Source organism: Plutella xylostella, chromosome 8 (assembly GCF_932276165.1).
Source record: "Plutella xylostella chromosome 8, ilPluXylo3.1, whole genome shotgun sequence".
NCBI classification, from domain to species: Eukaryota; Metazoa; Arthropoda; class Insecta; order Lepidoptera; family Plutellidae; genus Plutella; species Plutella xylostella.
Genome location: NC_063988.1, coordinates 7,353,658 through 7,475,304, shown reverse-complemented (window position 1 = coordinate 7,475,304; position 121,647 = coordinate 7,353,658). Strand labels below are relative to the sequence as shown.

Here is a 121,647-nt window from a genome sequence, read left to right as displayed (position 1 = left end):
AGTAAACAGATACCAAGAGATACGTAGGTAGTAATTACTATAATATTATAGTAGGTAGTACCTCCTATGTGCCTAATATTATGTTCCTACGTACCGGTCATACTTGTGTTGTGACTGACTAGTTGTGACTCAATTTTTAACTCAAAAGCCACCTTTTTCAGTTAAAAACGGAGTCCACTTAGGGGCAATAGATTACTCATGCACGTTTAATGGGTTTCTGTATTCTCTTTTGGGCAAATTCTTTTGTCAACAAATCTTCCCGTTGAAAAAAAAGCTAAGAATGCATAGTGGCTAGCCGGCTCCGCAAAAACTACAGTGGCGCCAACAAAATGAAAAAGAATATTCACCCTTATCTACAATAAAAAGTTGCTGCCCAAAGTCCGTCTAATTGCTGAAGAATAAGGTTTAAATTAACCCAAACATTTCTTTTGGAAAGCTTAGTGGCTTTCTTGAAAAAGTTGTGTTAGTGATGTCACGATGTGTGCAAACTTTCTGTATCGGTAGGGAAGGAATGAAATAGGTTTAGTAAGTACTTATAGTACGTAGGTATACTGCATATATGTTGTTATCGGAAGTTATCATAAGTTTTGTAGGTAGGTAAGTACATAAAAATCGTGCTTAAATGAATAAGTAAATTGAGTTAGTAAATTACGAGCCATTCCTGAAAACATCAATCCAATACGTTATTTGCACTTCCAGTCGTAGTAGTAGCAGTATAACTTATTGTACATAGAAACACTTAAGATAACATTAAAACTAAAAACAGTTAAGTAAGTATATTAAAACTTAGTTACAAACTATACTTAACAAAAATCACATAAAGGCCGTAGCGCTCAAAGCGGCTAGGCAACTTTACGTTCTAGAAGAGACAATTGAAGACAATGAGGATTTTGTACAAAAATATAACTGCACAATAGGAAGAGGAAATGTATATACCTAGATATAGTAATAATTAACCACCGAAATACCGATATTCCTATCGATAATATTGCGGGCCGCTGCGGCCCAGCCCAACGCGATGTGCGCGCTCGCTCGGTCGCAGCTTGTCTCGCCCGCACGCATGCACGCACACACACGCAGCCAGTCACAGTCTGCGAGCCGCGCCGAGCGGTCGTGCCGCCCGACAGAGTAGCGACGCGAACGCGTGCTCAACTTTAAATACCCAAAAACATTAACTAATTACAATTTCACCGTAACAACCAGTGGTCAATCAACACCCACGTGAATTCTAAACGAGTGTAAACACCCAAACTGTGATAAACAATAACATTTCAAAGTTTAGAGGATATTTTTAGAAGTGTGTTTAATTTTGTGATGCTGATGAGGATTTTGTACTCATGACGTTGTGGATCTGTTAGCCGTTGTTAGCATGGTGACAGGGAACGCAGGATTGTGGCTATTGTAATTATAGGTTCAAATTGAACGATGGCAGTCGTTAATTTTAGTTTGTGTGTGGTGCTAATGCTGTACCAGCTATCTACTGTGATGACTGATGAGGCGTCAGCTGAAGTCAAGGATCTGGGAATAAATGGTAAGAATACGAATTCATTGAATGTACCTACCTATGTGGAGGTAATGCATGGCATGGCTTTGAATATGCAGAAAGGAAAACATAGCTGCTTTACTTCTTGATGATTGAAGACATATTTTATTTTCATGAGGTTGCTTTATTTTTGCTTTTGCCTGGACTAATCATAATTGTTGACTAATTCTGCTTACTGCTAACCTCATTATAAGCTTACTAAAAGGTGTGTGCTTTACTAACTAGGTACCTACATCAGGCCTGTAACATTTTAACAGATTTCTCATGATTGTCAAGCCAAGATGCCTTACTAACCGTGTCACCAGATTGTCAACTCGGATCCACATGTATCACTCAGTATATGATACTTAGCTAATTAATGTATTACATAAATCTACCTGTTAAATGTAATATTGTTATTGAGAGTTCACACTCATATTGATAAAATTTTATTTCAAGAGTTTTAAACTAAGTATTCCTAAAAAAAAACATAGTAGCATAGGTGGTTAGGTAGATACGTATACTACTCATCTCATCTCAAAATTCTTACATACATACATACATACATACTAAACTTATAGCTGCAGAGCCCACAACCTACTCAGCAGTGTCGGTTAAATTAATCAGTGCGATAACTTGAAAGAAGGTTGTAAATACCTAATATTAATAAGAAATCAGTCTAAAATTATTGTATTTATCAAGTATTTGACGCCAAGTAACAAGCAGAAGTCAAAGGTCAGCGATAATACTATTTGCGATTCCTTATTTTGTTGGTGTAGGTTATCTTGTTATCGTTTGCAAAAAACATGTGCCTTTGATTTCAATTTGTGCTAATGTCTTACTTAAATGAAGCTTAAATGTAATGAAAAAGTTCCAGTGACATATGAATCGTCCATAGCATATGGCAGGTGGTACTTTTTATTGCCCCTGAGTGTATATTATTATGTACCTATAGCAATAGTAAATTGACATCAAAAGTATCCACAGCTCCACATCTACAAGTTTTTTTACCACTCAGCCCCGGAAATAATAAAGAAACGGACACTTCAGTACGGGTGCGGTATCTTTAGTTTTTCTCCGCCATCGAGATACCGTTGCCTTGATAAGTTGGCGCCGGCGCCGACACCTGCCCTCGTCTCCTCACCGTATCGGGACTGTAGGGCTACTCTATACTGCGAAAAACCAACGAATGAGAGCTGTCGTGCAATCGGCACGTTTAATACAACGAGATAGTGTCGTGGCGCGTGCAGCAGAGCTCCGAATCGACGTATTTCGGCATAGAAAGACCCTCCTGCACTTACATCACGAGACACGATGCGAATGTCACTGATGTCAAGAATGCTACTTCTCTTAATTCGTTGCATTTTAATTACATCTGCTTTCGAGTTTTCGTATTTAAAAATCAGAATTTGCATGTTCAGGTTTATCTTTAGGTACATCTAAATTTGGACTTATTTCCATATCATGAAGGTAATTTATTTTATTAACTGTTGTCACTTACTTCCTAATTAGGGGTAAGGCTACTGCAATCAATAATTTTCATGTTGCAACAAGCATCGGCATCGATTCCTTGACGTCACGGATCGATACAGCTAATCCATAAACGATAAGATTATCACTAAACACGCGACTTGGCGTCACCTAACGCCACTTTAGTTCTGACCTTATCCATCTGCCTGACCTATTTCTGTGCAATGCTGGATAGTTTATTTATTATCTTTTTCATCAAATTAATTGCTGTGTGAAATATGGTGTTTAATTTTATGAATACGGCACCCATGATGTATCTAGTACTTTAGATTTATTAACAAAGTAATATACATGTATAAGCAGGATATAATTAAAACTTTCGACATTTTATTTGATGATAAAATCTACATACTTAAAAATGAATAACAATCAAGTGTTGCAACGGCGATCACCCCAAATAGCGATAGCATGTCAGACGTCTATTAGGGCGGGTGTGGCGCGCCGGATCCTGCACCGTGACTTCATTATCGGTGTCTCTTATTGCGTGCGGTTACAGTTTAGAGTCGATTGGAAAGCCAGGGGTGGAACAGCAGATGTGTGGCGCCAAGTCGGTGGCGCCTGTCGCCGCTCTGTCCTGTCCTCGACCGTAGCGCGGTGGCCGTGCGGTGGCGTGGAAATTAATAACTCGCACGCCTCATGCTTGGCTTTCAGGAAACCGATTTGATTGTGTCATTAGTCATTATAGCTATACCTACGGGTATTTTTTGCTGCTGTACAAGTTGATATTAAAACGGATGATCTACACTTTTGACTTGCAATTTGCAAACCAATTGGAGTACCTACTTACTTAGTTGATTTCAAACAAAAAAATGTTAGTGTTTCATGCTATGGAATTAAAAAAAGAGTAGGTAGACGTTCAAAAATAAATTCTCCCAAGAGATTTTTGGGTTGATTGTTTCGGGAAAACGAGATTTTTCATGCCGAGGATGACTAATGCAGAATGAAAAGTTACATTTGAAGCGAAACCGCGGTAGAAACCGAGACCAATAATTTTGCGTCTGCCAACCCGCTCGGTAAATCAGGGAAAATATCTTGAGAAATTCACAAAATACATTAAGAAAGGCACAATGTCTGAAGCTGTTTGTGTGACAGGCCAAACAGACTTCTATTGGGATAGTTTAAGAGGCACGGGTGCGGCTTGTCGCGGTGGAAATGCGATACCGGGTGGCGATGGCGGCACAGAAGTGAGAACAACAGGCCTAGTAGTGCGTATCGTATGCGACAATTGCAGCTGGCTTCCGGCGGCAGGCGGAAGCGCGGCGCCGGCGCTTGCGCACCTCTGCTGCACTCGCGCCGCCTCGCGGCCAAACTGCGAAACGAACCGGACGTCATGCCACGTTACTCCTTATTAAAGTCATACATTTATTTCCATTAGAGTAACCCACTTTCTAACTCACCATACTCAAACTACCTCAAATGCTGTGGCCATGAGGAATGGATGAACATTGCCGTCAACACTTATTTTAGTGTTAAAATATACATGTAGAAGGCATGTCGGGGCCTTGCAAATAGAGCATTAGTCTGACATGTCACGCAGTAGTTGCAATGACTAAACAGGCCGTATGTATGCGTGAGGCGGCTTGGATGGGCTTAGTAACAGCGGCCAGTGGTGGCGAGGCTACACCTACAATCAGACACTGATATTCGCTGAATCTAAATTCGCAAAATTTGATTTCAAAAGTTCCAGAATTGAATGGTGAAACCACGCTTCTCGCTTAAGAAAATCAGGTTCACCAACCAAAGAATTTGAGGTGAAGGGAAAATTACTTAGCAGTTTTCGTTAGTTGCTAAACTAACGAAAATAATAATTAAAAAACGTAGATTTGTGAACCGAATAACAGATTAACTATAACTGGCTTACTCTCCTATTAATAAGTAGGTACCTACATTTTATACTTATTATCAATAAGTAAATCTTTGCAAATTAAATGAAAATTAAAAAAAATAATTGCGAATGATCAGCAAGTTCGTCGACTCGCGCGCACGTCCAAAACTATTTAACGAGTCAAGTGGTGAAGCGAGCGTCTCCTTGGACCGTCGATCGTCGGCCGCCATTTGTAATTTATCGTATCTCTTTGACAAGGTTGCCTTTCGATATATTCGCACCGTCTCTATTCCAAACTGAAAAACTATTAAATAACCGCACCATAAACTTCCTATCCCATTATGTATCCATACCTAACATATTTCAGCGAAATTAAACAAACCATTATGATTTCCAAACCCATCTCAGAGGTTTTTGAGTTTGAGGGTCCCTTAAAAACCGTTTCAATAGAACTAATGCGTTCTCTAGTTGTACTTAATACCATAATCCTTTTTTATTTAGCTCATAAATAGAAATAAACAATATGCTTGCTGACAAAGTAGTCATTTTGTTTAAATGGCTTACACCAACTAAAGAGCTTCATTGTCACGAACAAATATCTACCTAAATGACTAGAGAAAATCTGAAATCATCAACAGGCACTTTCTTAGTAACGCACAACTGGTTACTAAGCGAATTTAATTAGAAGAAGTGGCTAACTGCAGGATGTAATCTTGCAAGTCAGACTGCGTGGTACTCATTACATCTCATGTTCTGAGGAACCATTGATAAACCCCAGTATACAGCTGAGTAAGAAATAGCTTCTTAGGTCAGTATAGAAATAATTATATTCTCGGATTTAGACCTGGGTGGTCTTAAAAATCGCCATCTTTTGTACTTTATAATCCAAATTTATGACTTAATACGAGAAGTAACTAACTAGGTATGTAGATACTAGATAGATAGATAAGTTATTTATTTACTTAACACAACACATACACACTACTAGGTTCCATTTATTTTAAGTACTTATAAAAAGGTTTTCCTTCACACTTCATAAAAATCAATATGAGTTTGTGAATATACCTATTTAGGAACTGCGCTATTTTAGCTATAGCTGCCCTTTCAAAGAATATATATACAGTAATCAGCTCGATCTATATCGATTAACTACCATTTTGCGAACACGCATCGCCGGCTTCACCATCTTGGTTCATCATATCACCATAAATATTAGGTATGAGAAAACGTATCGTTGGTTAAAAGTGCTATAAAAAACATAAACGCATTCAGTTTAATTTCTTTCGATGACTAAAACATTTACTATTGGCTGATGGATACAAAATGTTTAATGCATCAGATTTACAACTGTTGACTCGTAACTTTTTTAACATTGAGTTAGTTTAATACTTACATAAATTATATGTTAAAATACATTTTTTATAGGTTGTGGTACTGTACGGTGTACGGCTGTACGCTGTACGCATCTACTGTTTTCTGATAAACTTGCCGCGCATTATACTTAAATAGACTTAATTTACATAACAGGCCGCCTATAAATTTTATTGGTCAGTCAGTATCAATACTGACATTTCAGTTTTGTAGTGCAAATATCATGGCCATTTATGAAATTTTAATTTATGTTTCTAGTGTAAATTTATCGCTTTGAGGACCTTGCTTCCATCAATCATTAAATTGGTTCTTATAGATAGATTATGAATATCATGATCCAATAAATATGTATCAGCTGGTTTTTCCGTATCCTAATCCTAACTAATATTATAAATGCGAAAGTAACTGTGTCTGTCTGTCTGTTTGTTACTCTTTCACGCCAAAACTACTGAACGGATTTAAATGAAATTTGGTGTTCATATGGTCTAGACCCTGAAAAAGAACATAGGCTACTTTTTATCCCGGAATTCCCACGGGATATCTTTTTAAGGTGAAGTGAAACTCGCGGGAACAGCTAGTATTTCATAAACTTGAACATAGGTAATAGGACCGTGAAAAAAGCTATGCGAAGCTCCCGCGAAAATGATTTCAGTGCATGTTCATATAATATTTTAGTTCATTTAGGGTCTGTTTCACAATTTCTGGCTATGTGTGGGATTACAGACTTTATTATCCCACAGGTAGCCGTTATAAAGACATTGTGAAACAGGCCCTTAACAAATTAAGTAAGTATATCAATTTAAAAAAAATGAAATTAAATATTGAATGTAGCTCTGTATTTCCTACATACGTATATCATGAAACTTTGTTGTAAAAATGTGGACCATAGGGTCATAATGTATTTAAATAGAGCTATGTCTTTGTTTGATGAGCTGTGTTTGAATAATGAATATAAGTCACAAACAATACAAATTCCATTTTCAACAAAGCATAACATATTTATGGAATGTTTTATTGTACAGTATACTTACACAAGTGTACATGCATTGTAGCTATAAAACCAGAAAGTGATCCAGTTATATCCACACCACACCAACAGTAAAAAATCCGTAAATGCTTGCTGTTGAAAATGATAAACCAGTAAAATGTGGTCTTCACTCAAGATGACGTGACTCGCAAGACTGCTAGACCATGGGATAATTTTATTGTAATACCAAGTACTGAGGCAGCATCTTTGTGTAAACTACTTACTTACCTACATTCGTTTTAGGAAACTAGCATTAATATAGAAGTTTGCTTCCCAGATCAAAACAATAATAAATATTATCATAATATTCCAATCACAACATAACCAGATTCTAAACCCCAATCATAATTACACACCATAAACCAGGTGACAGACGCCACGACAAACGAATAAATTACAATAAAAAGTGATTAATTATATTGCAAGATGAAAAGGGCATGCATAGCTTGACTTGAATCGAAGCACGGTTATAATTCAAGCATTTAACGAAGACAAACCAGGCTGTAGCGACAGACGTATTAAATGCTAATAAGATGTTTTTGTTTAGAAGTTTCCTCGAGTCATCTTGACTAGCAAAAGGTAGAGTAATCTAATTGAGCAAGTACTATTTGTCAGGGACAATTATGCAGTTATTCGCGGGTATGGCGCCTCGCCCACGCCAATTGCCGAGCTTGCTACTGCAGCTTGAGATAGACGGAGATAAGCTAATGCATTGGGCGTTGGTGTCTACATTTGCCTACGGCTGCAAGTTCCTAGGTTTTCCTTCAATTCCTATTAATACTTTTAACTATAGTTGACGCCATTAATCCTTCACATTTGGTAGATTTCAAATTTTGTTTCCATCTCGGATGTATAAAAAGTTTCAAATCTATAATCGCACCTGGCGAAATTTATGGAGGACCAATAGTATTAAGAGGTACCTCTTATGAATAAAATAACTATTCTATAATTACAAAAAACAACAAAATGACAGATATGATAACCGACAATGTACTTTTTACGCAACTTTACAAATCATCATGTCTGAAGACGAAGGCGACTGAAGACTTGAAGATTACTAACCCAATTTACTTTTTATACCCTTCATAATACGGGTTCTACGCAGGATAATAAATAAAATTGTATCATAGGCATCTAGTCCTCTTGACTTGAACATATGCATTATGTTTTTCTGCCCCTTCCATTATTGGCCGCCGCATGGAACGATTAGTATGTGCATTCAAGACTATAATTATGGCTAGTTAGAAACATGGTAAATTAAAATAGTAACTATGCATATGCAGCTGTCTTTAGGCATTATGATATAATTTGGATAAAATGAAATTAACTACCAGTACCAGCTAGGGTCATAAGTTGCTTACTAAATTTACAGAACATTTAACTTCCGTCTTCATAACACTATGACTAAATGACTATGCCAGATATTTATAGCCTGAACAAAATAGCTATTGCAGTCTTGGGTCAAGAGGCAGAGTAAGATTTCATCTGCGAAGACGCCAGTATTCAGCGATTACTTGTACGTAGGTACTTCACTGCTGACCCGCCGACAAACCCTCATAATTGCTTTACCAGCCACATTCACTATCATCAACTCCTCCTCCCATAGAAATTGCTTGAAATTCCTACGTAATTATCATTACCATTATTATTATACCATAGTATTACCATTCTTAACATCATACCCTTCCATTGGAACAACATTATACATTTTACTACCAATCATTCTTAGATATTTGGCTTTTTATTGGCTGTCGTAAAATGAGATGACTTCTGAATTAGATTTCGCATTCAGAGTAAAAATATCTCATTTAGGAATATTTTACGGCGCCCGCATCTACGTTTTAGCTGATGGCGCAGACGTCGTGAGATATAATGTAATCAACATTCATCATTTTTATCGCTAGTGTTTCGAGCGTGAAATGGAATAATGGCGCATGCAGCACGCACTAGTCACCGCCACATGAACAGGCTGAAACATTCAGTTGAATTCGAGCCAAAACGTCGAATCACTCCACTTCCAGACCGGGTGATGACTACGTAGACATTCACGCATCTGGAAGTTGAATCAAAAAGACTAACCGAAATAACTGAACAGTGAACACCTCAAAGACCTAAACATAAAGGATCTGATTCATATGGACAACTGAAACCATTCTGATCTGTGTATAGATGCTTACTTTGTGTGAGTCAGCAAATGTTCATGTTAACTGCATTTTACGAGTTGCATGCGGCTCAGCTATTTGTTGGTAGACACCAATGCTATTACACTTTATCAAAACCATAACGGATATTAAAGTCTGTAAAGGAAATATAAATATAGTATAAGTACTTTATATTTTGTTAGCAAATGTTTAAAATCTTATGATATGACAACATTTCAAAATAAATAACATCGATATTGGTAAAAAATTACTGATAAAACTAAGACAGATCAAGAAAAGCATTGTAAACCTATAGCTATAGACCCTAATGCGATTCGGCAATAAAGATACAGAAACAGCAAAACTCAATTAGGCGATGAATCCCTTATCAGAATCGCGGCGGTGTTGCATTTAGGTCGGGGAGGGCAAGAAAAGGACGTGGCTACAGAGTCACCTTGTTTCCTTATCGGCTCCTGTCATTTGTCGGAGACATTCCGGGAATCGCGTCGGCGGATGCCCTAATTGACTAGTCGCCCACACTGCATCATAGTGCCATTAACGGCGAACGCCTTGAGGACCCCTTTGTTCTCGACATGTCCACACAGGTACGGCTTGTTTCTACCTGTTATACCAATAGTTCTCTCACCATTAAGGGTAGCCAATTTTTTCCAAGGGAAGGTACTCGATTTTTTTATGCTAAATTGTTTACTACCTGAGTCTTTTTGTGTATCTTCTTGAGTCTCGAGTTTAATAAGTATTAAAGTATTGTTTTGAATGCAGATAAGAGAGCATAGTATTATTCTGAGTAAATGTCTCCTAAAACATACAATATTATGTATTGAAATGCCTAACATGTGCCTAAACTAAAGTTCTACTTCACTCGAAATTAAGCTTCATGGGCACTTACAATTTCTGTATTGTTGAAGTCTTGGTCCACGGAGTTTTTCCCATTAGCTGAGTCATCCACTTGTCTACCTGCCGGCGACAGTCGTATACTTTGTCATAAATTGTCAAGCACTTTTGGACCTTCATTATCTTTACTGGTGCTTCGAGAGCTTTACTGCACTCACTTATCCTAAAATGTCTATTGTTATCCTTATCGCAGAGAATATTGTTTCTTATAATACTAAAATATTTAAAAGCCTCGTTTGAGTTAAGCACCAAGTCATTAAAGAGTCAAATTAACGGTACCTTGGAATAATAGTTACCGATTTAGATTTAGAATTTTTGGATTGTTAATGCACTGAAATTCATGTAAAACAATGAAATAAAGCAAAACAACTAATCCTCGCCACTTCGGCGTCATAATCTAAAATTACTTAGAGCACTCACAGGTTTCCGTTACCTAATGTAGACTTCCTCAGACCTGTAAATCGATCCCGGCGGCAATAAATCTGGCGGGGTTGAGAGGCGATATCGCTAAAAGCTTCGACGAAGGCGAGTAAAAATAGTCCGGGTAGAGTCGCTTAAGTGGTGGGCCGTGTCTGCTGATAAGGCGCGTTTTTGTGGCCCGACAGGACTGTCTTAGCCGATAGCGGCTGGGCCGGAGATAATAAACACGGCACAGGTCGAACGCCCCTCGACTGTCGGCTCTCGAGAGGGTTTGCATTCCCGTCGAGATTACAGACGTGGGTTTGTTTAAGACAGTTCGGCTCTTATTTGTCTTAATGTCTTGTATAAGGAGTTGATAATTTTTGGTCCTTCTTTTTTAATGTGTCGTCTGGGAACTTTATCGTAGGTATTTATGTTGTATAGGTAGTGCGTACCTACTCAATATTAAGTTTTTTATTTTATATTTCGTTATAAGAAACAGTAATTAAACTAACAAAATAGACAATATGTTTTCAAAAACTACTACGTTATAAGTTTACTACTTTCACTTGTGCTTTGATGGAATAGGTATGTACAGTAACAACTGGTTAACATCTGCTATCGAAACAAAATTTATATTATAAACAAACCGGCTCCTTCTTATATAAGTTCCACGTTTTGTTAAATTCACTTATCCGTTTTTATGAAAAACTTCACTAGAGAACCTAACTTTGTTCACGTCAAGACTTTGTTAGAGAAACGGCCATTAGTAAAGTTAACATCTTAAGCCAAGCTTGTTTCCTCGCACTATGTTTCTTCATTATCGAGACTTTAAGCCTAGTCTTCCGTATAGGCTCAGGCTGTGGTAAATTGAATTAACTTAGTGCTACCGCCAGCTGTCTAGCAGATATTTATCGCCTAGGTCTAGTTGCTACCTAGTACAAGTCAAAATACTCTCAAAATGCCCCATTCCTTTTACCACGTTCTCGCTGGTGTAATATCTGTGAAATAGTAACAGTTTTTATGCTAATTAGTTGAACGGTTTGTAGCTATCGATCATTTCGTGCATACTTAATTACTATTTAACATGGTGTTGGCCTCTAATTTCCTAAACACTAAAACAGTATACTCTTAAAGAGATCTAGTTCCAATTCCTATTTCACATAAATCCATGTATGACCTAGGTACCCTAGTAAGTATTGTGTGGTATTTGTCAACAAAAAACTTCATGCCATAAAATGCACTCTGGATAGCAAATTTAACTATGAGTCACAAATTATAAACGGCTTAAAGAAAGTGCGAGAGGCGAGAGTTACCTGAAACAAGACCCCCACTGTACAACGTATAGAAAGAAGTAGCTTGGTCTTGAGAGTGTCAGTTTCTGGGCAATGGCGTAAACGCAAGTTCAGTTCTACAGTTATGTTTCTTATTTCCTTGAGATTAGAGTAATTTGTTGTTTGAACGTAACGGTTGCTTGCGTGCGAGGCGCGTTTATCCTGCGCGGGCGCAGGCGCCGGCGCCGCATTCAGCGCTATTTTCCCCTTCCATTTGAATTATTTATACATTAAAGCGCTTATTTATTAGTGTTTTATATCTTCGCTTGCATAATTTACTTTTAGTTCGCAGCCATTGTTGTCGTTTTTATGTGTACGAATTATTAGAGCTAGATAGTAGATGGGCTGGATCCTGCCTCGGCCGGTGGCAGATGCGTGGGTGCATCGCTCACCGTTTTAGTCTCGCTTGTTGTATTCATTAAATCCTCGCGTGTCTTTTTCCATTACTACTGCCACTATCATTCTATTCTATTACTTACGTACTAAGTACTCCTAAAAACACGACAAAAAAATCTAAAAATACATTTTGTTACCATGTTGTAAATTGCTTGCGGTTAGTTGATATAGCGTGTTTATTAACTTGCGCAGTAACTAGTAAAGTGGCTGCCGTTTGACCTCGAGTCAGACTCACCCATATTTTGCTAGACCAACCTTGCTCGTAACCTAAATTTAGTAACAGACTAACTAGTTAACCTATTTAGAATACTGGATGTGTTAGCTCCTGTGGGATACTTAGAATTAAATGTTAGTTTCCCAGAAACAGTTAACGACCATCGGTCTAGGTAAGGAAGTTATTTTAACGTATACCTACACTGTAAGTTTATAAGAGACTAGTTAAATAAGTCTAAAGTCTTCTGAACTATCTTCTGCATATTATTTGAGACACAAAATTATTATTAGGTAGGTACACTTGACTCAAGACTTCTTGCATGTTTAACTACTTACGCAGGCTCAACAAAGATCCGTTGGCCGAAAGTTTCAAAAATAGAGCACGATAAGGAGGGGAATGGAATAGCTTCAGTCTTTTAGAAACGGGTCTTGATTCACCGTTCAGTGATAGAAGATCTGAAATGCGTACTGCGGGCAGGTGCAGCAAAGCTCTAGTTTACTTGGACGATGTAACGGCACGTGGTGGCGACAGATGTGGGTTCAGTAAAAGAATAACTGGCATTTTGTGTTTTTCAAGACCATATTTTAACCGTAGTAAAGATTGAATAAATACAGTAAATAAATTTACTTTTGTACGTATTTTTAATTGTTAGCAATAAAAGGGTGACGGTATGGATATTTTTATTATGGAATAATCCATTCATTGTTTCAATCAATGTACATTTCATAACGACTTTGAGAAATTATCAGCTGAACTCACAAACTTGAATATTTATAAGAATGTTAATTCTACCCTACATGTCTTTGTTTATTATGTTATGACTCAGTAGTCCGTGCAGCGTCGAGGCATTGTTTATAAGTTTTATATCCATCCTCAATTCACTGTAAACAGACACTTGCATTTGCCTACTACACGCCTTGAATTAAACAAACTATAGCCTTTTATGCCCAGCAGTATGTCAACAAATATAAATTTCATGTTCCAGGTTAAATATAGATTTTTTAAAACATTATGTATGTATAAAAGCAGTTGTTAACTTTTTTATTTTATTTTCAGGTATGTTATCACTACGGCTCACGAAACCGACTTTGATCAATACCGAAGACAGGACTATAATGAGCAAGTATCCACTTACATAATTTTATGATAACGCAGCAAGCGGATCCGTAGAGCTAGTTAATGGTTAATAATGATCGTGTGATTTGTCATTACGGAGTGTCGGGCGAGAGCCGGAATGGCGCACCGGCCATTATCAAGCTATTAGGCATCGTTTAAACGAGTCGGCTGGAAGTAGAGGACAAACAAATGCATTGTTTGCCAAAGATCGGCGCCACCGTGCGCCGGCGCCGCCGCATCCGCTAGTGACGCACTGCAAGTCGATAAAAAAAGGAAACTCAATCGATCGATTTCACGCATAAACATGCGGAATCCGAAAATGCTGTTTTACAGCAACGAATTGCCACCGCCTCCGCGGCCCGTGTCGCTTTAGTTATTGATTTTATGTTCCCAACATGCGGTTGCTTTCAAAACATTTCTTACTTTATTTTATTGCGCTGCGGTTAAATGTCTAGAGAAAATTAGCTCGTCTTTATCGTGGCTGCGCTCATAACTAGCTTGTGAGTAATGGACAAGATTAGCAATTTATCGATATTACGTCGGAGGATCAGTCGCGCTTGGCTTGTCGCCACCGACCCTATTCCGCCGTGGCGCCTGCCTTGTCCCGATTAATCATCGGTGCACTGATGCACTCACACGTAGGCACATCACTATTGTATTTAAACATGTTTTTACCCAGTTATATTCCCACGTGCTTTCAATTAAACAAAGATTCTGTCGGAAATTAAGTATGATGTGAAACTTGTACTGAACGTTCGTTTTTTTTATCATTAACCTGCAGGCGGCAGAAGTAGAGATACATAGCGCCGTTATGATGTTTGTTATAAATAAGTTGTGGTTAATTGACCTAAAGTGCAATTAAATGCACATTTTTATTACGAGGCAGCAGTTGGTCGTCAATCATGTTGATAGTCGGTGTGCGGGTCGTGTTACATACCTCCTGTGTCTGTAATTGTGCGTCCCGGCGCCGCCGCCGCCGCTTGGCTCCCTGCCACTGCAATAGCAAACAGGTCGCGCGATTACTTTGGAAATCCATGAAGTGACAATGAAGCAGCTATAAAACGTTTTGAAATATGAGTGCGATGTCCAACAATTATAAATCAGACACGTAATCGTGCGGATAAACACATAACATTCGGTTTTGGATGAACACCAATCACATTGGTGGGTAAAATGGTTTTCAAAACATTTGAAATTAAGTTTAATATGCTGTCATGTGTTTACACTAAATTCAGTTTATGAAGGAGCTGACATCATAAATCAGGGTTTAATTTTGGCTTAAGTATAGATTGAATTTATGTTGACTTTAATTTCAGTTTCTAATCATACATACAACGTAATACCTAAGTAGAGCAAAGTCTAGAGAATAATAGGCGACTATTGAAACAAGAACACTGGGAGTATCAGTTACTTACAGCTATTATCAACACTAGACTTTAGAAGTCTAGATAGGATACGTGCTCGTATTTAATTGCACGCAAACTGGCTGCCGGCGTCTACAAAGACTACTTATCATACTCTGTACTGACTGCGGGTATGGTTTCCGGCACGAGTCATTCAACTAGCGAGCAGTATTTTAATAGCGAGTATCGATAAAAAGTCATGCGAAATCGGATCGAGTCGGTGACGGCGGCGGCGCGGCGGCGGTGACGGGGGTCGCTCTATATGACGAAAAACTAAGTTTCGGAACTGCGCGAGCCACGACTCTATCTATTGCACGGTCTCGTTGGTTCGTTTTTCGTCAGTATATGATTGTAGAGTAGCCCTCCGGGTTCACGCTGCACTTGGCGCGCCGCCACCGCTGACCTCATTGCCGCTCGCAGTGGCGCCACCGTCGCCGCCGATGATCGCTATCGCGCCGATGACATGCCAAAACGCATCGCGAACAAACAACCACATCTCGATTCTCGATCTCAAAGCAACGTCACAACACTATTTTAGCAGGTTGGCATTTTGTAGTTTGAAAATACTTGTTACTTATTTGTTTCCAGTTTGGTTAGGTGATTTTTAGATATCTATTTAATGGGGACTACCGTTTTTTTGCTCACCAGTTGGCGCCACTGTCGACCTAGGTCAAGAGGTACCATAGCTGTCAAACTTATCAAAGGAGACTGTATCAAATTGGCGCGAAATAAAGTTTTAAAATTTTGAATCTTATAAGCTTATTAATTATAAAATAACTATCATCACATCGAGTTACTATGCCGCAATGTAGTGTAGATCCGTTATGTTCGGAAAGAAAAGGAGGACTTATGTTAACAAGTGATAAAACTGTTCTAAAACAGTGGCTTGTGAAATAATTATTATCCGACAATCTCGTGTATGTGAAAATCATTATAACCAATTTCAGAAAGAACATAATGTAAATAAGGATTAGGCATTTAATAAATACAATAAAAATAAAAGAATTACACACTGATTTAACTTTTATTTATCCTTTCCGTTTAAACACACTGCTATACAAAAAATATAACACATTAGTAATCCACACAATGAATGCTGGTTGAGTTGTTAGTTGAAACTAAATAATGGTAGTATAGTATACTAAGTATTCTATTATTTGTGTGAGTGTCAGTATCTGCACCTGGCTCACTCGAATGGAGCCTTTGTGCATATCGCCTTAAGGTCTAAACTCCACTCCTAAGCTTGGACCATTTCCTACCACGCTGGTCCTCTGCAGGTTGGTGGGTTCGAAAATCTAGATGTGCAGGTTTTATCACGATGTTTTAATTAACCGTAAGAGCGATGGTATACATTGTACATAAATTCCAAAGTACTCATTGGTGACAATATCTAGATCTGGAGTTTAATTATTAGTGTTCACACTGCTATACAAAGTTTCTGAAGGCCACTCAACAGTAAGTATACACTGAATCATTTTGTTGTACTCGTATGATGCTGTCCTCTACGTTTCCAACCAAGTTACTGTTACGGTCATAGTCTTGGTGTCTGTAAAAAGAAAAAACATAGCTGTTACCTAAGCAAACAAGCATACACTTCGTAAAAAATAAGTTTGTAAACAGTAAACAAACTAACCTCGGAATTAGCTGCTCTTTGAGACTGCTTATTTTTGCGCCTCTTTTCCTTAATTATTCAGCTTTCAACGACAAATAATCCATATTTGCGATAATTTTGCAAAAAGAGATCACTTTTCAACAGGGAAATGAACGAAAATACAATTTATCACGAAGCGCGCCAAACAAATTATATGAAAAGTAAAATGTCACTTGACCTGAGTCGACACCAGCGCCCCTAGCGGCAAATTCACACGCGTTAGCCCCCATTATCTATAATTTGCATATTCATTCGCTATTAGATATAATCAAACTAGATACTGCGACCTTGGGATATCGATATTTTTAGGATAAGAGAAGTAACATTTTATTACACCTATTTTGGTCGGCTAGTTCAGTGTTTTTGTACCAGGCACCTACCTATATAAATTTGTATGTGAATGCTATGGATGTATGGATGTAGGCTCTTGTTGGAGACCACATCGGGACAGGGCAGCCACGCTCGCTGCTCGTAAATCCTTCTGTCACGGCTGTCCTGCTAATGGTTGATATTGCAACACAGTTTGTCTGTATAATTACTTCTGCTGATGTCATGCCTACATGCTCCGTTGGGCAATAGCTTAGCCGTCTTGCCGGGAAACAAAGATTAAGGTCTCTGTGTAAGGACAAGTTTTTGAAAATTGGCCATTGAATGGCCATGATTAGATATCCTTTGAGTGGTAGCAGCTCTAACGCGGTCACTTTTCATCACAGGATCGAATCCTGCGAAAATATGTTCATAACTAACACTTTCCTTGCATATTTGGGATGATAAAAAACAAGATAATTCGTCTAGACTGTAAACTTCAGAAAGTTACGTGAACAGCTGCATTACAGCTGATAACGATGATATCTAGGCGCCAATGTGGACTGATCGACAAATGACTATCGATCGATTGTCGAATATCGTCATTGATAGCGGCGCCGTGTGCTGACATTTTCACACAATAACGACCGATAACATGTCATGGCCGACTAATTTCAGTAGCGAAATATCGATTTGATTGAGGCAATCGAGACAAAGCATACAATAGATTATTTGATGATCTTTATAAATTAAATAATTTGTTGTTGGTACCTATAGACATCGATTAAAATTCATTTTCAAAGTCAAACCAGAGAGGCGAAATTTCTTGTTTCCTAATGACTGGAACTCGACATGTGGCTTCATTAAGTATACAGTTGCTGGCGGCCCAATTAAAGCTACCATTGAAATTGTTTTTATCGCCTTTCTTTATAGTTGCTCCTCGGCTGTGTAGCCCTTAAAATTGATTGGTCGAGTGAAGTTTACCCAGAGCTTAATTATGAGTACTTCGTACTTTGTTTTTCAACAAATATTATTCATAATATTGTTATTCTATAGTTTAGCTACATCTTCGCTTTGGGATAAAATTGAAGGCGTACCTACTACCTACCCTTCACGAAGATTAAAGATTAAGAGTAAAGAGTTTACTTAAATGTACTTACAATTGTATATCACAATTAATTTAAAATCAAGTGTCTAGTCGATTTCAGAAAGTGGCAACCGTATAAGATGCGTGGGTTTATTCCCCATGATTTATCTCATACAAATCAATAAGTCATAGTAATTTAATAGAATTCTACAAGCTAATGAATTGTCCACGAGTAGACTTCACGCCTACCTAAGGAAATAAATTTAAAATGGTGACAAAAACATACTTCTGTAACATAATCTCAAGCTTCTAGATTTACTAATGACCAGAATGAGCGTGATTTTAAATGAAATAATTATAAAATTGGATATTTTCTAATGGTACCATAGATAATAATATGTAAGTATAATAAGAAATATCAAATAAGAAATAGACCTAAATTATTAAGTTGTACTCTTTACACGCCACGTAGGTAGTTCCCACAAAAACACATCTTCAACATCACAACGACCACATTTAAGTGACCGACATCCGTCAATTATAAACCCATTTTTTGCCTAAAACCAGACCGAAAATTGGCTCTAATCACGAGATTATGTTTCCAAGGCAGTTTAGAGGACGAAATGTGAATTCGTGTCAAATTATACGGCAACCACTGTTTTACTATTATATCGCATTCGAAATGAATATTAAATAATATGGTCTAGAATAATTTATTAGTATTACACGGATTAGACATAGATATTCGGTTTTTGATTACATATTTAGAAATCATGGATAAGGGATATACATGTTTAATAAACTGTTAAATAGCATACCTAACAAAATAGGCAACAAATACTTATTTTGGACATGCACCTACTAGCGTCTAGCAAATAGGTGGCTTCTAAAACTATGCGTGTAGTGTTTGCGCGCAAACGATAACTAACTGGGCTTTGCTCAACAAAATGCTCATGTTGAAATACTTCCTCCAAGCGGCGGCGGCGGCGGCGGTCTGCGCCTCGCACACACTCGCCACCGACACGTAAATAAACAAACCAATCTGTCGGCAAACCGACTACAACCGCACCGACAACCAGCACCTCGCAATCACTAAGCCCCATAATGTCGGCCTCACAAAGAACACAGTCGTGCACAGAGCCTCCTCGACCACGAATTGTCTTTTCATGTTATTCATTAACGTGCAGTTACGACGTTCTAGTTGTCGAGAGCAGCAATTTGCGAGGGCCTCGGCTCAGAAGGTAGTAAGTGCGTGATGAGTCGGCCCGACCTCGCCCGTGAGTCGCGCGGTGGGCGGCTACCCTGTAATCAGGCCCTCCCCGGTTTCTGAGGAATTATCCCCTGCTTTGGAAGCGGTGATTATAGATGGAATTTTTACGGCTACCCCGCCGTAGTTAGCTCGTCAAATCATAGGCCCCACTTCTAATGGTTCGCTCGGTTCCGTGGGACCAATTCGTGTCATTTCCTAGGACGAAATTGGAGGGTTAGAAATTGGGGTCTAAAGCCGAATTTTAGGAGAGGAAATTGTCTGTGAAATTACTTTGAGTGGCTCTTTGTATTCAATTGTCGACAGCTGTCTCGGAGTGTTTAGTGTTCCTATTTTTATTTGGTACTTAATACTTTTTTTTAAATCCCATCCATACCAACTACCAACCAATTGTCTTTAATTATTTTCTTATGTTAGAAATAGCTAAAAACCGGAGCCCATAGCATTCCATGTCTGTCAATACAGGGTGGCCAATTTAGTGCGATCAGCTGGACAAGTATGATACTGCAAGAATGCAGTTAAAGGACGCCTGTTCGTCATCGCTCATCACCGACGCTAGACGAGCACCTGTCAAATTGCAGTTTAGCTTTAATTGAAGCTGAACAAATAAGCAGCTTATCCCCGTTCTTGCGAGTGCCGTGCGGCGCCATGTCTGATGCGACGGTAATTCATTTATCAAATGCAGCTGCTTTTTGCGGTGTCTACTATTACACAACCGACGTTAATTTCTGCTGAAAAAACAATAATTTTTTAATACGTTAAATATGTTAATTACGTATTCCACCTGCTGAACAAAATCCAGTTTCCACCCTGTGAGCCGGTAGATAAGATGCGTAAATTGCCTTCCGATAACCAGTTAATTTATGGGTCGCTAGGCAGATGATGCCGCGTCGGTATAATTTACTGAATATCATTTCAATTCAGCGACTCAGTTCTACGCTGTTAATGCTACCATTTAGCGGATTACCATAAAAATGCGAATTTCCGCCGCGACAGACTTACAATTACCTAATTATCGATATAAGGGCTCTGGTGTGACTCGAATAAAATTGAATGCTATAATAGTCGCACATTAGTTGACTGCTCTGTGAAATAGGAATGTCGTATATTTTATAGAAACACCGTACATAGGTAATGAAGTGTTTTACTAGTTATGTATACATAATTGGTTGGGTCCCCTGTTACACATTTTCAAGACATAACCTACTTATAACAACGTACAGTACCTGATTGATTGGATTGAAGGTTGGTTTACAGTACCCAAGTAGTGTTAGTATACGGCTCGTCGGACCAAATATCTAACTAAAACCAAATATATCAGGTGTTTAGCACTGTCAAACGCCTACAAAATCTGTCAAATTTCGTTTTAAACACTTTTTAAACAGTGTTAAAAGTTTTTTTGTGGTACCTACCTAAGTACAGTCAGTGTTATCATCTGCTAACCTCATGCGGTCGTCGACCTCCCAGCTACTTGTTAAGAGTCAAAAACGTAACGTATTCTTTCAGGCATACCAGTAAAAAAGGGGGCTCACACAATATTACTCATTCAGACATTACTGCAAGAAACTTGGCGCCGGGTTAACACAAATGACTTATTAATGAGACATAGTTTCGTAGAACTAGTAACTAGAAGACAAGTGAATAAAAGTGCACAACGCTGTACTATTCTAGTGCCGCGAGGCGTAAAATTTCCGTTTTTGTTACCATTTGCCACCACTGACACCGCTCGGGGACGCAAAAAAATGGCGCCCAACAGTTCATAAGTAAAGTCTATTGTTCTAGTTACAGACTGGACCTGTGTCGTAATTGTAATTGGAATTAATAAGGACGTTTACAGACTTGTTAAACGAGTTTGTAATTGGCACGAAACTGAATGTTACACTACACCTATCTGAACTTGGCCATGTTGAATAAACAATACACTGCGGTAACATACGCTGAAACAGTATAGGTTTTTATTTTAGCAATGTACTTATTTTTTTAAATATGTGTGTATGTTTAACAATGTAGCAAAATTATAATATTTATAATCTTTTCCATTCAACTAAATACATGCAAATGAAAAATAGATTATTAGTATTATAATGTATCTGTAAATCTAGATAAATTTTGGTGTTGTCGGCTCTAAAAAACGAACAACAAAACTAAATCTAAGTATATATAAAGAGCATTCAATCATTTAACTAACAATTACAACTTGCATGTTGGAGCACATGCCGACGAGTTTAAAATTCTCGAATTAAATAGCAACATAATGTTCTCAATATCTCTTTAAATAAATACTTAACCCGAAGGCCCGAGGCACAGCGTCCGCACGGACTCGCGAATAAACATACCGACCGATAATTGCACATTTTGTTCCACTAACCACACAACACGTGTCTGTGCAATGATCCTTATGTCCCGGTGATACAGGTGAAACTGTTAGTTGAGGGGTATCGATGATAGGTTGGCATGCGAGCTGCGTGCCGGCCAATGATTGCACAAGATTGCACCCAATTTGCCCGCGAACAAATCTTCGCTCTCGTTTGGCGGTTTGGCACATTTTAAAAAAGGAACTAATCATTGAGGGCGATCTTTTTTTGTTGACGAACTTTTTGGTATTCTTAATTTGATCCTATTTAGTGGGTACTAGAAACCCACGCATGACGTCATTGTCTTAACTGGTGTTTCTAGATCACGTCATTCTGAAAACTTCAGGGGCGGTTTTAAATCAATGTACCTAACATAATAAATTAGAAGGATGAATGTTGTGAGCCAATTTTCAGAATAAAAAGTTTAATCTACAAAAGTTTAAATATACTTACCATTTTTTTTCTATAAAACTATCAAATATCATTAAATTTGAAAATCAATCCTCTAAAATACCGATATTAGAATATCATTAATTGCATTAGAAAATATAATTAATCGCTTGGAATTTTTATAAGCTAATTTTTTATTTCGATCATTAGTCGTCGCTTGTAGCTTTTCCACTTCGTAATGATAATTAAAGTAGGTAGGTATATGTTAAGTATAGTAAGTATACGGTCCACTCCCCGCTGCTTTACTTTTCACTAATATAGGTAAGTTCTTCATATAAAACTGCAATCATTTGTAGATACAGTCATCACTATTAACAGTATTAACACGGTTATACATTTCTACCTTGTCTAATTATACATTAGATAACTGAAAACGTTTACTGAAATTAAATTATTATATGATTTGAATACCAATAAAATCATAAAAATATTTATAGTTATACACATATATATATCATAAAGTATATAATATCATACAGGTTCATACCACCCAGACTGGGGTATATAATATACCTGGGAGACAAACTGTAAGTTTTATTGCTCTAATACGAATAAATTTAGAATATTTTACTAATAAAATTTGCATGGTCGTTGGTGAGAGTAATTAACATAGATTTTCATAAATTATTAGGAACAAAATACACGAAGTAGATAAGGTAAACTTATATGTAGATAGGTATATGTGTATGGGTAGAGTGCCATTGGAAATGTGATAAATATTACCCTAATATATTTTCCTATAATATTCTAGGTATGATGGATATTTAACAAGTTTTAATAATTATTAAATTCGTTTCTTAAAATATTTTTTTATATTGTTGGCATAACTGACTATACATGTATACTAACCTTAACACTTTTGTACCTTATCATACATACAAAGCTTATACAAAGCGTCAATGTTTGACTGAGTAAAAGGCCGCCTGAGTTTCACAAGGCACAAACGCTACTTACGAAGCTGACTGTACCGACACTGGAAATATTTGCATACAACTCATACCTCGTACATACTACGTACCCTGGTTATAAGTACCTGGTTGCTGGTGCAAACTGGTTCGTCCATTAGCAGCGACTTTGATCACACCGCCCCGGTAATTTAATGAGAAACACGCGAAGCATAAGAAATGACGGTTATTGTGATCACTGATCAAACTGCACTTTGCTAGATCATCTAGGGCCACTTTTCATTACTATGGTGCCTATAAACGGGTTAATATTTTGATGAGGTTGAAAATTGTAGCTGTATTAGATATACAGCATCTAGCTACGTAAATCTTCAGTAAGTATAGGAATGTATCTATACAAGACACTGATCCAATACATTTTTGGTGAATCTTAAGAGGAGAGTATAGCTTCGCGATCCTAGCGAAATAGGTATTTAGGAAAAGTATTGCTGTCGCTCGTGCACTCGCCCGCGCCGGGCACCGCACACACACATGCAAGTAGCGTCACGCACACATCGATGGACGCTGCCGCGCCGCCACCGCCGCCGCGCCACCGCGCCGCCGCCGCCGCGCCGGTTGGCGAGAAATTGCGACCAAACACGGAGTGTCTTCGTCTTACCTTCATATTATTATTTGTGTGTTGAGGTGTGTTGTGATTGTGAGTTGTGACTTGTGACCTTGTGAGCGAAACTTGAAATTATTGAAGATAAATAGAAAGAAGTATTTAAGTAATTAGTGATAATTTCATGTGAGTAAGTATTTTATTATGTAGGTAATTACCAACCTAGTAACGAGTTAGTAGGTAAGTACATAAAATGGATTTTTGATGATTGGAAAATAGACCTTTTGCCGGTACTTGGACTATCATTTTGTATGTAAGGTTATTTAGATCTATATATGCAGTGAATCTAAAAAACATTATGATATTTTTGTAAAAATATAAGTTTATAACTACCTACTAACAAAGTTTCGGGGCTGTTTATATGTAGATGTTGAGTTGTCTTAGTATTTATTTCTTTTAGCATGAGAAGCAAAAGCAAGGAGTCTAAACTTTCAAGCGAGACACTCGAGCTTATGAGGCAGAGACGCGAATTTCCGTCGGCAGGTGACACTTCGTCAGAACTACGGGTACTCAACAAGCGTATAAAGAAGCTGATACGAAGAGATCTCCGTCGCTCCAACACACGCGCCATAGAAGCAGCAATTGAGCAAAATCGGGGGTCAAAAGTCTTCGTTCAGCAACTTGGGAGAGGCCACTTGATGAAGTTGAGGTCTGCAGATGGTAATATCGTTGCCTCTAAGCCGGAGGTTCTTGCCGAAATCGAAGGTTTTTACGGACAACTTTATGCTTCACACGCGCAGAAGTCTGTGGCTCAGCTCACCGATTCCAGAGCGCCACTAATACGCCACTATACTGACGACATCCCTGACGTCGACATAGGCGAGATTAGGATAGCCCTTGAGCAGCTTAAAAACAACAAGGCTCCGGGTGAAGACGGAATTACTACAGAGCTTCTGAAAGCTGGAGGTATTGCAATCCTCGAACAGCTCCAGAGGCTCTTCAATTCGGTTCTTCACAATGGCATTACACCGGAGGCATGGTCTGAGAGCGTCGTGGTATTGTTCTTTAAGAAGGGTGACAAAACCCTTCTGAAGAACTATAGACCGATCTCGCTTTTAAGCCATGTATACAAGCTGTTCTCAAGGGTTATCACGAACCGTCTTGCCCAAAAGTTAGACGAGTTTCAGCCCCCAGAGCAGGCTGGGTTTCGAAAAGGCTTTAGTACAATAGACCACATCCACACAGTAAGGCAGATTATACAGAAGACCGAAGAGTATAATCAGCCTCTGTGTCTAGCCTTTGTGGACTATGAAATAGCCTTCGACTCCATCGAGACCTGGGCAGTTTTGGAATCCTTGCAGAGATGCCAAATCGATTGGCGCTATATCGAGGTGTTGAGATGTCTGTACAATGCCGCTACTGTGACTGTCCAAGTACAGGACCACAAGACAAGACCTATCCAACTGCAACGTGGAGTGAGACAGGGGGATGTGATATCTCCGAAACTGTTCACCAATGCATTGGAAGATGTCTTTAAGACGTTGGACTGGAAAGGACATGGCATATGTATAAATGGCGAGTACATGTCACACCTCCGCTTCGCGGACGACATCGTTATTATGGCAGAATCTCTGCAGGAACTCAGCTGGATGCTAAGTGGCCTAAATGCTGCTTCCCGACGTGTAGGCCTCGGTATGAACTTGGACAAGACGAAAGTCTATGGAGAGAGCTATGCTTGGGGTTTCTCTGATGGATCGTATCAGAAATGAGGTTATCCGTCAGAGGACTAAGGTTACCGACATAGCTGTCAAAATATGCAAGTTGAAGTGGCAGTGGGCTGGTCATATCTGCCGAAGAACCGATAACCGTTGGGGTAGACGAGTTCTCGAGTGGAGACCACGAACAGGCAAACGCAGCGTGGGACGCCCTCCTGCCCGCTGGACTGACGACCTTATTCAGGTGGCGGGTAGTGGTTGGATGAGGAAGGCCGAGGACCGAGTGTTGTGGCGCTCCTTGCGAGAGGCCTATGTCCAGCAGTGGATGATTATTGGCTGATGATGTCTTAGTATACTTACCTAAGTAATTATATCATAGAATACATTTTATTATTCGCTTTTGTGGCCTCAAGTCAATTTATAGTAAGTAAGTAAGTATTATATTTTTATGTAAGTAACTATGTTAGTTTAGATGTAAGTAAATAAAATTTCCTAAGTAACCTAATCCATGTTGAGTGAGGATTAAATATAATATAGTCACTAGTCATTTTTTTGCTTGAAAACCTACCAGTACTTTAAACTTTTCCTATTCACATCTTTTTATATACAGGGTGTCCCAAATTAAAGTGCACATCCAAATTATAGTGACTTAATTTGTTATTCTAAACAACTTTTGTAAATTCGTGAAAAAAAATCTACTGTCTATGTCTATAGTAAAAAATCTCATAGCCAACAAAGTTTATATGAATTAGCAAAAATAAAATTCGCAAACAATCAAAAGTCTTAAAACAAAAGATGTTTAGAATGACGAGTTGTGTCACTATGATTCGGATGTGCAATTTAACATGGGACATCCTGTATATCTATAGATATCGATAACGCAGGCGGGATCCCATCTCTACTATCGACTTCACTATGGACATCCCTATCGTACGTGTGCTTTGCTTCCCCCCCCGACCCTCAATCGTGCGATAGAGAGCACTGCAGCTCGCGACTGACAATAGGTACTTTTCTTGATGAAATTCTGGTTTTGGGAGAAAACGTTTTACACTAACTAAATATCAACCAATCTCTTTGATTTTAGTGTCAATCGCTTCAGCTTAATATATTCTAGGTTTATAGGTTTCGCTTTTTTTAAAAAAATACGTTGTTATTGATCCACAAACGGCTTAATTCAACAAAGTCGCAATCACAAAAAAAACTTTATTTGAGGTGCCTATAAGTTTGAATCTATAGAAAATTTTGAAAAAAGGAAAACCTATAAACCTAGTTATTCCTTGTGTCAATAACATATTAAAAAATCATGGAGATTGGATAATATTTAAGGGTAGTAAAACGTTTTCTCTTTTTGTATGGACGAGCAAGTGCTATACTCTACTCTTAAACAATCCTGCCTTCGGTTATGTATTTTTCTGATGGTCTTTCTATCGCTATTTAAAAATCAACCCTCTTTTGTAAAGTAAAGAAAAGTATTCAATTAATTTACATTGCAGCTATATAATATTGCCTATGTAATTGTATAAAAATAGAACCAATAATTTTCCGGTTTTACTTTATTTTTAAAGTTTCGCTGGTCCACGTTGCCAGTACTCGGCGAACGTACAAAAAGTTTCCGCGTCGCGATAGCCGACCGCATTCTTGGACTTCTTTCTCCGGCCCATCAAGCCGAACGAATTCCGGACCGCAATCAATCTCTATGTATGCGATTACTGTTAGCCGCCGCCGTGGCTGTTGGTGGCCAGCTACTGGCCGCTCACTACTTCTTAATTCAAAAAAGTATAAATTACAAATGTGCTGATCACCCAATAAGGAATGCTTCGAAATTCAAATGTTTTTATATGCTAACTTTTTCTCTCCACATCTGAAAGAAATCGTAGTAATCGTAATCATCTATGGCTTCGAAACAAAATAACTATTTACAGATGATTTACAGTTACAGACAGGTGGTTAAACAATTCTGAATTATTTCATTGATACAGAGTTAGAATAAAAATATGTTTATCTAAACGTACCTAATCATTTGACCGCATTCCTTACCAGTTAAGCTAAATTAGTTCGAGATGATAGAGTGATGGGAGTTAGAGCGTAAAAATTGTGAGGCAGCAGTGATTATTTCCGTAAAAATAGTTGCCAAGTTAACTAAAAAGAAAATAGACACAGCAAAAGGGCTTGGGTTTCAAAACAAACCGTGTCGTAAGCAGATGTGAAAATTTTCCCATATCTTTAAAAGATGTCACGTGTTGCAATGCGACACACGACCGCAGCGGCAGCGTGTAAAACGTTTTCATTTACCACCTTTGTCACAGAAGCGGCTATGTTTACATATTAGCTGCGACTTGACACCGTCGACTCGACCAATATTTAACCTACACATCAAGCAAGTGAAAACACAGTTGTAGTAGAAACGCCTAAATAAAAATAACACCTTCAAATATCCGTCCGTGCTGTCAGTCACTTGACGATCGAGGTGGCATTTAAAGAAAACCATGAATAAATAAAACTGTAAATAAATTCTAAATGCATCACTACATGAGCACGCGACAGCAATGAAAGCGTGCCTTAAGGGCCTGTACAGGGTGACGTGCCGCGCCAAATTTGGGTTTTCAATGCTCTTCACACAGCACACGCAGTGACACGCACACATGTAAGTTTGCACAGTGGTTCGATAAACTTTTACTCGCCAACTTTATTGAAAATTATTTTCAAGTACATTTTGGGTGATTTTAGGGTACTTAATTATAATTTTTACTTACACTGGTAGGCACCAGGAAAGAGTAGAAATTAATAGGAGTGCCACTTTACTCCATACTCGCAACCCGATTAGCTTTTTCAAACAAATGTGGTATTTACTTGTAGAAAGGTAACTACAAGTATTAAAGTGTAGATAATAAGTTTCGGACATCCTCCAGCCAACTGAACCCCGACGACGAAGCAAAGTAAATTCATAGTGTCGCAAAAGGGCTATACTAAGCCGAAAGGGGATGACTCAAGGGGTCATTCTGAACAACTTTTGTTCTACGAGTTTTGCAAATTCGCGAAAAAAAATATTCGTTTTCCATGGTAAAAAGTCACGTGTCCAACAAAGTTTCTATGAAAAAGGTTTTTTTTTTGTTAATTTCCAAAACTCGTAGAACAAAAGTTCAGAATGACCCCCTGTCTCCTTACCTGCCGAAGGAGGAAGGTAATGTTTTTTGATTGTATGTATATGTATGTATGTTTGTCTGTTTCTTTGTTCCCTCCTGTAGCCTACACGGCTTGATAGATTTTAATGTATGAGGTATTGTTAGACGCGTATTGATTGCGCGATGGTTTTAGTTTATGTGACGTTACATTAAAATGTACATAGCACCCTCTAGAGAACATAACGTGATGATCGAAAAAACAATAATTCAACATTGCCGTGTAAGGTATCAAATGAAAGGGCTTGATTTTCACATTACAAAAATATGCATATTGAAGGTACCTATTTAAATAACAACAAAATTATTGAAATAAAAAATGATCATGAACTGACGTAAAATTTCATAAAATAAAAACAACTAAAAAGTTACAAATAAAAATATATAATTATAAACAAACAAAATACCTTTTTGTTTGTTTATAATTTGTTTAGTATATACCGCTTTTTCAATACCTGTAAGTACATTTTTTGGTAGCAGCATAATATTTTTTCTTATTTTTAGGGTTTCGTACCTCAAAAGGAAAAAAGCAACCATTATAGGATCTCTTTGTTGTCCGTCTGTCTGACTGACTGTCTGTCACCGCCCTTTTTCTCAGAAACGGGTAAAGATATCAAGCTGTCATTTCGCATAGATGGTGAGTACCCCAAAAAAATATTGTGGTACTCCCTGTCCCATACAAGTAAATTGGGGCTGATATTTTTTCCGGTTATTTTGATGGTGTAGGTAGGGTATCGTTGAATAGGTCTTTTAATATAATAGGTATAAAAAAGGTTAAAATATAATTATTTAGCTTTTACCCTTAAATTTGGGGATAACACCATAGACAAAACCTAATTTAAAAAAATGATTTCAATAGATGGCGTGATTTTATGTTGGGTAACTCAGAATAAGAAGTGATGATATCTCAGAATAATAATGGTTAATGGTGCTATTCCGCTGAGCACCGAAACCGGTGGGACACTAGTGATAAGTGGTCATGGAAATGCAGCAGGGTAGACCCTGCTCCTAGAACAAGGTATGAGTTTGTGATGTGTGTGCGTGAAAAGCGAGGATGGAAACTTTGAATATTTTCTTGATTTTGGTGCTCAGCTCACCGATCAATCAAGTGCTGTGGCCTTACTGTCCACAGCTCATGCTGAGCTGGTGCCGTTTCGACACTCCGGACAGCAAGCCGTTGTGTTATTGTTTTGTATTTTGTCTGTATTTTTGTTTTTGTCTCATGTTCTATTTTTTTTGTCCTTGTTGTTTTGTATAAGTATGTATTTCTTTTTCTTTAAATCTGTATTTTTCTTTTTGTTGTTGTTGCTGTCTATGTGTCGAATAAATGTATCTTTATCTTTATCTTCAAATCACGCAATCTATCGTTGGTTTTTTTAGTGGCTACTGTCTATAGAAGAAATTTATATTTTCATTGACAATTTTACGTTACGAATTTATTTTTATTTTTACATTTTCGTGGAGAACCAACAGCATTTTGTTAATCAATAATTATTACTTATGAACACATAACAAGTTGATGCCATTAACAGAATGAACTTAGTAAACCGAGTAAACCTAACTCATCCAGAGGAAAAATAAAATATCTTTCTCTCTCTCTGAAAAACATACTTAATAGCCCAAAGTCGATGCTTCTAGCTATTAACATCTTTGAAATAAAATTGAGCCACCACCGTGTTACTGCCCTCATCAGATCCTCACGAGACCATACCTCCACCAGCACCATGCGACTGTATTTTTGATCCTTAACCTGCGTATTGTCATCACTTAGATCCATTCGCTATATTCCTGCTCCTCATCAGACTTTTACGAGACTGTAATGTCACGAGAATATAACCCACTATATAATTTAATGTATTGAATATACTAAAAGAATTATGCTTCCTCAATTTCAAATCAAATTATGTTGGTGTCATAAAAGTTGAAAAAGTGCAATGACAACCAATGTGCAGTGATTTTGTATCTGTACACGAAAAGATCGCGAGCTGTCAGTGCTGCCTAAACCGACGTGACCCTTCTTTGGAGGCCAGCGGCCGACTGAGTCAAACGTTGCTTGTGTTTATGATTTTATAACACAGAAAGCCGCCATAGATATTTGTATGAAGATTTGAGGGAAAAAAATTGCTCAAGTTTGCGATTAATTTACACAAAATAAGTGTGTGTTTATTAAAAAAACAAGGTATTTAGCGCCTAGTCCAAGCATTTAACTTTATAATATGATAAAAATCATATGAAAATTCTTGATAATTACGACACAGTTGTTACAATACGGGACTGCTTTTTCGTGATATTCTGAATTTTATTTACAGTTATCCATAAGCATTTACTTGAATTGGAATCATTCAGCACCTAGCTAGACTCTTCGGCTACCTGTGTGATTTTTTTCAAGGTTGTAGAGCATCGTTTACTACATAATTCTATGACAATGCCAACCCTCGATTACCCCTTGCCGACCCTTAAATCGGATGACAGAGAGCAGTTATGATTGAAACGACAATAACTGCCCCATTCGGAGTTGAGTGCGTTAAACGAGAAGCATTGTGCATGCGACAGTTGTATCGCCCACATGATCGGGCGACCGGCACAAAACGAACACGAGCTCAGGTAGCCTTTGTGTCCATTGTGGCTTAACGACCGGATCACTGCCCGATTCTCCGGCGAACAGGTGGCGATGTGCTGACACTAAATTATCGGCGCTAGGCTCTGGCGGTGGCCCTGCGCACTTTGGATGTTAGACAAACGCGTTCCATTAGAATAATATTATTCATGCGCCGTGAAAGCGCGTCGATAGCCTGCAGGCGACGTGGCCGGCATGGCGATGTACCGCGACCAGCGACATACGGCTGAGATCTACCACTATCGATGTTCCATGATAAATCCTCTGGTCCTAATAATATATCAAAGACCACTATCAAATTTCATTACCCTAGCGGTAACCTAAGTTCAAAGTTAACAGCTGGTATTAATTCAACAAGATAAACGGCGTGCAAGCGGTTTTCCATTACTAGTAAACATGGAGCGGCTCTACGTACCAATGAGCAATTTTCAGAGGAAGTGATGTAACTATATATTATAGCAGTCGGCGTCTCCCGCTTGCGGCTGCCGCTTTATCGCGCTTGCACCGTTCGATCTATTGTGTCGAAACAGTCAACCACCGCTACCTTCATTAAAGTTATGACTCTCCTGCTCGCAGTTGTTGTGTAATTGGAAACCCGATTCTCTGGAAACAGTCTTAAATCTCCAAGTTCCTCGAGTGCGATCTCGGGGCTAGATTATCGACGTGATTTGTCAAATGGCCCCGGCGAACGGGAGAGCAACTGTGAAGCTTAATAACGCGGCAGCGATGTTGCCGATAGCTGCAGAAACGCTACTCGACCCACAGCGGCCCGCGCCCTCCTCGCATTCCGATGGAAATTGCCTGAGGCTGAAGCCAGATTACTGGCGCCGCATTGGATAATTGCGCACCGGGAGGACATCCATTACGGAAGATAATTCCGCGCGTGCAATTAGTTGCGGAGGATGAGCCCGCGACGGCGATCTCCGCATAGATACCGACCTCTCTCTACGCGTATAAATTAGCTATGCCCACAAGAGTTTATTAAACAGTCCCAGCGGCGACTGCTTAACATTCCACGCGAGTGTTCGCCGCCAATGATACTTTAGAAGCCGTCGGCGTTTCGCCAATTTCGCCATACGGGCATACTGAGGCTCTTTGAAGCCGCTATGAGACCATTGCTCCGAGTTATTTTGTTACACCAGTTCTATTGGACGTGAATACAATTACAAACGGGCCTAAATTACGACCGTGTTTAGCCACAAATAAATTGAACAACAAATCGAATCGTCTAAATTGACAGTTAATAAATAGTAGCGGTTCGGTTGGCATTCCACAACAAGGCCGCTGTCCAGCCTTGCTGTTTCCGCGTCATCAGTCGGCCAATCAGCGGCCGCAGCGGCTCCAATCTGAATAACAGAAGAACCGGCTGCGGCGCGAGCCACAAACATTATTATCGTTATAAACTTGTGATAAAGCGGGCCCGGACAGCGTGTGAACGCGCGGTGAAAGCCGCAGCGTCGCAACGCCATTAGTTGCTTATTACCATGCGATAGACATTCAAACATTTTCGACTTGACTCTGTATGTTTGATAACTTTCTTTGAAACTTTTATGTAGATACACGATTAGTTTTCCATAATGATAATGATCTTATAGGAATGCTACTAAACGGTATAATGGCTGTGGGAAATGATCAATACGAAGAAGATTGAGCTTATACAACTTAATATATTTATTTAATTTCTTTATTGCACTTAAGTATTTATAATATAAGTGTACAAAAGGTGGGCTTAATGCTAAAAGCATATTTATACATATTATCTGAATATACTATCTATTTATCCAAGTTGCTCACATAGGGAGCACGGTTTGCTTGTAGACATTGCCAGAAGGAGCTTTTCGTTCTCGAGAATCTTTTAACTATATAATTCGGGAATAATATTGTGATCAGTGTGTGAACGAAACGAGCCAGCTGTTCGAAGCGTGTAATTCAAATTGAAACCTCAAACTGCAAGCAGCGGAATACTGTGAAATGATTAAATCAGTGCCGAGTACTTGGTACCGCGTCCAGATGCGGCTGCCGTGTTCCATAATCAAATTGGAAAGGACGTATTCGACGAACCGCTCTATCTCGATCCGGCTCAATGTTTTTATCGTGATTTTCGAAAACTGGAATGGCCGCGTCGATGCAATCACTCTTCTCAGATTTAGCTATCGCAGAATCTCAGCGCAAATTACATTTAGTCCCGTGAAACAAATAACGAGTTCTAAACATCAAAGACAGTCTTTAGAATTAGTGCAAATTGCGCTGCCGAAAACGCTGAACACTTCATTAACCCGGCCACGTGTGGTTTTGACCGATTGCTCCGGCTGAGGGAGTCCAAACACACCATTACATTTACATCCGTGAAGTCTGTGATGAATTCACCGTGAAGAGCCAGGCGCCGCCCCTCCCGTGTACCCGCGGCCACTTCGAGCGCATTTGCATTATAAACGTAGGCCAGACATGGACACGCTACGTTCAAAGACTTTATGTTTCTGTTTTTCTTCTTTAAAAAAAGAGTCTTTTAATTCTCATATTCAGTTAACTTTGCCAATTTTATACTAATCAGTCTGGCTCAGATCAGCATGGCTGTTTTCAATATTTTATCAAGTTCATCTATCATAATGTTGTTCGTAATGTCATCGATGATTTCATTCCCAACAAATCCCCTTTCTTCTGTATTTGATCCGACGCATATTAAAGTGCATCTCATGCGTTCAAATCATTAGTTGTTCCGTCTCTGTTCCTCTTCGCTCGCGTCCTTTTCTCTCCCATCTCCGGAGGCCCATTTATCAACTCTAAATAACAGCCGTGCCTTTTTCTTGTTTGTTTGTTTTTTATTTACTTTATCCATCGGTTGTTCTCTTTGTGTCGTCCTTTTTTATTCGAAATTGATTGTAAAACCCAACTAATGGCCTTTATCTATAAAGGATGCTTCGATGCAATGATAAAATGATTCTGGTAATACTAATTATACGGCTAATGAGAAACAAATTTTATGTAAGGAAGAGTCTACCTCACCATTACATAACATAACAAGTTTATTTTAAAATGAAGGGTCATAAATGTAAATTATATAATTGTACGGCGGCGTAGTAAAACTTGTGGGTTAAATCCCTCATCGAGCGCTGCAATTAATGGAGGCAATTTCGCGTACAAATGCTATTAAAGGTTCGCTATTAAAAGTTTCCAATTTCCCGCGGCAAGGATCGGTTATTAAGCCGGGTCCAGTGCGTGGTCTTTTTACTGCGGGCGCGGGCGCGGGCTCGGGGCTAGCTTTTTGTTCTTCATCATTTATTTATCGTGCGGCGGCGGCGGCGGCGGCGGCGGCCCGCTCTCGAGGACTTCATCCCGGCGGGCCCGCGGTTCACAAAAAAATTCGCCGGAATTTTAAACTTATGTCTGAATCCACCCATTGTCGAGACTGCACGATTTTTAGTTACATTCTTTACTGGTTTCGTCGTAAGTATACTGACTTCAACCGAAAAACGAAATTCAATTGGGCACGCCAGGTATTCCGTTTCATCGTTCTTGGGCAATCAAATTCTTTATCTGGATTCCTAATCTATGTCCATCCATATAAAATTATATCTAAAATCGAAGGGAACCACTAATCATCCGATGATTAGGCTCATTAAAAAAAAACTCAATTCCGTGAACCACGGAAAAGTATTTGAAAAGATGCCGAACCTCAGGGGGGGTCGTCCGCAGACTGATCCCAGCGCCGCCGCCGCCGCACTCGCTCCTCTCATTATGTCTGTCACGCTCTGCCGCAGCTGAAACAAAAGGGACAGAAAAAAACTAAATTAGGATGTTCGTTTGTTTGTGTGCCTTGAAGCCTTTCTTGAGTAAATAAACCGGCCCTCTGAAATTAATTTCGTTTTGTTTCATCGTATCGTCTGGAGCTCATGGATTTACATTGAATGCGGCGAAGGAGCATTTCTTAAGATATTTATGTCGGGGTCCGCGGAGTATGACGTGCGCATTATTCATACAGCTCGGCCCAGCTGGATGCTATTTGGCCGGTTCACCATCTTCACGAAACAGGTTAAAAGCTACTTAGCCGTGTATTTGTTTTGTTAGGATTCTTAAGTGTGTTCATAAATTAGTCGAGTGGGTTTCGACCACCGTGTTGTTTTATTTTGTTGTTAACGCTATCGTATGTGTCATCTGAGCTGCAGTGCCATTTGCTACCTGTGCCTATAAATGTGGTAGAGAGGAGACAAATTGTTGTTAACGGTTACGACGTGGCCGTCCGGCGCTCGCGACGCGGGCCCTCGCTCACCGCGAGCTATCTCCTGTATTTCCTCCGACGACATCGCAATTACATGCAATTTCCTTTTAACTTTAAACACCGAGACGACAGACCTGCTCTATAAAGAACGCTGCTTGCATTTAGATTTATATATCGTTGCAAACCGTAAATATCATCGTAAACAACCTGAAAGTTAATTGTTTCCCCATTTGATTCTGAAGAATTTGAAAAGCTTTAAGGAGTAAGAGTATCGTAATACACATCGAACGGAAAATGTAGACGCTGGCCGAAATCCGATCTAGAAGTCATCATACCAGTCAATATTCTTAGAACATGCGACCGACCGAGGGTGTGTGGTGCTACTGCGTTTAGTTCCAACCCGAACCCAAGCTCTTGTTCCAAACCCGACTCATAACTCATACTTTTCTCCATTCCTTGCAGATCCCAAAGAATCATCATCATCATCATCAGCATCGACCGAGGGCGTGCGGTGCTACTGCAACACGGCCCAGTGCGTGGGCACGGGCTACCTGTGCCGCGCGTCCGCCGCCGGGGGCTGCTACAGCGAGCTGCCAGCGCCGCGCCGCGCGCACCACGCGCGCCACGGCTGTCTCCACCACCTCGCTGACACGTAAGTTGGACTATACTTCCGTCTTGTTGGAAACCCTTCCCTCTTCTATGTCTCATTGGACTGGACTTTTCCTCCTCCCTTAATAACTGAGCGTCTTCCGGTGGGCGCAGCGATTTCCGTGATACATGGTAACTCCTGGCTGTGTGTGCAGTCAGGCATTGAAGTGGTCTAGGATGAAGAAATCTGAAATTTCGGAGAGCCATGCAATGTATGTGATGCGTTATTAGATAACACACCAATCATATTCATTATACTAAATAGCATGGTGCTGGTGGGAACGATTTTTTAGCATAACTACATAGCACATATTATCTGGTGGAAAGGCACTTCATTTATTTTCAAGCAAGAGCACCCCTGGCTCTGAAGTAGAACGATTTATAGATAAAATAAAGTCGAGAAATCAAGCAAGTATTGTATTTGCATATGCGTAGTTATGCATCAACGCATTGATTTGGAATAAACAATTTACGACATGTTGTTTTTCCATCGGTTTGTTTTTACAACGATATGTGCAACTGATAGCGGCGTGTCAAGATTATCTTTGTTTTAAAAGGAGGTTGCGAAGTGCGCCTGCGCAAGCGAACAGGATCCTCTCGTGGGGCACCGCTCAGATTGTATCGACGCTAATTACATGAGTCCAATTAATATGCCTATCACGTCAGCGGCGTGGCATTTGTGAAATGCTGTCCGGCAGTCAACAGGGAACCTACATTCGACTACAAGAATTACTACATTCTAAATATCCTCTTAATACCCACATTATCGATTCTGTTCTTACCTGAATTTTATTATTCAAATTTCATGGCGGATTTAAAATCTTCAAATATTTACAACGATGCTTGTCGTTGCTTTATTTTTTTTATAACCGCATCAGCATAATTATGATTTGTTTTCGGGCATACCGCGGTCTTCCTGTGTTTCTTGTTAACTTTCATCGTGGAATTAATTAACCATTCTTTTGTTATTCGTCGGTACGTGGTGAAGTGCATTGTCATCCATCATTCTGCTTATCACGGTACACGGCCCAACCCGGCCGGCGCACTCAGCGGGTCTCTAGCTCCTATCTATTTGTTTTTGGTCATTTCGAAATTACTTTGCCGGTTTGTTTCATCATTATCATCATTGAAATGATGGCCTTCACTTTAATTTGTCGAACCAGTCAGACTTGACAAAGTGAGACGACTCAGTTGTAAAATAACTCAAGAATAAGTAAAGTCCAAATGCGGACTGTAAGTAATCTTCTTGTCGCGGCAGTTTTTCGTATGTGGTACCATTTATAAAATTCCTCCGATGTTATTTATTATTCAAGCCGAAGCCGTGTCTTGTTTTTATGCGCTGAAATTACCCGCTCGCTTAATTACATCGGTGGCCGGGTCGCCGCGGCCGCTCGCTCGCTGCGAGGAACCTGTTCTTCGCCGGCGCATGCCCGCTTTTATTTGCTTTACATTTTTGCTCCTTTTTGGCAATCTCCCCTCGTGGGCCATTATCTTCGCTAACGATCGCCCCGTCTCCTTCGTTAAGATTTTAATCGAATTCAAATTGAAATTCTTCGCTTTTATCGGCAATTAATTTCGCTGCGGACTTGTTTATAGTCTATATAAAGTGCGGGTGAGTGATGTGGGATCTTTGTCCTCGTTGGTGCTGATAAGAGTGACGGTGGAAGCTTCGCGCAGGTCAGGAGTCAGCCGATAGCCGCGGCCGCCGACCCGGCTCGTCTGCTATCGCTGTAGGCTCACTACCTCGATCACTCTCTACTCCAACCCCTTTCTTTGTCATCGAAACAAAGGAAACTGCGCGCTTTTTAATCACGACCACGTTATCTGAATCTTTGATGTCATCCTCTGATTCATTGTTTTTCAACAAAATCGCCTTCCCTATTTTACTGTTATCTGTTGTGGAGATTTTAATTGGCTTTTTAATTAAGTACTTACGGCCCTTTAGTTAATGTTTATCGTATGATCTTGCAGTTTCATTACATTATTCTCTTTTGTTATGTATAATGTATTTTTAACCAGCACTAAACCTACCTACTTTTAATGAGGCCGTTCATATCCCTTGTAGACTCGTCACATATTTAAGTTTGTATTTATTGTGACGTTTGAGGGGGGATTACAGTAATGAATCATTTGTGTTTTCTTTAAATCTTGAAATAACAAAGACTTTATTTTAAGATTTCACATGAGACTAACAAAACTATCGCAAATGTTCAATAAATATTTATGCTAACGAGAATAACTAACACAGGTATAGTAAAATACTTAACCGCGGGTCGCAGGTCAAAAGCATAATTTTCTTACAACACAACCCGTCTCTTGTACCTTGGAAACATCAGCTGCGTCATTGTATCGATTATTTATTCGATTATCTTTCAATGATCGACGATGACAGGACGCTGCACCGACTTAGACCATGGTTCGTATCTCAGCGGCAGAAGGACCGATGTTGTTTGTTTTGAAATTTGATTTACAATCAGAATGTCCATCGGGCATTGTTCGTTTGTTCAACTCTTTGCTACCAATACTAAAAAGAATGGACTTGGGACAAAGCAATATTTGATTTAGTTTATTTGGTGAGATCCACGTTATTGGTGACTTTTAGTCTTCTGACATAGCCTAATTTTACTTCTACATCTTAGATTTTTTTTTCTTCTGAATCTTAAATATCAGAATAAGTATATAGAATAAGGAATGTGGGAATGTTAGCATCAAATAGCTACCTCGTTCTTCCCACCGATAACCAATGCTGCCAATTTGAAACATTCTGATCCATTTATTTGAACTAATTCAACGATTTATAGAACAACACAAAGATTTCCCATGGGAAAATATGTTTGAAGAATAAAATTGGATCTTCATACATTTGCATGTTCTCAACTATGTCTTCGCTTATGCTAATAACTTTTGAACCAACGTTATTATGAGTAAAAGAGTAAATTTTAACTTTTTTTCCTCAAAATACCTATGTTTCACACGTACAATTAGAATTTAAAATGAATTTAATTGCATAGCAATAAATCTCATCATTAATGTTTCCAAACATCTAACAATTAAGACATGAAACGATTATGTATAAATAAATATTAGTTCTTTCCGTGGGAACAGAGCCTCGAATAAGTATGTTTATAGGTAGGTAGATACTTATATTCTTAGGAAGAAAGGAAATGTATGTTTATTCAGTGATAATGGAAACAAATGTACTTACAATATTAATATATTACTTACTTATCTATTAGTAAATATAGCAATAAGTATCATATTAGTAATACCATATTATTTACTTAGTTTTTTTTCGTATTGAACAAACAGAAGGATTCACTTTCCCAGGCTTTGTATCGATTAAGAGTAATTAGTATTCGTGGAACACTCGAGCATTGAAATTCGAACATGGAATTCTTTTTAAAGATAACCCCCTGCACTTGACATGCGCGCACGCATTATGCGTTTAAAGTGGGCTCGTTGTGCAGCGGAATAATTAACATTTACAAAATATGTGAACTGAACATAGGTAGGTACTTTCGTAGAGTTTCCCAAATTGTAATAGAAGTGGAATTTCAAATGCATTCCTGCTCTAGATTGATTGTAGTTTTTTTGCTACGGACGCCGAACATTCTTAGGTATCGTATTTTTAAGGTTAGCTTTGCCAGGAACTTCTTACAAGATTGCTAGGTTTACCAATTACCATTCACTAATTATTATGTCTGCAAACATCATCACCATCACCCAACAACCGTCCACTGTTGAACCTCTAACAGCCACAACCATCACTCCTCAGGGGTACTTCCTTACTTACTTATAGTCCTGTTACTCCCCTGTGAAGCTTACTCCTCATGGGTAATAACTTCATATCCTAGATAACCATTAACCGTGAACTTTTCCACAATTCCAGGGAGAAGGAGGCGCTATCCCGCTGCCACAACTCACCTAGCGGGGGCGGGGGCGCGGGGGGGGCCTGGGACCACTCGCTGCTGCTGTGCTGCTTCAGCGACCTCTGCAACCATGAGGACAGTCCGCTGGCCCGCGCCCGGCTTAATCTGACGGCTGGAGATGCTGGTAAGGAATCTATATTGATGCTTTTACTCGTTAAAGATACGTGGGTCATTATTCATAAAAAAGTTAAATGACGTTTTAGAAATTGAACTGTTTTACTCTTTTACTCTAACCCAAAACATTTTTTTCTTTGACATAGATTGACAAAACTAAAATATTCAATAGCTAAAACGTCCTATAGATAGACTTGCTATGAACAGGTTACTACGGGGGTACGTTTGTTGTGTACTTTGAAACTGCTCCAAAATCTATCCTCTGTAGAAATTAAAATCTAAAGCTTTTTAATCCCGATAAAATGTATATTAATATAGTAGGTAACTAACCTGCAATTTATTTTTAGTTAATGTGCATTGCACTTCTAGAACCATATCAGCCTTGGTAGCAGCTTGAAATAAGGTCGTAATAAATATAAACAATCCTAGATAACTCGATAATTCGCAATGACTAAGAAAATAAGTGAATCAGTGACCTAGTTTATAAAAAATGTTGTGCAAGTCATCTTATCGTCGCACAAAAAACGTAAGTGTTGAAGTAAATAAGAAACTTAAGCTATTTCAAACATTGCATCCGCTGTATTTACTTATAGCCCCTTGATCGAAGCCGACAATCCGAACCCACAGCCGATTTTATCGACACCGTACCTACTAGTATTTGCTCAGTGATAACATATTTCCCCGAACAAAGATATTCTACACATACACACACACACAAGTAGGGTAATGTAGTCCTGTGACTCACCCGCGAGTCACCCGTCCCGTGTGCTGCAAATGTCAACAAAATACTTTCACAGATGGGTATAAGCAGACACACAATACAATATATGTACTTAAACTGAATACTTTACCTCAAAGATGATGCCATAAGTTTATGTAGTTCATAGAGAAACTGTCTCTGATTGTATGTTTAGGTATTGGTGGAATAGTTAGAGCTCCTAATGAGATCATACGTGACGAATTTGCATTTGTCACGCAACACTGATATGGACTTGTAGATTGGCATCTGTTTGTTGTTAGATTCTTCATAGATTATGAATTTGTGTGACATAATAATAAGAGGTTTGGTGCATGTAAGCTGAGTTAGGAGCTGAAGATATTCTATATATTCTCAGTTGACAGAATCAAACTGTTCAGTTCTGGTGGTGTATGTATACCAAAATGGTTTGTTGGCTCAACATTTTAGATCTTACTTTAATGGATCATTAGCTGTCTATTAGCATCGTACGGCTTCGTTAATGTGCCGTTCAGCTTTTCCTCGAATTTAGCAACTGTGCTTTGAGTATTTAAACCCTACAATCTTAGTAACGGTATTGTTTACCGCAATTTATGCAATTATCAAAATTACTGAAATATAATGAAATATCTACCTATATCTGTAAGGCTTTGAAGTGCAATGTACTTATTACGTTATTAGTCTTTAGGTATATAGATTAACTGTGAAATAGCTGCACAATAATTTATTTATTAAACTGCAATAGTTGATACGTATGAAACGTTGCATTTCTATAAATATCTCTATCCTAGATTAGAAACCGATAGTCTACTAACTAGTGCTTTATCAGAAAAAAAGTGTCCGCGGCGCCACCCGCTCACGTTCCATAACTCACGCACGCCGCACGCAAAACGGTACGCGTCAATCACTCATTCTACTTAACATTCTGATATGATTCTGATGAATAGAATTCGCGTGACAGCCGTAATTAGATCTGCTCATTCGCCAGAACGAATGGGCGTTACAGCGTTTCACTGCTGCTTTCTTAGAAAGTGCATCGTACCGGCCACTACCGCGAAATCGTTTTAGATGCCAAATTATTGCGCCCGAAGTGTTGTGTGGCGATGCAATTGCATACCTTTTTAATTGTTCCAGACAGTTGATACCGCTGATAGAGTGCTTTTTGATATGGGCTATTAATAAAGGAATGCACTTCTGTAACTGTAGTCATCCACTGATAGTTTTGTTATCTCGTCTACAGTGATACGTTTTAAAATTTTACTTTCTTATTAGGTGTTACATTGTTGCGAATCGTACTAAGTCACGCATCAATTCTTTAATTTGCAATGAAACATTATGATTCTTCCGTATTAGACTTAATTTGAAACACAACACAATCAGTTTAGCCATTGCTTGAAATGATATACCTAAGCCAAAAAACACCATCACTTGTAGTTGAAGATTCCATATAGGGCCTGTTTTAGAATCATGATCTCACATTCATCAGCACCTCAATTTTCCAGTCATTGTGATATGGCAAGGTTTTAGTTTCATCTGACCACTGATGGTCCGACCAAGGTACCTTTGTTGATTACCCACCTCTGATTGACACAGCTACATAAACCCTTCACTCAATAACCTCAAATCCTCTCAATTCCAGACAGCAACGCGATCCCGAGCGCGGCGGGCTACTCCAGCGAGGTGTGGTTCAAGGCGGCCACCATCGCCGTGCCGGTGTGCGGCGCGCTCATCCTGTTCCTGTTGGTGGCCGTGGCCGTGCGGCTGCTAAGAGCCGATGCGCTGCTGCAGGCTGATAGGAAGCTCAGGTGTGTATAGGGACATAATACCAGTATTATAGCCCCAGGGCTTGTAGAATACAGGGGTACGTAGAGTACGGGGTATGTTTTACCTGATGTTTGACGTCAACTCATCACTGGATTGCATCGGTGCACGAACGGAGCCTCCCTGAATAAAGCATCAGCAATTTTATGCTTCTTACTTTTTTGCCTAAGATCACTGTCGGCTATCAACAGCAGAGCTTGGCAGGCTCCTTTCTGAACTACCCGCTATATTTTCTTTGCTTTTGTCTTGTCAACTGAAACTGTTACACTTTGTGTCTTTTCTATCCTTTGCTAACATCACTCATTTCTCTATTCCAGGGGCGGCTACATGTCTCCTCTAGCGCAGCACTCGTCGGAGGACGTGAAGAAGGTGTGGGTGGGGGGCGCGGCGGCCCCGCTGCTGGTGGCGCCGGGCGGCCGCCTGGTGGCCGTCGAGCGGGCGCAGCTTGAGCCCCCCTGCCAGCAACTCTGTGATATACAGCGATAGACTACATAGAATCTCTATGGTGGCCCGCCGTGAAACTCCGCAAAGGTTGCATGGATATGTGGACTTCTTCGTGAGTGAACTTTTTGTGCAAGTGACAGTTAATTTGAATTTCGATTTCGATTTCTAGGTTACATTTATTTTTTTGTTATATGCCAGTTTTTTGTGTGGTAATGAACGATGGGTGTTAAGATGTAACAAAACTATTTGTGTTTTTTAAGAAATTGATCTCAATTCGTTTTTGTATATGGGACGCTTGTTCAGATTCAAGATTGTAGTTTTGCGGTGAGGGCCACGTTTTTACCAAATTTACCACTTTGTATATTTAAAATTTACAATAATTAAGCTTTGTGTTCCTTTGTATGTTAATCTTTATGTACTTTAGTTTTAACCTTTATCTCGACTGATATTTTGTAAAAATCTTTTAAGCATGTTGTAATGGCACCTAAAATACACTTATACCTTTATTCCTCATTTATAATGTATATCAATGTTTGCATTGAATTGATCCCGAAGTATAATTTTTTCAGTAAGCTACACCAATGTCACACTAAAATTACTTACCTACCTATTGTATATTTCTATTTTATTTTCTCCGATAGTTTTATTTTCTTTCATGTGAATACCTATTTAATTTTAATGTATTTGTAAATAAGATTTAGATAAGTAGTGCATATATACCAAGAAGTAGATGGATTGGTTGTCTATATGGGAAGTATCAATATGGGAGGCTGTTAGTTTTTGGAATGCAGTTTGCTCGAAAGTTATAGTTTATACTTTTACTAGTCCATGTTTTATCTGATTGTTTAGCTTGTTCTTTGATTGTATTCCAAGTTCTTACAATTTATTTGGTCCTGTTTCGTACCTACATTAATATGATTTTTGCTTTTTATTCCAAAATGAACTCTTGAACTCACATGCTCACCTTCATATTTTAGGTAGCAAACATATTTATGTATTTTCTAAATTATTATTCATATACTTACTATTCAGAAAGTGCCTTTCCTATAATATGCAACATACGAACAAGATCAAATTTTTACATACTTTTATATAAATTAGTTGGGCATCGTATCGTATTGAACAAACTGTAAATAAATATTCTCGTGTTTATTAATTACTTTTGGGAATATTTAAGCTGTAATAAATAGACATTAATTATTGATTCTGTAAAACTATTTGAAAATCAATAAAAAAATACCACCAAATACGTACATAGATAACATAACAACATGCTTCCAAGGGTGCCTTATTTAATGCTAAGCATATAAGAGGTTTACGTACAAGGACTTGTATGTTTAATTATAACTTCTGAAGTGAACATAGGCAGGTCATAATAAATCCACAATTTCTATCTATTATCATTCTATCTATTTTCAGTCGCTGACTGTCGTCGCCGGATGTAATATCATTTTTTTTTATTTTCCTTGTACGTAAATGTGGTAGTACGAAATAAGTGCAAATGGATGAAACAATACTCTTGTTATTTAGCTTATAAATACATACATACTGTAAAAATATTATATAGATTGCTAAGACAATTCTGATGTTTTCGTTACTGTACCTACATTACATCTGTAATTTCAGCCCATTAGCAGTATATTTTAGTCATTATAAAAGATCTTTGTATATATTATTATGAAATGTGTGACCAGAAAAACGTAGATGAATGAAGATTATAAATAAATGAAATTATTTTATTACTGGATATCTTTGTTTCTTTGGAAATCGTTTTTAGACATAAGCCTTTACAAAATTTTACTAAACGATTCTCTGATTAAGATAGGTATACCTTGGCTTGTAACACCCGATTTAATTAAGCACATTTTATTAATTCTCTTTTATCTCGAAAACGGGAAGAGATATCAAAAAAATAACCAAATTTTCATCACCCCCTAGGTATCCACACCCCCCTCTTAAATAACTTTCTGAAGCTGTCAAATAAAATGTGTCTGGAAGAAATCGTTTTCGGACATAAACCTCCTTTACAAAGTTTTGCTAAACGATTCTCTAAGTAAGATATACCTTGGCTATACTTTCTGAAGTTGTCAAATAAAATTTTAACTTGAAAACTGAACTTTACAAAGTAAGCCAATTTTTTTTCTGTTTTTTTTTTTTATTTATTTATTTATAAACATTGCAGTGATACATAGGGTACAGAAGAATTCCCACAAAACCAATATTTTTGGTTTGACTGTGGGTAAACGGTGACATTTTAATTAAGCTGTTATTTAAAAATTAACAAAATAAACAATATATTGACTGTGTCAAGTGAGCAGTGCAAGGAAGGCACCACTCTCAATCATAAGTTTTAGGTATCGTAATAAGTTTTAAGTAAATGTTTTAAATAAAGATAATTTTTTCTCATTTTTAATACTTACCGGTAATTCATTATACAGGGTGTTGCAAAATTGGTATACTAAGCCGAAACCTACATGTGCAGCATGTTATATCTAAGCCCGAAACTGAAATCAGAATTTGGAAATTCGCGAAAAAAAAAAAATTTTTTCCATAGTAAAAGTCACGTGACCAACAAAGTTTCTATGGAAAATGAAATTTTTTATTCGCGAATTTTCAAATTCTGATTTCAGTTTCGGGCTTAGATATAACATGCTGCACATGTAGGTTTCGGCTTAGTATACCCTTTTTGCAACACCCTGTATAATTTGGGTATTTGTTTACAGTGTAGTGAACCGTGGGCGTCAAGAGATGGCGCTAGTGGTCACATTTGAAATCAATAATTAGACTAGACATTCCATTCTGCCAAGTGGCGGGTAGGTGGAGTTTAAGTGGAGAAATAAATGTGAACGGACACGATGAAGTTACGTTGTGCGATAATTTGTAATTTACGTGATATATCGGCCATTATCTGGGATATTGGACATTGCTAAGTTTAGTGTGATTATTTGCTGTCACGGGGTAAGTTTTAAACCATAAGAAATCACCGTAGCTTTGAATCAGTTGCCTACGTAATTTCGGTACTTACTTGTAATAGTTGAACTCGGGTTCGATCCTCACCTCGAGCAAGCTTCCTTTTGTGTTTTTTAGCATTCTTCCACCAAAATAATTATTTGTATATGGTATTTGGTACCTTCCTTGCACAGCCCCTCTTGTGCCGCAAGTATGCTGGATAGGTATTTTATGTTCTTCACTACCATGGCTGTTTACAAGGAGAAGATATTTATGCTTAAGGCTTGCTGGTAAAATGTTACATGTTTCAAAAAGGATTCTATAATCGTGGTTACATTTAGCTTTTGTCTTTTTATCTATAATTAATTTTAAGAATTTTATTTGCATTTTTTCTATCTTTTCAATATGAGTTTTGAATGTAAGTCCATAACAGTGCAGAGAATAACCAATTATACTGTCAACCAGGGCTAGATAAAGACATTTCAATATACTTCTAGGTACTCTAAAGCTTAGTTGATAGAATTTACTTAATAAAATTCTTAATTTGTTCATAACATAATCTACATGTTTGATCCATCCGAAGTTCTCATCTATTTACATTACTTACATACATAGTCTAGTTCAATATTAAGCATATTTTTTTCATAAACCTTCCATGTCATTGCTCCTATTTTAAGGCAATGAAGTGGAATTGTTTTGAATATTTTTACTTGTAACGATTAGATTCGGAAATAGATAAGTAACAAAATGTCAACATTAATTCTTGATATAATAAATTCATATTTTAATTGGTTATAAAATATAACCCAATTTGTTTATTAAGAAAAAGGTAATAATAATAAATAACCAAACTAAATGATGTTGATCTACCGGTTATTATACCTAAACCTAGAAATTTTTTCAGTGTTTTGTAATAATGGCGTATAATCTTCGTATAATATCATCATCATCATCAGCCAATAATCATCCACTGCTGGACATAGGCCTCTCCCAAGGAGCGCCACAACACTCGATGCTCGGCCTTCCTCCTCCAACCACTACCCGCCACCCGCTTAAGGTCGTCAGTCCAGCGGGCAGGAGGGCGTCCCACGCTGCGTTTGCCTATTCGTGGTCTCCACTCGAGAACTCGTCTACCCCAACGGTTATCGGTTCTTCGGCAGATATGACCAGCCCACTGCCACTTCACTTTGCATATTTTGACAGCTATGTCGGTAACCTTAGTCCTCTGACGGATAACCTCATTTCTGATACGATCCATCAGAGAAACCCCAAGCATAGCTCCCTCCATAGCACGCTGAGCGACTTTAAATCGGTGGACCATTCCTACCGTCAGTGTCCACGTCTCTGCACCATACGTCATCACTGGCAGGACGCACTGGTTGAAGACTTTTGTCTTCAGGCTCTGAGGAATGGCCGAGGAGAATATGTGACGAAGTTTCCCGAATGCAGCCCAACCCAGTTGGATGCGCCTTGCAGCCTCCTTGTCGAAGTTGCTTCTGCCTAGCCGAATAGTCTGCCCGAGGTAGACATATTCTTGCACAACTTCGATTGTTGCCTCACCAACGGCGACCGGCTCCGGTTTGATGTGAGCATTGTACATGTATGACTTTCGTCTTGTCCAAGTACATACCGAGGCCTACACGTCGGGAAGCCACATTCAGGCCACTTAGTTCTCAGTTCCTGCAGAGCTTCTGCCATAATAACGATGTCGTCCGCGAAGCGGAGATGTGACATGTACTCGCCATTTATACATATGCCATGTCCTTTCCAGTCCAACGTCTTAAAGACATCTTCCAATGCATTGGTGAACAGTTTCGGAGATATCACATCCCCCTGTCTCACTCCACGTTGCAGTTGGATAGGTCTTGTCTTGTGGTCCTGTACTTGGACAGTCATAGTAGCGTATAATAAACGCCATAATTACAAAACACTGAAAATTGTTATCATATTATGAAACTTAGATAGATACAAACCTTACCAACGTTACAAACGCGAGACATTCTACACTAACGGCTTAGCCAATTTTGAAAAAATATGGCTTAGAACACCCGGGGTAATATTACCTATGACCTAAAAGAAACAAATTGGAAATCTGTTAACCGTTTAGGAGCTACGCTACCACAGACAGATACACAGACACGTTAAACTTATAACACCCCTCTTTTTCGTCGTAGGTTAAAAAAAGAAACAGTGTGATCCGGTTTTATTGCCTCAGACTGATACAAGCTTCGTGGTCTGTTGGTCTGGACTTTGAAAGACTCCCATCTTGTAACAATGCATGGTACCATGAGTCTATTCTGAACTTTGAAAAACACCCATCTTGTGCCGATGCATTAGTACCTATCTATACTTATATCTATTTATAGATGTGGTAGGTATGTTAAATGTTCAGTCGTCTAAACAACTAAGACACAGGAAATGCAGTCATAAACTACTTATTAATAGTCTATTTAAATATATTTTTATGCTGACCACGTAAATATAACTTGGCCTACAATACTTAATTATTAGTTTGATTTCACATGATAGGTGCTTACTGATTGACTGGTTTCTTATCTGTGTAATTAATTTACAAGTTATTAGTTCATAAATACATATTTTCGAAGCTACTACCGCTGTCTGATGTTATATAAAGACAATCTCATAAAAAAACAACATCAATTTAGTCTTGAAAGTCCCATAAAGTAGTCGAAGTTTAATAAGAAAAGCGCTACTTTTTGTGTGAACTTTTTTGTTAAAGAACTATAACGATATACCTACTACCTATATCTTTCAGTGTTTACTGAAAGAACCATAGTATTGAAGTTTTCTTTACTTACTAGATTTAAATCCCATTGTTAGTGTACAATGTCGAAGGGTAGCGGCGAAGGGAGGGTGGTCAATTTTGATCATCTCGTTTTTTGGGTGGCTAACGCGAATACGGTACGTAAAAACCTATGTAGTAACTCATGTACGGTGGCCTGCGCCTAAAAGTATACAGGCGGAGTTTTTAAAATAGCGATCTCAAGCTCACGTGTTGCTCAAGCACATCCACATAAACACCACTGCTACACATATCACAGACAACACGTCCCCGGATTTATAACAGATGTAGCTGGTCCCTTCATCATCAGGGATCGCTATTTTAAAAACTCCGCCTGTATACATTTAGGCGCAGGCAACCGTACATAATGGTATAATGTTCAGTAGTTAAATTATGATACGAGGGTGAAATTTCTTCAATACTAATAATGCACAGTTGAAAGAAAGTTCAGTTCAGTTTCAATATATTTATTAATCATAATAAATCATACAAAATTTAACTAAGTTAAAAGGTAACTCATATACATAATGTTATAATGTTCAGTAGTTAAATTAATTATGATACGAGGGTGAAATTTCTTCAATACTAATAATGCACAGTTGAAAGAAAGTTCAGTTCAGTTTCAATATATTTATTAATCACTAGCTGTTCCCGCGCGCTTCGCTTCGCCTTAAAAAGTTTTCCCTTGGGAATTCCGGGATAAAAAGTAGCCTATGTTCTTTCCCAGGGTCTAGACCGTATGTAGGTATACCAAATTTCATTCAAATCCGTCCAGTAGTTTTGGCGTGAAAGAGTAACAGACAGACAGACACAATGACACAATGACATTATAACATCGAATGACGCGGTGGCGAGGGTCTTTGAAGAGTTTTTTACGAACATTCCTTTAGAGACTACGTGTAACCTGGATTCTTCGGCTGCAGCAGCTGAAACCCTGACGAAGGAGAACGCACCTTCAACCGATAAGGAATTTAAATTCAGATATATTAATGTCGCAGGCAACTGCTTTAATCTTCTGTTTGATTGAACCACTAGCCCGTTCATTGGATGGCGCTGTTCAGTTGTATGACTAGGCCGATCGTTGGTTGTACAAGCGTCACAAAACGTCCAACTAGTTAGCTGACTTAAAATCAGTCAGGTGGTGAATAAAACAAATATGGCGTCTAACAGCTAACAGCTGACACAATAAGCACCTATATTGTTAGTTTTTTGCAAATAAATTAGCTTTAAAGTGCGTTATTTGTGTTAAAATAGTGTGACAACATGAATTAACCTATTATTACGCCGCGGGCGGATAGTTTCAAAGAAAAAAAGTGGCGAAACTGGATAATTATGAACAACAATATGAAGGTACGTTTATTGTTATAGTTTAGTTAATTTGTGAGATAAGAGCTTTGTAACATAGTCTTTTTGTTGACTCTTGTCTCGTGATGTTCACCCTAACCACGCAATACAAAGTTTCTATACTATATCCGATTCAACGACTTCGCTGAATGACGTTCAGTCAAGACGCCGAACGTTACAATCAACGACTTGACGAGTTGTCCTTTAGTCATACAACTGAATAGCGCCATCCAATGAACGGGCTAGTGGTTCAATCAAACAGGAGATTAAACCAGTTGCCTGCGACATTAATACATTAACTATTATAAAAACATTTAAGTCATTAAATATGAAGAAAACTGAAAACTTGTGGGGAATGTCAGTTAAATTTGTTCTTTCTATTATTAATAAAATCGCCCCAATTTTGGCTAACATCTTTAATAAATGTATCGCTGAAGGTGTGTTCCCAGATCTTATGAAATTTTGTAAAATTATACCTCTGTTCAAAAGTGGGGATATGGAGGACCCTGCAAATTTCAGGCCTGTCTCGGTTCTTCCAGTTTTGAGTAAAATATTTGAGAGGGTCATACTCAGTCAGATGCTTTTGCATTTCAATGATGCTCGATTGTTTCATAGCCAGCAGTATGGTTTTACAAAAGGCAAATCAACAGCCGATGCCGGTACTGCGTTGATTAAGCACATATTTGACGCCTGGGAAGACCATCACGATGCTATTGGAGTCTTCTGTGATCTGTCGAAGGCGTTTGATTGTGTAGACCATCAGACTTTAATTTTGAAACTTAGATACTATGGAATAGGAGGAAAGGCTTTAGATTTGATATCTTCATATTTAGACAAGAGACAACAAAGGGTCGATATTAACAATACTAAATCACAGGGGGCTCATGTAAAAATAGGCGTCCCTCAAGGATCTATTCTAGGACCATTTTTATTCCTCATTTATATTAATGACTTGCCTTTTATGGTTGAAAAATTGACTAATATAGTTTTATTTGCTGACGATACTTCTTTGCTTTTTAAAGTTAAAAGAAGAGAAAATAATTTTAATGAAATTAATTCAATTCTATCTGACATACACGATTGGTTTACCGTTAATAATCTTCTATTGAATTCTAAAAAAACGAAATGTATTAAATTTACACTGCCGAATGTTAGACAATGCGAATAAATTGGACCTAGTTAATGATACTGTCTTTCTTGGGATGACTATAGATTCAAAGTTACAGTGGGGACCTCACATTGAAAAATTGGCTGGAAGGTTGAGCTCCGCAGCTTTTGCTATACGGAAAATTAGACAACTGACCGACGTTGAAACCGCCAGAATAGTTTACTTTAGTTATTTCCACAGCTTATTATCGTATGGAATTTTGCTTTGGGGTAGAGCAGCTGATATTGAAACGATATTTGTATTACAGAAAAGAGCCATCCGCTCTATATACAAACTTGGTTCCAGGGATTCATTGAGAGAACTATTTAAAGAAATTAACATCCTTACAGTTCCATGTCAGTTCATTTTTTCCAATTTAATGTATGTACGAAAGAATATTTCAACTTTTGATACAATTGGCAGTAATCATGACATTAATACTAGGAACAAGCACAAGCTGGCTTTTCCAGCGATGCGTCTAGCGAAAGTTAATAAATCGTTTTTAGGATACTGTATTAGATTTTATAATAAGCTTCCAACAGAAGTTACTCAAATGCCAGAGAATAAGTTTAAGTGTTACATTAAAGAGAAACTCTTTAAAAAAGCTTATTATAAAATTGATGATTACTTAGAGGACGTTAATGCATGGCTGTGATAACTAGTTAGCTCTGCTCATATTATTATAATTATTATTATAAAGCTTATAAGTATTGTATACTAACTAGTATTAAGTCTTTTTTTTGAAAAGATGGCTCAGGAGTTTCTTGCCTCCGTTCTTCTCCTTAGACAGAAAGAGCCCCCCTTATCCGAACGGAGAGTAGTTTGTAAAAATTGACGTTCATCAGAAAATTTTATATTTTTACGATGAATAAAAATTTTGAGTTTGAGTTTATGTGTCTATCACGGGTTAACGTAGTAGTAATACGCTAGCATTGTACGATACTACACAAACATATGGAAAAAGAACAGCGCCAACGTAGTAATTTGTCATACTAATTACTATCGAATTACGCTAGCGATTTGAGTTGAAAGCACTCATGATCGAGGCCCCTACAATACTTACCATGTTTCTGATACTCCAGGCATCGAGTTACTTCGTGTCCCGGCTGGGGTTCCGTCCGCTGGCAGTGCGGGAGCCCACGCCCGAACGCCCCGTGCTGTCCCGGGCTGTGAGGCTTAATAAGGTAAAATTTAGGAAAAAAATATAACGAAATAACATCTTTAAAATAGTTTTCACATTCACATCACATTCCATAACAGACAAAATGTGATAGATTTCTCGTCGACCTTCTAATAAAAGTTCCATGTCTAATGCAAGCCACCAATACCCTACTACTCTACAACATCCGCTCCTAAACACAGATAACAATCATCTTCGATTCGCCAACCTCTCCCGCCCCGCACCCCATCACCGAAGACCTGTCAGCCCACGGGGACTTCGTGAAGGACGTGTCGTTCGCGGTGGAAGCTCTTGACGCGCTGGTAGCGGCGGCCGAGGCCGGCGGGGCGCGGGTGCTGAAAGGAGTCACGGAGGAGGCCGATGAAGACGGGGTAGTCAGGTTTGCTGTTTTGCAGACGGTGAGTTGCGTTTTTAGTTCAAGATCTTTGCATGATTTGCTGTAGGTAAGAATATAACTGTTCAGGTAGCCAATACTGAAACAATAATACATACAATAGAGTTCATTTTTCAATGATCCTTTAGGTGTAGGCTACACGTCAGTAAATATCGTGATCCGACAGTATATACTGACGGATCACAATGTATATCTTGCGTGTAGCGCTCGCATTAGACTCTCTCTCGTAAATTGTGTGGAGTAGCCAGGTGCTTGTTCTATTACTGCTTTTCTGGTACTGGATCAAGAGTTTAAAAAAGAAAAATATGTCTTGCTTTTATAACAGTTTTGTTTAATTGGTTCATATTATAGCTATAGGTATTTTAATATGCTATAGAAGACAAAAATACCTAGAAAATTGGGTACAAAGTTAGTTGTTTTCAGTACGGAGACAACACCCACACTCTCATCGACCGTTCCAAGTACAACGGGGTGTTCCTGCCGGGGTACCGCGCCGTGGCGGATGACGACGTACTCAATGAAATACTGTGAGTGTAATATTCAGGTTGTTTTTAATTCATGATACCCCGATTACACTACTGAGTAGAGTGGCCAAGACAGTATCCTCGGCGAAGCAGTCGTTCAATTGCTAGCCGTTCATTGGCCGATACTGTCTCGCCACTCTACTCGGTAGGTGTAATCAGGGTTTAAGCGTCCGTCACGCGTGTGAGAACGCAGAGGTTGGGACTGCTCGCGTATATTTTCAAATTAAAATGGTGCCATAATTTACTTGAAAGTATACAAGGCCATTACGCACTAATCGCGTATATTTTCAAGTAAGTTGGGCCAAAATTATGGGTTGAAAATATACTGCAGCAGTTACCACTGCGTACTAATCGTGTATATTTTCAAGTGCCAAGCGGCAATGCGAGCACTTGAAACTATACGTGAATAGTTACCAGGTAGTTATTTTGAATGGTTGCTCTCTCTTTCTTTCATGTGAAATAGTAATAAGTATGTTGCTTTCTAAACATTTCATCATCATTCTGCACTTGGCATTGTTTTCGTAACGTTTTTTTTGTTTACATTGTACAGTTAAAAAGTAAATTGATTTAAATTAAACTGTAGAACTGTTGTAAATAGTAAAAATTATCTCAGAAGAGGGTGTAGAACAATTCATAAAGACAATTACGGTGAATTCATAACTTGATGAAATATTTAATATTATGTGTGTAAGTAATAGGTCTATAGAGTAATACCTACTACACTCACGAGCAATGAATAAGTCCAAGTAGCAAAAAGTCAACACCAAATGACCCAATTTTTTTAAAATAATATAAAGATGCGCTGTTAAATGTACTTTAATATTGCCGACAGCGTCATTAAGCTAGTCTTTTCCGTTTCGTCACTGGAACTTTTTCATTGCTCGTGAGTGTAGTAGGTATTACTCTTAATTCATATAAATAATAAGATATTAGTATTCTTACTTGCAAGTATGATTGCTATTAATATCATTTTATCAATCAAATTAGAGCTTGTTCATATTTTTTTACTAACATTCTATAGGTGTCATACCTAAGGCATAACAACTAAATTGTAGTCATGTACATTTGAACATTTACCGAAATAGTTAAGTAAATCAGAATCAGCATGTAGGTATAAATTAGTTATATGTGACAAGTAGGTACGTCAATCAAGCAATGTGCGTAATAGCAATGTATATTTTCAAGAACGATTCAGTAAATCCCAACTTGAAAGTATACGCGATTAGTACGCACAAATCGTGTATATTTTCAAGTACAATATTTATTTTTTTCACTTGAAACTATACAGTGCTAGTACACTATGGGTGCGTTCTGACCTTGTATAGTTTCAAAACACGCGTCCGTCACACCACTCGCTTTGATACTTCGCCGAAGTAAAGTTCGGTTAAGTAAAAAATTGTTTTTGCTAAATTCTTTTTTGGAGTATAATGGAGGATGGAGGATAATAGTTAAAACGTCCTACAACTCTTCTATGAATGAGGGGGTTAATATAACCAACATGTTCCAGATCGTCGACGAAGCTGGAATACATAGATCACGTTGAAGGCAACATGGAAGACGGTACCCTGGAGTCATCCGTAGCTTGGTATGAGAGGAACCTCAATATGCAGAGGTTGGTATTTTATATTAAGTTATACTGCATACTTACTTTAAACACCAAGAATTTTTGGTTGCACGAAGAGTGACTATACCACGCTATTCCTTTCAGTACGGTGACAAACCCTGAAGTTTCACCGTGTAGAATTTCAGTATACATATATGAATTTACAAAAGAGGTAGAGAAAAAGTTGTTTAGAATAACGATAACAATAATCCCCCCACGTCTTCTAATAAATCTTACCCTAAACCCCTACCATTACATATTCTACTAAATCTTTTATCAGATTTTGGTGTGTGGACTACAAGCACGACCTGGTCCCGTACTCCTGCATCAACTCCGCATCCGTAATCAACAAAGAAGAGACGGTCCTTGTAAGTTATTGTAAATTAGCATATTACTTCAGAGCTGAGTAAATTAAGACTAAAGCCTTGTATCCACGTGAGCCTGCTCAGGCAAATGAGCGGCGCATTTGGCCGAGCCGCACTTGCTCAAGTGGATACAAGGCTTAAAGTGTGCTAAAGTCTATTAGATTTATTTGCAGTTTTGTGTACAAAACACTGGTAATTTTTAGGTACCTAGTAGAACCTAAAAAATGATCCCTTACACAGTTTTCACCTAAGAACATACATAGTATAGCGTGCCTCCTTAGATAATATTAGTACTACATGCATAAGTAATCATGACTCAATTAGGTACAATGTAAGCACTTTCCAGCTATCCATGAACGAAGCAGCCAAAGGCCTGCGCCCATCAAGCAAGGCTACAGACTTCGTGAAAGCACTAGGCTCTTCAGGAGTCGAACACATAGCGTTGTACACTGACGACATTATTGCCACAGTGAGTAAACAACACTGGTCATTTTAATTAACTTGCATTTGTAGTAAATATTATGTTGACTTGCCTGCGTAGCTGTTATTTCACCTTGATTTCGAGACTCGTATTAATACAACTTGTGATAAACAACCGTCTACATACTTAGTTGTTAGTTACTTGGTGCGACATAACTTGACTCAAAACGCTATGTTTTTATGATCGTAGTTCTCAATAATTTATCATACATACATGTTTAATGCTACATGGTTGTATGATAAATTATTGAGTAACTACTACGTTCATACAAACACAGCGTTTTGAGTAAAATTAAGTCTCACCAAGTACCTACCTACCTTTAGCTGCCTAATCGCGGATCCTTTCAAGTCAATAAGTTTAAATTGTGTTCACTTCAGATTGATATAATTAATTATAAAAAACAAAAAAAAACACACACACTCACGCCTTGTACTAATGTACTCCCTTGCGGGGTAGGCAGAGGTGCATTGCTGCACCCACTTTTCGCCAATATAATACCTATCTCCGTTTCAGCTACAACAAAATTTACAATTTATGAATACACAATCAACGATCTAATAAAGACCTTCTAACATTAAACTCACATTTCCAAACCTTACCAGATGCGAGCTCTAAAGTCCCGGGGCGCCGACATCCTAGTGTTCCCGGACACCTACTACGACATCATCCGGGACAAGCTACAACACTCGTCTCTGAACGTGGCCGAGGGTGTGGACACTCTCAAAGAATGCCACGTGCTGATCGACTTCGATGAACGAGGGTACATGCTGCAAGCGTTTACGAAGCACTTGCAGGCGCGGCCCACTGTCTTCATCGAGATTATACAGAGGAGGAATCACAGGGTGGGTGAATAGAAGTATCTACACAACACACACACACACACACACACACACACACACACACACACACACAAAGTTGTCCTTCAAGACTGCAGGATAAAGGCGGGCGGGAGTCATAATACAAAAACGCCCAGGACCCGAGAGCAAATATTTGCTCCTGCCAGGGATTGAACCTGAGACCCTTGGCACAGCAGTCAAAGTTTGTATATGACCACTGCGCTATCTGGTTCTCTAAAACATCAGCAAATAATCTGTAATGTCTCTCTAAGTCACAAAATACATCCTCCCTCATCCGACTACCGAATGGCGTAGTGGTTAGTGACCCTGACTACTGAGCCGATGGTCCCGGGTTCGATCCCCGGCTGGGGCCGATATTTGTTTAAACACAGATATTTGTTCTCAGGTCTTGGATGTGCCCGTAAAATGGCAATAGGCCCGCCCCCTATTACATTGGGACTAACATAACACTCTGGCGAAAAGTGGGTGCAGCAATGCACCTACTCTGCCTACCCCGCAAGGGAGTACATTAGTACAAGGCGTGAGTGCGTGTTTTTTTTTTTCATCCGACTACTATACTGGTCGTGTATAAAGTCGTCTTCAGTCCAACAATAAGTATTCCTTTGCGCTTTAGCGAGCTTACCAACAGAAATGATTAAGTTCCTACTTGACGATTTTTGGTTTATTTTCAGGGATTTGGTGCTATGAACTACAAGTGGGTTTTTGAAGCTATTGAACTGCAGGACTCGAAAAAGATTACCGAATAGGTACCTTACTTAGTACTTCTACTTAGGTACCTCCTCCTCTAACAATGCAATTAACTAACGTGAAGAATATGATTTAATAAATATCTTGTAACATTTTTTATGCTTTTGTATAATTTTGACTTCCAAAAATACCTAAGTAGGTACCTAGTAGGTATCAATACCTAATGCTCTTTGTATATTCTGAGATTTAAGTAAGTAAGGAGTTAATTTTAATTTGATAAAAGTACTGTAAGTATTTATGCAATAAATTCTCGAAAGTTCTCGTAGAGTGTCTACCTAAATATTGCGCCATATTTTGAAATAAGCTAATAAACATTTTAATAAGTACCTATATATACCCACAAATAGATATCTGCCCGGACCGGACTCAAACCTACACCGCGTGGGGTAGAGACTCTTAACCAACACATCTATACAAGATTTTTCCGGTTCCAATACCTCCTTACCTTCTGAAGCAATTAAACTATAAGATGGAAAAGAATTTGAAAACCTTTGCACAATCGGCAAAGGTTTTCAAATTCTTTTCGATCTTATAGTTATCTGGAAGTTATTACTTTTAGTACTGAAGGGCGCCGATTGAATGTGTCCTTTGTTTTTCTTTATTTTTCTAGTGATCATCATTTATTCCATACCAATATTCATGTAATTTTTGCACCCTCGACATCATCTCACACGAATATAATAATCTCCAGAGTTAAATTAACTTACAATATTTTACTTAGTTATGATAGTATGTGTGAATATTGAGAGAGAAAATTGAAAATGTAGGGGCTGATTAAAAACAGTTATTTACTGAAACTTTAAATGACTGAGGTCTATATTAGAATGGGTTAAATATACAACACATGCATTGTAAAAAATATAATAGGTACTCCATTGTAAGCTCCCATTTAATACGTAAACAACAGTAAGTATCTAGAAGGTGTGTCCCGCATATACAAGACTACTACGCTATAGTATGACGCCACGCCACCCCGCTTTTGTGCCTTCGGTATCTCGACTAGATAGAAGCTACCTACATTTCCAGTTTTATACAATTTACATATTGTTTTTAAGTTATAAGGCACGTCTGCACTGTGGTTTAAAACTGGGGCTCTCAAAACGTATGTATGAGTTTAGAATTTAAGATAACTTTTGCAATTACAAAATAGTGTTATAAGCATAGGAAGGCGCAAGAGAGGAAGACCAAGAAAGACGTGGCTTAATTGCGTGAAAGAAAATATGAGAGAGTGTGGGGTGAATGAGGATAGGGAAAAATGGCGTGACATGACCAACAAAGCCGACCCTAAATAAGGATAAGGCAAGGAAGAAGAAGAAGAAGAAGCATTGAACTAATATTCTAGTACCTAATATTAGAGTTCAATGGTTATAGGGCATATAATTAATTCTACCACAATATAGCATGACTTGAACTTACCATACCTAAGTATATGTAATGTCTTCCCTACATAATTTAAAAACTATGGTAGCTTCTGATCTGCCCTAAAATTGTTTAGTTCTTGTACTTACTTCAAAATAGTATTTGAAAAACCTTTATATTCCTATCTAGGTACATAGTAGTTAAATGCGACACACAGTGTTAAACCACTGTAATTGAAAATATAAATTATTTTAGTTTTAACACTACTTTGGTGTTTTCTTAGAAGCTTTTCCAAACTTATATGTGGTCGCAGCCTAAGGGGACTTGTTTTGAGCTATATTTATAAGATTCATTTGAATATCATATATAAAGCCCAAGATACCAGTTTGTGGGTCATTTCTGTGGGAAACTACGTTTAACACAACAGTGTTTTACAGAAGAAAGGAGAGTTTATTAACTGAAACTTTGTGTGATAATGGTAAGTGTATTGTTTTTTTTTATATTAGTCAAGTAAGTAGTTATTCATTCTATGTGATAGACCACTAAACACCTCACATATAAGTGAGTACATTATATATCTTTTAAAGTACCATTCCTGTAATCCCAGATAAACACGGAAACAAAAAGGAAGGCCTACAAAAAATCTATGAACCAAGTCTGGTCGACAAAAAATAATGATACAATCTCGCCCCTAAACTCATATTCTATCATCGGTCCTTCTGTTACCTGTTACTGTATTCCTGTATACCAACTTCTCACTATAACAAGAAATGGAAATATATCTTAGTAGGTATATTAATTATTTCTTACAGACATCATACACAGACAAGGGAAAGAAACCAGAAAACGGAAAATTCGTAGCATTCGACCACCTCACCTTCTGGGTTTCCAACGCGAAGCAAGTAAGTATATTTATTTATAATATCTTATAAACATTTTACTTTATTTTACCTTCTACATCTTTACACAAGCTACAAAGGCTCTAGTCTTTAGATGTTCGGTTTTAGCCGCCCGTGTATTCATCACAACTTATCACGTCCCCACTACTTTGGCACGAGTCTCCATAATATCCAAATTTAAAATAAGTTCCTACCTAGATAATATTCCTTGGTTGATTCTTTCATGGAGAACCTAACCTACGATAATACATTAATTAATTCACATGATATCACTGAATAATAAATTATTGTCAAACATCAATAATAGAAAACTGGTCTTCGGAAAGAAACAACCTGAATGACCTTCAGCAGAACAACCCGTTGTTATAAATACTAAAATTATACATAGTTCTGTACTAATTATGTATTTATATATTCACCAGGCAGCCAGTTACTATGTGACGAGGTTTGGGTTCGAGCCTCTGGCCTACCGGGGCCTGGAGACTGGGTCCAGGCAGACATCGGCGTATGCTGTGCGTTTGAATAAGGTGAGTTCAAGCCTTCAGACTTCAGAAGCCTTTTGCAAAGTTTTGATGCGTAATTGGGAGCAGTAAGCTATATGCAAGGGAGATCCCTTTTTAGATAGAGATGTATCGATGTAGTTAAGTTGTTTAATGAACGTCCCAACATAATGTCACCGTGCTTAACGCGAATCGAAATATTTTTCCCAACGTTGATAAAGATGCCATGCAACCGGGGCTGAAGACGTGAAAAAAGTATTCCATCGCATCCGTCGTTCCTTGCCGTGCGAGGAATTCTGAACGATATAAATGATGCTTATTTGTGTGACTATGATGCAACTCTTGTTGTTCTATGTAGATTAACTAATTAATTTACATTGCGTTTTGCTTTAATAGTTTAATCTTCACCATTGGATACAAACTCCTCGTTTTATTTACAGATAGTGTTCGTCCTCCAAGCCCAGTATGAGCCTGAAGAGACGGCTTTCGCCAAGGAGGTGGCGTTCCACGGGGATTTCGTGAAAGATATTGCATTTACCGTGGAGAACCTCGACTACATCGTAGAATACGCCAAGAAGCAAGGCGCCAAAGTCGTTAAGGACATTTGGGAAGAAAAGGACGAGAATGGCGTCGTCCGAATGGCTGTGTTGAAAACTGTAAGTTTTTAGATACGTTTTTTGCCACAACTTGCCTAATAAAGCTCCAATAATACATAATAAAAATAATGGTATAAGTTTTAGATAAACTACAACCACATTTATTACGTTACTAATTACTAGGTATCTTAGCTATAGTGTATCCAATCTCACTATTAAATTTCTTACAGTACGGCGACAACACACACACGTTGATAGACAGATCAAAATACAAGGGGTCTTTCTTACCTGGATACCAACTGCTGCCAGCAGATCCAATCAAAAAGTTCTTGTGAGTATAAAATTTCGATTTACCAACGCTATAGTACCCACCTACTTTAGTAAAATAAAAAAGGGTAGGTACCTACATAGTTTTTCTTTTCCTCCTTGAAAATTCTATTCCGAACTTTCTTTCCGCGCACCCGTTGATGTCTTTTGTATGGCGTAGTTATTTCGTAACCGTAAAAGGATGTCACTAATACTACCATTGCGGTAAAAATATTTAGCGGTCATTTCGTGAAATCTGTTTCAAAATATGAGTGGATAGGTAAAGCTATGATTATGTATATGATTGGTGGTTGGCATGATGAGATTGGCCAAAATTCTTATCTAAGTGAATAATATTCGTTTTGTTTTTGTCTTCAGACCAAAAGTGGAGATAAACTTCATAGACCACGTAGTGGGCAACCAACCGGATCACCAGATGGAGGCGGCGGCCTCCTGGTACGAGCGCTGTCTGCAGTTCCACAGGTAACTACTACAACGACTAAAGATACATTGGACTTCAAAAGAAAGCGTTTTTTTTTCTTTGTGTTATCCTAATCCTAACTAATATTATAAATGCGAAAGTAACTGTGTCTGTCTGTCTGTCTGTTACTCTTTCACGCCAAAACTACTGAACGGATTTGAATGAAATTTGGTATACATACGATCTAGACCCTGGGAAAGAACATAGGCTACTTTTTATCCCGGAATTCCCACGGGAAAACTTTTTAAGGCGAAGCGAAGCGCGGGAACAGCTAGTTTTCCATAAATGAGAATCTTTTAAGGTTTGGATGAAACATTGTGTAGGTACTTACCTTATGTCTGCTGTACCTATATCACCAAGTAGCGCTTTTATTCAGGATAGATAGGGTAAGGGTAACCATAAATATTATGTCAAGTACCCTCAGTTTGTCCTGATACACCAATTTAACACATCTTAAGGGAAGTGGTCGAAGGCTTGGCCTGTTAGAATCCCTTCCACGACAGAAACAAAACTGGTTGCGGCTGCCCTCGATCGCACAAGGGAAAACCTATGTTCAGCAGTGGAGGTCCTATGACTGAGATGATGATGATAATATGTTTATAATAATACATATTAATTATAAAAAGTGATGAATTCGTCGGCTTTCGCATAACTCATGCCTGCTTTCATAACTCTTTCCCCTTCCACCACAGATTCTGGTCAGTAGACGACAAGCAGGTCTGCACAGAATACTCCGCTCTCCGCTCTGTCGTGATGGCGAACTACGAGGAGACCGTCAAACTGCCCATCAACGAGCCAGCTGAAGGGAAGAAGAAGAGCCAGATCCAGGAGTACGTGGAGTATCACGGGGGAGCTGGAGTGCAGCATATTGCGCTGAACACTGAGGATATTATTAGTGCTGTGAGTAGTCGATTAGTCGTCGTTTTGAGTTGTGTGATAAGTAGTCGATACCTTCTACCGGGCGTCATAGTTGTTTTATTTGCCTTCTGCCGCTTAGAAACAGTGTAAAATGCAAAACTCTTTCTTGGAAGTGGCTTTTATGGCCGGCTGAGTCCTATAGTGCTCCTCGTTAAAAGAGTAGTCAGCAGTTACTTATAAAGGTTGTAAGTGCTGTGTGTCCAGCAGTGGATGATTTGGACTGATGATAATAAAGTTTCGTGTATGTTTCTGTTGTGTTGTGACAAACATGAATACTTAATAGGATCTTTTTTTTACCCTTTAACTTCCTTACCTTTACTACTTAAACTCTTGATAAATACCCTACCGACTCTTATCTTATCTCAAACATTTTCAAAATCCACAGGTAGAAAACCTGCGCGCTCGCGGCGTGGAATTCCTCTCCATTCCTTCCAAATACTACACCCTGATCCGGGAACAACTCAAGCACAGTGCGGTGAGGGTCGCAGAGAGTGTGGATGAACTGGAGCGCCTCAACATCCTCATTGACTATGATGAGGAGGGGTACCTGCTGCAGATCTTTACCAAGAACACGCAGGACCGGCCCACGTTGTTTATTGAGGTTATTCAGCGGAGGAATCATAATGTAAGTGGAGCTTTGCTAGGTTTTCAGTGCAGTAAGAACGCGTGTGAATTAAATAGGTTTTGACATTTTTAAGAAGTAAATAGGTTTCGAATTTAGAGCTGTCTGGCGTTACAGAAAGCTAATTTACAAAAACGTGTTTTGTTTTTGATAGCATGGTAATTTCTAATTTCATTTTAATCTAGGTAGCTATGTACTGGAAAATTAAAATAACTTGCATTATATATTATTACTATTTAGGTATTTTAAAAACAGCTATGCGGTATGTAATGATTAGAGATGCCACGAATATTCGGCAAGTATTCGGTATTCGGCCTATTCGGCCAGTTTTTTCAGTATTCGGTATTCGGCCGAATAGTAAGTAGTATTCGGCCGAATACCGAATACTTAAAAAAGTAGAAAATATCTTACAAAAGGGAATAAAAAAACAATACGATTAACGTAACATTTCACTATCAAACAATCATTAATTACGAAAACCTGAATACAACATCAGTATTTTTTATATTTAAAATTAATTAAAGGCAAATTGTGATGAATAATGACAAGTTTATCGGCATTTGTTCGTAAGAGACGGTGGCACTTTTCTTCATAAAATATACGATACCTGCTACTGAGACACAGGTATTTTTTAACATAATATATAAGGTTCCGCTACTGATTAGAGTTGGTTGACCACCAGTTGTACGGATCTGCCGTAAGATAAAGAGGAGAGTATACCTTCGCGATTCTAGCGAAATAGGTATTTAGGAAAACATTTTCTATCGCTTGTACTCTCATGCCCCGGGCACGGGTGCGATAGAGATGCACTGCAGCTCGCGACTGATAATAGGTACTTTTCTTGATGAAATTCTGGTTTCCGGAGAAAACTTTTTACACTAATTAAATATCAACCATTCTCTTTGATTTTGATGTCAATCGCTTCAGCATAATATAAATTAGGTTTATAGCTTTTGCTTTAAAAGAAAAAAAAAAAAAAAAATATTGTTATTGTCCAACAAACGGTTTGATTCAACAAAGTTTTTATCACAAAAATTAAGTTATTTGAGGTGCCTATAAGTTTGAATCTATAGAAAATTTTGAAAAAAGAAAAAGCTATAAACCTAGTTATTCCTTGTCTCAACAACATACAAAAAAATCATGGAGATTGGATAATATTTAGTAGTAGTAAAACGTTTTCTCTTTTTGTATGGACGAGCAAGTGGTATACGATGGTCTTAAGAAGAACATTCTTTAAGTAAAATTTCAACTTATTGAAAAACTAGATCACCTGCCGAATATTCGGTGGCCGAATATTCGGTATTCGGCTGAGAGCGCCGGCCGAATATTCGGTATTCGGTATTCGGCCAAATCACTATTCGTGGCAACACTAGTAATGATATACTTACCTAATTATGTATCCTTCCATTTACAGGGTTTTGGAGCTGGAAACTTCAAGACACTGTTCGAATCCCTCGAGTTGGAACAAGAGAAACGAGGAAACCTATGAGACTTAAAATACTAAAGAAGAAACTTTCAGAAAATGTATCGAAATGAAATAAGTTAATTACAGTAATTACTGAATATTATGTTCTGTTTTTTCATATTTTATACTTGTGTTGTAATTTTACGCAGTTCAAAATAAAACATATGATTTAATAAAGAGTATCACTTTAATGAATTGTTTGATTATCGTTTAAAGATACACAATTTTAAGTGTAACACTCATTAGATCTTGGGGAAATACCGACATACTATTTACATAGAATACCAGGCCAAACAAAAATGCGCACGATACAAAATAGTCAAATTTCAATAAAAATAAATATTAAAACCTCCTTCATAATGTCATAAATCTAAAATACGAAACAGCACCAAACTTTGCTTAAAATTGCGAGGAAACATAAATAATTGTTTTATGATTACAAATGTATAAGTATAAAATGATAGTGCCGGCACATTAGGTCATTTGCTTTCTATTTTTGCCTGTAGAGTCTGACAATCAAAGAAATTTTCCAAATGCATTAATTGTTTACTCTCGAGTAATGTTTAAAAACATTGATCATTCTGAATGAATTCCTTTTACGTATGCCTAATTTGTGTAACTGAACAAAAGTCTACACTTTCGAGATACATTGAGTAAACTAACAACCAAGTTACTGTTTTTACTCTTGTTACGACCCACGAGCACTTTAAGTAATATTGATAAAAATAAAACATACGTAATCTTCCCAGTTGTAAATGTAAATATCACGTTGCTAAACCAATGGTAATTTCAACGAAGCAACGAAAAAGATAAATACGTACCGACATTTATCTGAATAAAGTCGGTGAAACTAATGCAATGCACTTGGTATTATGTACAAACTATAACTTAACACATCCGTGAATGGACACTACAAGTTGAATACCAAAATAATTATAAATGGAAGCTTTTTCAATGATTTCTATGATTTTAAAAAACGTGACACAAAAACATGTCAGAAATTTCGCGATAACCAATTCAACTGTAGATTTATCCTTTTACAATTTTCTTTGTTTTAATATTCAAACCAATGAATGAATAGGCAGAAGTATAATCTGGATGACCCGCATACCACTTCCCACAGGCTCTTAATACCAAGTGCACTACGTACGATACCTAATATCACCCACCAGTAGACTGCTTTAAAATCTCCAAACATTTGGATACAATTACAACATCAAACACACCAATTAGATATTCTCCTGCGACTCCAATTCCGTCCGTTTACCAAGACTACATAAATAGGTTATATTATTTAAAAAACATGAATAAACCTCTATATTTGACCTGTCATCAAAGTGCTGATGTCTGAATACTACTGATCGGCACAGTGAAATTAAGAAGCAGTGTAGTACGCTTTACGTTACCACCACTTATCCGCTGTACTCCGCACAGTGATATATTAGTCTAGTTAATTTAAAACACAATAATAGGGATATATCTAGGTGTATTATCCTAAGCCGTGCTGTCTGGTTCGAGGTCCTTGGCCTCCACCATCTCGAAGTCTCGTTCTGTGGAGGAGCGCTGGCTGTTCTCGGAGTCTGATTCTGACTGCTTCTCGTTGGCCGGTGTCGGGGGGTCTTCTCTGCGAAAGGAAAAATATTCATGTTAAAGCTACTGCAATTCAATTACATACATGTATTGTTAGTTAAGAAGTGTAGGATGGGACGCCTGGACCGACAAACTTGAACGGGTAGAGGTAGAGGATACAGTGTTGTGGCGCTCTTTGGGGGAAGCCTATATCCAGCAGTGGACTATTACAAGCTGATGATGTAAATGTGGCTTCAAATATCATAAAATTGGCTTTTAGTAAGCTGGCGGCTTGTATTAATACATATGCAACTTTTTATCCTGGAATTCCACAGAAAAACCGTTTAAGGCACTCCTAGCTCGCCTGGTGTAGCTAGTGTAATTATAATTATTATCCAGATTGTATATCAACTAACTTGGCCGTATCGCCCCCGCCCGCCTCGGCCGCCGGCGCCGCCGCCTCCTGCGGCTTCTGTTCTTCCTTCACGAGCGGCCGCTTCTCCTCCTCGTCGTCGGAATGTTTCTCCTTCTTCTTCTTCTTCTTGCTTTTAGACGCTTTCTCGCTCTCCGAGCCGGGGCCGCGGTATTCGTACTGCGGAATGAAAGATTTATTGATAAAATTGGTAAAAAAATAAAATATTTTTAAGATACATTCAACCACGCTTTCGTTTTATTGTATAAATGGCGATTACTATCTAATCGGCCGCAAAGTTGTATTGCACAGTCAAGCCAGACCCCTGGACTTTCCTAAGGCAACTTTTCATTTGTTCCAAACACGTGACAATGGGTCTAGCATCGGTACCTAAACTACCAAGGTGGATTTTTACCAAATGTGAAATGTATTTTAGTCGTCTGTCAAACCACCACGCACAGCACTGAGCCACCGCCGCCTCAATACTGTCGCTTACATACTATCACTTACGGTATAAAAGGCGCACCATTTTTTCTACGCGTGATGCTGTTTAGGATCAATTGTGATACGTAGCGCTACAATAGCGGCGTTTATTGACGCGTGCGCTACAGTAACTATACGAAATTGGCGGATGGACTGCGCTATCTCACTAAAAGAGTTTTTATCTGTGTTTTACTGATATCATAACTCACATGGTAAAGTGGCCAAAAAGATGCCACGAAGCCGACGTCCTCAGTGAGGTTGGGCAGCAGCCACAGGTGGTGCCGCGCCAGGGTCAGCACCCACACGCAGCAGAACACCACCACACGGAGCCGCCGCCGCTTCAATACTGTCTCAATACTGCTAACATACTGTTACTTACGGTATAGCGGGCGCACCATTTTTTCTGCTAGCGACGCTGTTTTGCGCTATAATAGCGGCGTTTATTGACGCGTGCGCTTTAGAAACTGTAGAAAAATGGCGGACGGACAGAGCTATCTCTCTAAAAGCGTAGCTTTGTCTATACTGCCTCTTAAACCTGTATTTTTTGTTACATTTCGATATAACTCACATGGTAAAGCGGCCAGAAAGAAGCCACAAAGCCGACGTCCTCAGTGAGGTTGGGCAGCAGCCACAGGTGGTGCCGCGCCAGGGTCAGCACCCACACGCAGCAGAACACCACCACTCGAAGCACGGCCAGCGCTATGATGAGCACGAGGAAGCCGGCGGCCGCTATGCTTAGGTAGTATACGCCTTTTCTGTAAGGGAGAGTTTTTGGAGGTTAGATTTAGATGAGCGAAAGAGACGGATAGATAAAATGGGTCTGTATTTTAGTGATTAAGCTCCGCTTCAATGCCTCGGGCTACCGGTAGCATAGCATTTGAGTCTAGGAGCTTTTAGGTAGAGGAATTGGTTTGTTTCTGGTTATAACAAAACTTTTATTTTACCTATTAATACAGATTGCACGGAGACCAATGTATAGGCACATAACTTTGACGATAGCAGGTATAATGCCTTGATCATGCATCTCATGGGCATTGGGTATGGGCAAGGCTTATAATCTGACTGTGGAAGACAAAATACCCAGTAGTGCCACGGGATATAGGATAGGACCCAAACAACAAGTAAATAAAGTCATTACCTCACAGTAGCGGGCCACAGCGGGAACATGCACACGGCCACCGTCCCCAGCACCAGCAGGAACCCGCACAGCCAGTAGTACCACGGCACAGGACAATGAACCTAAACACCTGCGACACAAGGTGCATACCTGACAGTAGCGGGCCACAGCACAGCCAGTAGTACCACGGCACAGGACAATGAACCTAAACACCTGCGACACAAGGTGCATACCTGACAGTGGCGGGCCATAGCGGGAACATGCACACGGCCACGGTCCCCAGCACCAGCAGGAACCCGCACAGCCAGTAGTACCACGGCATCGGGTCGTACAGCCACACGTACGCGTCCATCGTGTCTAGGAACACCTGGAATTTAAAATATTTATACTTGAAGATTATGTTGTGTTGATTCAGATGAATGTATTTTGCGCGAAAGTTTACAAACAGTACATAGTTTTAAGTACGGTTAAAATGATTGTAAAAACATGCACTAAATGAAAAGTACATTTATAATGACCATAAATGCATAGATGCCTTGCTATGGCAGTATAAAGTATAAAATACATATATAGTTTAAATGCCGACATTAGCTTCTGCAACTCAGCGTTACCTACACAGTTTTAAATACTTTGCTTTAGAACCTCTTACATTTTAAGTGACAAAACCGCGCGGCATGAGCGCATCCCAAATTATCTTTTTATCATTCGTTCATAATTGCACATGCACAGGTTGGCCATTTCGGTCAAGTTACGTGGTAATGTAGTAGGAATTGTATGTTACCTGTTCTAAATGCATCTCCAGTCGTATCTTGCGCTTCTTCTTTTCTTTCTCTTTGGCATCTTTTTGCTCCTGCGGACAAGATAACAATACGGTTAGTCAGTTTGAATGCCAGTGACTGAGATATGCTCCAGCGAATATTGGTAAGAAGTAAATAGTTTTGAGACGAGTAGACACAGTAAAAGATATCGAGAACATCAAAGTGTTGTATCCTCTGAATTACTCATTTCATTATTCCGTCGTTTCGTAAATGATTCGGTTTAAAATTCGCAAATCTGCGTAAAAACGGAAGTTTCATATGATTCCGGTATCGCTAGAAAAGTATCACTTTCCGCCCATGAGAGCGGAAATATTTTGTTCAGAGTGAAAATTTATCAGTGGTTATTGCTGTTAATTTACCTTTCCGTCAGCGTTCTTGTCATCTTTCTCGTCTCCGCTCTTGCTAGCCTTTTCAATCTCTTTCTCCTTTTTCTTCGATTTGCCCCTGAGTTCTTGCTCGCTCACTGGAACCTGAAAATACATAGAATGCTATAATTATTTAACTGAAATCAGACGAATTATTTAACTGAAATCAAACTGTAAAACCTACTGATTGTCATTCAGGGAGTTGTAATATTAAGCCGAAAGAAGGTGTATTTGGGAGTCATTCTGAAAACTTTTGTTCTACGCCTTTTTGAAATTCCATGAAGAAGCTAAATTTAATTCGCTCGGTCTACCTACACTCATTACGCCCGCACCTCGAAAAGTACCTAAAACAGCCCTCTTCACATTGAGCGCGTTACAAGAATTGAACCATGCCACTCGACAATAAATCCTACTAATATTATAAAGGCGAAAGTTTGTGAGTATATGGGTGTATTTTTGTTACGTCTTCACGCCATAACGGCTAAACCGATTTTAACGAAATTTGGTATGGAGATAGCTGACACCCTGGATTAACACATAGGCTCGCGGAATTCCCACGGGTAAACTTTTTAAGGCGAAGCGAAGCCGCCGGAAATCGCTAGTACAGTATAAACGGGCTTACCTTCTTAGCCCTGTGGAACAGCTTGTGCAGCAGCATCTGATGCAGGAAGTCGGTCACGTCATGCCGCGTCGTGAACAGCGGCGTCTTGCCCGACGCCCACTTCGACGTCAGCAGCGCGTCTACCGCCTTCACACCTGGAAGTAGGGGTTTGTAAGCTTTTGTTATAGTTGGTATGGTTTGATATAGTTGGTATTACATATACATACATATGCACTCACGACTGTAATCCCCGAAGGGGTATAGTCAGAGGTTGCCCACAAGCGAGAGGACGAGGCCTTATCCATGGTATTAAACTTATAATAATAATTTAATAGTTTAGCGAACTTTATAGACACCAGCTGCTTATTTATTTTTGATTGAATTCTGATTTAGACCAGTTAATTAGATGAACTAGAAATTTAATCACTTAGGCAAATGCAAGGACAGGAACCTTGGGAGAGGGCCATCCATAGACGATACATTTTTTTTACTTTTTCGGGCATGCTATTGTTGTATTTATTAAGTTACTCCAATATTATAATGGAAGGGGCAAAACGTAAGAAGCATTGCGTTACTAATTAATACAATAACATTATGCTACGCATAAAAACAAATCTAGTGAAACCAATCGCTTACAGAGTAAAACGTATCAATATTCGATAGGTTAGTGATAACCTACATAAGATAGAGGTCAAAGAGTCATGGAATCATAACATTGTACATAGAAATAACAAGCTTAAAAAATACTACAGTGTAAGAAATTATGACTTATCAACACTTATGCACCCTGAACACTAAATTGAACAATTAAAACTCGAAATTGCGCTATCAGCAGAAAACGCGAACTTGTTTTGATAACGATTTCGGATTCAAAATGTATTGAATTTGACACTAATAACTTCGTAAATGTTATGCCCTTGCATCACGAATGTAGTGAAATATCTCACCTCTGCGTTAAATGAGAAACGGCTCGCTCTATCGAGTGCATTCAGAAACCCCAAAATAAACGAAATACGAGACACAATATTTATAGAAATGCATAGGAATAGCCACAGTTTTGAAATACTTTCCACTCAGCACGCTAGTCGTTAGCTACGTACTGTTTAAAATTAGGTTTCATCTTATTTTATCACTTTTCAGGCAATAACTATGCTTGATAATTTGAGATGACTACAATACATAGACCTTATAAACTTTGTGCTATTGAGTTTGATAATATAGATCTGAAAAACTCCAAGCATTATGTTTTTCTGGGAATTTAACGTCGATAATACTGCACCTAATTGTGAATTCATATTTTGAAATGTTACATCTGCTAACTACCTTTAAGGAATACAAAAGATTATACGCAACTAGTTGCCGCGAAAGAATGAGAATGAAAATCCACCTGATTGCAAAACTCAGTTGTCCGTGATGATGATGATATTTTTATTTTGGAAGGCGCTTTTGGTACACTCAGAAATAGACAATCATGTTGGTTAATGGTCGTCCACACTATACCTACTATACAGGGTGTTGCAAAAAGGATATACTAAGCCGAAACCGAAACCTTCGTGTGCAGCATGGTATATCTAAGCCCGAAAATGAAATCAGAATTTCTAAATTCGCGCACATGTAGGTTTCGGCTTAGTATAACTATTATTAATATTGCAACACCCTTTATACTAGTTATAGTGTGGACGACCATTAACCAACAAGATTGTCTATTTCTGAGTGTACCGAACTCTGGCTATACTCTAGTACGGGTAGTGGGACTTACCGGTGAAGTACTCGACATGGTGGTTGAGGAACTTGGTCTTCTTGGTGGGCACGTTGGCCTTCAGCCACTTGGCGACCGCGTACTCCGCCTTCGTGGGCTTCTCCGACTCCTGCTGCTCGCCGTACTCCTGGGAGGGACGGGAAATAAGGTGGTTTAGTTTAAAAAACTTTCAGATACTTGAAAAACACCGAGTAGGAAGACTGTTTGTGCGTTTATGACTCAAAGTTGGTGCTATCTACAGAAGAGCGTCCTTGTACCCTTGGTAAACCTACCGAGTGAATGGTGAGAATGGTGAGGCAGGATCCTCGGCCGATCCTCGACTCGACAGGTGAATAACATGTAAATTGACGGAGTGCTCGGCCGAGGATAATGTCTCGGCCAGTCTACTCGGTAGGTGTAATCAGGGTATTAATCCGGACCCTTGCTTAGTCGGTAATAAATATAAAGTAGGTACAACATGGCCTTGCTAATCGGCACAGGCAATAACAGACCCTAGGTAGATTGTCATCAGCAAAATTTTAAAACTTACAAAACTTTTATTGAAAATACCACGAGATTTGTAGTTTTTAGGACATATTTTATAAGAAGAGTATATACTAGGTATATTGTAAAGATCTGTTGGTCGTCTTAACGACTTGCGACGACGCTCGAGTGATTAAAAACACGTGCCAGATTAATCATATTGACGACACGATGCTACATTGCACTCACTCTCTATAATGTGTAGGAACATAAACATTTCCATCACTAATTACACGACAGTTGTTTTGTTTATATTTCATAATATTATGCTCCTAAAGTTAAATAACTGATTCAAATTAATCCGATACACAATTTTTCATGTGCCTCAGCCAGGATTCGAACCAAGGACCGAGGGCTCTGCTATACAAAGCCGCATACCACGCATGAATTAAAATCACTCCAGTTTTGAAGGACACCCAGACCCAGTCCATAATTGACTGTAAATTATTACTTTATTCTTGTGTCTTGGCGTGCGTGTAGTGGATTTATTTTAAGTATACTGTACATTGTAGCTGTAATTATAATTTATAACCATAAACAACATCTTACATACGAATCGTCGTCTTCACTCGGCAAATAGTCGTAAGTGGGATCTTGCAATACACCAAACAAAGGATGCATTTTGACACGGCGCCAACGCTGCAGTTCACTGAACTCAATAAATTCTTTTGGACTACTTCAGCCGAATTTTATTGTTATTTCGATCACCACACAAGATATCGCGCGAATCATGCACAAAGATTCTCACATGCCCATTTCTAGGACAATCTAAACTGCTCAAAATACACTTTTGTACTTTAAATAGCTGGTTAACAGTTTTAAAATAGCGCGAAGCACGAAGAATCTATCGCGCGGCCCGCTAGTAACTGATCGTAAGAAACCATCTGTCTCGCAACAACTAAATATTTCTTTCTACCTGCTCAACAAAACACTTAAGTACACTTCTGTTAAATTGAAACAAATTGTAGGTATTGTTTAAGTATAATGAGAGGATTAGCTGCGCCAGGTTTCTGTTCGTAAATAATAAAATATTAAATCGGCTGGCAACGATTTTATATTAGACAAGAGACTTCGTAATCAAATATATTGTAGTATCACATTAATAAGAGTAACATATCAAGAAATTCATTGTTTGCACAGGTGCTGTTACAGTCTACAGCCACGTAGATGTATATTATAAATCACGTGGAATAAAAATATACTTACTTAAATTACATACCTACAAATGTAAGTAAGCTACGAATTTTTACACATTTAACTGTAAGAAAGTATACCTAGTCAGTTCATGATAACATCAGTAAACCCAACTTTATTAAAATTAAAATTTCACGCAGGCAAAATTGATTTTATTTCAGTACATATATTTTTAATGGATTTGTCTGGGATTTTTTTTTAATTCAGATTGAGACTTGGCAGTCCCAAGTTTGTAATCAACAAGCACATTTGTTTTATTGCTACGAAATTGTAATGTACCTACTTATAAATTAATTTTCACAACTAAATCTCAGGTTAGTATAGTTAAGTCCATTCAATGCAACTGTTTAAATTAGGATTAGAAAATTCTTATTGTAATTTTAATGTCTCGTTTACATTCAGCCCCTGCCGCTGCCCCTCACGCTGCCGGCAATAATTCCCTAAATACTCCTGTGGCAGGATTGAGAGGAGTGTGTGTTTACATACTGCCCTACCACTCACTTCACTTTCAAATGTCGGCAATGGCAGACGTCGAAATAATTACAGCGGCCGCGCTGTCTCTTTATGCAATACATAAGTTATGTTCGATGTTTAATAAAATAATAATTAAAAAAATTAAAAAACCGACTTCAAAAAACCACTAAAATGTAAGAAATAATTTAAGGTTTACACAAATTCTACTCGTATGAGACAGTACAAATATACCTAAGCAGGAACTGTTCTTTTTTGATGTTGGTGCGGTGACAAAGTAATCTGAAGAAATATGGCACCAACTTCAAAAAAGAACGAGTCCTTCGTCAAGTCGCGCGCCTTAGAGTCGCGCGCCGCGCGAGTTGGCATCTACTGTTTTTTTATATCATCAACTCGCGTGCCCATGTAAAGTACATGTAAAGTACGGTCAGATGCAAACGAATTGAAACTAAAAAATATAGTTAAATATTGTCCCCTGGCTGATTAGCATAAGAAGGTACCGACTAGACAGTCGCCATTAAAGTAGATGCTTTGATTTCGGGACAATAAAGCCTATGTTGGAAGTGCGGAATGAGGCAAAAGGGGATGTGACCTATGACGCATGATACCCAAGATTGCTATCTCTCTCATCCTTATACCTGTCTGCCTGATTTTACCTGTCATAGCTATGTCCTTCAAGTTTTTGTTGCAAAAACCGGTTTAAAGGGTTTAAACGTCATCATTGTTTTAGTGACGTCGTTTTAGTGTTACTCCTAATGCGAAGCAGTTACATTAATTACAGTGTTGATAAGTAATAAGCCAATTTTTTGTTGTTGATTATTATTTTATTTTATTTTATTTTATAATATTTGGAGAACTTACAGCTACAACACAATATGAACATATCAGGTAAACAGCTACTAGCCAATTACAAGTTCCCACATATGGTTCCAATGGTAAGGATTGAATTCTAGAACGAATCTCTTCGCTATTCAGCGCTGAGACCGGTTCCAGAACTCAATCCTTAGTTATTATACCTATTATTATTATAATATATAAAGCTGGATTACCACTGACTGACTGATTGACATAGTAGTTCTCCCAGAAGGAGTCATTTTTTGATATGAAAATGTTTTAGGGAAATGTACAGGGTGCTCGGGTGAGTAGAGAAAAAATCCGACATTTTTAAAAAAGTTGTACAAAAAAAAAATTTTTATTGTTCCTCCATTTTGGTGACCATACATTTTTTTATATTTCGAGGGTGTGTTTAGAATGTCTGACAGATTATAAAAAAAATATAAAAAAATAAAAAAACAAAATGGCGGCCGAGTTGCAGTCAAGTAAAGTTTAGGCTGTGTCAGACCCGACTTGAGGTGAATTGATCTCCAGGAAGGGGGGGAGGTGGGGGGATGCTGTTTTTTGTAAACGGTGGGGCACATGATGAAATTTATGGGAAAATTCCAAAAAAATATTTTTTATTAATTGCGGGGGGAGGGGAGATTTTTTTATAAAAACGTGTTTTTTCGGAGATTTTCAAAGCGTTTTTTTATTATGTTGGGGGCATTTGACAGGTTCGACTTGTATGGAGCGGTTGTGTAGTTTGACGAGTAGAGTTGCCATGCGAAAGAATTTTCCCCATTTTTAGGGTAAATTTCGAGATTTTCCCCAAAAACATGAAAAGTAGAAATGGCCACTTTTGATTTTAAAATTTGATGCAGTTTTGTCGGAAAGACCCGTACTAATGACATTTGAGCATTTTTATTACTTTCGACTGGCAACCCTGGGCGATAGGCGAGATTATATTTTTTCGGATTTTTTTACGTCGACCCAACTTGAGGTGAATTGATCTCCCAGAAGGGAGGCAGGTGGGGTGATGATTTTTTTTGTACACGGTCTGATGTATGGTGCAGTTTATGGGAAAATTCCGAAAAGTTGAAAAAACAAAATGGCGGACTGCTTTAGCGGCCATTTTTTAAAAGTGACTTTTTTTCACGATTTTTGATTGGTTTTTTCACATGTTTAGAGTGGTTGGGGAGATTTGTCTTGTATAGCGCATTTGTGTAGTTTGTTGGGTAGACTATACCAGTTAAATAAAATTTCCCCATTTTTAGGGAAAATTTTGAGATTTTCCCCAAAAACCTGAAAAATAGAAATAACCGTTTTGGATTTAAAAAAATGATGCAGTTTAGTCAGAAAGGCTCAAACTAATGACATTTGACTATTTTTATTACTTTCGGCTGGCAACCCTGAGAAATACGGGAGATTATATTTTTGAAAAAGTTCGACGTCGATTCAAGTTGAGGTGAATTGATCTCCCAGAAGGGGGGGAGGTGGGGTGATGTTTTTCTTTGAACATGGTTGGATATATGGTGAAATTCATGGGAAAATTCCGAAAACTGCAACAATCAAAATGGCAGATGAAGTGGCAGCCATTTTGTAAAAGAGAAATTTTACATGTTTAAAGGCTATTTCACCTGTATTGAGTGGTCTGACAGTTTTGACTTGTAGAGCGCGTTTGTGTGTTTAGGTACGTTCAATTTTTCTATGAAATAAAAACTCCCCATTTTTAGGGAAAAAAACAAAATTTCCCTAAAAACATGGGAAATTTTACATAAATATGCAATTTTATCCCTTTCAGATGGTCTGAGGGGATTCGAATGTATGGCGTGTTTGTGTAGTTAAATGCATAGATTTTTAATTTAAAATAAAAACTTCCCACTTATAGGGAAAAAAATCAAAATTTCCCTAAAAACGTATAAAAAATTACCAACATTAGCAATTTCACCCCGTTGACGTGGTCAGACAGATTTATGGAATATGGCGCATTTGTGTAGATAAATACAAACAATAATTATTTAAAATAAAAACTCCCCACTTGTAGGGAAAAAATCAAAATTTCCCTAAAAACGTATAAAAAATTACCAACATTAGCAATTTCACCCCGTTGAAGTGGTCAAACAGATTTATGGTATATTGCGCATTTGTGTAGATAAATACAAACAATAATTATGTAAAATAAAAACTCCCCACTTATAGGGAAAAATAAAAAAATCCCTAAAAACGTAGAAAAAATTATCAACATTAGCAATTTCACCCCTTTGAAGTGGTCAGACAGATTTGTGGTATATGGCGCATTTGTGTAGATAAATACAAACAATAATTATTTAAAATAAAAACTCCCCACTTATAGGGAAAAAACAAAATTTCCCTGAAAACGTATAAAAAATTACCAACATTAGCAATTTCACCTCTTTGAAGTGGTCAGACAAATTTATGGCGTATTTGTGAAGATAAATACAAACAATTATTATTTAAAATAAAAACTCCCCACTTTTAGTGGAAAAAATGTTTTCCCTAAAAACATACAAAATGTAAATCAACTTTACCACAGATAAAGTGCCGAGCGCAGCGAGGCCATAGTCCTCCTACAAGCTATACCAAAATAAAACCAGCCGAGCGCAGCGAGGCATCCGATCGACAGGTAACCCTGCCATAAAGAAAAGAAATCCGAGCGAAGCGAGGCATTACGTATCATAATTATTATTATCAATAAAGAAAAACTACGGGAAAAGTCCCGTTTAAGAAGTGGAAAGCCGAGCGAAGCGAGGCAAAACAACCTAAACCATCAATTCAAAACCTAGAGAGCCGAGCGGAGCGAGGCAAAACTACTGAAATCAACATACGGAAACCCGATGAGCCGAGCGAAGCGAGGCTAAAGCCCAATAAACAGCAAGTGCCTATGTAACTGCAAAGCCGAACGAAGCGAGGAAAAACAACCGAAATTATCATTCCGAGACCTAGAGAGGACTAAACTACTTTAATCACCAACTGCCAGTTTGACTGGAGAGCCGAGCGCAGCGAGGCAAAACAATCCAAACCATCATACCTCAAACCTTGGTGAGCCGAGCGCAGCGAGGCAAAACATTTAAAAACATCATACCACAACCACTGAAGAGCCGAGCGCAGCGAGGCAATACAACTTAAGTATAACCTTACCGTAAAAGAGGAGCCGAGCGAAGCGAGGCAAAACAATGCGAACCACCATACTTCAAACCCTGGAGAGCCGAGCGAAGCGAGGCAACACTACTCAAACCCTCGTCAACACAACTATATAACCTGAGAGCCGATTGTGACTAAGAAATATCTTGAATGAATAAAAAAAAAGACAAAGTGTATGTTTGGGCGTTTATAGCTCCAATAATGGATTAAATTGAAGTAAAACATAGTTCTGTAAAAAAGTAAAAAGTCTTAAACAGCAAACCCACGTAAGAAATTAATGAATAAAAAAAAAGCTTGTGTATTTCTGTTCTTTGAAATAGTTTCTCTTCAGGACAGAGTAAACTAATAATCGAGATGCTAGAAAAACGCGCGAATGGGGGTGACTCAGACTTATGAGGTTTTAAAAAACCCAATATTTGTACACAAAACGATGTCGGCTCGATACTAGGTAAAGTTTACGAAACTATTTTTTTTTCATATAGATTATTTTCTCTACCGTATTTGTGTGAGACAATCCGTAACAGGAACCAATTTTTTTGAGTACGAGTACGGGATGGAGTGTTGGGAGATGGTCCGAATATTTGGATGCGTCTTTGACTTGAACACCAGAAATATCCGCTACGTCATTGTAAAGTATACCTACCTGAATTTTCCTACTGATATTTTTAAGGCGAAATGAATACCACTAAAGTAATTATAATAGCAACATTTCATAATAAGAAAATCATAAGCATAAAGCCATAAGTATTCTTCACTCAAATTTGAATACAAAGGAAAACGCCAGAAATTTGGTATACTATAAGTAAAGCCAGCTGACCGATTATTATACTTAAAAAACTGTTTTGAAAACAAAAACAAAAGCATCAATACCGACATGATATTGAAATTCATAATGAAAATAGTTTTTAAGGCCTTACAAAACGCAAGAAAGATTTGCTACAGTATGTTCAAGTCAATACCCTGCTGAAACCAATATTCATACTGAAAACGTATATCTACCTAAAACAAAATTATGAGTAGGTACCCCTTTAATATAGAAATTCATATTGAAAACAGTTTTGAAGGCATAACAAAACGCAAGAAAGATTTGCTACGGTATGTTCAAGTCAATAGCTTGCTGAAACTGAAATTTATACTAAAAACTGTTTCCCACGTCAAACAAAATCGTTAGTACCTCTTTAATTTAAAAAAATCATAGTGAACACAGTCTTTAAGGCGTAACAAAACGCAAGAAAGATTTGCTACGGTATATTCAAGCCAATACCCTGCTGAAATGGAAATTCATACTGAAAACAGACACCAACCTAAACCGAAAGCATCAAAGCACCGCGCGGCTGCTTGCAGCCCGCGCCACAACGCGACCTCTAGTTATTATACTATATAAAGCTGGATTACCACTGACTGACTGACATGATTGTTCTCCCAGAAGGAGCCATTTTTTGATATAACAATGTTTTAGGGATATGTACAGGGTGCTCGGGTGAGTAGAGAAAAAATCCGACTTTTTAAAAAAAGTTGTAAAAAAAAAAATTTTTTTTTGCTCCTCTTTTTTGGTGACCATACATTTTTTATATTTTGAGGGTGTGTTAAGAATGTCTGACAGATTATAAAAAAAATATAAAAAAATAAAAAAACAAAATGGCGGCCGAGTTGCAGTGAAGCAAAGTTTAGGGCGTGTCAGACCCGACTTGAGGTGAATTGATCTCCCGGAAGGGGGGGAGGTGGGGGGATGCTGTTTTTTGTAAACGGTGGAGCACATGATGAAATTTAAGGGAAAATTCCAAAAAATGATTTTTTTTTTATTGCGGGGGGAGAGGAGATTTTTTTATAAAAACGTGTTTTTTCGGGGATTTTCAAAGCATTTTTTTATTGTGTTCGAGGCATTTGACAGGTTTGACTTGTATGGAGCGGTTGTGTAGTTTGACGAGTAGAGTTGCCATGTGAAAAAAATTTCCCCATTTTCAGGGTAAATTTCGAGATTTTCCCCAAAAACATGAAAAGTAGAAATGGCCACTTTTGATTTTAAAATTTGATGCAGTTTTGTCGGAAAGACCCGTACTAATGACATTTGACCATTTTTATTACTTTCGACTGGCAACCCTGCGCGATAGGCGAGATTATATTTTTTCGGATTTTTTTACGTCGACCCAACTTGAGGTGAATTGATCTCCCAGAAGGGAGGCAGGTGGGGTTATGATTTTTTTTGTACACGGTCTGTTGTATGGTGCAGTTTATGGGAAAATTCCGAAAACTTGAAAAAACAAAATGGCGGACTGCTTAGGCGGCCATTTTGTAAAAGTGACTTTTTTTCACGATTTTTGATTGTTTTTTTTACATGTTTAGAGTGGTTGGGAAGATTTGTCTTGTATAGCGCATTTGTGTAGTTTGTTGAGTAGACTATACCTACTAAATCAAATTTCCCCATTTTTAAGGAAAATTTTGAGATTTTCCCCAAAAACATAAAAAATAGAAATTACCGTTTTGGATTTTAAAAAATGATGCAGTTTAGTCAGGAAAGCTCATACTAATGACATTTGACTATTTTTATCCCTTTCGGCTGGCAACCCTGAGAAATACGGCAGATTATATTTTTGAAAAAGTTCGACGTCGATTCAAGTTGAGGTGAATTGATCTCTCAGAAGGGGGGGAAGTGGGGTGATGTTTTTCTTTTTACATGGTTGGATATATGGTGAAATTCATGGGAAAATTCCAAAAACTGCAAAAATCAAAATGGCGGATGAAGTGGCAGCCATTTCGTAAAAGAGAAATTTTACTTTTTTTAAGGCTATTTCACCTGTATTGAGTGGTCTGACAGTTTTGACTTGTAGAGCGCGTTTGTGTAGGTAGATGCATTTAGTTTTCTTATGAAATAAAAAACTCCCCATTCTTAGGGAAAAAAACAAAATTTCCCTAAAAACATGAGAAATTATACATAAATATGCAATTTTATCGTTTTGTGATGGTCTGAGGAGATTCGAATGTATGGCGCGTTTGTGTAGTTAAATGCATAGATTTTTAATTAATAATAAAAACTCCCCACTTATAGAAAAAAAAACAAAATTTCTCTAAAAACATGGGAAATTTACATAAATATGCAATTTTGTCGTTTTGTGATGGTCTGAGGAGATTCGAAAGTATAGCGTGTTTGTGTAGTTAAATGCATACAATTTTAATTTAAAATAAAAAATCCCCACTTATGGGGAAAAAATCAAAATTTCCCTAAAAACGTATAAAAAATTACTAACATTAGCAATTTCGCCCCGTAGAAGTGGTCAGACAGATTTATGGTATATGGCGCATTTGTGTAGATAAATACAAACAATAATTATTTAAAATAAAAACTCCCCACTTGTAGGGAAAAAAATCAAAATTTCCCTAATATAATGGGAAATTTAACATAAATATGCAATTGTATCCCTTTGAGATGGTCTGAGGGGTTTCGAATGTATTACGCGTTTGTGCAGTTAAATGCATAGAATTTTAATTTAAAATAAAAACACCCCACTTTTAGGGAAAAAAAAAAAATTTCCCTAAAAACGTAGAAAAAATTACCAACATTAGCAATATCACCCCTTTGAAGTGGTCAGACAGATTTATGGTATATGGCGCATTTGTGAAGATAAATACAAACAATTACTATTTAAAATAAAAACTCCCCACTTTTAGGGGAAAAAATATTTTTCCCTTAAAACATACAAAATGTAAATCTACTTTACCACAGTTTAAGTGCCGGGCGCAGCGAGGCCTTAGTCTTTCTACAAGCTATACCAAAATTAAACCAGCCGAGCGCAGCGAGGCATCCGACATGTAACCCTGCCATAAAGAAAAGAAATCCGAGCGAAGCGAGGCATTACGTATCATTATTATTAATATCAATAAAGAAAAACTACGGGAAAAGTCCCGTTTAGGAAGTGGAAAGCCGAGCGAAGCGAGGCAAAACAACCTAAACCATCAATCCAAAATCTAGAGAGCCGAGCGGAGCGAGGCTATACTACTGAAATCAACATCTTAAAACCCGAAGAGCCGAGCGAAGCGAGGCAAAACAACCGAAACTACCATCCGAGACCTGGAGAGGAGCCGAGCGAAGCGAGGCTAAAGTACTTTAATCACCAACTGCCTGTTTAACTGTTTAAAAACCACGATACCTTAAACTTTGGAGAGCCGAGCGCAGCGAGGCTAAACATTTCAAAACATCATACCACAACCACTGAAGAGCCGAGCGCAGCGAGGCAATACAACTTAAGTAATATAACCTAACCGTTAAAGAGGAGCCGAGCGAAGCGAGGCTAAACAATGCGAACCACCATACTTCAAACCCTGGAGAGCCGAGCGAAGCGAGGCAACACTACTCAAACCCTCGTCAACACAACTATATAACCTGAGGGCCGATTGTGGCTAAGAAATAACTTGAATGAATAAAATGAAAAACCAAAGTGTAAGTTTGGGCGCGTTTATAGTTCCATACATACGTGTGCAACCAATTATGGATTAAATTTAAGTAAAGCATAGTTCTTTTAATGTTAAAAACGCACTTTATTTTACTTACTTAAACAGCAAACCCACATAAGAAATTAATGAATCAAAAAAAGCCTGTAAATTTCGTTGCTATGAAAAATTTTCTATTCAGGACAGAGTAAACTAATAATTTGAGAAGCTAGAAATACGCGCGAATGGAGGTGAGTCCGATTTTTAATGAGGTGTTAAGAACCCAATATTTGTACACAAAACTATGTCGGCTCGATAAGTTAACGAAAGTAAGTAAGAAAAGTTTACGAAACCATAAAATTACCATATAGGATCAGTTTCTCTACCGTATTTGTGCGAAGACTATCCGTAATTCACAATGAAAATGGTTTTCAAGGCAAATATTAACATTCCTGTGGAGTTTTTTTTTTAAATATAAACCCTAATGCCAGAAATATCCGTTAAATTATGGCAAAGTCAATACCCATCTGTTACCAAATTTCATACTGAAATCATTTTTCAGCTACGTTAAATGCTTCCCTATCTACGTTATACCTATATTAATACTGAAATTAGATTTCAAGAGAAAATTTAACCCCATAAAAATGGTCAAGTGAATAACCGTATCTCACCAAAATTCATACTGAGAACCGTAGGTCACCTAAAACAAAATTATCAGTACCCTGTCATAACGAAAAGAACGATCGAACTGAAAACAGGTTTTAAAGCAATACAAAACGCATGAATGATTTGCTACGGTATGGTCATGGTCAAGTCAAAGCCCTGCTCTAACCGAAATTCATACTGAAAACAGTATCTCACCTGAAACAAAATCATCAGTACCCCTTTTATAATGAAATTCATACTGAAAACAGTTTTTAAGGCGTAACAAAACGCAAGAAAGATTTGCTTCGGTATATTCAAGTCAATACCCTGCTGAAACTGAAATTCATACTAAAAACTGTTTCCCACGTCAAACAAAATCGTCAGTAACCCTATAATAAAAAAAATCATAGTGAACACAGTTTTTAAGACATAACAAAACGCAAGAAAGATTTGCTACGGTATATTGAAGTCAATACCCTGCTGAAACTGAAATTCATACTGAAAACTGTCTCCCACCTAAACCAAAAGCATCAAAGCACCGCGCGGCTGCTTGCAGCCCGCGCCACAACGCGACCTCTAGTTAGAATATTATATCTTAAATTATACATCTCCGAAAGGATATTGTGTTTTATTTTAAGGTAAAGTCCTATAAAATACCCTATACATTTTAAGTAGTTACCTTAAGCATAAATAGCATAATAAATTATAACTTTTGTGGCTGACTCTACATATTTTCACAGTCGAGCGAGTTGACGACAAAAAAAGTAGGTAAATACGGTAGGGGCAACTCGCGCGCGGCGCGCGAGTCAAAGGCGCGCGACTTGACGAAGGACTCAAAAGAACGAGTAACGAGTCAAAAGAACAGTTCCTGCTTAGGTATATTTGTACTGTCTCATACGAGTAGAATTTGTGTAAACCTTAAATTATTTCTTACATTTTAGTGGTTTTTTGAAGTCGGTTTTTTAATTTTTTTAACTATTATTTTATTTAATAGTTTTTAGTTTATTTGTAATAATTTTCAATCAAAAGTAAGGTGCAAATGATATCAAAAAGTCCTACTAATCAATACGAATCATTCAAGCCTAAACACGAAGTAGTTGCTATATACCGTTGAGGAGTTCCCCTGACTGCCTTCCGTTTCCATCATCAGATCAGCTCAAGGTCACCATCATATTTTTTTGTTTTAAGAACTATATTTACGTTCTTAATTTCATTAGAATCGGTTAATATGTGCCCAAAATGGAAATTCATACCCTGTTTTTACCCCTTTACCCACCCTTGGGGGTGAGATAAAATTCTGAAAAAAAAATGGGACCACCTGGGAGCTCAACCCAATACAACAAAAAAAGAATTTTCAAAATCGGTTCATAAACGGCGGAGTAATCGGTGAACATACATAAAAAAAAATATAAAAAAAAGATCCCGACGAATTGAGAACCTCCTCCTTTTTTTGAAGTCGGTTAAAAAGATATCGAATACAAAAAATAATTTTCGTCGTAGACGATGGTGGATGATATCTATCCATCGAAATAGAACTTTATAAATACTACTAACTAACTAATATCCTTCCACCCTAAGGTTGTCTTGAAAAAATCGCTTTAAGCGATAAGACCGCCATTTTTGTAGATATTTGTTAGTATTTAAGTTTTGTAAGTTTATTTTATGTGTGTGTGTACAAATAAAGAATATTATATCTATCTATCTATCTAATCATCAACCAACCTTCTTAACTATTTTTTTAATGCATATACCTACTAATTCTACTAGTAAGTATGAGTTGTTTATCATTCCCTTCTCCTCCAGGCGCTCGGCGAGTACTGAGCGTCGGAGCTGAATGTAAACACGCACTGCCGCTCGCGCTGCCGGTCCTTTGACTTCCGCACAAAAAACCGCCATTTAGGGGAGTGCAGGGCAGCGCGAGTGGCAATGTCAGCGGCATGAGAAGTATCGCGTTTACACACTGCCCTGCCCATTTCCCTGCCCACTTCCCTGCTCACTTCGGCTGAATGTAAACGAGGTATAAGAAATAAATATTTTTACTTGTAGGAATTATGACCTAAGCTTTAATTCTCTTTGTTACCTTGCCTGGGTTGGATCTTCGTCAAGGAGATCATTATTTTGGCAACTGTACTGTATCCGACAGAAAACATAGCTTATACGACGTAATTTCCTTACACGCAGCAGAAAGTGATTCACATATCATAGACAATTGTTTACAGTTAACAGTCATCTCATTGTCTCCACGTGGTATTTAGAAATAGACCCGCAGTCTCGAGCTAGGGAACCTATGTACCTTACCTATATAACGATACGTAAGTATCACTATTTACAAAAGTTATATTTTATTGTTGATAGTCTTATCCTGTATGTCTTTCAGATTCAAAATGCAAATCAAAGCAATACAAGCAACGTGGAATGACTGTATTCGCTACTGTGATCCCATGAGATGAGATGCATATTCGTTTACCGTTAAACAAGTTATTTTGTATCCGTTACGGTAAACATATTAGCGGAGCGAAATATCACGTTATTGGTCTTTGTCATTTTGTACCGGACACCCACTAAATGTAAACTTTATTTATAGTATAGGTTACTACTTTGGTTACATTGAACCAAATAGTATTTATTGTTGTGCTAACATACACATCCCGATCAAGTCACGTACCTACTTATCAGCAAAAACAAAAAAAAAACTTTATATTTAATCCGTTTCCGAGCTACTTATCCACAGACAGATACACCGATACTCACATCCAACTCATATCACCTACTTCCTCATCGGAGGCGAGCACAAACAACAGTAGTTGAATCACGCCCGCGCGACCTTAACCGTAACCTTTCCATAGTAAAGTTGAACGCACAACGCTTCGCAATTAGTTTATAAATAAACAACTACAGTATTTGCGATTCATATAGGTATATACAAATACATGTGTGTATTCAGATGCACTGTATTTATCTAGCTAAGGGATTCAGTCTGAAGTCTCGGTAGATGTTAGGCTTTAATTCAGTGTTTAATTTACAAAAGCCTTATATCTAGTGTGTAACGGCTTTTTTTACGTAAAATTGATACATAAATACTATACCGATCTATTGTATATTTCGAGGTATAAAAATCATAGCGTATATAAGTAGCAGTAGACAATGAAGGTATCTAACTTACAAAATGTGTTAATGTGCGAAACGCGTTGTTAACGTTGCATACGTCATCAGCACGGGGATACCCCAACATTATGCATACTGATAATGGTGGTGACTTCGAATGAATAACGATCGAAATGTTTATTTATAAGTATTAACAAATTAGATACAAACTTACCATCTCTATGTAATGCAACTACACAAAAACACTAGTGAACCACACAATACACACTACAAAAAAAACTTTTTGTTAGAAGATAAGCTACTAAAGAAAAGACCACTTATCCCAAGAAGTCACACAGCCAGCTTGCTCCAAAGTATGGTGTGGAATAGAACGAGAGTGAATGCGGAGAAAGTGGGGCAGTGGCCCAGTCGAACGAACCAATAACTACCAAGACACGGCGCTACGTGGGTCGCGGACTTACATTTGCGAATTGACATTCAAATAGCAGTCTATTTCATTCGTGTCAACTACGACTTTTTGACAGGACTGCCCCTGCGTGCGCGCTGCAATATATCGCTGGGAATAGCAAGAAATCACTATAAGTTGTTGACAGACACAATGTAGTCAGCATAGGCTTCACGTGATGCGATCCACGGTAAATTCGAGTTCTTATAGAGTAGCAATGATGTTTTATGAAAATAGGTCTCAGGAGGGCTGATTCAGCCTAACAATAAACGAACGCACAAGTTTAATGAGTCTAGTGACTAGTGACCCACATGGAGTACGATGAAAATGTGCCAATATTGCTAATATTTACCAAGCACCAAGGGTTTGCCTTAAAGCTTAGAACCTTGTCACTACATTTTATGTTTATTGCTTCTATGCTACAAACATAATATAAATTATTTATATCTGAACTAGGGATGGAATTAATTGATTACTTATAATATAGTCATTAATCTAACTTTTTTATCTGTAAATCTGATATGCTATACTTTAATGTCCATATTAGTTATTAAGTAATAGTAATAGGATAGCAAATTCAAGCCAAGATAAGAGATGATAAAAAGTAATATCATATTTGAATACATTTTGCTTATGAAACAACAAAAAAAGGAAGGTGTACTCAAGTTATTCTGTATTTTAATTATTTTGGTAGTTTTACCTCCTAATTTTGATATTTTGTAAATCTATGTTTTTTTTACTAAGACACTATTATTGATGATGTATGAAGTGTAATGTGTGGACACATTTCACATGTGGCCACCAAACTACACAAAGTCTGCAATATGGGTGCTAGGCAGCTCAAATATCTTCACAAAGGTCCCACTGAGAAAAGCACCAAATTACTCCGAAACGAAAAAGGCTAGCTTAATGAGGCTTTCTTTAACATTGAAGTAATATATATTGGATATTATATTATTATATGTTTGTATATATTATAGTTATGTATCCTAATATTATATGTATATTATTATTATCTTTTATAAATTTATATAATTATTTGAATGTATTGTTATTATATATTAAGATAATTATTAAGTGACTATTTAGTTTTTAGTTTTTTAATCTTACATACTTTTTTTTTTTTTTTTTTGCACATCTTTGTACTTGTTTTCCTGCACCTCCTGTAGGTTGGCTGGTAGAAAATGATCTTAGCATTAAGCCCACCTTTTGTACATGTATTTTTATATTTGTGCAATAAAGAATTAAATAAATAAATAAATGTTACAGAGCATCAGGCAGGATATTACCAACTGAAACCGGCAATATTTTGTTCAAATTTTAAATTAAATGTTTGAAAAAATTGGGGTTTTTTGGTGTCGGCATTTTGTGAGTGGAACTTTTTCATTGCCCATGACTATGTTATACATAAACAACAACCTATACACAGGGCAAACACAAGTGCTCATAACTCAAACCCGGTGTCTTATTATTGTTTTTTTTTTATTATTAGTTATAATGTTGGTTTACAAATCTATGAAATGTAGTATCATGATTATGTGAAAGATAGAGGGGACTTGTAAGTTGTCCACATATTGGAAAGCATCTCTAAGATAGATTGATAACAATTGACATTGATTTACAATCGATGGCTGAATGGTGTAGTGGTTAGTGACCCTGACTGCTATGCTGAAGGTCCCGGGTTCAATTCTTGGCTGGGGCAGATATTTGTTTCAAGACAGATAGTTGTACTCGGGTCTTGGGTGTTGATATTTATATTTAGTATGTATCTATCTATGCATTTGTGTAGATATATCAGCTGTCCGACACCCGTAACACAGGTTCTAGTTTGGGGTCGGATGGCTGTGTGTGAGATGCCTCCACATGTTTATTATTTATTTTTTAATTTAGTATCATGTAGAATAAAGCAGTGCAGGTTTCCTTGCAATGTTTACTATCTGAGCTTGCTATGGTATGCTAGTATCTCTTCACTCCCATACCTATTTATAAAAAATTTGGTGTATAAATATCATGCTATGTATATATGTATGTTTTCCTAGTATCTCTTCTCTAAAGCGAGACATTTTAAACAGAGTTATAGTTTGTATTAGTATTAGATTGTGCATGGGATAAGTCAGGAAGTCAGTCTGTATTAGTTTCACACTTTGCCCATTTTTGGAAGATAACTTTATAGTCAAAGCAAGTGTTCTAAGAAATGACTGTATAAGCTAAAACACAGGTGAGATCAACCAGAAAACAGTAAAATTTCAAACCTTTTTACGCTGAAAAAAATACAAAAAGTTTATAAATTTAAAATACTATGGCATGATTTTAATTACTGAACATACTTTGGTTTAAATTACATTGCTATTAAAAATTACTTCCTGTCTTCCCTAATTCATTGTGTACAATGATTTTCACAAAGTACTTGTTTTGGAAAGAGGTGTGTCTAAATTGTAAAAAAGTTATACTTAATAAGAGTGAACTGATGGTAGGTATTGTTAGTTTTTAATTGATACTAGGTACAGTGGATGAATATTGATATTACATGCAAGCTTTACAACAGTGCATGCGAGTATTGCACTAACTATACCTATGTAGGTACATACATGTACACCAAATTATAGCTCACCATAAGTAAATTGGAATTGACATGGTAATGACAACAGTAGGGATATTATAATTAAGTCCCTCAGAAGGATCCCTCGGAAGGTCTAAGGAGTAGTTACGTAGTTTAGATACAGTCCATTTAGCGCGCAACAAACCAACAACAAACGTTCATCTACGTCACAGGGCAAAATCAAAATATTGCGCACATACCGTATCATCACGATCAGTGTTATCTTAACTAAACTAGCCGAATTGCATTCAAGTGTGAAACAGAATCAAGAACTATCCTCAATCTATAAAAGGAAAGTACAAAAGCAAATAATACACAGCTGGAGGACCTGGAGAATCGGTTTAACTTCACTACACGTGGCATTTTCTTGTTGGACGTAAAATAAACAGAACGAAAGTAGGGCTTACCTCTTTACGTTTTTTAGTTTTCCTTTTGTCTGCCATCACTTATTTCTATGTATGTTTTTTATTAAAGTTTGTCAACCAACGTAGCAACTCGATTTCGATCACTCACTTTCCTGATTTTTTGGTCAAGTGTCAAATTTGACAATTACATTTACTGTTGTCCTGTCAAAATGATTCACCAATAGGAATCGAGCAGTGCTGCCAACATGATGATAAAAATGATGTAATTTACCGGTATTATACGGCAAAACATATCGATAAAATCAGCAACGTTAATAATGTTTATTTTAAGTTTGCTTTCTCTGTATATGGCCAATGGCTGTTATTATTTATTTGTGTTATGAGTTGAAATATCGCTCTAATATTTCTTGTACTGTTATGTGGGACAGTGATGTTATTATTATGAGCTACGGTTCTATCTCCTTTATGACTCATAATAATAACAGACTAACACAGACTAGAAATCCGAATAAAAATGGCGGCTATTGGTTATTGGCGGGAAGCGGGAAGATACAAAGTTGAAAGTTGATACATTTTAATTAAAATAACTTGAATTCTCTTTGCAAATACATACACTACAGTAAACTTGACTTAAACTTTTCAATGAAATATTCAAACAAGTCATGAACGATAATTTGTGAGTAAAGAAATATTTTTGTTTACATTTTACCACATTTTTAACATTAAAGTGGTAATAATACCTATACCTTTAAAGCTTTGGCCATTCTTGATGTAAGTAGTACATAGGATACGATACCTGCTTGTTCTATGCCACTTAACAATGTACTTTGAGATGACTCCGGATCGGATGCCAATCACGGGTCTATCTTCTATTGGGTTTCCCGCGGTGCAGTCATGGTAATCATTTAAACACGCAACAGACAATAAATACTAGACTGTAGACTGTTGCGGAGAGAAGCAGCGGAGGTAAGTAAGCATATAAAGTTAATAAATAATCATTCGTATTTGTTCCAGATCAAGTTTCACAGATATTCTGATAGACGAATCATGCGAATCTCAGCCTATTTCGTTATCTCCTTCAAATAGCATACAAGTTACACAGCAAAACGTAGGCACTAACAGCAACCATGCTGCCACTCGCCCGGCGAAACACACGGGGCAATACGGACAGTTTCGCTCCATCGAAGAAATTGGTAAATAGGTTCATCTAGATTAGCAATAAGTGCCTACTTACATACTTACTTCTGAAAAATTTGCATATAAAGTAGGACTGTACAGATGTGGCAAGCATAATAATTCTGCAAGTTTTTCAGTACCTCGGTTACATGAAAAATAGAATATTAATTTGCAAAATTCACATGTAGCTATTTTCATTTTCTGTGTAAAACACGCTTACCATTAACTATCTTCTTAAATTTTTCGTTAAATACCTACCCTACCCCATGAAAAATCTATCATCCACCAACCAACTACGTAATAAAAGATTCACCTTTATAGGTACTATTTATCATATATTATCTGCTGGACATACCTAAGCATCTCACTTAAATAGGTGGGGGGCCGCAAGTTCATTAATTCAAAACTTGTACCCAAGCTAGAAGATACTACTTTATGTTATTTTTCAGATGAAAAGTACCGCAGTGTATTCACGTATCCTTTCTTCAACCTCGTGCAGTCGAAGATTATTGAGGATGCACTATACTCCGGTGAGTTCAGTAATAATTATTTTTATGCTGTACATAGTTAATTAACCCATGAGCTTTTCCTCTGAGCCTCGCTACGTCAGGGATATAGGTACCTAAAGTAGCCTATATATTAATGCAGTTTTCCCGTGAAAGATTTACTTACATACATTCATCCATATCCATACTTAAAATGGTTTAATAACAATATAAATGATATTTTCAGATAAATCAATGGTGGTGTGTGCTCCCACCGGTTCCGGAAAGACCGTCGTGTTCGAGATGGCCATCGTACAGCTACTCATGAAACTAGACGATATGAACTATACCGACGACTTCAAAATTATTTACAGTAAGACTTGACATTTTATGACTAAACTGTCTAGGTAACTATAACCACGTAGACGAAAAGATCACTAGAATTTAATAACTAATCAGCAACATTCTGTTTACAGTTCTTATTTCGTAAATAATAGGTATTTAGTTGCTAGGCAGTTACAAACTTACTAAAAAGGTTAGTGCCAAACTTTTCTTCCTTTCCTAAGTCACAAAAGAAGAAATAAGTAGTAAGTATTTACCGTAGAACAACGCAGACTTGGGTGTAGTACTTACAGAACTACGGTTTGTGATCTAAGAGGTCAGATATTTTTATATTAGATAGATAGATTTATAAATCATGGACATCCCACATTATGATATTTTCGTTCTTCCAGTGGCTCCCGTAAAAGCGGTGTGTTCGGAGCGACTGTCGGAGTGGTATCCTAAATTTACGAGGCTGGGCCTACTCTGCATTGAAGTGACGGGAGATACTGATGTGGATTTTTCTAAGCTGCAACCTTACAGGTTAGAGATTACCTATACCCAGGAGAGATGATATATTTCCGAAATGTATAGGTATATAGCTTTTTTCGGAGAAAACTTGTTGACCAAATTAAATTTATGTCTGCTTACAACCACTTCCGTCTACCTGTGGCTAAGGTCCAGGATACCCTAAAGGTAGGTGATGTGCCTAATGAAAATTTCAAGATATGCAGCTTCCTTTGCTGAAGTGGCCCACTGCTTAGTACATATATCCTATAACCAAATAAGGTTTAACTCACTGAACTAAAAACCGTACCCAATAGCCTAATCATTCAACCATTCCCTACCAGGATAATAATAACAACTCCCGAGAAATGGGACGTGTTAACGCGTCGTTGGACGGACTACCGCGCGCTGGTGGGAGTGATCAAGCTGTTCCTCATTGATGAAGTGCACATCCTCAATGATGAGACCAGGGGACCCACGCTAGAGGCCGTTGTGAGTCGGATGAAGACTATTGAGGTTGGTATTTATATTTATACGTGTTCATATGCTCACGACTGTAATCCCCGAAGAGGTAGTCAGAGTAACCCCTATACAGTGTAAACTCTATATAACGACACTGAAGGGACTGTGCATTTTATGGCGTTATAGAGAGTTGCCGTTAAATAGAGAGGTTTTTTCTTTATTTTTCCATATTGTGGACATGGTAGAACGACAACATCAATGTTTGGTAACATCACTTATCTTATATTTTCTCCCGTTTCTATTACGCGTATCAGTAAAACTTTTTTGTCTACACGTGTAAGCAATCCCAATTTCTATACAAAAGAACGAATTTCTTAGGAAATTCGGTTATTATTTATTTATTTATTGCAGGCTAAGATAATAAAGCGACAAAAAAAACGTACACAGCTGCGCTGTTTTAACTAAAATCAGCAACTTTATTTAATAACGACAATAATTGAGAAATTTTCTTAATTATTGTCGCGTCGTAGGGTGTATCATTGTATGGAAGACAAGCTAAACCAACCAAGACCAATTTATTTCGACGCTTTAGTGGCAATTTCTCCATTCTCGGTTAGAGCATAACCAGGGAGTAGCGGTTAACTTTTGACACATCTGTCATGAATTTTATATTGAGATGACGTTTAATTTATAAATCAATCCCTGTCCGTTAGATAACCGACAATGGAGAAATTGGCACTTAGAGAGTTTGTCGTTAAATCGAGTGACGTTACATGGAGTTTACACTGTATTTGCATTCAAGTGATTTAACAATCTATTTGTGCAGGATTCCTCACGAAATTTTCCTTCAAAAATAATAATTAAAAAAAAATTTACCCCTTTACCCAGACTTAGGGTGAGATAAAATTCTGAAAAAAAATGGGACCACCTGGGCGCTCAACCCAATACAACAAAAAAAGAATTTTCAAAATCGGTTAATAATCGGCGGAGTAATCGGTGAACATATATAAAAAAAAAATATCCCGACGAATTGAGAACCTCCTCCTTTTTTTGAAGTCGGTTAAAAGAGTTCAATTAACACACAATTAACTATTAAAAATAGTGGTAGAAATCGTGCCAAATTTCTGATTTTTTAATAATTCGTTGGTGGTTGGTACATGGCAAGAACCACGAACCCACGGCCTCACAAATGCGACCCAATACTTTATCTGTTACATGGTACACCATAACCCATACACAAATTTTAATATCCATTCAACTGTCTACCCCAGGCATCATCTCAATCAGCCTACCGCATAGAGAGACTCCAACAACAACAACATGCCTCTACCTCATCCACCGCGGACTCGCCTCCTCGCATCAGGTTCGTGGCGGTATCAGCCACGGTCAGCAACCCTGATGACGTCGCCACGTGGCTCGGAACGGAAGATAATGCTGCTGTTTACCATAAGTAAGTGGATTAGTATGGCCATATTCAGTGTTAAGTTTAGCAAGCTTTTATATTTAAGAGGTAATTTAAACTGAATCCGTTATACCGGAGTAGCCAGTAATCATGTTAACATCCACTGCTGGATATGCTCAGCTCGTTCTTACAAGGAGCGCTATTACACTCTGTTCTCGGCCTTACTCATCCAATCACTACTACCTGTAGTAGGCTGTAAAGTATCTTACGTTGCGAGTTGCGATTGTCTATCTAATTAATCAATCCATTCATCACAAAATATAACTGGGTGACATATAGATAAAGAGCATATTCCACACTTACTTACCTTTTATAACAACTTCAAGGTATGGCGACGAATGCCGGCCGGTAAAGCTGAAGCGGATAGTGGAAGGGTATCCCTGGTCAGAAGGCACCAGCATATTTAAATTTGACATCATACTCAGCTACAAGCTCTGGCCCATTATACAGAAGTATTATGATGGGAAACCGACTTTGGTAATGTATTTTGAAATGCTTATTGTTTGTTTTAGTGTTTCACACATTATAATATTTTTTTTTGGTAAGCCAGGCTGATTATTATCCTTGCTTGAATGGAGGCTGCTAAGTATTCCACTTAATATTATATCTTTGTTATCTTAATGTTAGTAACTTAATCAAAAGTGCTTTTGGCTCTGTTTCTTCAAGATCGGTTCAGCTGAAAGAGCTTTGAGTTAATTTCTTCACTATGCTGTTCAATAATAACTATGATTATGCTAAATCTCCATACAACCTTTGACTTCTTGAACGTAGCATTAATGCAATATCTAATTAAACCTTTTGCAATTCTAAAGATATTCTGCAACACTAGAAAAAGCGTCGTTATGACTGCAGAAACCTTATCCAGGGAATTGACAATTACCTTCAATCCGGAGCAGAAAGCTAAATTAATGCAATTAGCTTCCAACATTAAGAATAAGAAGTTGCAGGTGGGTCGGGTCTATTACGCTTTTTTATAGTTAGTAATTATTACGTACATTGACAGGTTTTAGAAGAAATAATAATAATGGTAACTTTACTCACACTCACCCCCTGTATCCCATACTGGTAAAATTGGGGAGGGGCCGAAATAAGTTCTATACTTAATCATATATCTACCATATGAAATAACCGAGAATTCTCAGCTCGAGAAGACCTGCCAGTATGCAAAAAAATGTATGCCTTTGTCAGGAATCAAACCCTACCTAGCCTAATAACTACAACTCTAGTTTAAATTATTATGAGTAAGCCAACGAAATCTTTTACCTAGGGGTACCTACCTACTTATTTAATTCATATTCCAGTCACTGGTAATGAATGGAGTGGGCTTGCATCACGCCGGCTTGCTGTACGAAGAGCGAGTGAGCATCGAACAAGGATTCAGACAGAGAGACCTGCCCATACTCATCACTACTACTACACTAGGTAACAATTACTTCTTATTTTGTAACCATTTGGCAAAAAGTGGGCTGATATAAGTTTGTCAATATACCTACTTAACTGTGATCACTGAACTACTACTATTTTCTAACCATTTATCTCAAAAACGTAGGCCGATATAAGATAGTCATATAGGTACTTATCTGTGATCTAATCACTGTTCAGTAATCAATAATAATCATACAGTGTTTTTGATAAGTAGGCAATTAAAATAAACATGTTCATCACCTTGTTTCATTTCAGTATAAATATTATACCTACAAGAATGACAGAAGTCAGAACTTTCTTTTCCAGCATGCGTTGATGTCTTCTGTATGACGAAGTCATTTCGTAGTACAATATTATACTCAAAATATCACTATGTTTCCCGTTATTGTTTTTTGTTTGGTATTATTAAAAGTAGAATAATTACTAACTAATTCTAACAATTTATAAAATGTGTGTTTACTTATTATACTTTCACGAAGTCGAGCTAATCGTTGTTTTTCAGCGATGGGTGTGAACCTCCCCGCACACTTGGTGATTATTAAGAATACACAGCAATACATCAATGGATCTTATCAGGTAAAAAAACTAAGCAACTAAGTATCTGGTTGCATTCATAAGTGGTCTAGCCTTTAGAAATATGTGAACATAAGAAGGAAATGCTCCCTAGCTATCAAATAATGGTTGGGAAAAAATAAAGTTGAATCGACATCATTATACATTATACTCGTCTACTCTACATTACTTTTCATTTCTTGCTTCCTGGTACTTAAGGTACAGTTTTAATATTCTAAATTGGTATTGCTCTTCTGATACAAGTGGAATGATCACTGCCTGCAGCTGTATCGCGAAGTCATCTCGACGAACGTCAATATGAGTTAGAGATACCCTTCCGGCCTTCCGGCCCCAATTTTTTTTGACAATATCTTAATCTCAACACACGATATTATGTTGAGGGTAACATTCGTCATGGGCGACTTCTTTCCCAAACCCCACTGTTGACTGCCTATAGATAATAATCTGATCGAAAAGCCTGTTTGCCAATTCGTAACTTTTTTTCTTTTGAAAGTGTTGAATTGTAATACTTATACAGTTATTGTGTAAATGTTTTGTTCAGGAATACAGCATAAGTACAGTACTACAGATGGTGGGTCGCGCCGGAAGACCACAGTTTGACACTGAAGCCACCGCGGTCATCATGACCAGAATGCAGGATAAGGTAAGGTGTTTTTTAATAATATATGTTTCAGAATATACAAATTATTAGGGGAGCGTTAAAAGAACGAGTGATGTATGTATTTGCTGCACCGAATACACGTTTGGTGCACTCTGTGTAGTGAAATTCACAACTACTCAGACTAGCTAATCCTTTCAACACGGTGGTAAAAGGTAGTCCAACTTTAGTAGGTATTTGTCATCTACACTCTGTTTTCATTTCATTTCTACCTTCGTAGCTACAGTGCACATGCTGTGCGTATGATCATTTCTACACTATTGTCTTTATTTAATTTATTTCCTTGCATTATTTTATGTATGCCCTCTAAATATCATATGTTATTCATTGTAGATGTATATCACCAAGAGAATTTTCTCCTTTAACTTAAACAAAGTAAAGATTTTCACACGAATATTATAATGGTATCTGTGACATTTGCCACAATGTTCAGCGGGTCGGGATTTGAAGTCATGGTTAAAAGACAGATTAACCTTTTTATTAGTTCTTATTAGGTAAACAATAGAGTCTGGTATTCGTGATCTACGATTTGAGATTGTTTATTACTCGAGGCCAGGGTAAAGGGTCAAATCCTTACAAATTACCTACTTAAGGTAGGATCCCTATTAGGTATATTAGTCAATATTAAATTATATTTATGCAAAAGATATCCTGGTCATATGTAGGTGCACATGACTAAGCAAAACAATAATTCGTAAGTTAGTAATTGTGAAAAAAGTTGGTAACACATAAATGATAAATGAAAGACAAATGTATTTTTATATAGGTACAAAAGTCATATATTGCATAAATCTAAGTAATATGGAATAATAACTCTAAATCTATACATCATAATGTTTAAAATATTCCCGTTTACAGAATATACACACAGAAAACGGTAACATCGCAGACTTAACCATAATAATATTATCTAATGGCAATGCTTTTTATACAATCACAGAACACTGGTAACTTCGTTTAATTAAACTAATTGAATTCGTATAAAAAAATTAAAAATATTTGCAGATCTGGCATTCAAAACACCCTTTTGAAATCAATTTTATGTTATGACAAATTTATATTAGAATTCGTAGATATTCTTTTTCGTATAAGTAGCTCCTTGTCATGGTCTTAACAACAAAAAAACACCAATCAATCAAATCAAACACCTATCATCACCTCCAATCACAGAAAACAAAAGAGCATCTACGAATTCCACGATCCATAGAAAAAATTCCTACGTCATCTTAACCCCTCAGGAGTCTTACTTGCCTTTGCCGAAGGGGTTCGCGTTATCCTCAAAAGTGATCTTGGGCACGAATCCACTCTCCCCCTCAACCGTGTATTCTACGGTCATGAGGCGGCCGTCAGGCAGTAGAACTTTGTAGCCTCCGATGACTTTGCCTTGCGCGTCCCCTGCCTCGTTTGCGCCGAAGAAAAGCGCCTTCTCTTGGTCTTCTACGTCGTATTTGTATTCGTACTGTGGGTAAAATAGTAATTTTAGCCGGGGTATAAGAAGAGGTGGTAGACCAAATGAATTGGACGATGATCTTTTAATCATTCTTTGTCACGCAAGTCCGATTTTTGAGTTAAAAATAATCTATGAAACAAAAAACGAATTCTTTAGGAAAAAAGAATGTTTGCAACATATTGCTTATAATAATTCACCTGAACGTGTAAATATAATCATCTCTCTGTATAAAATTGACGCTAAGTAATTCATCCTCCCATGCGACAACACAATAAAAACACCTATCACTGATCCACACCTAATCAGTCTTAATCCTATTGCAATTCAATTCAGTTTTTACTCCGCTAACAATTAAAGCCGAGATAAAAACCCGATAAACAGGCAAAGCACAATAAAGGTTGGACGCAATAGCCGCCAATTACTGCAGTTGAGCAGAATGTTCACATTGTTAAGTTAAGTGGATGTAGATGAGGCGATACAGCAACAATGCGTGCGCCGCAGTGATGTATGGGTCTAATACATCCACACTTCACGTGTTTATGGTAGGATCGACCTATTAAAATCCACTGTTTAGTCGTAATTAGTGATGTTATTTACTTTATTGTAAAAAAATAGTTATTTTTTTATGTACTGGCTAACTGGCCGTCTTCAAGAAGGTTTGGTAATTAGCTTCTTGTCAGATTTTAACAAAAAAATTTCTTTTGTCACATCTGCTGTTTATGAAAAGTTTTTCTTTGAATATCTTATAAGTACAGTATTTTAATAGTGAATTAACTCGATAGTTTACGGGGAATATGTAGTGTTTATTACTAAATAAAGCTAACGAGTAATTATTTGTAAATAAAACTAATATACCTACTTAGTATTTACACATTATACCTATGTATATTATATTTACAATTACAACCGGTTGAAACCATTAAACTATGTCGAACTGTGCTAATAAAGAACCACTCGACTGAAGCACAAGTGAGTTTTGACATTTAGCAGATGCACGAGACACGTTCACAGTCAGGCCATCAGGTTAATTATGCATAGGTGTTAGTAACTGCACATGATGTATGTAATGTATTAAATACAGTATTTACTTACACATCTTCGGTTAAATTATTATGAAGTCTTATATTAAAATTGTCATCATAGGCAAAGGCTGGATGCAAAGTGCAAACAATAAATTCTTCAAATATCAACCCATTTACTTCGTTATTCAAAGAACAATGATATTACTATGTGAGTTTCTATTTGTTAGAATTATTGAGATAAAATGAAGTTTATTTTATTCGCACTGCAGATAGGCAGAAGCACGCTATAAAGTAACAACGGCATACACTAGTCTCTTCACCATCAAATGTCTCATAGGGTTGTCCAGGTGAGTGAGTTAGAATATTTATAACAACATAGCGAATATTGAAAATCTAGCCACAATAGTTATTTTTCATTAGGTGCAACTGCAATAACATGGTGACTCAATATTTCTCGTTTCTGAATATTTGTAAACGACATTTACAAATATTCAGAAAACTTTACTTCAATCCTGAGGGTTATGATAGATCTATGGCCGGGATAGTTCGATTATTAATGATGATTAACACTATACCATACAAAATATATATACAAAAACAACTGACGATCATTTACAAAGTTTTGAATTCTAAAATCTAGTAATAAAAAAAAACTATTGACAGGTGGCAACCCTAACAAATATGTCTTCTGCAACAGCGTCACATAGGTCAGAGGTAGGCACGTTTTGTTTAAATTATTGCATCTACGGCGCATCCTTGTGGGTCAACTTATATGTTAAGGTAAACAACCTTTGGGTTTTATTGCCATTATACTGAGTAATTACCCCTTCGAGTATTTACCGATTACTTTTATGGGATTTTAATAGATGATTATTATGATTGAGTTCAAATGAGCATTGTTTTTGCGCGGATTTTTGTCACGTCTAGGTCATGGCTTATACTAGGAATAATCAAAGTTTTTAAATTATTTTCGTCTTTTTATAAGTATTTGGTACTGGTTTATGAGCTAGGTTCACACTGGCTTAATAGGTAGACATCTTACTGTACGCTTCGTTGCCTTTAGTTTGAGTTCATGAACGTTTGTTACACTGCACTTTTATATTATTAGAATTTAGGCTCATAAATCATATCTAAATTTAGTTTATTGTAGTCGTTATAGACTGGCTACAGTTGTGTTTAACGATGTGATTAGTGTACGTTTATAATTACATTTAACTTTGTAATTTGCCTTAAGACATTTTATCACAGCACAAAGATTACCTAGAATAAATTATTTCTAACGGTAAGCCCGTCTGGAGTACTGTGATGCTATAAAAACATTGAAATGTGAAAAAACATTAAATCCATAAAATACAAGAAGTTTATATGCGATACTTACCGGTTGTACACATCAACTACTATCTATCTATACTTTGTAATGAGAATTTACTAAAACTAAGCTAGTAGTATATAAGCTGCTATATGGATACTTACAGGCATAGGAGGGCCGTTGTCTTCTTGTGGCGCCCCCTGCGGTGCCGCTGAGCTTTGCCGTAAGCTTATCACAGCTATCGCAAACGCACAAACTAGCAGGCTCCTTGATATCGACATCTGTTGGTAGAAAAACAATAATTTATTGAAAAAAAGAATGTTTCATATTTTGATTCATTCACAAATACATAGCTCAAATGACATATAGTAGATTGAGAATTTTATGCTCAAAGTAAGTTAAAATCCGTTGCATACATTATTATAATGAAACTAACGTCGCACTAAAGAAAGAAATGGGCAAACATATTATACGCATCTTATACGTTGCCCAGTGAATATTCATATTATATGTAACTGCATACATATATTAGTAAGTATGTAATTATTATGTTGCCGTTCCGTACCATCACAGGCAATATTCGACTACGGTCATACAAAAGACATCAACGCGTAGCCTTAGTTTGAAAGTTTTCGGATAAAATAAAAGTTATAAATAAATATATTATTTAGTACTTCAATTGTACTAGCTTTTCGAAGTGGTTATAAATATTAAATTTTGAAATTTATAACATCATGAATATCATGAAACTGGTTGACCTTTTCACAGGCTCAAATAATAAGACACCATGTCAAAGCTCATCAATAGTTATGATACTTCTGACATTACACAGAGAGGTCCAATAACAATATTTGTGTGGAAATGTTTTCCAATTTATCTAAACATTTGGTTAGCTTTGCCTTGACTCATAGGTCAGCAGTCATTATACTATATTATGATAGGTGCTTGGGCCTATGATTATATTTTAATTGGTATTTATTTATACTGGAGATACGGCTTGAAACCTATCACGCTAGTAAAAGCTTTACTGTATTGTTTTTGCACAAACAAACAGGCGACGTACCTATTGTATATTTTTGGTATCATTATGTATGTGTTAATTTTAATATAATTTGTATATTTGAATATGGTCTAAAGTTCTTGATAAATGATTGAGTATTGAGTACCTACAAATTGCAAATGTACCTAAATATTGGCCTCATGGTAGAGGTTTACTGCCGAATAGTCTCCAGTAAATCGTCGTATTACTCTTCCAATAAAATATTTTGACAAGTAGGTTTGCGCAACTCAATCCTGCGCCTGCGACCTCTTTACTTCGATATCTCGATCGATCGTCGGAGTTATCGCCCGATCGATAGGCCTCCGCATCATGTCAGTGCATTGACAGAAAGGTATAAATAGCAGAACGTTCATACAACCCATAACTTAAATATGGTATAAATGATACTCAATATAGATAATGAAAGCAGGCCGATACAAAATGTTATCCTATGTTTAAAAAAAACGTTACAGTACTTAATCTAATAGTTTTTCCACGTTAACGTGTGCATCTTCTAGTACTCAATGGCCATAAGAAGTTTTTTTACTATTTCATAATACTTACTTATTATGAAATAGTAAAAATGTCTATTATTTTGGATTCTTTCCCTGGTTAAAACAGATGTTCTAAGAGTTACACGTGAAATATTAAAATTAGACGAACTTTTACTCAATACATACACGCAAGCTTGATTTATTACTGTAGTTTTAAAAATAAAAGTTTTAACACTGTGGGTACTTTTTCTAACTGTACAGACCTATGAAAACAACAACAACACTTATATACAAATTAGCATTAATTCTGTTTTCCTACGGGTGGCTTGCTACTATATGTATATGTCGCAGGCATCTGGTTGAATCTCCTTTTTGATTGAACCACTAGCCCGTTCATTGGATGGCGCTATTCAGTTGTATGACTAGGCCGAACGTTGATTGTGCAAGCGTCACAAAACGTGGTTTAAAACAAATATGGCGTCTAACAGCGAACAGCTGACACAAAAAGCACTTGTATTGTTATTTTTTTGCAAATAAATAAGCTTTTAAGTGCGTTATTTATGTTAAAATTGTGTGAAAACATGGACTTACCTATTACACCGTCGGCGGATAGTTTCAAAGAAAAAATGTGCTGAAAATGGATAATTATGAACAACAATATCAAGGTACGTTTATTGTTATTGTTTAGTTAATTTGTGAGATGAGAGCTTTGTAAAATAGTCTTTTTGTTGACTCTTGTCTGGTCATGTTCATCCTAACCAGACATTACAAAGTTGCTATACTATATCCCATTTAACGACTTCGCTGAATAACGTTCAGTCAAGACGTTGGACGTTACAGTCAACCACTTGACGAGTTGTTCTTTAGTCATTCAACTGAGTAGCGTCATCCAATGAACGGGCTAGCGGTTCAATCAAACAGGAGATTAAACCAGATGCCTGCGACATATATACTATACTAAAGATGTTGCAAACACATTCCTGTTTAATAACATTAAGGAATGTCAACTGGAGTCGCGTCTATCTTGTTGAATGAAAACCAATCAATAACGTAATAGGATCCGGCTACTAATTAATGCAATAACATGCAAACAATGGTATATGTAGCAAAGTTTTAATTGTGTGAATCGTTGCATATATTTGTTAGTGTTGTGTTAATATGAAGCAGGTAAGTGTATAGGTATAGACAGTAGATAGGTATGTGAGATAAAACTCAGCTTAGATATCACTATTATTTGGATTTTATCCTCTAGAAACCGATGACACTAATACATTAAAATAAGGAAGCACTTAATAATTGCTTATAAAACTTTAAAACGCACTTTTAAAATAAATTTGATGGGATTGTTTACTTATTAGCACAATTCCCAAGTTTTTTTTATGATCACGTGGTCATACTTCCTCATAAAAAAGCTTTTTATAAAGCCGCGCTTTGTTACATAATGGAATTGATAAGCTAATAAAAGTACGCGACAACTGTTTCACTACCAAAATTACTAATTATTAATATTTTTAACAAATCGCAGAACTGATATGTTTAAAATGTGTTTATTGTAAGAAATACTGCTCTATGTAAAAGTAAAGACATATCTACAAACAAATGTTGAAAGGTACCTTATAATTTTACATACCTAGATGCTAAATAATTCTGTAAAATCGCGATATCGATGGCGTGGCGTGACCGTTCAGGGGACGGAATTTCTTTGTCTTGTCTTACAAAACCACACAATCCACACTATTATTACATAGCTACAAAGTATACGAGTATAGTGTGTACATAATTATCGCTTTTTGTTTTCTTTGATAAGCGTAGTGCAACAAGTAAGCGTGGGAGCTTTTTTTCACCGAAAATTTGCCTGTACAGAAGTGTAGTGTATGCTTGGCGTACTTACTAAGAAGTTAATACATACATTATAAGCATGATTAAATTAAGTAAAATACTATGGACTCAGGAGCAATCGAATTAAATTTATTGTATTTGTATTAAAGTTTAATAAGAGTGTAAGCTTTTAAAAAATATATTTGAAATTGCTCAAAACTTTTAAGGATCAGTTTGATTCATATTTAGTGAAGTAACATTTTGTTCATTAAATAGCGTGCTTGTAAACTATTAGCACCGTGAATGTCACTTATCTAACTGTAGTGATTATTTTTATGAAAATTCATAACTTCAACTGACTTAACATGGGAATATATAAGATATAATTGGTTGATGGATTAAAAACGGCAAACCCTTTTTCTAACATTTTAAGCAAGCAGCAACGATTGACAGAAGTATAATTATTAATTACACAATAAAACACAATCATTAATTAATTCCTGCATAAACAGATTCCCAAAGCCTCCGAACTAATTATTCTAATCAACTTCTTAGGCCATTTTACGCATACCGACGACGCTAGCTAAATAGTCTGTACTGAACCGTGTAGAAACCAAATTCTCAGAGTGGGACTGTAGGAGTAGGATATAAATCATGTGACATTTCATGAAACATTGTCTTCGAATAATGCCTAGATACCTTTGTCTATGTGTATATTCACACAGGCACATAAACTAAACACCAATAGTGACTGTACTGTAGCGATAAATCTAGACGTTGTGGGAGATGAAAAGCTTTAAGCTATATGTATTAAATTATAAATACTTATAATTTAATACATATATGGACTTAAATTGTTTAAAAAATATTTATTATTATAAGCGATCATTGCATTGTCCGGTGCTTGTACGTATATAGATATGAAAGCCTTAAATCAAAAAGTTTACAACTGAGCGTTAACTTTTGATGAACTGAAATATGTATGTCAATTTAAACAATGCTATTAAGCACTCTAGATTGACACATCTTTAAAAGAACTAATTAGGGGGGGGGGGGGGGTCATACATTTCCGAGACAGATACATATGTAGACATACCTAATCAACGAAATTTACGATAACAATTAATTATAACTATCTCAACTGTGGTGGTGACTCAAAATGCTGTACCGGGTTCGATCCCCAGCCAGGCAGAATGTATTCTTCTTGGGTGTTAAATGCTTGTGTTCTGTTATCTCTATCCCGCGTAGACATATTTATGGCAAAATCCCTCCAATCTTGGAGAAGGCTCCCACTGGGAAATATTTACGGGCTTTATGTTTTATTTTTTTTCATTCTTAATTTTTGTGCCTTTTCTTTTGTAACGGTAAGCCCTTGTCAATAATAGGGGTTTCAATAATTATACGAGACCCGCTGTACTACCTCAAAAACTTTAAACATTGTTTAACCAGTGTTTAAAACGAAATTTGACAGATTTTGTAGGCGTTTGACAACACCTGTTAAATACTGTCTAAGTTTTTGTGGTAAGGCCCCAAGTCTTTATGTTGTACACATGTGTATGAGTAGATGTACACTAATTTGTAGCTAAACTATTTACAGACCGCCATGCATGCATGTAGAATGGGATTCCAGTCACTTCATAAAGACATCAGTAGCTTACTCAGTTACGTTATTAAAGTCTTAATTAATCGACATACTATTTATAGCGATTTACACTGTAAATACCTACCTAAATTTTATCTAACAATATGTACTGTGTAGCCAAGATAAATTGTATCTATTAAGAGTAATAATAATGTGATCAAAAGCTCGTAAGTATTTTATGAAACAAAAAGCAGCTTTAAACTCATTCACATAAATTCTGAAAGCACCATCATATTCCACATCTGTTACCGCAAGTTTACAACTCACCATGATAACACAAACTGCACAACACTACACAACAATACGTGTATAATTACGATAGGTAGGTATATGCGTCCCTTAGCTCTTGCTCGAGACAACTGGTTGCGCGCCCCGGCCTCGCCTGCGTCTTATAGCCACCCCACGGCGCCGCCGCCGCCGAAGATGCCGCAATGTCGCCCTATCATGATGGATGCCTCCACACACGACCATCCAGATAATCATACCATACCTCAATAGCCATCAAATATCAACCCGTTTTCAAACCGCGTTTCCAAGTTCACGCACGAACGATTCCAACAATACATTGCCGCGTAACAACGTATAGAAAACCGTGATCGATGACACGAGCCGTCAATGAAGCTAATTCTGAGAATCTTTGAACTTTAAAATTTTCGTAACGGAATTTTGCGCACAAAGTTAAGGTAATTATTTCATCACAGATTAAATGTGATTAGGTTTGTTTGCCTTGTCGGTTATCAAGCAATTATAATATTTTGAAAATGGTTTAGCCGTGAACTCTATTTTTTACAATCCAATAATAGCTAACTTGCGTCGTTGTCAAATTGTTGATGTCGTGATGAATGACGAACCATTAATTAAAATTAAAATTATCTTCTTTTTTTGTTTTATATACGTCGCGTCGATCAACATGGCTAATAATAAAAGTAGCTGCTATATACTTAACTGTGCATGCATAAATGCTTAATGAACATAAAGAATCAACGCATGAGTTCTTAGTTACGATTACGAACGCTACGGTATCGGTAAGGGTACCTACCTGCTTCTGACTTTGTTCATAGTGTTACTTTTGCCGCGACTCAAGTACTTATTTATACCTAAATAAGAGCGTCAACTCTATGATGACACTAATGACCATGCACGAGCACAAAGCTGATGCAGCCAGCAGCCCTATTACACTTACAAATATAGAGCGCTCAAATTAATCTAGTTTCGCATACAATAATGTGCATTATTGCAATTCGTGCGAGCTTTTCCATTGCAATTATAAGGGCTGATCTACATACCTAATTGTGATAATTTCCAATAGAAATAGGAGTAGTTAAAACGTATATAGAAATTATAATTATAATAGGTACTTTAAGTAAGTAATACATAATTACAAGTGAAGAAACCATCTCGAATTATCACTACACCACAGTAGGTATCTTATCAGATGCGGCATCATTCAGAGAAGAGATGGTTAGGTGAGGTACCTCGACTTTTCCTGTCGAGTAACTAGATCGGATGCCTAAACAAGTGCATTTCTATTTTGATAGATACATGTAATTAGGTAATAATCTTGTTTTACTTATTAAATTTTGCTGCTTATTACATTTGCGGTAGAAAATTAATTATTAATAACGATAAAAAGCATTGTAATTTTTGAGATTCCCATAGTTTGCTACGAAATCGACCTATTTAAAGTATTTCGAACTCAATACGAGGAATCTATCTAAAACATTTCACGACAGTATTCTGACCTAACCCGTATGTCTAACCTTTAGTTAGGTCCTACTTATTCAGATGGGAGATGTATGAAGGTATCTCTACCATATCAGAGGAGGGTGAAAGCTCTTTATATCTTTTGTATTCTACTCATATTGAGGAAGTAAGTGATGGCCCTTTATGCATGGACGGCATTTCGACAAGCCCTTCAAAGTACAGACTGATAGACATGTAACCTAACTTTATCATTGAATAATAATAACATATAATGCATCCATTTAATTTAAACAACTATTCAGGACAAACTATGCTATAAAGCATGTTTGCCTTACTCATCCTCATCCATAAATGTCGTAAAAAATATGATCAACTAGGTAAGATTTGCTTTGTAAATATAATTTCTTGCCTCATTCACGGAATGCTTGTGAGTAAATTATTGTTTTATCTTCAAAGGCAATCGGTGATCGTCAAATGTAATTTTATTGTTGGCCTTATTTGTGTCTTCTGCTATTCCTATTATAGCAAGTCAATTTAAAGGTATGCAGGTTAATTTATTCATAAAATTTGCGACAATCGTGGTGGATCCCTGAACAGTGTAAATGTCAAATTACCTACATTCAATTATAAACATTGTTCCCAGGTAATGTTATCTTTAATGTATAGTTAGATGGTCGCTATAAATAGATGCAGCGGTAGGTTTGATGTGTATTCAATTTAGGCGTAAGAAGTGTAGGCAGCTCTTAAATGTTAAGGTACCAACAATGTTGACATGGGATCGGTAGGTATGTTTATTTAGGTTAGCTTTGTATCTAGTTACCTTATCTAGGCATTTCATTGCACCTAATCTTGAACTAAGGTTCACTAATTTATGTAGGCCAGGTCAGTGATCACTGATCACCATTAAACTGGCTTTATTTTGGCATTAAGTATCTACAACAGCTGCTTCCGAAGCTTGGGGCTTGATGGCAAATATCTGTGTGATGAATATTTGTGTTTGCCTTTTGTCTGGTTGTCGTTTATCTATTTAATTTTGTATCTAGGTATATGTGAATTTGTGTACGGTGGCCTGCGCCTAAAAGTATACAGGCGGAGTTTTTAAAATAGCGATCCCTGATGATGAAGGGATCAGCTACATCTGTTATAAATCCGGAGACGTGTTGTGTGTGATGTGTGTAGCAGTGGTGTTTATGTGGATGTGCTTGAGCAGCATGTGAGCTTGAGATCGCTATTTTAAAAACTCCGCTTGTATACTTTTAGGCGCAGGCCACCGTACATATATCAGCTGTCCGACACCCATATCACAGCTTCTGCTATTTTGGGGTCGGATGGCCATGTGTGAGGTGTCCCCACATAATTATTTATTTATAAATTATATTTTCAGTAAAATATTTTTTTTACTTAGTTATGTACTTGTTTTTTTATCGGTCTAAATCTTTGACCCTGCCTATTGTGGTGATAATGTGTCGCAGTTAGGCTTAATTTACACAAAAAATGCAAGGTGACGCCAATTAAATTTAAAATAGATACTTAAACAGGCATTTAAATTGTCGCTGGTATTCAATACTAGGTTCAGTAAGTACCTATGTGAACTTGCGTTATTAGCTATTCGTATACTTATATAAATGTATAGGCACAAGTTAATAGAGTTTGCGGGTGCTATATTGGACACTTAATACCACTAATTAATTACTGACAATAGTGATACTGTGTGTACTTACATAAAACGTTTCTAACTAACAAGAATCCTAAATATTTGCTCGCATCAGAATGTTTGTCACTTGATTTTTTGTTAGACGAAAACACTTCATATTTTTAAGGGCTATTTCTCTACTACTTCTTAGTACCCTTCTTTTCGACGACAAGAAAATTAATTTGAAAAAAAATAAAATAACATGCGTTCGCTTGTGTCCTACGACCGTATACAACCCAAGCCTGCAAGGTAAGGTCAAAGTGTCATCGTTTGCGCCTCGCGGCATCGCGGGCTGTATGTAGTTGCGACATGCGATACCTGCTCCAGCGCGCTTCTCTCGTCATCAATCGAGACGCAGCCCTCACCCTCATTAGCTGTAGGAAGATGAGGAGTCGTGACCACCTCACACGAAACTCTTGTTCCAAGTCAACAACTCAATTTAATTGTATTCACATAAATTTTATATTATATTTAGAAACTGCCATATCCCCATCATCAGCTACTGGTTTCGACATATCACCTTTGTTGGGGTTCACGCTAATGCATGTCAGCGGACACCCAACTGTATTTTTAGCTGCTCTGTAAGTCTCTATTTGCAACAGAATATCATCGTTTTCTTGTTGCAGTAAAAGCTTTTCTCGATGTAAAGCTCTTCTAGTAAGTTCGGCCCTTGAAACGCGGTGCCAGAGTCTTGCCAAGCCTGACGTGTTTGATATAGCATTAAGCACCAACGGGTCTACGTATTCAGATCGGCCATTAATATTCTCTACATCAGTGTCAGTTTGAGGCTGGTCACTCCCAAACGGCAATACTTTTTCACGTAACGTTTCTAATCGCCGGCATAGAGCAGCCATGCGAAGGATTTTATCTGCCTTTTGAAGAGATTTATTTAAGAAATCGCTAGCTGAATTGGCCTCGTGTACAAGTGCTTCCATTTGCTGGAAGTCTAGTTCACTTGATGTAATTAAATTTTGTTTCATTTTATTCCAAGCAGTGCGGTATCGGTTGCGCCGGTCGCGGTAGGCTGCCTGCTTGGTTCCCGATTCATAAGCTTGCAATTCATTACGCAGTCTCCGAAGTATGTTGTCATCATCAGCTATTCTTTTAGCTTGCTTTGCTATTATATCCGCCATCATATTTTCTTTTTGCCTGAGTCTACGCCCTTTCTTTTGGTTTTCTGAAGTGTTAGCCACATATTCCCTGAGCACAGCCTTGTAATCCTCCCACATAAGATTATATGTATTTTCCAGGAATGAGCAAAGACTTTCGCGGATATTGGTGAATCCCATTCGGTCGTCATCTTCTTTAACCAGAAATTCTCCTCGAGTGGTCCAAGCTAAGTTATCTGCTACAGTGTGCGAGTGATATATGAGAAGATGCAAATGTGTTTCTGCACCATCATGTTTCGTCGATATATCCGCAAAGTCATCTTCAGTATATTTTAGAAGTTCGGCAGTTTTTCGACCGTTTTCCTTTGACATTTCTTCCAAGTCTGATAGAAACTTATTGATCATAGCATCTACAGTATCGCAATAGCTTGCCACCGTGCGCTGAAACTGATCATCAGCAACGTTTATCAATTTTAGAACATGTGTTATGTAATAGTGTTTCTTATCGTAGACTCTTTCAAAGGAGTGATACGTGGCTTCAATGTCCTTTCTTATAATTGGTAGTTTAATATTCAGCATCATGTCGAGCCATTTCTCTTCCAATTCTTGTCGTTTTTGAGCCTGAGCATCAATTTCCCTCTGGAGCTCATTTCTCTTCAACTGCTTCTTCGCTTCAATTTGGGCTTTCAGTTTTTCTTGTTTCTTAGCTTCTTTCTTTTCCTTTCTTTGTTCCTTCGTTAATTTACGCTTAGGACTCTTAGGACTCTTTGGAGCCTTAGGACTCTTAGGAGCCTTAGGACTCTTAGGAGCTTTAGGACTCTTAGGAGCCATTGTTAAAATTAAATAATGTGTAAAATTTATATTATTGTGTACAAAGCAAGCGGCATAAATACTATAACGTATAGTTTTTTTTTCTCAGTGACAGTTTACATCATGTTTACATTGACAGACCCGTGTCCATTAGAATACGCACTCCTATTATCAAAACCTTATTCCGCAGGCCCGCTACCAAGCTCTAGTAGGTGGCTGCGAGCCTCTCCAAAGCTACCTGCACAAGCGTCTCACTGAGAACCTGAACAGCGAGGCGGCGCTGGGCACGGTGGGCGACGTGGCGCAGTGCGTGCAGTGGTTGCGGTCCACCTTCCTCTATGTCAGAGCAGGGAAAGACCCGAGGAGGTATCTCAATGTGCCGCAGAATGCGCCGGCGCACGTCATCTCGAAGAAAATTGAAGGTGAGTATAACTATACTATAGTTAGTACCCACCTAAGCCGTTATATCTTTTTCATCATAGGGCCTCAATGCCCACTGTCGTATAGTGCCACAAACTTATCTGTTCCGGTGAGAGCGAACTAAATGGATCCATATCTCATTTCTTACTAATTAATTGTATATTTATATAGATTAGATGGGTTTATTATAACCACAAGGGCAAATTACCACCACGGGCAAACTTAAAATCTTATACAATGAAGAAATATTAGACATTTACTTGAACTGTCACCGGAACAGATAAGTTTGTGGCACTGTGGCACTGTATACTGTATAGACGTATGTCGTAAGTACCTAAAAGGTTTTTAGCGATAGGTGTCTTCAGTCCTATAATAATTCAATTTTATACAAGTCAAAGACGAATCACCATGACCTTTGAATCAAACACGAGTTTCATATAATTTCGTTTTTCAGTGCCTGACAGTGTAATCACTGTAATTATGCGCAGATTGCCCGTGCTAATGAATCGTGGATGTTATCTTAGTATCGCCTGTAGTTATTATAAATTAGTGCCGCTTTTTATCACCTGCTGTGTTTATTAACACCTGAAAATTTGTTTAACAATGGACAAGGAAAGATCAATTGCATCAATTACCTATTTAAATTAAAACCCTTGCTACGATGTTATATAGGTACCTACTGATTCACTTTATATGGGTTACGGTTTATATGTTGCTTTGTTAGAGAATGGATTATTTATTATATATTACCTAGATAGATGCACATTGCACATCTTTTAATATTTATGTCCTATTTTATATACTTAACTCCATATATGGTGCTCTAAATGAAGCTTGAGGCATTTGCTTATCTTTAATATTAATATTAGTCATTTATAAATAACTAGGTATATTTACATGCTTACGGAATAGCTTTTTTAACTAGCTATTATTGCGAGAAGTTTACATTCTCAGAAAAAGTTTTCCGTACTTACAAATGTGTTTTTCTTTAGGTCCTATATAGACCATACCTAAGAACTAACTTTAACTAAGTCCAAAGCTCTCAATTGTACCTTAAAGATCAGTTGCATCCGGTATAAACACATCCGATCTGTTTTAATAAACGATGAGCTTATTCAAGTGCAATCAATAGCCATCGCACGATCTTTAGGTGGTAGCTATGTACTGTGTATCAAATTGAATCCTTCTCAAGATTTATTCGTTAGACTAACCATAGAAGGGCATAGATGCATAATGTTAAAGGCAAAAATGCTACAGCCGTACTACCCGAGCAGTTTAAGATTATACGGTGTTTTTATTTTATGTTTGTTCAAAACCAACCTATTGGTTGCATTTGTTCGCACATAGATTTCTTTGTTGAAATTCACTTATTATGTACCTGTAAAATTATAATCAGTAAGTATCTTCCTATTTAAAAAAGTGTTAAACTTATAAGTCGATGCTTTTTTCATGAAATATTTTCTCAAAACAGCTATAAATTATGAATGTTTGCGGAACTAACGTTAAAAAACATATTTTTTAATTCATGACATGACAATGCTCATCTTTACCCGTATTTATAGCATGGCCTATTTCAATAAGTCGATGCGCTTACGATACAGTCATGTCGGCTAGCACGAATGCACTCAATTCCGCCTTGTGATTTATGAGTCGATACGGCATTCGATATGAGTGAAGATCTAGCATTAGTCTCTCAGGGTTTCTCAGGGTGTTATTGTTTTGTTATTATGTAGGATGGGGCGGCTGGTATGATGTGTCTATTTATTTATTTATTTAAACTGGAACACCAGCAGCTTATACAACTAACATTTTTAAAACAGATATTAAAGTTAAAATTTCGTTATAGAAGCCAATTAAAGGTGTACACAACATTCGTAAATTATCTAAGACAACTTAAAATAAAAATTTATATAAAATTAACAATTTTTAACTTAACTAAAATATATAAAAGGTTTTTCTAAGTACTAAGTACAGAGATCACAGTATGAACACAAATATTTATACTTTCAAACTAAAACAAACAATTAGGCAGGTAAGTAATAAGAATATTATTTCATACATTGGATTTTTTTCTTAAAACAATTATACGAATCGTGAAAAATGTCAAGGTTAACATTATCCAATTTGTTGCTATAAATGTTATGGAGATCACATAGCCTATTTACTGGTGAATGTGAGCCTAAATTTGTACGGGGTTTAGGTCCACACATTAGTTTTTTAATTGGGTACCTCGGATATTTGAAAGGAATCGGGAAGGAAATACTCTCAAGTAGATCAGGACAGTCTATAAGATTATTAATAATTTTATAAAGAAATAAAAGGTCATGGGTCTCTCGTCTATTGCGTAATGATTTCATGTTAAAAAAAGTTAAGCGGTGATCATACGGAGATTTATGAGACACATTAGAGGAAATAAAAGCAAGATGACGGGTAAAGGCTCTCTGTATAGATTCGATACGATGTGAGTTGGCTGCATAAGAAGGACTCCAGGCAGAGGAAGCAAATTCGAGATGACTACGAACTAGGGAATTGTACAGGATAATCTTAGTGTCAGCTCTAAAGCCTTTACTTTGGCGTTTTATAAATCCTAACATTTGCGCTGCTTTTTTAATAATAGAATCTATATGAGAGGAAAATTGTAATTTCGAGTCAATTATTATTCCCAGGTCACGAATCTCACTGACCTCCGTCACTGCATTACTGTCGAGAAGGTAATCAAAGGAATGTGGAACTTTTTTACGAGTAAACTTAATATGAAAACATTTTTGAGCGTTGATCAACATGCAATTAATATCACACCATTTCAAAATATTATTAAGATCGTCTTGAAGAAGACAGTTGTCGTCGGTAGAAGTTATGGTACGGTAAATTTTTAAATCATCGGCAAACATTGAGTATTTACTATATTGGATGTGATGGGTCAGATCATTTATAAAAGCAAGGAAAAGAATTGGACCTAAATGAGAACCTTGAGGCACACCGGACTCAGCATAGAAGAATTTAGATTGAAAACCATTGATTGAGACAACTTGTTCCCTTTTTTCTAAGTATGAAGTTAGCCACTTTATTAATGAAACATTTATGCCGATTATTTCAAGTTTTTTGAGGAGAAGGGTGTGACAAACTTTGTCAAATGCACTGGTAAAGTCGATATAAATTGCGTCGACTTGCAGACCTGCGTCGACTGTATGGGACAATTCACTAATATAACTAACCAGATTTGTTTCGACTGAGCGACCCTTCCTAAATCCATGTTGTGATTTACTTAACGCATGATCTAAATTTTTTGTAAGAATTGGACAAACGATAGCTTCAAATAGTTTAGCAAAACAGGACAGGATAGAAATAGGTCTGTAGTTTTTCACTAAGGTGATGTCACCTTTTTTATGTATCGGGGTAATTCTAGCTCTTTTCCACTCTGTAGGAAAATGACCATCTTGTAAAGATTTATTAAATATAATGCACAATGGGAGGGCTAAGGCCGCACCGTTTTACAAGTAACGGATGAATGCCGTCCGGACCTGCTGATTGAGATGCATTTAGTTTATTAATACATTTAATTATTATTTATTATTATTATTTAACTCTTTATTGTACAGATATTACAAATAAAAGTACAAAGGGTGGACTTAACGCTAAAAGCATTTTCTGCCAGTCAACCCGCAGGAGGTACAGGAAAAAATAGGTAATAAGGTGTACAAAAAAAGAATTTAAAAAAAAGGAAAAGAATAGTAAACCTAAGTCACTTAATATTATACCTAATTAACCTATATACAAATATACCGATACATACAATATATTATACATAATATATATACATAAGAATATCTAATACATACATAATAATATATACCTATAAAATATACTTAAGCAGTTCAGGAGAAGCGGTCTATTTATCTAACTTGCTAAGGTAGTAAGCACGAGTCAAACATTTAAACACGTTGCGAGAAGGTGCACTTCTAATATTGTGAGGAAGATTGTTCCATAATCGTACAGCCGTGACCGCGAAGGAATCGGACATAAAGCCAGAATGGAAGGAGGGCAGAGCTAAGAGTAAATTGTGAGAGGATCGTAAATGCTTGGAGTGGGTATCTGAGAGAAATGTGAACATAGACTTAAGATAGGGAGGGGTATTTGGCTCGCGGAGAATAGAGAAAAGTAAACATAGAATACGTAAGTTCCTACGATCACGAATTGGGAGCCATTTAAGCTGTGAGCGGTACTGAGACACGTGATCATATTTACGCAGCCCAAAAACGAAACGAATGCAGGTGTTCAGTAAGCGTTCTAGCTTATTGAGCTGTGCTTCGGTCAGGTCCAGGTAGCATACGTCCGCGTAGTCTATAATAGGTACTAGGAGAGAGTTGACTAAGGCTAGTTTAGTATGCTGCGGAAGGAAATTTTTCATGCGAAGTAGGGAGTGGAGAGAGGCGTAAACTTTGCGAGATACTTTGTCCAGCTGTTGTACCCAACTAAGATTTTGATCGATGATTAGACCCAGATCCGTAACAGTTTCAGAAAAAGGAACTACTCTACTGTCATATTTGACTGGTGGTACAGTGGCATAGTCTAGGCCTGATAACAACCTAGAACCTCCTACAATGATGGCTTGACACTTGCTCGGGTTTACAGAGATGCCAAAACTCCGTGACCATCGTAAGATCTCCTCGAGATCACTGTTCACCCTAGCGATGCCAGTGTCTAGATCATCAAGCTTGATCTGGTTGTAAATCTGCAAGTCATCAGCATACAAGTGGTAGGAGCATTGGAGATTAGACGTGACAAAATTAATAAACGTTGAAAAAAGTAAGGGAGAGAGAATGCCGCCTTGAGGAACGCCAGCAGACAAGTCAGCCCAATCTGATATGTCAGAAGGACCGCAACGTATTGCCTGTTGGCGACCACGAAGATATGAGGAGAACCAGCTAACAGCGGGGTCGGAGATCTTGTGACATTCAAGAATGGCAAGCAACAGGTCGTGGTCGACGGCGTTAAAGGCATTACTGAAGTCCACCAGGACCAGTACTGTTACCCGCCGATCCTCCATGGCACACCTGATGTCTTCAGTCACTTTCAGCAAAGCTGTGGTCGTGCTATGTCCCGAGCGGAATCCAGACTGGAATGGGTTCAACAGATTGCCTTTCGTTAGAAACATAGTCAGTTGACGGTGTACTACTGATTCCAGTATTTTCGATAGAAAGGGAAGAATTGAGATGGGACGATACTCGTTAGGAGCACTGGGAGCTGGAACTTTAGGAAGGGGAAGGACAAAAGCTTTGCGCCAGAGGTTAGGGAATTGGCCTGAGGATAGGGAGTGGTTTACAATGTGAGTTATAGCAGGTAAAAGGATATCAAGGAGGGATGTAATCATAATACGTCCTATGTTATCATGACCCACAGCTTTGGACTTCAGTGAAAGAATTATCTTCTTGATCTCCTCCCGTGTTGCTGGTGAAAATTTGAACGAGTCGATGTCTGGCGTGGGGATCACAGTGTTCTTAATGTGGTTTAAGGATAGCCTCTTAATTAGAGGATCAAGTGATGGAGCCGAGGTGAAGTGCACATTAAGATGATTAATATCAAGTGGTATTTGAGCAGTAGTGTTTGGAGGTTTTCCCCTCTTTCTTTATTACTCTTTCAGTTATTCCGTAGTTAATATTGGTAGTTATAGGGGTAGTGGAGTTACTGTTATTAGTTCTGGCTGAAGAGGAAGTTTTTTTGTTATAGATATTAGAAAAATGAGTAGCAAAAAGATTAGATATGTCTGTTGTGTTGTTACCAATTAGGTTATTGAGATGCATCACTATAGGTATAGTCGAAGCTCCTTTACGTTTGTCCTTCACATAACGCCAAAAAGCTTTGGGATTAGAATGCATTTCATTCTCCAGTCTACACTTATAGTCAGAGTAGCATTTATCTAAGAGTTTATGACATCGGCTACGCAGTAATTCATATTCAAATTTGTCTCTAGGGTTTTTAAACTTTTTGTATTTGTTTCTTAACTTGTTTTGTTCAGTTAGGAGACATATTAGTTGTTTGGTGAACCATGGAGGATATCTTGACATTTTTCTAGTTCGTTTGGGTACAAATTTATCAATAGCAGAGATTAACCTATCCTTAAGTATACAAACCATAGAATCTACATTATCACAGTTAGAGAATTCGGAATGCCAGTCGGTAGAGTTTAGTTCTAAATTAATACTATCAAAGTCGGCCTTATAGTAGTTGAGTGAGGGGCGTTCATTAGATTTTAAATATTGAAGACTAGTAAGTGGAAAGTTCAGTAACAAACCAGGATATAGTTTATCTAATTTGCTTAAATTTTCCAGTGGAACTGAGTTTTCTAGATTACTTATATTACTAAGAATGAGATCTAATATTTTATCATCACTATTGCGAGTGGTATTTATTTGGTGTAAGTCATTAGCATTAATAAAATCAACTAAAGCGTAACCTAAGTTATTGCTATAATTATTAGGAACCATATGATGAGAATCTAGGCTTGGACTCCAGTTAATAAAACTTAAATTAAAATCGCCAACTATAATAACATTATTAGTATTATGAATAACATTATTGGCATTATCTAGAAATGTATTTAGTGTATTAATTTTTACGGGTGGAGGGAGATATACAGCGCAGATTGTAATTTTTCTTACAATATTGTTAACTTTTAGATTAAGTGTAACCCATAAATCTTCACAAACATGTGTCAAGAAAGTACCTATGTAAGTACCTACATCGAAAAGTATGAGCCTAGAAGCTAAAAAAATATGGCTAATAATTAAAATATTTTCTCCGAATTTTCACAAAAAGGCTGTAGATTCATCGTTGAAATCTATAATTATCGAATCTTAGTAGTCTATTAGATTTATAACGTTTATTATTTTTAATTTAATAATTCTGCCATGAAAAGGTAGCACCCCTCACGCGATCATTAAATAGCGTCTTCAACGCGAAAGAGCTTAAAGAATGTTAATTTCATAGTAATTATAAAGACCTTGAACTATTTACCTTAACCCAGTGATTGATAGCAGCATTGTTGTGCTGTGTTTACAACTTAACAAGATTAACATTGTTATGTGCGTGATATAAATAAAGTATTCAAGTTCTTACCTACGTACTTAGGTATGTAGGTAGATACATTGTGAACCTTTGATGAAAGTAACAATTTAAGATGGTGTATATTAATGAACCAATCTAAGTAGTTAGGTATGTATTTAAAAAAAGTTACAATCCTGTGTAATATAGTTAAAAATTTGTTATTTTTAGCCAAATAATTTCTAACAATAGCTATACGCAGTTAGGCAGTTAATAATATCATATCACATCATAAAACGTATAAAAAAGGCAAACATAATTATAGCGGAAATCATAAACCCTCGTAATCGGAATCGTTTACGTATGTTTATCTTTAAATTAACTACCTCTCAGGCAACTCAAAAAAAGCTTTGAAAAACTCCCTATCCGTCCTCGAACTTTGATACCCAATTAAACCTTATTTACCTAAGAAACCTTAGTATTGTGTAAAGTGGATCAAGATAGTTACTGTTATAAGTAGGGGTTGTATCTATAGGGGGAAGAAGAGGCACGGTCAACATTACAATTAATTAATATGAAGTCAACATTACAGTTAATTAATATGACTTCAACGCACACAGTTTGATCCTCATGATCAATCTAAAAACGAATTCGGCAATCGCCGCAGTCATAGCTTGGCTGAAAACTAAGTGACATACCACATGGTACAGTAAGGTGCAGAGAAACCTGACCCCCTCAGAAACATTGTTACTATGAGAGGGGGGTCAGGTTTTTCTGCACCTGACCGTACCTACAATCTCGCTTTAGCATGTAGGTACGTACTATGTAATGTACTACTGGAACGCCAGACAATATTCAAAACAGAAACAACTTCGATTCTCATTATTAAAGATTGAGCTAGCTAGACTATAGATCTATATGACTGACTGACTATAATCTGATGATGTCCTAAATAATTCCAATATTTTCAGAACTATGCGTGAAAGCCATGAACGGCCTAGCTTCCGCCGGCCTCATCACCATGGACGAGGCCAGCTGCATCGAGTCTACGGAAGCCGGTACGCTGATGTCTGTCTACTACCTGGACTTCGAGACTATGAAGATTATTATGAAGGTAAATATGAATAAGTCGTGCTGCTCATGATTAACTGTGTCTGTGAATACTGCTTTCATGATGGACCCTCATGTTACAGAGCTTAAAATTTTCTGGTCAATACAAACAGGATGTCGAGTGTGCTTTATGTAATACATTTATCCGATTGCTGTATTAGGAAGCATCCTATAGATCGCGTGCCATAAGGCAATCTGTCACTAACTTTAACCTGTATGTAAATGGTCCCTCCTCCCTCCATTACCATTTACACAAACTCACCGCGCCTCCACTCTATTACATTACAAATTATCATTATCATCATCATGACACGCCCTCAGCTAGCAGGCTCCACTGAGCTGGGGGCGCTAGTGGTGTCAGTGTGTGAGAGCATAGCCATACGCTTCTAACATACACCTAACAATCATCATGACACGCCCTCAGCTAGCAGCATAGCCATACGCTTCTAACATAGACCTAACAATCATCATGACACGCCCTCAGCTAGCAGCATAGCCATACGCTTCTAACATAGACCTAACAATCATCATGACACGCCCTCAGCTAGCAGCATAGCCATACGCTTCTAACATAGACCTAACAATCATCATGACACGCCCTCAGCTAGCAGCATAGCCATACGCTTCTAACATAGACCTAACAATCATCATGACACGCCCTCAGCTAGCAGCATAGCCATACGCTTCTAACATAGACCTAACAATCATCATGACACGCCCTCAGCTAGCAGCATAGCCATACGCTTCTAACATAGACCTAACAATCATCATGACACGCCCTCAGCTAGCAGCATAGCCATACGCTTCTAACATAGACCTAACAATCATCATGACACGCCCTCAGCTAGCAGCATAGCCATACGCTTCTAACATAGACCTAACAATCATCATGACACGCCCTCAGCTAGCAGCATAGCCATACGCTTCTAACGTAGACCTAACAATCATCATGACACGCCAGCATAGCCATACGCTTCTAACATAGACCTAACAATCATCATGACACGCCCTCAGCTAGCAGCATAGCCATACGCTTCTAACATAGACCTAACAATCATCATGACACGCCCTCAGCTAGCAGCATAGCCATACGCTTCTAACATAGACCTAACAATCATCATGACACGCCCTCAGCTAGCAGCATAGCCATACGCTTCTAACATAGACCTAACAATCATCATGACACGCCCTCAGCTAGCAGCATAGCCATACGCTTCTAACATAGACCTAACAATCATCATGACACGCCCTCAGCTAGCAGCATAGCCATACGCTTCTAACATAGACCTAACAATCATCATGACACGCCCTCAGCTAGCAGCATAGCCATACGCTTCTAACGTAGACCTAACAATCATCATGACACGCCAGCATAGCCATACGCTTCTAACATAGACCTAACAATCATCATGACACGCCCTCAGCTAGCAGCATAGCCATACGCTTCTAACATAGACCTAACAATCATCATGACACGCCCTCAGCTAGCAGCATAGCCATACGCTGCTAACATAGACCTAACAATCATCATGACACGCCCTCAGCTAGCAGCATAGCCATACGCTTCTAACATAGACCTAACAATCATCATGACACGCCCTCAGCTAGCAGCATAGCCATACGCTTCTAACATAGACCTAACAATCATCATGACACGGCCTCAGCTAGCAGCATAGCCATACGCTTCTAACATAGACCTAACAATCATCATGACACGGCCTCAGCTAGCAGCATAGCCATACGCTTCTAACATAGACCTAACAATCATCATGACACGGCCTCAGCTAGCAGCATAGCCATACGCTTCTAACATAGACCTAAAAATCATCATGACACGGCCTCAGCTAGCAGCATAGCCATACGCTTCTAACATAGACCTAACAATCATCATCATCATCAGCTAGCAGGCTCCACCGAGCTGCCCGCGCTAGCGGTGTCAATGTGTGAGAGCATAGCCATACGCTTCTAACATATACAGGGTGTTGCAAAAAGGGTATATTAAGCCGAAACCAGCATGTGCAGCATGTTATAGCTAAGCCCGAATCTGAAATCAGAATTTCAAAATTCGCGAAAAAAAATATTTATTTTCCATACAAACTTCGTTGGTCACGTGAGTTTTTACTATGACCTGTATTTCGAATTTTGACCGCGCTAGCGCTGTCAGTGTGTGAGAGCATAGCCATACGCTTCTAACATAGACCTAACAATCATCATGACACGCTCTCAGCTAGCAGGCTGCACTGAGCTGTGTGTGAGAGCATAGCCATACGCTTC

General features: G+C 37.6%; 7 protein-coding genes across 10 annotated transcripts; 4 read left to right on the top strand and 3 right to left on the bottom strand.

Moving 5' to 3' along the window:
* Positions 1–1,063: 1,063 nt before the first annotated feature.
* Positions 1,064–43,400, top strand: LOC105385635 (BMP and activin membrane-bound inhibitor homolog). Its single transcript, XM_038114912.2, has 5 exons — positions 1,064–1,531; positions 36,001–36,190; positions 40,076–40,239; positions 42,605–42,770; positions 43,104–43,400. The coding sequence occupies exons 1-5, from the start codon at positions 1,426–1,428 to the stop codon at positions 43,270–43,272; spliced, it is 795 nt and encodes a 264-aa protein (XP_037970840.2). The 5' UTR covers positions 1,064–1,425; the 3' UTR covers positions 43,273–43,400.
* Positions 43,401–48,796: 5,396 nt separating this feature from the next.
* On the top strand, positions 48,797–57,634 carry LOC105385623 (4-hydroxyphenylpyruvate dioxygenase-like). The gene is made up of 9 exons (XM_048622368.1): positions 48,797–49,101; positions 52,556–52,657; positions 52,836–53,051; positions 53,471–53,574; positions 55,079–55,183; positions 55,455–55,542; positions 55,886–56,008; positions 56,623–56,862; positions 57,549–57,634. The coding sequence occupies exons 1-9, from the start codon at positions 49,027–49,029 to the stop codon at positions 57,621–57,623; spliced, it is 1,128 nt and encodes a 375-aa protein (XP_048478325.1). The 5' UTR covers positions 48,797–49,026; the 3' UTR covers positions 57,624–57,634.
* A 1,697-nt stretch (positions 57,635–59,331) lies between these two features.
* Positions 59,332–65,064, top strand: LOC105385622 (4-hydroxyphenylpyruvate dioxygenase). Its single transcript, XM_038114919.2, has 9 exons — positions 59,332–59,461; positions 59,796–59,885; positions 60,305–60,409; positions 60,823–61,038; positions 61,209–61,309; positions 61,663–61,767; positions 62,458–62,665; positions 63,069–63,308; positions 64,720–65,064. Exons 1-9 carry the CDS (start codon positions 59,459–59,461, stop codon positions 64,792–64,794), a joined length of 1,143 nt encoding a protein of 380 aa, XP_037970847.2. The 5' UTR covers positions 59,332–59,458; the 3' UTR covers positions 64,795–65,064.
* Positions 64,939–89,842, bottom strand: LOC105385621 (translocation protein SEC62). 4 transcript variants are annotated; one of them, XM_048622389.1, is made up of 10 exons: positions 89,686–89,829; positions 88,932–88,940; positions 71,895–72,021; positions 70,157–70,290; positions 69,529–69,639; positions 69,133–69,201; positions 68,585–68,718; positions 67,803–67,989; positions 66,756–66,931; positions 64,939–66,394 (listed from the first exon to the last, which is right to left on the bottom strand). In XM_048622389.1, the coding sequence occupies exons 1-10, from the start codon at positions 89,719–89,721 to the stop codon at positions 66,265–66,267; spliced, it is 1,113 nt and encodes a 370-aa protein (XP_048478346.1). In that variant the 5' UTR covers positions 89,722–89,829; the 3' UTR covers positions 64,939–66,264. The 4 variants fall into 4 exon arrangements, with proteins under 4 accessions (XP_048478346.1, XP_048478345.1, XP_037970849.2 ...); XM_048622388.1 differs by lacking the exons at positions 88,932–88,940; positions 89,686–89,829 and adding exons at positions 68,373–68,453; positions 72,966–73,271 and having other exon boundaries at positions 68,666–68,718; XM_038114921.2 differs by lacking the exon at positions 88,932–88,940 and having other exon boundaries at positions 89,686–89,842.
* Positions 89,843–90,229: 387 nt separating this feature from the next.
* LOC105385633 (probable ATP-dependent DNA helicase HFM1) lies at positions 90,230–96,745 on the top strand. The gene is made up of 10 exons (XM_048622568.1): positions 90,230–90,319; positions 90,658–90,836; positions 91,269–91,349; positions 91,552–91,677; positions 92,039–92,168; positions 92,477–92,648; positions 94,869–95,003; positions 95,358–95,478; positions 95,984–96,057; positions 96,596–96,745. Exons 1-10 carry the CDS (start codon positions 90,306–90,308, stop codon positions 96,743–96,745), a joined length of 1,182 nt encoding a protein of 393 aa, XP_048478525.1. The 5' UTR covers positions 90,230–90,305.
* Positions 96,746–97,465: 720 nt separating this feature from the next.
* On the bottom strand, positions 97,466–105,909 carry LOC105385620. Its single transcript, XM_011556031.3, has 3 exons — positions 105,754–105,909; positions 100,658–100,774; positions 97,466–98,171 (listed from the first exon to the last, which is right to left on the bottom strand). Exons 1-3 carry the CDS (start codon positions 105,754–105,756, stop codon positions 97,956–97,958), a joined length of 336 nt encoding a protein of 111 aa, XP_011554333.2. The 5' UTR covers positions 105,757–105,909; the 3' UTR covers positions 97,466–97,955.
* Positions 105,910–109,302: 3,393 nt separating this feature from the next.
* LOC105385619 (dynein regulatory complex subunit 2) lies at positions 109,303–110,864 on the bottom strand. Its single transcript, XM_038114744.2, has one exon. It carries the CDS (start codon positions 110,821–110,823, stop codon positions 109,333–109,335), a length of 1,491 nt encoding a protein of 496 aa, XP_037970672.2. The 5' UTR covers positions 110,824–110,864; the 3' UTR covers positions 109,303–109,332.
* Positions 110,865–121,647: the final 10,783 nt, after the last annotated feature.

Bases quoted from the DNA above. Each gene is read 5' to 3' on its own strand.
- LOC105385621 (XM_048622388.1), bottom strand. From the start codon at position 73,037: ATGCATCCTTTGTTTGGTGTATTGCAAGATCCCACTTACGACTATTTG. The intron at 69,202-69,528 runs GTAAATTAACAG...TCTTGTCCGCAG, and splicing joins ACAAGAACGCTGACGGAAAG to GAGCAAAAAGATGCCAAAGA. The intron at 67,990-68,372 runs GTAATGACTTTA...TCTCCCTTACAG, and splicing joins CTGTGGCCCGCTACTGTGAG to AAAAGGCGTATACTACCTAA.
- LOC105385620 (XM_011556031.3), bottom strand. The intron at 98,172-100,657 runs GTAAGTATCCAT...TTTTACCCACAG, and splicing joins ACAACGGCCCTCCTATGCCT to TACGAATACAAATACGACGT.
- LOC105385633 (XM_048622568.1), top strand. The intron at 95,004-95,357 runs GTGGGTCGGGTC...TTCATATTCCAG, and splicing joins TTAAGAATAAGAAGTTGCAG to TCACTGGTAATGAATGGAGT. The intron at 95,479-95,983 runs GTAACAATTACT...GTTGTTTTTCAG, and splicing joins CATCACTACTACTACACTAG to CGATGGGTGTGAACCTCCCC.
- LOC105385635 (XM_038114912.2), top strand. From the start codon at position 1,426: ATGGCAGTCGTTAATTTTAGTTTGTGTGTGGTGCTAATGCTGTACCAG. The intron at 40,240-42,604 runs GTAAGGAATCTA...TCTCAATTCCAG, and splicing joins TCTGACGGCTGGAGATGCTG to ACAGCAACGCGATCCCGAGC. The intron at 42,771-43,103 runs GTGTGTATAGGG...TCTCTATTCCAG, and splicing joins CAGGCTGATAGGAAGCTCAG to GGGCGGCTACATGTCTCCTC.
- LOC105385623 (XM_048622368.1), top strand. From the start codon at position 49,027: ATGTCGAAGGGTAGCGGCGAAGGGAGGGTGGTCAATTTTGATCATCTC. The intron at 52,658-52,835 runs GTAAAATTTAGG...TCCTAAACACAG, and splicing joins GGGCTGTGAGGCTTAATAAG to ATAACAATCATCTTCGATTC. The intron at 53,575-55,078 runs GTGAGTGTAATA...AACATGTTCCAG, and splicing joins GACGTACTCAATGAAATACT to ATCGTCGACGAAGCTGGAAT.
- LOC105385619 (XM_038114744.2), bottom strand. From the start codon at position 110,823: ATGGCTCCTAAGAGTCCTAAAGCTCCTAAGAGTCCTAAGGCTCCTAAG.
- LOC105385622 (XM_038114919.2), top strand. The intron at 60,410-60,822 runs GTGAGTTCAAGC...TTTTATTTACAG, and splicing joins ATGCTGTGCGTTTGAATAAG to ATAGTGTTCGTCCTCCAAGC. The intron at 61,310-61,662 runs GTGAGTATAAAA...TTTTGTCTTCAG, and splicing joins GATCCAATCAAAAAGTTCTT to ACCAAAAGTGGAGATAAACT.